This window comes from Lissotriton helveticus, chromosome 3_1 (assembly GCF_964261635.1).
Source record: "Lissotriton helveticus chromosome 3_1, aLisHel1.1, whole genome shotgun sequence".
Taxonomy (NCBI): domain Eukaryota; kingdom Metazoa; phylum Chordata; class Amphibia; order Caudata; family Salamandridae; genus Lissotriton; species Lissotriton helveticus.
The window spans coordinates 87,096,489-87,240,667 of NC_136061.1; the positions used below are offsets into that span (position 1 = coordinate 87,096,489).

At 47.0% G+C, this 144,179-nt stretch overlaps 1 protein-coding gene across 1 annotated transcript; it reads left to right on the forward strand.

The window, feature by feature from the left end:
- The first annotated feature begins 31,742 nt into the window (after positions 1-31,742).
- Positions 31,743-111,217, forward strand: PECR (peroxisomal trans-2-enoyl-CoA reductase). Its single transcript, XM_078679279.1, has 8 exons — positions 31,743-31,947; positions 41,599-41,732; positions 43,580-43,745; positions 52,896-52,977; positions 59,801-59,897; positions 81,570-81,680; positions 99,120-99,231; positions 108,804-111,217. The coding sequence occupies exons 1-8, from the start codon at positions 31,836-31,838 to the stop codon at positions 108,890-108,892; spliced, it is 903 nt and encodes a 300-aa protein (XP_078535405.1). The 5' UTR covers positions 31,743-31,835; the 3' UTR covers positions 108,893-111,217.
- The last annotated feature ends 32,962 nt before the right edge of the window (positions 111,218-144,179 follow it).

A 144,179-nucleotide genomic window follows, 5' to 3' on the forward strand; every position in this document is an offset into this window, starting at 1 on the left:
TATCTATTTTTGGGCAAAACTTGCTGTTATTTAAAATTAAATGCAGGTGGCCAAAGCTCAAAGTCTTTGCCTGTATTTCTGTTTTTGGTTCGATTGTCTGTATTGTTACCCCATTCCCCCACACTTCCCGGTTCTTTAAAGGTTCAGGCTTTTGCCTCACTATTTATGCTGTTCAAAGTATTTCTGACTTTATTTTCTCCATTGTAAAAATAAAACTCCATTGTCCGGCTGGACACTGGATGGCTAGAGTAACCCATCGTTGGTTATATTCTAATTATTTTGGGAACATTATTATTTGCTTAGGACCTTTGTTCCTTAAAACACAATGGATCCAGGTGCCAGATGCACCGGACGATGATGCCGGGTATGAGGCAGGTGGACCACACCCCACTGCACTGCTTATCGCTGATGATTCTATCGCTGTTGGGCCCATCCCATCTTTTTTCACGTTATGGCTTCCTTTTTTATCGGCGTCCTGGTAAGTTTAACGCGGACATGTGACGCATTGTCGGGAAACTATCGCTTGTTGCCGGCATGTTGAGAAAACGCCGTTAACACGGCGATAGTTTCCTGCGATAGACGGCGTCCTGTGCACATGCATTTACCCAGCTAGACGATGATTATCGAACGTTCTTGAGAATATCCCCCTGGATGTGTTGTTTTTACTTTTAACTTTGAACTTGCTGTTAATAAAGAGTGAAGAAAGACATGTGTAATCCTCGCCTCCAGTCCTGGTGCATGGTGTTTTCATTTGACATCTGGGAAAGCCTTTCTGTTATAGAGTGTTGCACTAATAAAACCCCACGCTTTATTCTGACATCTATCTCTTGATGTGCTGCGACTCCTTTCCAGGTGTTTTCTTGCTTTATTTGGGAGTGCCTCTTCTGGGATGTGCTGAATTTCTTTTATTTATTTATTTTATTTATTTATTTTGAACGTTTTATATAGCGCGGACAAGATCCTTGCAGATATCAGAGCGCTTTACAAAGAGAAGTACATGAGGGAGCATAGTCAAACAGATAAATCAATAGGTCAAATAGTAAAAATAGGTGGCTACAAAGCCAAACATGTGTACAAAATAGTACAAATAGGTGGCTACAAAGCCAAACATGTGAGTAATAAGACAATTAATACAAATAAACAAATGGGTCAAACATGTAGTATAGATCGGTGCAGAGTACTAACAGTGTTCGAGATAGTAGTTCAGGTGTATTTAGCTTTGAGGATAGCTTTTACTTCATTTTTAAAGAGTGTGGTGGAAGAGATAAGCCTGGTCTCGGCCGGGAGAGAGTTCCAGATCCTAGGCGCCATTCCTGAGAAGGAGCGCTTATATGTTTTTTCCTTCCGGAATCTTCGAGGTTTCAACAGAAGATTGTTTGTGCCTCTAGTGTTTCTAGCTCCTCCAGAGATTGTCAGTTTCTGAGCGAGGTATCCGGGTGAGTTTAGATGTAACGCCTTGTGTGTCATGCAGGCGATTTTCAGATGTATTCTAGCTTCAAAAGGCAGCCAGTTCAGGGATTTCAAGTCAGGGGTAATATGGGAGTGTTTTTTTGACCCAGTGATGAGTCTCGCTGCAGCGTTTAGAGAAGCTCTTAGGGGTGCGGTTGTAGTTAGGTAGAGTCCACAGAGGGCGATGCTGCCGTATTCAATTTGAGGGATGACTAGTGCTTGTACTGCGGTTTGGAAGTCTTTGGCTGGGAGGTAGGGTTTAAGTTTCCTCAGAGTATTGATCTGGAAGTTTGCTCCCTTTGTTTCCTTGCTGATATGTTGCTGCATGTTCAGATTGGTGTCGAGTGTTATGCCTAGAGATTTTGCTGAGTCCACGATGGTGGGTTGGACATTGAGTGCGGTTAGGTGTTTAAGCCAAATTTGAGTGGTGGAGACCTTCGCTGGAGGTGAGATCAGAAGGAACTCTGTTTTCAGGGCTTTTAATTGGGAGTTTAAAGCAAGACCACTGGTGGAGAACCGGGCCTTATGGGCCTAGCGCCGCAGGGCACGCCTGATATCTCCGGGTTCACCTGCCTTATCAGACAGAGATACGAGACACTCTGTTAGGCGTAGAAAATCAGGTTTATTAGCTGCAGCTAAGCACAGTGGTCCTAGAAGTACACCAATGGTAAGTTCTCAGGAGACTGCCACTTCATTCCATGGTGAACAGTCTTTTATACCATACATATTTACAATACCCACTCCAAAAACATACAAAACTGACAAATGAGAAAAGTTTGAAAACAAGCTATCGGGTATCTTGTATACGCCCTTCTTTCAGACCCCGTGTTCTCCCCTCCCCTCAAGTTAATCAATGCTAGTGCATTTAATCCAATTTGCAGGTGGCAGGACGTATTTGCGAGCCTCAAAGGACAGTTGTGTAACAAGAGAATACACGGAGAGAATAGTGAAGGCCAGTTAAACAAGATAAAGTAAAGGAAGAATGGTGAGACCCAAACAGTAAATTAAGACAAGGATCAATCAGTCTAGACATGGATTAACTAACTTGGCCAGTCCCTGACACTAGTTTCATAAACAAGGACAAAGGGTTACTTTTTAACAGGAGAAGCGAGCAGCTGAAAAGGCAAAAACATCATGTTCGTCATGTCACCTGAGTGAGGGCAACACAAAATGGCGGCTGTCACAAAATGGCGGCTGACTACGAAGCAAATTCGAAAATCACGGAACCTCAGGCCCTCCTTTTGCCATTACTCAGGCAAAACACAAAGGACTCACGCTAGTCTGAGTCAATGTCAATGGTCATGAGGTCATTGAGCTGTTGCTGCAACATCATCTTAATGTTTTCTGTTTGCTGTGACACAGGCTTTCGAACACACAAGGTGGCACAAAGACCACAGATAGCGGGACCACATTGCAAACAGAGACAACAAGAGAAAATGATGGCTAAAATCATTCCAAGGAAAGTTAACACTTTCCATCCCCGTGTGGACAGCAGTCCCCAAAACCATCCCATCACAGACCAATCTCCTGAGTCCTGATGAATAGAGTCGGAAATGACATGTAGCTTAGAAATGGCTTGGTATACTGTAGGGGCATTATCAGGAATATAAATGCAGCAACTAGACCCAATCAATTTACAAACTCCACCTCTATCAGCAAGAACAATGTCTAAAACCATTCGGTTTTGTAAAGTCATAAGACGATCCGCCTGAAGTTCAGTCGTCAAATTACTCAAGGCTCCGGAAGTTACATTTATCGTAGCCTCGACAACACGAACCAACTGTCTAATGTTTCTGCTATTGACCATTGGCCCCCAAAAGGGAAGAAACCCTTTAATAAAGCCTCCTCCCTCTTGTCCAGCTGTGTCTCCAGAATCAATAACCCCTCTACCATATCTTTTCCTGTGGTGTCCTGAAGGAGCGGTGTATGTAGGGGGAAGAAGGAAAGCTATATAACATGTTCCTGAAAAATAGGCAGGAAGCCATGTGTAGGCCCTATCATGACAAACGAAATATGTACCTTGAGATGGTACTAACGGAGAAGAAATCAAGGGGGAATAGACACTCTTTTCCTGTTTATTCTTAATATTCTGACCAGTTATTTGCAAACACAGGGTGCCTTCATGAGGTACAGTCCAAATTGGTACGGCTCTTCTTTCTTAAGCCCTGTCAGTGAGGCTAGTAATGTAGCGAGTCACATTCCAACCATCATATGCCCGTTTCTCATCCACGGGAATCTTACTAATGTCGGCAATTTTAGCCATAGTCACTATTCCTTTTATCAAGGGACTATGACTATAGTCCGATCCACCACTATATAGATCACCAGGAGGATATTGAAGTCGTTTCTGATATGCATTGGAAAACATAGCCAAATAAGCCCAAGAGGAACCTTCATTTGAAAACGGAAGAACTAAATATGGCATCCCTTTCTCAGCGTCATGGGGCAAAAGCCCACACACCCAACAATCAGTAGTGTTAACTACCAGCTGATGCTGATGTAACAACTGGATGAAAGAATTGTTGAAATATTCTGGTCTCCTAACTTGTTTATGGTCTGGGAGTGTGTAGAACTTATGCGGGAGTTAGTAGAAGAAGAGAGCAAAGGAACAGAAGTCAGAACAGGTGCTTGCTACATAGTGTGGACAATCCAACCCACAAAGGCTAATAAAATACATAAACATACTAGAATACATAGTGCTACGCCACATCGACTAAATAACAATTTCTTGTATTGGTTTCTTTTTACAATCATAACATCCTTCCCTTCCATCTTAATATCCACTACTCTAAAGGCGTTGCTCACGAAAATCTTCCTAGCTCACTTAGGTGTGATTATTAGCCGTCTTATGACACTGCAAGTCCTGTTGACCTAGTCACTATTCAGGTCACAGTCCAAGACTCCTACCGTGACCCTGCAACTTGATGGATAGTAGAAAGGAAATGTCTTTTTAAAAAAAAAAGGTAGTCACAGAAAAAGAAAACACAGTTCAATTGTCTTTTGACAACCTAGGTCTTAGGTTGTACCATGTCTTGCCAGGTATCGTTTGGTCCTTAAACAGAGTCTCTGGGTTAGTCGTATCCAGCCTTAAATATGGTGGTACAGCTTCTTGTAGTACATCATCATCCTCTTTCTCAGAACTTGTCCAGTCCAGGCGTGCACTACTAAAAGATACAAATCGGGGTACTTTCTCACATTCACTATCGCCAATGCCTTCTTGAACCCACTGATCATAAGGTAAAGGCAGGGGTACCCTCTTACAGTGCACGCTGTGGACCCAGTTTTTCTTTCCGGCGACTTTCACAGCTGTACGTGATGTCAAAAGCACTTGTTGTGGCGGCCCCCAACGAGGTTCCAGATTCTTTTTCCTCTGAAAATTCTTGAGGCAGACGTAATCGCCAGGTCGGATGGAATGACCTGGATCTGAGGAAGCCTCCGGTAAAGCATTTTAGACCTGTTGATGAATAACACGTAATTTAGTGGTGAGGTCATGCAAGTAGTCAACCAACAATGGGTATGGAATATCGGAATATTTCTTTGGTCGAGGGACTCCCCAAACATTAGCTGGGCGTCCGAAAACGACCTCATAAGGACTAAGTCCTAAACGAGAATGCACAGTTGTTCTCGTAGAAAGAAGTGCCAAAGGTAAAGAGTCAGGCCGAGCAAGGCCTGTGCTGGCCTGAATCATCGCTAATTTGAGCTTGAGAGTGCCATTATAGCACTCTACCAAACCTACTGACTGAAGATGGTTTGCCACATGGAATTTCTGTCTAATCCCAAAACCCGCACATACCTTCTGCATAATTTGACCCACAAATTCACTTCCATTGTCACTCCAGACAATGCGCGGCAAACCAAACCTTGGAAAGAATTCTTTCAAAAGGACTTTGGCAGTGGACAAGGCAGTATTATTCTTTAGGGGGTAAGCCTCTATCCATCTGGAAAAGGTACAAACCACCACAAGGACATACTTGAGGTTGTTGGAACTTTCCATATGGATGTAATCTATTTGTAAAACCTCAAAAGGATACGTAGGGGGAGAAAAATGACCTGCCGGAGTTGGGGTTCCCTTTCCTGGATTATGCATTAAACAAACAATACAATGCTTCACTACATTTTCTGCACATTTAGGAATACCTTCATCCTGCCATACTGGAGCCAGAAGGTTACATATTCCTTTCACACTGATATGAGCTCGACCATGCGCCATAGTAACTACAGGTAGTACATAGGCATCTGGTAACAACCATCGTTGGTGTACCGACAATTCCGTCCAACATCCTGTCTCATCCAACATTCCCGTACTTTCTCTCCACTTACTCAATTCCTTCTCAGTCGCTTCTGCTTGAATCATTTTCACACTTTCCACTGTGTCTTCACACATACCTCCTTCTCTAACCCAATTTGCAGGGCCTGCAACATACATATGGCTCTTAACGTTTCTCGCTGTTTTCTTCGCTACTTCGTCTGCGAATGCATTCCCACGACCTACATCACCAGTGATCCTTTTATGCGCACTGCACTTTACAATTGCTATTTGAATAGGCAAGGTAAGTGATTCAAGAAAGTCAGTAACCAACTGACCATGCTGTATTTTAGTCCCATGGGAAGTAAAGAATCCTCTTTCCTTCCACAAGCGACCGAAACTATGAGCCACGCCAAAGGCGTATTGGCTATCGGTGTAAACAGTCACTTTCTTTCCTTTCGCTAACACACATGCTCTTGTCAGTGCAATCAACTCAGCTGCTTGCGCTGAATTGTGTGTGATATGTGCAGTTTCTACTACTGTATGCAAAGTGGTAACAGCATAGGCTGCAGTCGTATCACCATTAGGAAGCTTAAAACACGAGCCATCTACCCATAGGATCCCATCCGGATCCACGAGTGGTGTATCTTTTAGATCTATTCTGCCTTTAGTTTCCTCCTCCGTTCAGAGAAGACAATCATGCTGATTTTGTGTATCCTCCTCTTCTGGAGTAGGTAACAACGTTGCTGGATTCAAAACATTGCATTGTTTGATGTGTATATGACTTGCTAAAAGCGTCAACTCATACCCAGACAAACGAGCACTCGTGAGATGTTGCGTTTTCATTCTGTTCAAAAGAGTATCTACTGCATGTGGTACCATAACAACAAGGGTATGATCTAATACCAAATCAGCAGATTGGCGAATAGAGATCGCTGCTGCTGCTGTTGCTCTGAGACAACTAGGTAACGCCTTGGCTACTGGATCCAAAGTAGCCGAAAAATAGGCACATGGCCTTTGTTTGTCTCCAAATTGTTGTGTTAAAACTGATAATGCACAACCTTCTCGTTCATGCACATAGAGTGTAAAAGGCTTACTATAATCTGGAGTACCCAACACAGGAGCAGAACACAAAGCAGTACGTAGATCAGAAAAACTCTTCTGACATTCGTCAGTCCAAGGAAGAGGTTGGGTTGTGTCTTTCAGAGTAAGTGCCAACAAAGGTTTAGCTAGTAGAGAAAAATTCGGGATCAATTTCTGCAATAAGAGGTAATGCCCAAAAAGGCACGCACTTCCTTTTGCGTGGATGGTACAGACATTCGTGAAATTGCATGAATACGTTCTGGGGTCAATCGCCTTCCCTCCTTCGACAAGAGATGACCTAAATAGGTAAACCTCTTGGCGGCAATATTGTAACTTAGAGGGTGACACCTTATGATGTAAATCAGACAAGTGGTGTAAGAGCAAAACAGTTGCATCTTTACAGACATCTTTCCGAATCAGCAGCCACCAATAAATCATCCACATACTGGATTAGAGTAGCACCGGAAGGCAAAGAGAAAAAATCCAATTGGGATTTCAGAGCTTGGCTATAAATGGAGGGACTTTCACAGTAGCCTTGAGGTGCACGTTTAAATCTAAAGCTTCGGCCTCCAAGACAGAAACCAAAGAGATCTTTACTTTCCTCAGCAATAGGAATACTAAAGAAAGCATTCTTAAGATCGATAACTGAGAACCAAGCAGCCGAAGCAGGTACCATTGTGAGCAAAGCAGTAATATTTGGGACAACAGGTAATTGAGGGACAACAATTTTGTTGACCTCACGAAGATCAATCACAAAACGATACACAGGTGGCTTAGAAGTATTGGTACGTTTAAGAACAGGCAAAACAGGACTGTTGCAAACATTTCCTTTCGTTTCTTCAATGACACCTTTCTGAACTAAATCGTGCACAATAGCCAACAGAGCTCTTTCACCATCGCTAGAAATCTCCTATTGAGGAATACGTGGCGACTGTACATCTGGCTTGACAGTAATCACGTAAGGTGGAATTCTGAGCAAACCAAGATCATTCGGACCCGTGGCCCAAAGCATAGCAGGAAGTGAACGCAATTCAAGTGGTAGTTGATCTTTAGACAAATAAATGAGCGGGCTTCCAAATCATAAGGACCAATAGAGATGGGCAAAGGGCATGAAACTAGGTTACTAACTGGGGCGCCAGAGAATCCTACAGAAACATTCGTTAAGCCAGACAAAAGTGCCTCAGGGAGTTTGGAGTGAATGATAGAACTTCTCATTGCACCAGTATCCAAAAGAAACGGCTCTGAAACACCCAATGTAACAACGTTAACATAAGGCCCATCCTGATCCACTGGAACTGATACCACTCCCTTGCTTTGTCTACGGCTGTACTAGCTAGTGGAAAAGTCAGAATTGTCGTTCTCAATACAATAATCGTCATTGTAATACTGTGCAGACTGAGAATTCTGTTGATAAAAATAATTCATAGTATTCTGTGGGGGTAAGGAACGCTGTCCTTGAGACGGCGCACCTCGTCCTCTACCCCTGGGTGTTGACTGAAAACCACCACGGCCTCGTGGCCCTGATAGTCCACCATTACGTTGCAATAAAACCGGACAACTATTCTTGAAATGACCTTCCTCTTTACAATAGGCACATTGATTAGGACCCAATGGAGGTCGCGGAACGAAAGGTGCAGGTCTCTGTAACAATCTCTGAAACTGTGGAGGCTGTTGCGATTGATTCTGAGCAGAACGAGGGGGATAAGCTTGTTGCAAAAGAACCTTTGTTTTCAACTCTTTAGTCTTTTTCTCCGCTTTATCCTTTTCTTCCTTATCCCTATTCTCGTAATACTGAGCAGTAGCTAATATCTGGGCAGCTTAAGAAACAGCCCACGAACTCTCGGAATCTTTCAATTTATGCGATAGTTCAGGAAGCAAATTAAACACAAATTTATCCACAAATAATCGCTGTCCACCCTCCGTACTCATATCTTGACCACTATGGTCGATGAATGTTTCCTCGAAACGAGTAAAGAAATCAGAGACACTCTCATCTTTCTTCTGTTTACACACAGCTAACTTATCCCAATTAACTCGGAGGGAAGGCAATATCGTTTTCATTAGAGTTATTATTCTACCAGGCAATTCAGTGTTCAAAGCATCTGGTTTAGCACCACCTAATTGTAGCGCATCTGCGGCAGTTAAAGCAGCCCAATTACCACCCAAAGCTTGATCGTGATCTTCCTTACGAATCCGAGCCCATAATGTTTGAGGAACTACGTTACCCATTAGTAAATCAATATCTGCCAAATTCATGACACACGCATCAACAGTCTGGGACAACTCTTTATAATACCCAGCAGGATTCTTACGAGGGTCCGGTAGAGACTGTTTAAGCGCTAGAACTTCAGATCTTTTCCAAGGAACATGTACCCATATATGCTGAAAATGAGCAGGGACAGGCGGAACAGCATTCTGATCCGCTTCCCTCCATACTGGGAGTACTTCTCGCATAGGATAATGTTTTACCTTATGTCTCACCGCAGGATCCGGTTGAAGACAAGCTTGAGAGAAAAAGGAAGACCTAAAAGTGATAAGTGTTCGAACAGCCTTCTCGACATCGGAACCCACGATAAGACCCATATCAAAGTTAGCCTGTATATCAGATAAACCCTGAGGAGGTAAATCCAAACCCATATCACCCCATCCTTTAATCAGAGTATTACACATAACATTGAAAACATATCTCTGCGTAGGCGCATTCCACTGAAGGAAAGTATCCAAGATATCGTGAACATAATACAGTGGACCACTCATGATCCAATTAGGAGCCAGAGAGTCTAACCTAATTTGTTCGTCGGTATCTGGAATTTGACTATGGGATTGTCTTCGGGACGAAGCAGGAGTCAAATTAAAAGACCCAAAGATAGGTAACAAAAGACCGGAAACGGTCTCAACTAATCGTTGACGAGCAGTAGGAGAATCAGACAGTAAAACTGGAGACATCGTGTTAAGCACAGCAGGGGAAGAACTATCAGTAGCAAAAGAAACTGACGGTGAAGGAGACTGAGGTACAGAAATCAGTGAAAAAGGAAGCGGGGGCGGAATTACTGGAAGAGGCAATTGCGGAGGAACTGGAACAATGGGTTGGGCAACAGGTTGCTGAACAACAGGTTGCAATGGAGGTGCATTAGCGCATAATACATAAGGCGGAGGTAATCGCAACAGATGAGACATTAAAGGATCTTCATCAAGATCGTTACTTTTTGTGGGAGGAGGCAACACTGGATAACATCTATCTATGGCCATGCGGTGCTGTCGTTCTGAAACGTCAATCATTTGATCAATTTCATTATTTTTAAACTGTTGAGCAGCCTGTAGGATCGTCATATCCTGTGCTTTTTTATCTTTTTTTGCTTGTTTAATTTCTTTCTGTTTGGCTTCCTTACGCCAGAGGCGGAAAGAGTCAAACATTGCCGGCCGGGCTTTTCTTTTAAACAAAATCGCTTCTAAATTGTCTAATATGTCAGGCTCAAAGCTACCATTTTGTGGCCACTGCAAAACACCATCTTTCTTTGTACATCGAACCCATATTTCATTAAAAATAATAGGGCCAAGACCATGTTTGGAATAGAGCTCATAAAAGGGAGTTCCAACCGGAGGAATTGGACAAGAGTCCTCGAGCTGGGAATCCCTATTGCAACCAAAACAATAAAATGTCTTAAACTTACTAAGTCCAGGCATTTCGTAACGAACTGGACTATTCTCAAACTTCAAGGGGTTTAAGACAATTATTACAGCACAAACGTACTTACCCCTCGGCTTCGACTAATTCATTTGTCGAATAAAAACCAAAACAAAAAGAGTGGGAGCTACCCACGTATACTTAACTAAGTATTTTCTCACGCCAACAGGTGTCCGTCTAACGTCTCGCGATACCAATCATCACCAAGGGGCCAAGGCAGGGCGACAGTCAGGACAGCAGTCGTCTGCAACCGTCGGAAAGGAGTAGCCGCGCTGAAAAAGACCTTCAGTCCACTTTCGACATACAGGGGTCGCTTGACATGGTTCGCGAATCCTCCAGAATTTTCTTGCGAAGCTCCTCACAGTCTTCGGGCTGAACCGCTACCACTGAAGTCGCCCTACGTTGGGCGCCAATTGGAGATCCGGGCCTTATGGGCCTAGCGGCGCAGGGCACGCCTGATATCTCCGGGTTCACCTGCCTTATCAGACAGAGGTACGAGACACTCTGTTAGGCGTAGAAAATCAGGTTTATTAGCTGCAGCTAAGCACAGTGGTCCTAGAAGTACACAAATGGTAAGTTCTCAGGAGACTGCCACTTCATTCCGTGGCGAACAGTCTTTTGTACCATACATATTTACAATACCTATTCCCAAAACATACAAAACTGACAAATGAGAAAAGTTTGAAAACAAGCTATCGGGTATCTTGTATACACCCTTCTTTCAGACCCCGTGTTCTCCCCTCCCCTCAAGTTAATCAATGCTAGTGCATGTAATCCAATTTGCAGGTGGCAGGACGTATTTGCGAGCCTCAAAGGACAGTTGTGTAACAAGAGAATACACGGAGAGAATAGTGAAGGCCAGTTAAACAAGATAAAGTAAAGGAAGAATGGTGAGACCCAAACAGTAAATTAAGACAAGGATCAATCAGTCTAGACATGGATTAACTAACTTGGCCAGTCCCTGACACTAGTTTCATAAACAAGGACAAAGGGTTACTTTTTAACAGGAGAAGCGAGCAGCTGAAAAGGCAAAAACATCATGTTCGTCATGTCGCCTGAGTGAGGGCAACACAAAATGGCGGCTGTCACAAAATGGCGGCTGACTACGAAGCGAAGTCAAAAATCACGGAACCTCACTGGTTAGGCAGGAGGGGCAGTGGCATCTCAATAGAACCCTCAGAGTAGACAGAAGAGACATTGACAGGCCCATGGAACATGGTGTGCAAATGGGAGAGAGCAGGGTCATGCACACAAACATCAGAGGGCAGGGGGGAGCAGGGTAGGTGCAGCAAGCTACGCACTGAGGCTAAACTGACGGGGAATGAAAGGGGACAAAGACTCAGGCAAAGGAGGCCAGGAGGAGTGTGCGGGGACATCAAGTTAACTGGTGGTCAGTGGCAGCCCATCGGAACATGCGGGGCAGGAGGGAGGGGCAGGTGTATGGACTACAAGAACAGTTGTAGTTAGCAGAGCTAATTATAACTTGCGTCTCCGCCATGGACTGCTTATGACCCCATATATTACATCACTCATGATATGTTCTATGGCATGATTTATGATATCACTCGTGACATCTCGGATGACATAATCCAAGCTTTTTTTGTACACATTACTCTATAAACTGATACTGCATTAGAGTTCATGGTCAGAGAAGGAGTTCTCACTGCACATAAATTATTTAGAGGTGTTTGCAGTCTCCTTTGCAGTTTGGACATTTGCAAAAGATAAAATAAGTTGTTTAATTCTTCTAAGGATGAACAATCTTTTTGGAGTCAAGTATATCAATTATCTAGGAAGAACAAAATCCAAACCTTTAGCAGATCTGGTGGAAAAAAATTGGGAATTTTGTCCACAATGAAAGGTGTTGGTCCAAGCAGAATAGCCTCTGGAAAAACAAAATACTACAGCAGGTTGGTGTTCCAGGTACCTGAAAGACACAAGCAATTGGCATCTGCACCCTCAGGTATTCAAAAACATTTCTTTAAAATTCAGTCTCATGTCAATCGACTTGTTTACATCACGTTGGATTAGTCAGTTTCACACCTTCTACAGCTGGAGACCAATTCCTCAAGTTCTAGTAACAGATGCTTTTCTCCAGGACTGGTCTCCTCACTTCAACAATTCCTTTCCTACGTTCATTATGATAGTGAGAGCTCTAGCCCAAGCTCGCTGCTAAAAATCTTCATTGGTACTAATAATACCATTTTGGCAGGCTCAACCTTGGTTTCCCTCATTTCTGGAAACGTCAATTTATTTCTCAATTCTCATTCCAGCCTTTTCAAATAACCTTCTCAACCCAAACGGTCAACCTCATGATATGATTCTAAACCGACCCTTACTCTGGTGGCCTGTTAGATTTCAGGTTGGCCTGTCAACCCTTGGAATTTCAGAAAAAAAGGCAGCTTAGTATATTCCCAACTCTTGGGCCCCTGGAATGACAAAAATTTACAAACTGCTTGGATGGTGTGGGGTAGCTGACGTATGGACAGGAATTCTGACTCCTCTTTAAGTTGATTGTATTGCCTCTTTGGCTTTCCAAGGAAAGACGTACAGAAGACTAAATACTTATAGATCGGCTATTTCTGCAGATCATGTACGGGTGGATGGAAAACCTGTTGGTGAACACCCTTTGTTATGTCTTTTGAAGGGAGAAAGATTTTCTAAACCTTCTATTCCAAAGTATATTAATATGTAGAATGTGAATCTGATTTTGAGATTGCTCATTTCTTAGTATGATAATGCTTGGTTTTGGTAAAACGAATATCTGATGTTAGAGCGTTAGAAATATCTTTAGTACAATATACTACTACAGGTGTTTCTTTCCAAATTCACTAAGGGCAAAAACAAATGTGCTGTCTGTACATTATCCTTATTTTCCATCTCAGCCTAAACTCTGTGTGGAAAACTGTTTAGAAGCATATATAGCAAAGACTGAAAATTTGAGAATGTCCTCTTTTGTACTGTTTTTTATTTCTTTCCACAAACCAGTGTCATCTGCTACACTTGCTAGATGGGTTAAATGGATTAAGTCTATAGTGGGAATTGACAGCAGTGCCTTTCACTAGGGGGTGGGGGCATGGCTTCGAAGCACTATGGGCAGGATTAGAGGACAATCTCAGGTCAGCAGATTGGTCAAATATTTCTACTTTTAGAACTTTTTATTGTAAACCTAGTATTCATGTGGCATATTTTGTTGTCAATGTGCTTTAAACAAGTACAATAGGAGTCTCTGGTCTTGTAATAAAATGCAGATTTCCTTAGCTTTAGTGAATGAAGGTCTAGATTTTATCAAAGACATGTATGCGAATATTATTCCACCGCTCATCGTTGCTAACCTTCCCTAATATTGTTATGCAGTGCCAGTTGCCCAACAACCATTCCTTGAGCATACACTGTTTTTCATTCCTAGGGACATATAAAAAAACAAGAACATTAATAAATTAAGAAATGTTCCAAAGACGCAGCTAAGATGCAAAAATAGGCTGTGACGGAGGGGCCGGGGAAGGAAGGACTCAACCCAAAACGTGTAGTCCACAAGCTCTTTATTGATAACAGAAGGGGCTTGGCCCGGGGCAATGTCACTATCCACTCAAGGGTTCCTTATATCCTGTAAGACGTCTTCTCCAGACAAGATGCACAGCAGGGTCCCTTTGTCTCTCTTCCTGAGGCTCCACGGCTCCGGCTTGGTCAGCCACACTTCTCCCCTGGAAGTGTGGCAGGGCGGCTCGTGGGTCCGGTGGCCTCCTGGCTTGTCGCGTCTCTCCTTCGGTGTAACCGGCGATGTTGCTTCACTCCGTCCGTTTTCCTCTATGTCGGCGTCCTCCTCGCGGGTCGGCGTCTTCCCGTCAGGCAGCGCGCCAGGGTACATGTCCAGCACTTCCTTATTCTCCGCAGGCCCTGCTGATTGGTCCGTTGGTGATGACGATGATGCACCGGATAGGCTGACCGGTGGAAGAGACAGGGGACTCCCCCCTGACGTCAGAGCGGGGAGGGCCAACAGCGTAGGCAGCGAAGGAAACTCGGAGCTGCTCCAAGCCACATCACGGGGATCCTGCGGACGGGGCGGAAACGGACACAAGTTAGAAGGTATGTCCCGCCCGTCCAAGTCAGGGGACACGTCCTCGTGACATAGGCCTACGATGCCCTATTGCTCCACATTATTGGTTGCACTAGATGCTGTTTGGTGGTTCCGCACGTGACAAGGACATATTTCCTGTAATCCAAAAACTTGTGGGTTTTGTAGTTTTTTATGTTTTATTCTTAGCGGTTGCTATGCTTTAAATAAAGAAAAATACCTGCCTTTTTATCTAGGATTGCCACCTTTACCAGAGAAAAATACTGTACATCCCAGTGAAAAAAAACAGCCAGATGGCAACCCTATTTGAAGCCTTAATAGCATTAAAACTTTCAGATACATAAGCTAGGACCTTTTACACTCTTATGTGAAGGCTCATTTTCCTATTTCTCTAAAAACCAGGATAAGACTTTCAATACCAGTGATAGAGCGCTTACAGCACTCTAAATTGTATGGGTGCACTATACTCATGGTTTAAATGCACTCACATGTATTTTTATCGTTTGCACTGTTTCATGATTATTATTATTATTTTTTTAATTTCAACCAATCATTATTGTCTTTTTGTTTTATAAATGGCAATATATACAACATAAACATACAGTCATCGTTGTTTTCTCGTTACAGGGTTTCCAGCCAAAACTCGCTAGTTTAGTGGCACCACATTATAGATTATTCGTGCTAGACTGTCCCCCTATCTATTTGCCCCCGTGAACGTTGGGGGAGGTGTGAAAGGGGAAGGGGTGAGAGTTTGGGATGAGAGAAAAAGAGAACAAGAGAAAAGGAGAAAAGGATAAGAGGAATACAATAAGTTTGCTGTCTCTCGATACTGACTTGGCCCCGGGGTGAGGTTATGTATTGCGCAGCATGGTTGATTTGCGTCGGTATAGCTTAAGGCGGGTCATATGTGTCAAGGTATTTGTCCAGGGCCAGTGTTTCATGATTATTAAGATGCATTTATTCAAAGTTATATTAGCATTGAAATATAGTGTATACATTTAAGTAGGACTTTATATGTATTAAAGAAACCTATAATTCCTGTATGTATAATTTGCAGGATGAAATATTACTCGTGCAATGTAATTTGTGTCTAGTTTAAGATGCCTGATTTGTAGGCCCAAACTGCAGGTTGTTTTGAGTTTCGTTTCTCCTTGGTTGCTCAAGAATTATAATTAAATTAATCCTTTTTGTGTTCGAAGACAGTATGTTCTCATCCTACTGCAGGTGCAGGAATTCGACCTTGTTATTCTTTGATTTAAGGAGATACCCAGAATGTCTTTGAAGAAGGCTGGCAGGCGAAAACGGAAGGACGCCTTTCGTGTCTCGCCCATCTGGCAGCCAAGGCCACTGGAAGAATAACTAACTTAGTTAAAGCTTCTATGGAAACTTACTGAAAGATGTTGCAATTGGAAAAGTTTACCTTGTGACGTATTGTGGGTTGAACATTGCCTTTTTGTATGATGCGCAGGGACAGATTCGAGAGACTTCTGCTTATTTTCAGAGGAGAAGGATCATCTTAGAACGAGCTCCATAGCTTTAAGCTATCAACCCATTTTACATGACTACTTCTCAGGAAGTCAATATGTGCTGACACATTTGTGATAGGATATCGGGGAAATAGGTAGGATTTTCATGTAGAGCAGTGTAGGGAAAGATACTTTTCTTTTCTTCTCGAATGACAAGAGAATTGGACTCAGCTTCTATTCTTTGTTGCATTTTGATTTTGGAGTTCATCATATTATGCCTTTTGTGCTGAATGAATGATATTTGTAGATTTGCCTCTATTTTTGGCCATATAATAAATCCACAAAACTGAAAGTCGGAGTCTGTGGTTTTTTAAAAGCATGACTAAATTGAAAGTATGACCTTGAATTGTTTTATTCCTCTCAAACACTTTTAGCAGGCTATAAAAAGACCATCTGATTTGAATTTAGTAGGGAAGGCAAGTAGTAAAATTTAGCGTAATCACCAGGGACTGATAAGAATATGGCAAGTCTGGAGAATCCTGTACCAGACTTCTATGTCAGGAAGCGGAGGCGAGGATTATGCATACACTTTCTCTATTTTATTGACAGCAAGTTAAAAGTAAAACAGAAAAAACACGGCTCCAAACTACAAATCCTATGAGGCATACAGGTACCCATGGGAGGCAGTCCACCAATCACAGTCCGTCCACATCAATAAAGGTAATCCCACAACGTAGTCCTTCCTCCTTCTTCGTTGCTGCCCCTCCAGTTAAGTCCCTCTTCAAAATTATCTGCGTATTTTGGTGCTTTGGTGTGGGCAGTTTGTCATTGGCAGTGTTTTTCTGTTGTTTATGGTTGCGGATTTCTCCCGCTTTGTTGTAGACGCGGTAGGCTCTTGCTCGAGCGTCTTTCTTTCGCGCGTGCGCTGTGTGGAGCTGTCTTCCTGATGCGATACCGGTGCCTCTGCGCGAGTGTGGTGACAACGCGCAGAGGCTCAGCGCTTCGTTGTTTTGTTCTTATTTGACCTCTTCCCCTTCACTGACACCGCACTTCGGTACGTTCTGACGGGCTTTGCCCACTTTGTGGCACTTTGGGTTTTCTGCTACAGGGCACATTGCTAACGCTCATTCATTACACAGCAGCCCTTCCCAGCCTTAAGGCTTGTTGTTTGTGGCACTCGTGTTGGGGGTACCCTGTGAATTGTATTAGGGTGTGTTGGTGTATGGGTTCCGGACTCTCTTTAATGACAATGATTATGTGTCAACTCCATCTGTGGAGGTACAGCCCCCCCCCCCCCCAGGGACACATTCCTGCAGAGGTTGACAAGCTCCTTTCTTCGGCTATTGCCCAGGCGCTTGCCCCTCTGCAGGATAGCATTAATAAACTGTCTGCTCATGTTTTTAAGTCTGGTTCAGGTTTACTGAGAGACAGTGGGGCTGGGCCTAGTGGCATTCACACTGTGGTGCCACGTAAGGCCATTAAGCGTGACGCGGGGCACCTGGAGGGCTTCAGTAAACTTGCTGAGGTCTTTCATAAGAGTGTGCGCACGCTAAGAAGCGCACCCTACCGGGAGGAAGATTTACCAGGCTATACTGGTGGAGAGTCCACACCCCAGACTTTGACCCTGAGGAAGGGTTTCCCGATGGCGGAGAGGGTGACGAAGATGATGATTTTGAGGATGATGACAATTCCTCTGATGATATGTTGGATTCAGGCAGGTCTTGGCGTCCTCGCTCTTCTTGTTCTGATCCTGGTGAGGGAGAACAGGTTCACCCTGATATGTTTGACCCTACCTGTATCTTTCGTCCACGAACTTCTGATTGGGTTCCCGATAAGAAGATTGCAGATTATGTCGCTGCTAAAGGTTAGACAACCTCTTTCCCAGGATGTGAGGTCTCGCCTTAGGTCAGAGTGCCCCAGGCCTTCTCTCCCAAATGGTGTTGCTTCAACCCCGGAGATAGATCCTAAACTTTGCACCTTCTTTGCTAATCATATGAGGACCCTAAGAAAGGCATAGATCGTTCCAGGAGAGCTTGTCAGGACAAGCTTCTTGATGTGGTGGGTCCACTAACAAAGATAATTGAGTTGGCGGAGCGTTCACGAGAGTCAGGACTTCCTCTCCCAACGGAAGATGTTGCGGGATGGGCTCAAAGGGCTATGTGCCTCTTGGGCAACGCCAATAGTGCCCTCTCTGCAGAACGTCGCCGTTCACTTCTACTGAAGATTGACCCTAAGCTGTCTTCCTCTGAGGCGGGTTCTGTTGCACAGGGTACTCTCTTTGGTGATCCTTTCGTGAAGGAGCTGGGGAAGTTTGTGGCCACCTTTTCTGCTCTAGACAAAGCCCAAGCTTCCATGAAGAAGATCTTCCCTAAGAAGGTTTTTGCTGGGGCCGGAGGAGGCAGGGGCCGCTCTTCCGGCCGGCAGTATAACCAAGGGCCCAATAGAGCTCAGGCGAAGCGAAATAATGGATGGAACGACGGTAGACAAGGATCTTTCTACCTTTCCTGTGGAGGAAAAGGACAAGGCAGAGGCCGTGGTGGTAACCAGAATTCCAAAGGTTTCAATGGTAAGCTGAGGGATCCTCTCTCCTGTTCGTTTGGGGGGCAGGATTTCTATGTTTCTGGCAATCTGGGCAGAGCTAATGTCCGATCCTTGGGTGTTAGAGATGGTTCAAGGTTTTCACATAAAGTTTTACGGGTCCCCCGTTCAACCAACTCGTCCTCGCCCCTTAGTCTTTTCAATCTCAGAGACCGAGCTAATAGATCTCGAAGTTCGAGACCTTCTTTCCAAGGGCGCTATCTCTCTTTCCCATCTTCATCCTCGCGGCTTTCTCAGCAATATTTTTCTGGTAGAAAACAAAGAAAAAGGCTTCAGACCAGTTATCAACCTCCGATCCTTCAACGAGTGGTTGATTTACAGGCACTTCAAGATGGAGGGTATTCATCTGCTCAGAGATCTTCTTCTCCAGAACGATTGGTTGGTCAGGCTGGATCTCAAGGATGCTTATCTTTCAGTGCCCATCTTTCCCCCTCATTGCAGGTTCCTGAAATTTCTGTGGAAAGGCCAGGTTTACGAGTTCAGGACTCTTCCCTTTGGACTCTCCTCAGCTCCTTGGTGTTTTACCGAGCTTCTCCGTCCGGTAGTGGAACATCTCCGCACCAAGGGCATTCGCTTGATCATTTACCTGGACGACATCCTCTTAATGGATCGGTCCAGGGATCAACTCCTCCTCCACTTGAGAATTACGGTTTCCCTCTTAAAGGATCTGGGGTTCACTATCAATGCCCAGAAATCGGATCTGGTTCCCCAGCAGATCATGATCTTTCTATGCTTCCGCATAGACACGATGGATGCCACCTTGAATCTTCCATCTCAGAAGATATTGAAGATCAAGAAGGAGATTCGGCAGGTTCTCCGCCAAGACAGGATATCCCTTCGGCAGCTGGCCCGGATTGTTGGATTGTTATCGTCTTCGATTCAAGCCATCTTTCTGGGTCCCCTGCATTACAGGTCCTTGCAGAGGTTGAAGGCCTCACATCTTCGCAGAGGTCTCACTTATTCAGAGTTGATATCCCTTTCCTCGGAAGCCAGGTCGAAACTCCATTGGTGGATAGACCACATGGAGGCTTGGAACGGGAGAGCAATTTTCGGTTCCCGTCTGGATCTACTGATAGAGTCGGATGCCAGTCATCTGGGCTGGGGTGCCAGATGCGGCTCTCTCTCGGTGGGAGGCCGGTGGACGGAGGAGGAACTTCTTCTCCACATCAATTGCCTGGAACTCCTGGCGGGTTCTTTTGCCATTCGTTCCTTCATGACCAACAGAGTGTCCTGTTGTGTTCTTCTCCGCATGGACAACACGACGGCGGTGCGGTACATCAATCGCCTCGGGGGTACCCATTCCAAGATCCTGGTGGATCTCCCCAAGGACTTTTGGCATTACTGCCTTCAGCGTCAGATTTCGGTGACTGCAGAGTATCTCCCGGGTGCTCAGAACTGTGTGGCGGACTGGAACTCCCGGCATTTCAGGGATGCCAGCGATCGGAGACTGGATCCAGCGGTGTTTTCTCAGATCGTGTCCCTCTGGGGCCTTCCTCTGGTTGACCTCTTTGCCTCCAGGTGGAACGCCCAAGTTCCAAGGTTCTTCAGTTGGAAACCGGATCCGGGAACCGAAGCGGTGGACGCCTTCCTCCAGGATTGGTCGGAGATCCCAGCTTACGCCTTTCCCCCCTTCCTTTTTATCCAGAGAGTTGCAGCCCAGGTCCGCAGGCAGAGAGCCTCCCTTATCCTGATTACGCCGATTTGGCGGGCCCAGATTTGGTTTCCGTCCCTACTAGAATTGTCTTGGGACAAACCTCTTCGGTTACCGTTTTTCAACAGCATCCTCTCGGACCCCCTGGGTCTCCCTCATCCCCTGGTTCTCCAAGGCCATCTACATCTTATGGCGTGGAGGATTTCAGTGGACGATGGACTGACGTCTCGGTTTCGAGAGACGCTGAACTCCTCATCCAGCAGGCTTGGGCCCGAGTACTACCAAGCGGTACAGATCAGCATGGAGAAGGTGAGTTTGTTGGTGTGTGGTGAAACACCTGGATCCCGTGGGCGCCTGCGTTGCCTATGTTGTAAACTTCTTGACAGAACTTTTGCATCAGAAGCTGGCTTATTGAACTATCAATTATTTTAGAACGGCCATTTCTGCTGGTCATTCCCTTGTGGATGGAGCTCCGGTTGGGGAACATCAGTTGGTTTGTAAACTTTTGAAAGGTATTCGTCTTTCGCGTCCCCCAGAGCCTCAATACTTAGGCCTCTGGGACGTTAATGTGGTCCTTCGCTTGCTCTCTTCATGGCAGGATAACGAATACTTATCTCGAAAGGAGCTTTCAGCCAAACTTGCTATTCTCCTTTGTCTCATTTCCTGTAAGAGAGTGTCTGATGTCCGGGCTCTTGATATTTCTGCCAGTGTTTTTTCCCCGGATGGAGTTACCTTTACTATTTCCAGGAGGACTAAATCTAGTACAAGGTCAGTAACCTATCCTGCCTTTCCAGATTCTCCTATTTTGTGTACTGTTAGACGCCTGAAGTCTTATGAGGATATGACTTTGGCGCTTCGCCCTTCTGGTGAGAGGCAGCTCTTGATTGCCATTAAAAAACGTTTCATGCGGTATCCTCTCCTACCATTGCTAGGTGGGTCAAATGGATTATGACAGAATCTGGTATTGATATCAGGCATTTTGGGGCTCATTCCACTAGGGGATCTATGGCCTCCAAGGCTGTTCAGGTATCAATCAATCAATCAGTGGTTTGTTAAAGCGCGACTACTCACCCGTAAGGGTCTCAAGGCGCTAGGGGTGGGGGTGGTGCAGGTTCTATTCTATCAAGGAGGGGGTCTGTCGAAGAGCCAGGTTTTGAGGTTTCTTGCGAAGATGGGGAGCGATGTTGTCTGTCTGAGGTGGAGCGGAAGGGCGTTCCATGCTTTGGCAGCGAGGAAGGAGAAGGAGCGGCCTCCCGATCTGGTCTTTCTGGTTCGGGGGACCACGGCGTAGGCGGGCTGGGCTGATCGTAGGGTCCTTTGGGGTGCGTGGAATTTGAGTCGGCTGTTCAGGTATGCTGGTCCGGTGCCGTGGAGGGCCTTGTGTGCGTGGGTGAGCATCTTAAAGGTGATTCTCGCCTCGACGGGGAGCCAGTGGAGTGTGCGCAGGTGCTGGGAGATGTGGCAGTGTTTTGGCAGGTTGAGGACCAGTCTTGCGGCGGCGTTCTGGATGTTCTGTAGCTTGCGGATGAGGTTTTTGTTTATTCCGGCGTAGAGTGCGTTGCCGTAGTCGAGTCTGCTAGTAACCAGGGCGTGAGTGACTGTCTTTCGGTGTTCGAGGGGGATCCATTTGAAGGTCTTACGAAGGAGGCGGAGGGTGTGGAAGCAGGAAGATGAGACAGAGTTGATCTGGCGGTCCATTTTGACCTCGGAGTCCAGGATGATTCCCAGGTTGCGTACGTGGTCTGTGGGGGTTGGCGGGTTTCCGAGGGCGGTGGGCCACCAGGTGTCGCTCCAGGCGTCGGGGTTTGGGTCCATGATGAGTACTTCTGTTTTGTTGGTGTTTAGTTGTAGGCAGCTGTTTTTCATCCATTTGGCGACGGCTTCCATGCCTTCTCGAAAGTTGCGTCTGGCGGTGTTGGGCTCGTTGGATAGGGAGAGGATGAGCTGGGTGTCGTCTGCGTATGACACGATGTTGAGTCCGTAGGTTCTGACGATGGGGGCAAGTGGAGCCATGTAGACGTTGAAGAGCGTCGGGCTGAGGGAGGAACCCTGGGGGGCTCCGCAGGTGGTAGGTGTGGGGTCCAAGAGGAAAGGGGGGAGTCTGACCCGCTGCGTCCTGCCGGAGAGGAAGGAGCAGATCCAGTCGAGGGCCTTGTCCTGGATTCCTGCGTCATAGAGTCTGCGTATTAGGGTGCGGTGGGAGACTGTGTCGAACGCCGCTGATAGGTCGAGGAGGATGAGGGCTACTGTTTCTCCTTTGTCCAGTAGGGTGCGGATGTAGTCTGTTGCGGCGAGGAGGGCGGTTTCGGTACTGTGGTTTTTTCTGAAGCCGGATTGGGAGGAGTCGAGGATGTTGTGTTCTTCAATGAATGTGGTGAGTTGGCTGTTGATGGCTTTCTCGATGACTTTCGCTGGGAACGGGAGCAGGGAGATGAGTCTGTAGTTTTTGAGGTCGGTGGGATCCGCTGAGGGTTTCTTTAGGAGGGGGTTCACCTCGGCGTGTTTCCAGTCGTCGGGGAATGAGGCAGTCGCCAGGGAGCGGTTGATGGTGTGGCGGAGCATGGGTGCGATGGTGTCGGCGGCTCTGTTGAAGATGTGGTGGGGGCAGGGGTCCGTGGGGGCCCCTGAGTGGATTGACTTCATTGTCTTCAGTGTGTCTTCGGTGGTGAGGGATGTCCAGTCATCAATCGCTGGTTTCCGGGTGTCGGGGTGGTTGGTGAGGGTTCAGTGTGTTGGTTGTCTTCGTCGAAGTTGTCGTAGATGCTCTTGATTTTGTGGTGGAAAAGGGTGCTGAGTGTGTCGCAGAGGTCTTGTGAGGGAGGGATGTCGGTAGACTCGCTGGTGGGTTGGGCGAACTCCTTGATGATGCCGAAGAGTTCCTTGCTGTTGTGTGCGTGGGTGGAGATTCTGTCTTCAATCGCTTTTTTCCTCGTTTCTCTGATGAGTTGATGGTGGGCGTTGGTGGCGGCTCTGAAGTTGTTGTGGGCTTTTGTGGATTTGGTGTTTCTCCAGCCCTTTTCGAGGCGGCGGCATGTGCGCCTGGATTCTCGAAGTTCGGTGATAAACCATCTGGCTTTCTTGGCACGGGTATTGTTGTTTTTCTTGAGGGGGCTATGGTGTTGGTGCTGTCCTAGATCCATCTATGCAGGGTTCGGGCTGCGGTGTTGGGGTCGTCGTTTTCCGCGTTGGTTGGGGTGGAGTTGTTGAGTGAGGAGGTGAGCTGGTCGTCGGTGATTTTGGTCCAGTTTCTTTGTGGAAGCAGGTGCTGGTGTCTGTGGATGGTGGGTGTTCTGAAGGTGAAGTGGACGCAACGATGGTCGGTCCATGGGAGTTCGGTGGTGTGGCTCAAGGTGATGAAGTTTCCTGTAGTGAAGAGGGGGTCGAGGGTGTGTCCTGCTGAGTGCGTGGGCTCGGTCACGATCTGGCGGAGTCCAATGTTGTGGAGATTGTCCAGGAGGCATGTGGTGTTGGGGTCCAGTTGATTGTCGAGGTGGAAGTTGAGGTCTCCCAGCAGGGTGTAGTTGGTGGATGCGATGGCCTGCGGGGAGATAATGTCCGTGATGGAGTTGGCGAAGGGTCCGCAGGGTCCAGGGGGTCGGTAGATGAGGGTTCCTCGGAGGGCGGCGGTGGGGCTGGCCATTATCTTGAAGTGAAGGTGTTCCATCAGTTCTGTGGACTCGTCAGGGAGTGTGCTCAGGCGGAGGCTGGATTTGTGGACGATGGCGATTCCTCCTCCTGGGTGGGTGGGGCGGTCCTTCCTGGAGATCTTGTATCCTTGGGGGATGGCGATGGCGATGTCCGGTCCCGAGGTGGTGTTGGTCCAGGTTTCGGTGAAGAATGCTACGTCCGGGGTGGTGCTGTCAAGTAGGTCCCAGATTTCTGTGGCGTGTTTGTGGAGGGATCGGACGTTGAGGAGGATGCATTGCAGGGTCTTCGGTTCGGTTGTGTTCTTGTGGGCGGGTTGTGCTGGATCCGTGTTCTTGGCGGTGCTGCAGGTGTGCCGGCAGCGGTGACAGCTGAAGGGTCCATGGGTGTCGGCTGGTGATGCTAGCTTGCAGTTGTTGTTGCAGCCTGGGTTGAGTGTGTGGAGTGCTGCTGGGTCGTAGCGTTGGCGGGGCGGAGGTCCAGGGTTCCTGGTGCTGGTCACGGACGGGTCGCAGACGGGCGCAGGTTGGAGGACATTATGAATGCAGCTGATTGGTCTTCGGAATCTACTTTTATAAAGTTTTATTTTAAACCAATCCATGAAGCCGCTGCGCTTGTGGTAAGTAAGCTTTGCTACTTGCATAATCCTCGCCTCCGCTTCCTGACACAGAATGAGAAATTTCCTAGTTATCACAAAGGAAAGTTTCAATTCTATTAAGGACGCGGAGGCGAGGATTATCCCTCCCTGGCTTTTCTAGCCTCCCTCCCTTATGCTTGGAGGCCCTGATGACTGTCCTTTCTACGTATCAGGAGAGTATCTTTTGGGGTTTATTTTGCCATTTTGTACATTGATTTGGTTACATGCCACTTGCTTGTTGTTTTCAAATAATTATTATCTTCCTGTTATGCCATTGATTCTGCAATTGCCATTGCTTTGTGGTGCTTTGATGCTTTCAGTTATGAATCTTTTATAAAGAAGAGTTTATAATTTTTTCTATTGTCCTAGGATCTGATCAGAAGACGGATTAGTCTGATGGCGACTTAACTTCCTGTGGCAAAAAAAGAGGAAGGACTACGTCGTTGGATTCCTTTATTGATGTGGACGGACTGTGATTGGTGGACTGGCTCCCATGGTTACCTGTATGCCTCATGGGATTTGTAGTTTGGAGCCGTGTTTTTTCTGTTTTACTTTTAACTTGCTGTCAATAAAATGGAGAAAGTGTATGCATAATCCTCGCCTCCGCATCCTTAATAGAATTGAAACTTTCCTTTGTGATAACTAGGAAATTTCTCATTATCTCCACACTCTGGATAACAATGGAGGAAATTATGTCAGCTGTTTTTCCTCACAATCTGGCATTTGATTTTCTTCCAGAAATTGGGAGATTTTTTTGTATTACTCTTCAATTGACTACTTATTTCTGAACCCTCTCTCATTCATTGTTTACATTCTGGTTTTAAATTCTAGCCAGCTAAAGAGACACCATCAAAATGTCATAGATTGCAAAAAACATTTTTTTGTAAAACAAAGCTTTCTCACTCCTGCCAAGTATCACGCAACAGGTGTGACACTTACGCATTTCAGTGCGGTGGTCCGCATCACCGCACTGAAATGCAAAGTCACGCATAAATGGGATAGGCGGCTCCTCGCTAATAGTGCCGATTGTGCTGATTAAACTGAAAGAGTGGCAGCGCGCTGTGTTATGCAGGCTGCTCCTGGCAAGTTTGGGGCTGACAGTGACTGAGCCTAGGTAGTAGCTGCTCACTCACTTGGCTGCTAGAATTTATTAATAAACAGATAAGGATTTCCCGGTGCGGCATTCATTGTGACTGACGTCATGTCATGAGGCAGTGCTGTGGCCAATAGGTGCGCCGCAGGACGTCATATCCTGCTGACGCTGGCTACAGTTAAGCTTGTGGCAGGCCGGCACATATTGGCAGCGCTGGTGCTGCTCGGTGGTAAATTGAAATAAATGACCGCGGGACCCAATCCACGGACCCAGCTAGCAGTGAAGAACAACACTGTGCAGCTGAGCTGTTCCTGCTGCTGACCCCGAGAGTGTGAGTCTGATGGCCGTGCGGCTGGCGCAAGTTTGTAAGTACAGACAGTGCCACTGACTCATCGTTTTATCGTTAATCTAATTTCCTTTTAAATTGAGTGTTTAGCGCGAGATCAGCTGCCTGCTGGGCAGTGGGTCTTTGTTGCGGCTTTGCTTTAGGCTCAAACTCATTGAACTCGAAAAGTGGCAGCGCACTTAAGTTTCCCAGCTACCTTCGTGAGTATCTGTTAGTCGCTGCACTCCCGAGACCTCCTTACTGAGACCCATCAACACAAGAATTTAGTTGACCTTTGTTGCTCGGCATTTAGACTCCTGACTTTGCATTAGAAATGGTTGAATGGATATTTCATTTACAGGTTAAACTTCTATAGAAATGCATTTGTGGTAAAGAAGGATGAAGACCACGCCGAGCAGGTAAGGAACACTTTCTTTATTTGACGGAGAAGCATGCAAAAGAGACACTTCCCAGCTGGTCGGAGGATCAACTGACCATACAAGGAATGTTCCGATTTGATGGCCGGGCGGCTGGCGCAAGTTTGCAAGTATCACAGACAGTGCCAGACTCATTGTTTTATAGTATTGTAGTTTCGACCTTGTCACTGATGCTAGTGTTGGCGGGCAGCTGTGACTTTCAAGTGTGTACGTCATCTGACTGTCAAGCTGTCTTGCCGAAATCCAGTGCCGGGTACATGCTGTTTACCACATCTAATTTGCATAGACGATCGGGACTAGTTCACACTGAGCTTGTCCCTTTCACCACAGCAATTACTGCATTGCAGGAGGACGACACAGTGTTGAACGCACCAGAGAGAGCCCTGTGAATACTCTGCTGTGCCTCTCACAGCCGGCCCCCAGAAACTGAATCACCAGCCAGAGCCAGTTAACTAATTTTCTGTAGTAAGTTGTAGTTCGAGGTGAGTGCTCATGTGGCAGCTATATAAACTATATAAATATTCCATTGCCACCAGTTGAACCCATAATTTTATTTATTTATTTATGCGATTTTATATAGCGCGAACTTTACCCGAAGGTGTCAAAGCGCTTTACATAAGAACCAGTTGAAAAACATAAGGACTTAGGATTACATGCGTTACATAAAGGATACAAACAGAAAAAATTGCAAATGTACAAGATGTAAAGTCACACAAGGAGGAGATACAAATGGATATTCTCTAAGAGTCACATAGGAATGGTAGAGAGTACAAAGGTCTACTGCATATACTAGTGATTAGAGTTATCTCTATATACATAGGGAAGGGATACAAATGGATATACTCTAAGAGTCACATAGGAATGGTAGAGAGCACAACGGTCTACTGCATATACTAGTGATTAGAGTTATCTCTATATACATAGGGAAGGTGTTAGACCTGTCAGCCCTAGGGTGGTCTTTCCCTATTTTTTTCGCCCTTGCCTCATTTTTTCCCAGCTTCTTTTTGTTGGCCCTTAGGTCTTCGGGCACCCTTTTCATGGCTAATCCATGTTAGGGTGCAGGTGCTCTCTACTCCAAACATGGCTGCCACTGGCTCCTGCTACTGCAGCGTGGTCTTTTAGTGTAGCACCCTAGTTGCCAGGAGCTGGCTGGGACCCCATACATTGTTGCAATGCCAGCCTGCCATTCCCTGTCCATAGGTAGAGTGGGGGAGCTCCTGGAACCTTCCAGAAGAAAGGCGGAGGCTATTTTTGCCGCCTTAGAGAGTGGTCACCTGACCTGGGTATACTTAAGCAAGGGAGGGAACTTTTTCTAGTCAGTTGGGGCATCACTGACCTGGGGAACCCACGCAGGAGATTTAGGCGGGAGGGCCTAGTCAGGAACTTATGCCACTGGGAGTGACAGCATTTAGGTGCTGCCTCTTAAGCTGAGTGAGGTATCCTAGACAAGCCCCCTGATCTGGCCCAGCGGTAGGGAACCCCAGGGTCCATTTGCAGTGACCTGAGGAAATGTATCCAGCCTCTAACTCAAGCCCCCCCCTCTCTTCAAGAAACCATCACCTAAGGGCGCAGAACCATCCAAGCGCCGAGAAGACCACTTGCCATTCAACCAGAGACTACTGGGGGATCGACCAGGTACTGGACTGTGCTGCCCCTGCGCACTCCCTGCCTCCATCTTGGTCTATTCTGCCCTGCCTGTCTCCCCCTGACTGAACTGCTCTGATCTCTATTCTACTTGCATCCCTGACTGAAACGCCTGGAAAGCGCTGTACTCTGACCCCCCTGCCAAGTGCTGGGTCATAGACTGCCTGCACTGCCTAGCGCACCTACCCTGGGCCCTGCTGAGCTGCTGGGAGTGCCCCACATCGTGCGTACCTATCGCTGTGCCTTGCTCCCCTCAGCAGCGCTGTAATCTGCCCTGGTTAGATACCCTGCTGGGCGCTCGCCCGAGAACTGTCTCACGCGCCTCTCTGCTGTGCCTCGTAAGGAGCGCTGTGAGACCCCCAGGCACGATCATCGCCAAGCGCCCTGATCCCCGTCAAGCGCTTACCTGGAGCGCCTAGTGAAGCGCCGAAATTGCTCCCAGGCGGCCCTCGGTGTCAGGAGAGGGCCGCTGCTCTGTGCGCGTGGGCCGTGCCCAACCCGAGACTCCACCGTCCTTTCGCCGGCCTCCGGAGCTCTGAGGAAGCCGCCGCCGCGAACATCAACCCGGCTGGGTCATGACTGGAGGCCCCTGTCCCCGGGCCTAGCCAAATCCTGTCAGCGCGGAATCCAGTCAGGCCACGGTAGGCCTGAAGCCAGCTCCCGCCCCAAATGACAGGGGAGCTCCTCCGCCCCGCCCCTCTGAGCACCGCGCAGCCATTGGTCCTGGGTGGCGCGCCCTCGAGGCGGGCGTCGTGATTGGTGGTAACAACCCCGGCCCCTGCCCTGATTGGTCCCCGGGCCGTAGCTATGCCTGGAGGCCTGGAGAAAGCCCAGACTCGTCGCGGAGGGGGCCGCGAAGCAGGAGAGCCCCCCTCCGGTTTGCCCCTCAAGTGAAATTACTCGACCCCGGTGTCGGTGCCCCGCATCTGCTCCTTGCACCGCGCCGGGCCGAGTGAGGCCCCCGGTAGGGCCGAAACTACTACGCCTACAGCAGAGCCATCGCAAGGGCCCCGGAGGGCCGAAGTCACCAGGTAACCCCCAGGGGAGGAGGGCGGAAGACCGGAGGAGGCCCCGAGTTCGCCCCTCCCCCGGGGAAAGTGAGACTGGGCCCTGTTGGCCCCCAATGTACCTCTAGAGACTGCGAGGCCCCAGTAACTGTTGTGCCTGCGGACAGGCTTACGCTTGAGTTAGGCCCTGAGTGTTCCTAAAGTGGTTCAGGGCCTGGTTGCCTGTTTAGGCCTGAAAACCATTTGAATTGGCCTGAAATGGTCTAGCCCTGCACAAGGGAGTTATTGGTCCTAATGAGAAGAATTGCCTTTATGTAAAGAAGGGCCTGGACGAGCTGGTTATTAGTTTAAGATGCTTTAATGAAATGTTTTGCTGAGAATGCTTTAATGAAATGCTTTACTGAAAATGCTTAAATGAAATGCTTTACCACTTTAAAGAAAATGCATAATGAAATGCTTCCATGAAATGCTCTAAGAAATGCTGATGAATTAATTGCCATGATTTTAATCCTATATAAAAGATATTGATTTCTAATCAAAAGTGCTGGTGTGGTCTCCATTATTGCGCCCACTTATTGTCTCCGTGGATGAGTGTGTTGAGTAGCTGCTTTACACTAAAGCCCCTGGCTGCCTTCCTGCTCGAGCCAAGCTACCCCCCCCCTGGAGAACTGGCGGTCCCAGTTCTTACAGAAGGGATATGACTGGATATACTCTAAGAGTCACATAGGAATGTTAGATAGTACAAAGGTCTACTGCATATAGTAGTGATTAGAGTTATCTCTATATACATAGGGAAGCGATACAAATGCATATACTCTAAGAGTCACATAGGAATGGTAGAGAGCACAACGGTCTTCTGCATGTACTAGTGATTAGAGTTATCTCTATATACATATATATACATACATAGTAGATTTCCTCATGCAGAGTTCCATTAAGTGGGGTCGGAGGGGGGACATAGTCACAACACCAAGGGAGGGTGGGAGGGATTCGAGGGTATGGAGAAAAGGCAAAACAGAGAGGGGAAGAAACATTTGAGGATCCTCAAGGGGGAAAAGAGGGAAAAGGGTAAAAGACGAGGGAATGGACAAAGATGACGGGTCGGGGACCAGAGAAAAAAAGGCCGAGAACAGCAGCAAAATGGCGGGCAGGACAAAGGGAAAAGTAAAGAAGTCCATGAGAGACTGTGGTCCACAATTGCAGTGCCTCAGGTGTTTCCCGTACCGGGAGCTGTAATTATGGTCATACGATTTTCCAAAGCGTCTTATAGGAGTGCCCCATGTCAAAATAAGGTGCCCTGTCCGGCCTGATGCCTGCTTGTAAAGGTGCACTCTGGTGCTACATGGAATCGAGCTCATCATGTGTGGTCTCGGCCATCTTGAAAGCAGGCAGACCTCGTGTCATCTGCCTTTGAGCCTCCGGTGTCCCCCCTTGCAGTGCTATGTCAATCCTCAGGGTGACCACTGGAGCGGGCTCCCTGGATGCTCTGTGCTGTGTATGGCCTCCGCTTCAATCAGTATTCAGCCCAAGGGTGCCTTTGTGCCGCCATCTTAAAGTCAGGCACTGTGTGGGGGCACTACTCCGGTGCCCCGGTCCGCCCCGCAACTGCCCTCCATGACTGGCTCACAGCTACAGCTGGTGTGCGCTCCGTTCCAGCACCCGACGGGGGTTCTCTTCCCAGATCGCCTCGGCGGAGGATTGCTGCAGCCCGCCGGTGCGCTCCCTGTTGCACGCGCGTCGGGACACACACCGCTCCGCTGACTATGCCCTCCTGACGACCCTCACAGGTCAGGGTCCCTCCGGTGCTCCGGTTATTTTATGGCTAGGGCTGCTTTTTACGCCAATTACCTCAGGCGCGTTCCGCTGCGGCCATTCCCTGCCGTTGCTGCCAAGATGGGTGTCTTTGTCCACGGCTTCCACAGATATCGCCCTCCATTACAGTCACCACTGCTCCACTTGCCCTGAAACTCGAGCCAGACATGCTCTGGGGTATCGGACAGCAGAAGTCCCCTCTATGGGCAGTCTGTAGGCTGAATGACGGCGGTATCCCAGTATTATATTTATATAGCTCTCCCTACCAAGTGTACCTACCTGAACCCGCGACACCGGTATATAGGAGTTTAACTTACTTGCTGTGGCTGCTATTAATACATACAATTAATGCTTCAATTGTTCTGAGCTGCCTGTGTCCTCTGCCTTTAGTTTACTGTGTCGGAGAACTGTGCAGCCACGCTGTCTGACTCCGTTCTGCGCAATTTTCAACTGCAATGCATTAATGTACTTTAGTTCAGTGACTTTGTAGAGTTTCTAGTTGCTCAAATTGATGTAATCTTATGTTTCCCTTGCCTTCAGTACGTGACTTTGCTCTCGAGAAAGTGTCACTCATAATCGTTGAAATGTCACTCATAATTACACTTCAATTATGAAAATGTCACACACAGTAGATTGAAACCTTGGCAGCTATGCTTTCTGATAGAAATCCTCTGCTTGCTCTTTGGAAAGACTTGTTCACATAAAAGAATGTAGTCTCGTCAGCCCTCCTGACGTTTTATGAACTTTCCGAATACCTTCTGCAATTCAGTATGGCCACCACATGTCCACAAAGTTGGTGAACAGAAGCTTTAGAATGTCAGTCCTCATTTGTTTTCAACGCCCCTTTTATCTGCGGCGCTAACCATTGGCTGAAGGGAAAGCGAGGGCTGATACCGGAAAGTAAGGGCTCGCGACGCTGGAGGCGGGGTCAAGTAACCTCCTTAAAAGCGCAGCCACGAGCCGTTCAAAGTACAAGCTAACCATGGCAGCCAACAGCGTTTTTATACCGGGGCTGTTCAACAGCCGCGTGGCTATCGTGACCGGGGGCGGCACCGGTATCGGCAAGGCTATCGCAGCTGAACTGCTCACTCTAGGTCGGTTCACCGCGACCTTTGTTAAATCCGATCTTGCATGTGTTTGCATGAAATTGACGTAAGTGCGGCGCCCATCTTGGAATGGGGTTGTTTCTAGTCGTACCTTGTTCTGTAGTGCCAGGCGTTCACCTTGGAATGGGACGTTTTCTTTTCTAACAGTAAGTAAGTAAGCAACACACTGGTGCAAAGTCCAGCTAGAGGTGGACATGGACATGCAAGTGGGGGAGAGAGACTGTGGCGCTACGGCTGGAGCTGTTCACTTTGGAGCTCGTGAGCGAGGATCTAGTCTCGGCGCCATGCCAACATCCTGTGATTCTGGAAAAATCACTTAATCTCCCCATGTCTGACAACATTTGAATCTGACCTTGTGTACTGGAAACGATGCTCATTTAAAGCGCTTCAATATCTTCCGGTAGAGATCCCTCTGTATAAAAATAATGCTGCATAGTTAGTAACTTGTTCCACAGCAAGTAGAAAGTCTGGCGGATGATTTTAAATTGAGCGTTTACAAGACATAAATGTGGAAAGCATATATGGGGACAAGTCTCAGTTTGCTTGCTTTCTTAGTTTTACTCTTAGGCTTAGAGCCAATTAAATAGAGAAAAAACAAGCATTTACAATGCAACGGTCTCGCCTTTGCAAAAGTTAGAGCTATTGTCATTATAAATGACAAAATGTGTATGTATGTTTGTTTTGAAAACATAAATAAATGGCATTGTCATTTACAGTGCCAAAAGCGTAATCTCTCGCAAATGCGAGACCTATTGCATTTGCAATGCAATAGGTCGACTATTTACGCTAGTTTGAGCTATTGATATTGCAAATAACAATGCGTTTTATGTGTTTTATGTTTCAAAAACCAAAACATAAATAAAAGGTCTCTCACACGGCTGCCTCTCTCACACTGCTGTCTCTCTCACACACACAGCCACACACACACACACAGCCGCACGCACATTCTGACTACCTATATTATTTGTGACTACTATTTTAATGTATCGAACACCTATAGAAATCCAAGTAACTAAGCTGAAAATGCTAGGACTGAAAATCGGATTGGGTGGCGGGGGGGAGGGGTAAATGAAGGTGAAGGTGTTTACAATTTCTGACGATGGCCAAAACTTTCGACAAAAACCTGTACTATTCCTGATAAACATGGGGTGCGGGGAGGGGGTGTAAAATGCATATGGTGAAGTATGTAACTACAATTGGCTGCAGTGCAGGCAGTTCCTCTTTTCTCGTTCAGTGACACAAGTCTGCCCGGCTTGCTTCTCAATGACTTGGCGGTTGCCAGGCCAACCGGGGGTGCACGGGTGATAGTCCATCCGACGTTGTCTGGGTGAAGGGATCAACAACCATGAACGGTGCCAATGTGAAGCGAAAGTGGAAAGCCTAGCCAATAGGTCTCGCTCCTAAAAGTGGAAAACAAAAGCAACACAATAATTCACGTCATAGAACCCCTCCTGTTCAGTTGTATTTCCGATCAAGCACACGCATGAGAAGAACATCTGAAAGCATTCTGTATATACCTTCCGAGGACAGAGTAACCATGCAACGCACACAAACATCTGCAATAACGCCCTTCCGATCCTCACCAAAGTGGGTTACTGCCCCGCATCGTCAGTTTTCTCCAATCAGCACTCAAGCCACTATCTTCCCACTCCCTTTACAGTCGGTTCCTTGAGGGGACAAGAGCGAACAAACAAGTATAGAACCCATATACAGGGTATAAATACCATGATGCCAAACCTGCCCACATCACATCATTCAGACTGCCCACCCTAAACTTTTGCAGGCCTGCCCAACTCTGCCAAGAACGATAGCATCGAAGGGGTGGTTACCAATTGATGTTAAATAATGTTCTTGGACCTGAAAGGGCCCGTGCGGCAGCATAAGGGCAAGTACGTAAACCTGTGCATCTCTGGTGAGGCTGTGGGGTAAGTGGGGGGTGAGATTGTGGGTATGGGTGAGGCGGCGGGTGAGGTGAGATTCCAGATCCCTGCACCTCAGAAGCGCGTTGTTTACCTGTTTTGATGCTGTCACTGTGATAAGAATGTCCACTCTTGAGTTGTTGGATGAATGACTAGCGCTTGCAGTGATGTAGTATTCTTCATGGAGCACGGTAACCCACCTGTGGGCTCCGCTGGGGCCGAGTGCACCGAGCTTCACCCCGCGCCTCGCGCAGTCATAATTATTATATAATTGGACAACCTGTCTTTGGCGGGACCGTGAAAGGAGTACAGATGTTCACCGCGTGAGAAAGGCAGTAATCAGTCTTATTGAAAACTTGCCTGACGCTCACACAGCTGAATAAAAAGCGACGGACTGCTGATTTGTTTCCTTAAAAACACGCTAGAGTGTGTTGTTATCGATCACTTTTTTGATAAATACGACGATTCCGACGCAACATTCACAGTGCAATCTGATGTTGGGCTGCTCTGATTATATTAATGTTCCAATAACTTCCCGACTTGTTCTTCGTTTCTAATTTACAACATGAGCACACCGTGACCATTTAGTTATGTACTTTGTACTTTGAATTCCTTTTGTCTGAATCCGAAATCCTAGATAAAGGCAGTCTAGAGTGGCTTTAGCAGGTAGCTGAGCTAAAATGCAAAAAGCAGAAAGCAATTAAAACTCTTCTCTTGGATTAACAACCAAATATTGATCGATCTGTCAGGGATACTGTTGATTTATGAAAGCTGCATATTTCTCCGATATGGAGAATTTTATGTTCTCTAGCCAATGGAAAAGAGGGGCGGGGCTAACCTTGCTAGTGAAACTTACTGAATATCATTAAATGTCTATCAAAACAAAAGGAGAGACAGGGTAGTGGGACACTCTTACACCCCAGTATCAATCCAGTAAACAAAACAAGAGTATTCCAAGGCAGTTAAGGACCACCGGTAAGGAGCAAACAAACGACTTCACTTAAGGCGTTTTTTAAGAAAGCCCTCACTCACCACCTAGTGATGACATGCTTCATCATCGGGCCCCACAGAAGGGACCTAGCATCCCTTCTGTGTGCTACAACGCCAGATCTACTGCGGAGCGGGTTGGTGGGTAAGGACAGTGCTGTGCAAAGAATTTTAAGTGAGTGATGTGAGGTTAAAGAAGTCTGTAGTGTATCAAAATTAATTTATTAGGATCACTAAGGACTTATAAATAAAATCATGTGTAGGAAATATGTCCACAATCATTTAAGTGGTAGTTTCCTAAGTCAGTTGACATGTTTCAGCCACGAAACGGTGTAAATTTACCTGGCATTCTTCAGGACTTGGTGTGGATAAACCCAGGCGGTATGGACTCTCTAAGGCCCATCCTAACCTAGGGACGTGAAAGTGAAAATTAAATAGTGAAAAAAGTGCAAGAAAATTAGAAAGAAAAACTGTCTTTCTAATAACTCCTGGTTTAGGAGGCTTCCAAATTTTCGGTTTCTGCACCTGTTGGAAAGAAAATAACGAGGACAAACAAAAAAGACAGAACAAACAATAAGTTGTATTGATGATCGCCTATTATCAGTCCATTGTGCTCCAGTTGGTGGTATCAGAGACATCATGTGGTTGAGTAACTGTATAGTTAACACCACCTTGGTCCCCAGATTATAGAGCGTTATGGGTAGGTAGTGATAAGTGCTATACGTGCTATGTACGTCGCGTGATATTTACAAGGGGTTGTGAGTTTAAAAACGCTATCAACCTAAAATGTCGGCGCGATCAAAATCGTGCTGATAATTAAAATAATGGTAATTTCTCACTTTTATAGTGTGATGATTTCACACCATGGGTCACAGGAGGGGGGTGGAAGCGTAATTGGCACACCCTGCAATCATCAAAAAATAATAAAGTAAAGTAAGGCAATTACGCGACTCAAATCGGTACTTAGCTCATTGAAGTATGAATGATGGGAGGTTTCCGGCTTTATGTACTCACGCCCTCGACGCTCGGCACCCGTGGTATACCTATAGCGACCCTCTGCTGGACCCCGAAGATGTCCGCTCGAGGCAGCGAGGTCGTTAAGTAAACACAGCGTTACTCTGCTTCCGGGTGGGCGCGGTCGAGTTACGTCAGTGCGTGAGGGTGGGCCAATCAATGCGCACTGACGCGATGTTCGTGCGGCCAATAGGAGCAAGTGGCGTCGTTGGTAATGGCAACTAATGATTCAGGTCATGCCGATTTACCGCAGCGAGTTTGCGAACTGTATAACAAATGTTAATGCCAGTAATGAATTTTAACACTAGGACCCCGGGGGTCCCATGAATCAATTGAGAATATCTAAGACGATGTCAGACACTCGTCAAGACTATGGATTTTTCGGTTGGCAGAATGGAAGTAGGCATTATTCGTTATCATGTTGCCTGAAGATAATGTTTTTGGGATTAATATTCGACAGTTACGATCTAGGCATAGTTCAGAATGGTTGGCTACTGTTAGGAATGACTCAGGACAGAGTTCCAAGGAATATCATCGTTCAGCCCCTGGAGGTGGGTCCCAAGTCTATAGACCCATCTTTGTTCTTTTTCGAACAGACGGCGATTGATGTTATTACCACTTCCAATGTGCTCTATTATTGTCCAGTGCATGTCGTTGGTAGTGTGGTTATATTCCAAGAAATGTTTACTCATTTTCGTGGTGGATTTTTTGCATCTGATGTTCGACCGATGCTCGCAGATTCTCTGTTTTACCTTCCTACCAGTCATGCCCACGTACCGTAAATCACATGGACATGTGATGAGATAAACAACATTGTTTGTGTTGCAATTTGTATGGTCTCGTTGTGTCCAAATTCTGCCTGGTTCAAGTTCCAATGTTTTGGTATGTGTGGTTAGGTGGCAGACACTACAATTGGAGCAAGGGTAATGGCCCACCACTTTCGGGAGACCCCAGACGTCAATTACTGACCTAGGAGTTTCTGTGATTGTTGGTCTCGGTCTTGTGTGGACCAAAGCGTCCTTTATGCTTCTCCCTTTCTTAAAAGAAAACAGAGGTTTTTCCCAGGTTTTTTTGGTGCTGGTTAAAATTCGCCAGTTCTTATTGATTGATTTTTTTCATTAAATTAGACAGGGTGCTGTATGTTGTCACACAAGTCAGGGGAATGTCCTTTTCAACATGTGTCCTTTCCTCCAGGAGGGCCTCCCGTGGCTGATTGCGAGCTCGTCGAGGGCGTGAGTACATAAAGCCGGAAACCTCCCATCATTCATACTTCAATGAGCTAAGTACCGATTTGAGTCGCGTAATTGCCTTACTTTACTTTATTATTTTTTGATGATTGCAGGGTGTGCCAATTACGCTTCCACCCCCTCCTGTGACCCATGGTGTGAAATCATCACACTATAAAAGTGAGAAATTACCATTATTTTAATTATCAGCTCGATTTTGATCGCGCCGACATTTTAGGTTGATAGCGTTTTTAAACTCACAACCCCTTGTAAATATCACGCGATGTACATAGCACGTATAGCACTTATCACTACCTACCCATAACGCTCTATAATCTGGGGACCAAGGTGGTGTTAACTATACTGTTACTCAACCACATGATGTCTCTGATACCACCAACTGGAGCACAATGGACTGATAATAGGCGATCATCAATACAACTTATTGTTTGTTCTGTCTTTTTTGTTTGTCCTCGTTATTTTCTTTCCAACAGGTGCAGAAACCGAAAATTCGGAAGCCTCCTAAACCAGGAGTTATTAGAAAGACAGTTTTTCTTTCTAATTTTCTTGCACTTTTTTCACTATTTAATTTTCACTTTCACGTCCCTAGTTTAGGGTGGGCCTTAGAGAGTCCATACCGCCAGGGTTTATCCACACCAAGTCCTGAAGAATGCCAGGTAAATTTACACCGTTTCGTGGCTGAAACATGTCGACTGACTTAGGAAACTACCACTTAAATAATTGTGGACATATTTCCTACACATGATTTTATTTATAAGTCCTTAGTGATCCTAATAAAATTAATTTTGATACACTACAGACTTCTTTTAACCTCACATCACTCACATAAAATTCTTTGCACAGCACTGTCCTTACCCACCAACCCGCTCCGCAGTAGATCTGGCGTTGTAGCACACAGAAGGGATGCTAGGTCCCTTCTGTGGGGCCCGATGATGAAGCATGTCATCACTAGGTGGTGAGTGAGGGCTTTCTTAAAAAACGCCTTAAGTGAAGTCGTTTGTTTGCTCCTTACCGGTGGTCCTTAACTGCCTTGGAATACTCTTGTTTTGTTCACTGGGTATCATTAAATGTCGCCAGTACAACTGTGTATGTGTGCAGTCTTTCGCAGGCCGAGACCTAAAAAACATAGCAAGACCTACATATGTCCTTCCTGATCCATTTAATAAACTTGCCTAAAAAATGATGTAAAGATGGTATTGTTGATGAAAAATTGTCATGGCAGACGAGACTTCTGCTACCATAACCCCGTTAACCTGCTTTTAGAGCTAAGGATTTTATTATAAGACCGTGCACAATTTTCATTCAGTGAACTACTTTTTTGTTGTTGCAGTTTTTTATAGATTGAACTCGACCCCAAGTTTTGGGACCGCTTTACACAAGCACCAGTTACGTTACACAAGGATAAATTTAATGTTTGTAAGGCACGAGGAGATTAAGTAATTTGTCTATAATCACCTGTTGTTGAGCTGACGCCGAGACTCAAGCCTGCTTCCCATTTCCAAAGTGGACAGCTCTGACCGTTACGCCACATTGTTTTCTTTCTGGTTTTAACCCTTAATAGAAGTGCATGCATTGTCTAGCTCACTCTACTATATGCTGCTACCACCATCATATTCCTGCCCTCAAGTAATCTCTTCAATTCACCTGTTGCTTCCTCAAATATAGTATAAATCAAAGGAGAGTAACCCTTGTGTCTCAGGGGAACAGGGTAAGTTATATCAGCAAATACAAAGAGTTCCCTTGAGTTTCTGTCTCTAAGTTTTAATTGAGTTCTGATGTTAATTAGAGGTCTCCAAAACGTATACACTTAATAGGCTTCCTGTGTATTACCTAACAGGATTTTTCATTCATTCACAACTTTTGTCTCAGTTTGAACCATCAAAGTAGCACTTACATTCTAAATTAATATATATTACGTAGCCAAGGTGTATGTGTTATTTCCAAAGATTTATTTGATCTTTATATAAAACAGTTCAGACTTACAAACAAATTTTGCATTTAAAAACACATATATATCACTGTTGCATAGATATTCATGTATGGATTTGCATAAGCTTATTCAGTAATATACATGCCTAATATCATAATAATCACAGAAAAACTTAAATTTGCAATAAAAAATACATTTAAAATTACAATCAAATTCAAGTCGACGCGTTTCGGTGGATCTTGCTGTACGCACCACCTTCCTCAGGACAGTTAAAAACAGTTCTTAAGTATGTTCCTTTTGCCCCGTTGATTAATCGAAGGCCAGTTCCAACTAGTATGATTTTCTTTGTTTGGATAAAATTATGGTGTGTTTCTATTCCACCCTTTTCACTATACTCTTTTCAGTATTCTTGACATCATATGGGCGCGTCTTACTTGTTTTTAGAAATACGTATTGGCACCAGTATTGAATTTAGAGTGTTTTCAATCTGTTATTCCTCTTATTTGAGAGTTTTGTCACTTCTGTTTACGCTTATTTTCACGATTCCTCAATTGTCCCAACATCAGCGTTCTGGTGCCTCCTTGTTCGTCAAAGCCGCGGTCGGTGTGAAGTATCCCTTGTAGGTTTTTTATAAATAAAAAATGTTCCACCCCTCAGTAAGCTCCCTGCCCCTCAGTCCCTTGTTTGCAGTGTTTAAATGCCACCTCCATGCCCCTTTGCCTTTAATTTATTTTTAAGTTTTTACGAGTGACTGGGAGCTGCAAATTGATGCCAGTGATTTTATTTTTAGTGACAAATTATTTTCAATATCACTAAAATTCACGGTCCAGAAAAACCCCACGCCAGATAGCCAGACACTGTTTGTGCAATTAAATCATGTCTAAAGAAGTACACCATATTTAAGGCTGGTTCTTGTGCAAAACTGTGGCAGCTACAATTAGGGTAAATCAGTTTTCCTTGCAGGCAATTTCGAATTTAGATCGCTGGGTCATGTGGATTTACTGGCAATGTAAAACCTTTAACTTTGTTTGTACTTGAACTGCCTTAGATAGGACTTGGCAGGTATTAACTTTTTTGCACCAGTTATCCAGTGAAAATCCATGAACAATTGGGGACATTTCTAAGTACCACGGCAGATATTTTTGTGTAATGGGAATGTGTATTTATTCCCTTATACTTAAGTTTGGAAGACACTACCGGTTAAGCCACTTAGGGCCATATGTATGACCATATTTAGTGGTCGCAAATTGGAAATCGGGCCGTTTGCAACCACTAAATAGGTCTGTGGCATGTACAAACCCCTATTTTGCGAGTTGGTAACCTATTACCGGCTAGCAAACTAGGGTATGCAATGCGCAATTAGGAAGGGGCATGCAAGGGAGTCCTTTCCTAACAGTGACTCGCAGTGCCATGTACAAATGTTTTGCGACCGAAATGCTGAGCAAAACATTCACATTTTACTGCCAATGGAACGCTGGTGGTAAACCAGTCGCAAATGGGACCTCTTTTCTAATGTGGAGCTCATATATTTTAGAGTAGGCAGTCGTCCTACTGCCTGCTCTTAAAAAATGAAACTGTAATGTTTATTTTAGAGTAGGCAGTCGTCCTACTGCCTGCTCTTAAAAAATGAAACTGTAATGTTTAATTTTTCTTTTTCAACGCACCCCGTTTTCCTTTAAGAAAAACGGGCTGGATTTCAAAACAAAAAACTGCCTTATTGAATAAGCAGTCACAAAGATGTCGGTCTGCTGACCCCAGCAGGCCACCATCCCTGTGAGTGTCAGCCATTCCCAATGGGTTGCAAATTACGACCCACCTCATGAATATTAATGAGGCAGGTCCCTTGCGACCCATTTGGGATATGCAAACAGTGCCTCAGACACTGTTCAAAAATTGCAATTTGCCTCACAAAATGGAATGGAATGGTCATTTGTCTGGCCCCCAGCAACTTATGCTGTACTAGCATTGCGAGATCTGCTGTCAGTTAAATAAATTGGTCTTTCCATCCATTTTATCACGACAGTGAGTATCTATTGTAGGGGCACTTGAATTATGTGGCAGAGTAGGGCCAAATTATGCATCAGGGTTGATTATATTATGCAGCAAGAAAAGGTAAATTATGCAGAATAATATAGCACATTTTATGATGGCATTATTTGGCTATTTTTACATATGTTAACAATGTCTGGGCATAGGTTGAACCTCATTAATACCAGTATGCCAGCCAAATATACCAATTAGTAACATAAAGGTGACCAGTGAACCTTTGCAAAGGTCCTCCCACTGCTTGGCAACACCTTGCTCCGTTTTTAGTAGCTTTTAAACCGTTTGTGTATGAAACTATTTTATTTTAAATATCCAGTTTATGGAGCAGATGATGGATTATGCGGCAAACTCCTCAATATTCAGAAAACACCACAGTCAAACAATCGCATATTTCCAGAGGCACTGATCTATTGGACGTGCAGTGTTCAATTTCTTATGAATGCATACTTTAGTTTCCTATCTTTTTAATAAAGTATATATTTTTATTTCTGCACAGGGTGCAAAGTAGTTATTGCTTCCCGAAAGCTGGACAAACTAAAAGAAGCAGCTGAAGAGCTAGCTGGTAAAATCCCACCCTCCAGCCCAGCAGTAGTGACTCCACTGCAGTGTAACATCCGTAAAGAGGAGGAGGTAAAAGCGGCTTTTTAGCAACAACCTGTTTAATGAATCCAGCTCTTAAAAATGACTTCTGACCGCATTATCTCCCTACAAGTAGCTTGTAACATACATGAAATACTTTCTCAAAAGTGGTTATCTGGCAAAATCTTCATTCATGCAAAAGAATCCTTGGTTTTTATTCGCAGTTTTACATGTTCAAAGGGCATATAGCTGTAATTATTGGTAATCAATGCTAGGCTGGATTACACAATACATCCAAAGGTACACTTTGTGTGGATACAGAGCGTGCAGAATCCTGCTGCCATACTGGTGGCTTTCAATTGAAGATGAGATTCAGTGTATGAATTTTGGTAAGTGTGTTTCTTTTTTTTTTTTTTTTTTTTTTTTCTTTTTTTACACTGCCGGATCAATGGCTCTGTATAAAGATTAGCGTTTACGACAGATTCTTTTCTTGATTGAAGACTAGATATGAAACAGAAAAGCATGGCCAGTCTATCCAGTAGGAAAGCAAAAATTAACGAAAGGTGTGCTGGCTTGCGTGGGCTGAATCATGATGGATAGAGTTTTGCCATTTGGGTGTCATAAAATGTATTAAAATTGACTCTATTTTACTAAATTAGTGTGTAATTTTTCTTGTGTTTTCACTTTATTACTGTTTATGTGCTGCGTAAATACTTAAACATTGCCTGTAAGTTAAGCCTGAATGCTTTTTGTGCCAAACTACCAAGGCTTTAGCACAGGTTAATTTAGTGGATTTTTTTAGGTGATGAGGATTGTGGCTGACCGCGCATTCAAATCCCAGTTTGACTGTCACACATGGTGAACCTGTGAATTTCCTGAGTGACCCAGTCCCATGGGTTTACCTTCTTGCTAAAAATGTACCCACATAGGAAGTGTAGGGTGGTGGAAGAAAGAGGTATGAGGTGTACTCACCATTATCCAGTTGTGAGATGAGGGCATTTGCAGGTTGGGAGACCCAGGAGACTTGCTAGTAGGACTATTGGGCACTTCTCAACATCCCACCTCCAGCAGTGCTCTCTGCATTGGCTTTGTTTGTTTGACTACCTAGGATGTCAAAGGACTGGAAACCAGATTTTCGCGATTTTAGACCGCGGTACTTGTTGTTCGAACTGAGTTACGGGTTTCTGTTTTCTACGGTTTTGGTGGAAAACACTAGTCTGGAATCATGAATAATCCCTGGGTATTAGGAGAAGCCCATTAAGTCTCCTTAATCGAACAGAGCCTGCCTGTGCCTTGTGGAGGCAGGGAGAGGGGATGTAGGGGGGGCAGATTTGACAGCTTGCAGAGTGGAAAAGTCACAGAATGTTACAGCTGTGACATGGAGCCCAAGATTGCAATGCTTACAGGGAGCTACCAAACTAGTACCTCATTCAGCAGCTAATCTGGGCCTTTTTCACGTTGTGGGAAAGAGGAATTGGTGTCTGCTCCAGTTTCTTCGTAACACATATTTGAAGGTAGGAAGGATTGGCCCCTTTTCTCTCCACCTTCCAGAAATATAAAGCCTATTTGCCATGGACTATGCGGAAACTTATTTTCAAATCCTGATGTGACCGTCTCCAAGGAAAGTTCTTAAATTACTGAGCAGGGGAACTGGGAAGAAGTGACAAAACCCTATTATGGCTTGCATAATCACAGCCATGTATCTATTATAAGGTAGTGCCTTGTTCTACATAATAATTATTGGATGACGAAACACTACTCTCGTCTGAGGTATTCCCTCATAGCAGAATCAAGAATACTTAGGGTTTTGATGAAATAACAATTGCCTGCGTGTTGGTACATTTTGCACTTTGCAAGCCATGACAATTATTTCTTTAACATCTGTTTTGTGTGTCAAGGTGGAGACCTTAATGAAGTCTACGCTAGCCTTGCATGGACGGATTGACTTCTTGGTCAACAATGGTGGCGGCCAGTTCCACAGCCGAGCTGAAGACATCAGTTCCAAAGGGTGGAACGCAGTTATCGATACCAACCTCAGTGGGACATTCTACTGCTGCAAAGCAGGTGAGGGTAGCCACACCTTCTTCTTTTTTTAAATTATTATTTTTTTTTTTTTTTTTTTTTTTTTAATAGAAGGTAGTCTTAAGCCAGAAGTGAGTTAAATATTTTTATTCACTGGCTTCCACACACTGGGGCCTTCTTTCTAGGAAGTGAGGCTCACATCACCATTGGGAAGAGAGAATAAACAATAACTGTTGAAGCGTCACAGTGTTTCCAAACTATGTTTATACATTTTCTTCAGACATAGTTCCTAAGCTGACGGGGATCTTAAAATGTTGAACCAAGGTGTGTATTTTCTAAGTGACATTGAATCAGTCAATCATTATTTATTCAGTTACGATTGAGCCATAAATGTAAGTGTCAGTAATTCAGTACAGCACTATAATAACATGGTTGATCATACAGAGAGGGGGTGCTTCATGTAGTAATTTTCAGGGTTGCACAGTTTATTTCTTAGATTACAAAATATTCAGAACGCATCGCTTCTACTCTGTGGGTATGTGCAATGGGAATTGGAGTGTCCATCTTGTCACGAAATATGTGGGGGAGGAAAGCTTAGCATTGGACCCTAATTTCCTGTCCAACTATCTAGCGCCCCAAATCCTCTACCGGGGGCCCTCATTGCCGCAGTGGCTTCTTCAATTGCCCTAATTCTGTTGTGTGTTGCTGAGATATCTTATGCTAGCTAGTGATTCATAGCTTTCATTTCTAGTTTAGGTGCATTTAGTTCTTTAGCGCGCGTTTCGCTGAATTTATCCTGACGTTCTCCATCGTTGGTGAGTTTGGGTTGGGGGGAGGGGTGAACTGTCTTTTCATTTCTAAGCCACCGTAGTGGATCTTAATTTAGACTGGTCTTCACTCTGAGTTGCCTTGTCAATATCTCCCCCAGGCGCCCCTTTTTGCCACCATAAATGAGTGAGGCCTTACTGTGATTTGTATTGCCAATAGTTTCCTCATCAGAGCGTCCCTTCCACATTTTGTCTGTCTCTTCTCAGGCTGTTCTGCTGAAGTCCAGATCACCTCAGTGCCCATTTGCTGGTGTTCTGGGGTGTCAGCTCCCTGCTCTGTTGTATGTGTCATGGGTGTGTCTGTGCGGTGCAACACAGGTGAAATCTTATGTTATCTTATCCTCAAGAGGTGTTGGGTGTTAGCACAAAGGTTAGAGTCCTTACTGTATTGCGTTCCCTTTGCTGTCTATCATTTCCTGATATCCATCCATCTCCATTGTTCACTCTTTTAAATTTACAGGCCACTTCCAAGTACTTCCCTGACCAGATAGCTCTGTGACCCGGCCCGCAGTAGACCACCAGTCACTCCCCATCTTTATATAGTGGGCATCATGCTAGTTTGGTCCCTGCCATGAAGATGCACTTAAGGTCAAGTTGCATTCTCCCTCCCGACCCCACCAGCTGCTTTTTATGCTACATAGTCATTACATTTGGCTGGTTTGGGAGACTCAATCAAAGTATATTGAGGCTTGCAGCATATTGTATTGAGATCACGGTTTGGGTTTGGTGGTATTAGTTGCTTCTTGAGGTAGCATGTATGTATTTCTTGCTCTATGTGGTAAACCACAGACTGTTTTCTATCTTATTGTTTTTTTTTTTTAAAGGACCAATGTCTGTATACTAGAAACATTTGATTTCACTCACATCCACAACTGCAGCCACAGTGGCTGAAGGAGAAGCCTAGTGACACACACAAACCAACCGAGGCACCAACATTGTGATGAAAAACTTGCAAAATATGACTTTATTTTTGCACCAAGTGATGGAAATCTGCATCATCATGGGTGACGGGGTGTATTTATGCCCATGTTAGTGGTCTCAGCGGATTTTCTCTTGCTTGTTTGGCTCAGTAGGATCATCTTCTCTCCAGATTTCTGTACAACAGAACATTTTGTGTGAAATACCTTCATCAAAGCACTTCAGAGTTGCCTGATTCAACTGCTCTAAAATGTGGAGGTGTTTGGACCAAGAAATGTCCACTACACTGCCATGTTTGACAAGTATTTTCACAGGAATCCATAATTAAATTATCGCTTAGGAAGAAATAATACAGCAGACATAATTGCCTCTCTCCATACAGCTAGAAAACAAATGGTAAGAATTCAAAGTCTTAGGGACAAAATCCAGTATGGGTAAGTTATTGGTAACATGGGGTTCAGTGGTTATTCCCACAGTTACATTCACTTTGTTTACTACTGTGGTTTCTCTAATCACTCTGTTCACCTGCACTAGTAAGTGCTTTGCCTTTCACTGCCTAGCTCTCTGCCACACATTGTCGTCCTCATCAGTCGTATTGCATTTGGTGTTTCCAAGTGTTCTTTAACTATTATTTTGCAGATCATCATTCCTCGCATTTCACTTTACAGTGTGTGCTGCTAAGGGTGAAGTGGAGCATTCGGTTTTTCTAGCCACAGGTGGAGAATTCAGTGGGGGCTGGCTTTCTGTTTTTTAAGTATTCCATTGGAGAGGGCTCTTCAGGCCTCAGCAACCAGCCTCCTCGTTTTAGGATTTATCATCCTAGTTGGGTAGGATTGACCGTAGTGTGAGGTGTCAAAACATCACAGCCTGGCCTAGGTGTGGAAGTTTCCTTAACACTTTATTTTATTTAATCTACAATGACTAAATCTATCTGAAGACTTTGTAACCCCTGGGCGTCTGGGACACAAAAATGGTGTAATCTGCAAACATTAGGGCACATATTATTTCCTCCTAGCTTTGGGGAGTCATGGAAGTGTTTTTGGAGATACTGGACCAGGTCAGTCACATACAATAAAGACAGGGTTGTGGCCAAAACGCACCCCTGTCGCACAGCCCTTCTAATGGGGATGTCCTCAGTGAGTCCCCCCTAATCCCCCCCCCCCCTGTACCCCGTCGTACTTTATCAAAATAGCCCCGTGGAGCCTTATTATTTGTAATAAGATCTCTGGCGGTACACCACGCTTGCGTAGAGTTCCTCATAGGAGATCTCTTGGTATTGAGTCGAACGCTGTTTTCAAATCAATGAAAGCAACGTATATGTGTCCAAGTTTCAACTTAACATATTTCCAGGTTATGCATGAAAGTCTAAATACTTGATCAATTGTACTTGTCTTTAGTCTAAAGCCAGCCTGGCAGGGTGAAAGTAGGTCATTCTCTAGTATCCAGTCCTTTAACTTGCCCAGGATCTGCTTTGCTTATACTTTTTGGAGAGTATCTATCAGGCTTATGGGCTTATAGTTAGCCATATTGTCTTTGTTGCCCTTCTTATAGATTGGTACTATCGCCCCACTTTTCCAGGATTCTGGAATAGGCGCCTCTCTTGCCACTGCATTGGTTAGAAGATTCACATATGGTGCCCATACTTCTGGGGCATGTTTCAACAGATCCCCCGGTATCTTGTCTGGCCCAGGTGCTTTTCCTGGCTTGATGGCGGCTATAGCTAGTCTTGTTTCTTCAATACTGAATTGCAGTAAGGGTTTAGGCATATTACAGGAAGAGCATTCCGCAAAATCAGTGGGGTTTGTATCCGTTTCATTGGGCATAGCGTACAGATCAAAAAAATGTCTGCCAGGTGTCGGGGTCGAGGAAATGGTCCGTACCATTAGTACCCCCTGTATTGCCATGTGCAACTATTCTCCAAAATGAAGAGTAATCCTTAAGTCTGGCAACAGTGATCAGATCATTCCATTTGGCAACTTTCCAGTTCCTTAATGCTACCTTCTGTGCTGGTTTGTATTCTGGCCTCAGGTGTCAAATTTGTGGCATATTTTTAGTTTTAAGGGTCAGTAAGAGTCATTGCTTAGCCAAAGTGCATTCTTTGTTGAACTAGGGAGCGGAAAGTTGACACTTTGATCTTAAATTACAGCTTCTTTCAGCTGCACCGAGGCACACTACAGGGGTGTCCCTTGTCCCCGTTATTGTTTGCTTTAGCCCTGGAACCCCTGGCGGCATGGATCCGCAGGGACCAAGTGGTTCATGGCATGCGCTGGTCAGCAGACTGGGAAGATAAAATATCCCTATACGCAGATGATATTCTGTTGTATTTGACTTCTCCCAGGGCCTTCCTGATCTGTTTGACATCCTTGCAGTGTATGGAAGATATTCCGACTTCACTATAAATCGGGCAAAATCTGTTGTCTATGTCCTAAAGGGAGAACCACCTTTCCTTCACAAAAAACAGCCCGCTTCAGATAGTGACAGAGGGCTTTCATTATTTGGGCATATTTGTCTCACTAAGTCCTACGACTCGCCTTCCGCGCAATCTACTGCCACTTTTACAACGGTTAAAAAAAGATGTAAGATGCGGGAAAACCCTGCCCCTCTTGTTATTAGGTAGGGCTACCCTTTTAAAATGATGGCCCTGCCTCGCTTCCTTTACACCTTGCAGAATTCAATGGACCCAGTTCCCACATCATATTTTAAAGACATAGAGAGTCTTCAGAGGGACCTTTTATGGGATGGGAAACCACGGTTTGCGTTAACCAAAGTGACCTTGAACTGGTATGAGGGAGGCATTAGCCTCCCAGACATTAAAAAGTATTATTGGTGTGCCCAATTGGTCGCCATAAACCAGGGGACATATGGGATCCTTGGTGATCCAGGATACGCCATGGGCAGATGGATTCTCCCAGGGGGAAGATTATGGAAGAGCACTGTATTCGAAACCTGGTAAAAATCCCTTAACCGGGCTGACCGCGCATGCAGTCCACATCTGGCATACAGTAAATACATCTCTGGGGTGGGATGGTCGGCTTACCCTGGCAACCCCCCTGTGGAACTCCCCGAAACTAGGAGATTTGTGGCAAACTAAGGGCTTCAATAAATGAGACCTAATCTGGATTTCCCAGATTAAAGACCTCTGGGTTATAGAAGAAATTATCCCATTTGTCTCCCTTAAGAAACAATACAGCTTGGCTGATACAGAACGATATAGATACCTTCAAGTCCGTCATGCCCTCCAAACACATCTCACATCGAAATCCGTTGTCCCTCCAGCTTCCCCATTGGAAGACAGGGTGCTCATAGGCCATTTGCCTGAAAAGGCCATCTCACTGATATATAAAAAGCTCATTAATAACATGGAGGGCACGCTGCAGTCACTCAAAGAAAAATGGGAAAGGGATGGCTCGGAAAGGGATGGCTCGGAGCTAGACGAGGAAGACTGGCAAGATGCGGTCTCCTCCCAGAGGTAAGTGGCAATCCAGGCACGATTGCAGTTGGTGCAACTCAAAATCCTACACAGAGTGTATGTAACTGGCCCTAGATTGGTACACATGGGTGGAGCGGATAGTGGGAAGTGCCGATGTCCTTGTGGAGAGGAGGGCACCTTTATCCATATCCTATGGGAATGTGAATACAAACTAGCTTATTGGGCTGCTATTCACAACACTCTCTGTGAGGTCCTAACGATTGAGCTGCGACCGGAGATGCCTGTTAAACATCTGGGAGCCGACAGATCTCACCTCATACACTAAGCAATGGGCAACATTAGCAGTGATGATCGCAAAAAGGAATATAACTCATAACTGGGGAGCTCATCAACCACCTACGTTAGGAAAATAGAGGGAGGATCTAGACTGGTGCATGTTCCGAGGAAAATCGGTCTATGTAGCCAGTGGGTGTCCCAGAAAATGGAACGGGGTCTTTAGGCTCTGGAACTCGCACAGGGGAGACATTTGAACCCCGCCTGCACAACTAAACAATGACGATGACCTCACACACCCCTAGATACTTTGCAATCTACACTGTGTATTGACCTTCGGTGATCTAGTACAGTTGTTTGATATGTATGCGGTCTCCTAAATGTGTTTCAAAGCTGCTTGATGTTTTGATGATGTTTAATAAACAGATATAATAAAAACATATTTTTTTAAAGCATACATTGCCATGATAGTTACCGGTGCTGAAGAAGAGAAACATTTTATTTACAGATGCCCTCCTTGTGAAAGGGCAAAATAAAGTTAGCCAATGGCTAAAAAAGTTTTTAAAAAATTACAGCTTCTTTTGCGGTTTTGTTCGAGAAGTTTTTATACTCTCTGCCAAGGAACAGTGGATTTGTGTTACGGGTATAAACCCTGGACTTGTGTCACTATAAGGGATGACTGCTTCGCAATAAGCCTTATCGAGGCACGTTAGGGGTTCAATTTGGTTGGCTGTGGCAGACCATTTGACTGATCTTCGGTTGTTACTTATTCTCAACTGGAGGGACTTATTACCAGAGTTGTTAGAGTTGATTGGATGGGTAGTAATCAACCCCCTGACGAGACTAAGCATAACGGGAAATGGTCGCTCTCCCCTCTGTTGTCTACCTTAAACCCCTGTATGAATCCCCAATGTTCTATAGTTACCATGATTTAATTGATTCTGGACTTAGATTTGCCTTTCGCAAAGGTGTTCGAACATTTAGTATCTGAGGGGAATCAGCCGTTTCAGGCCCTTAAACCTCTTTCCATGGTGAAATTATCGAACTGCAGTTGAACATGGCACCAAGATTTTGTGGCTAGGAGGGGAATTCCTCTGGCCCGCTCCTCCTCCTCAAAGATGGTTTCTTACCCAATATCGCTTATTACCAGCAGTTAAAGTCTCCCCCCACAAGAACAACTCCATTGTGTTCGATAGATTCAAAGGCTTCTTATATGTATTCCAATGTTCACGGTCATGGACAGTTTCATAACAATGTACAAACACAAATAAAAGGCTGCTATAATAAATGTGTCTGCCAGTTGCGAACAGAGAATAGAAAAAAATCAAAAGCATTTGCACAATTTAACGGGACAGTCAAATAAAGCAAGAAACACAGAAGTCCTTTCTTAAGGAAACAAAGGACATAGAAACAAAAGTGATCACTTCCAGCCCACAAACTGCTAAGTAAAGCGGAATTCTGATTTCTGCCCCATAATCCCCACTTTCAGGAAGTCAGACTATGCAGTGGCGTCTGCTACTTAACAGGGGTGGTGAGGTGCGGACTGGGGATGAGAAAAAAAAAATCACTTGTGGTTCGTCACTTAGACAGGGACTGGGCTGTTCTCCACCCAGGTTGTGCAATACAGCCAGGTAGAGAACATGCTAAGTGCGCATGACTGTTTTGTCCGGCCCAAGACGGCCAGCCAAACTGTCATGCACACTTAGAGAGTGCCCACCACTCCTCCCCCCTGCTCTGCCAAGCCCCGCAACAACCGAAGCCAGTAACGAAAAATAAAATAATACATTTTTTATTTTTCATTTTTTACCAGCTCAGTTTTCAGCATATTTTATTGAAGGAGTGGGGAAATATCAGCAAATATGATTTTTCCTCAAAAAGGACAGGAAAATCATGTGCCAAACAAATCTAACAGATCTGTAAACAGTGAAAACGACAACCGAAAGGCATATAATTTTGGAAATATCTGCACAATAACGTTCAAATGTGTGATATCATCCTACTCAACCACTCTGTCCAGAGGGTCATAAATGTATCCATCCTTCTTTCTTTGCTGGTCGAATATATCGAACTCCTAGAGGCCAGTAAGGAGCAATGAATAAACCAGCATTGGCAATGCCAGTAGGTGTCGCCTGTGAGGGCTATTGGCGTTGGCAATGTTTTGTAGCCGTTTGGTACAGCGGTGTGGATGATTTGCTAATGCACTTTTTTAAAGTGTGTTCGTTCTGGGTGCATCAACATCAATCTTTTATTTTTAAATAAACATTTTTTAGCCGTGCCGCACTGCAGCCACACTGCAAAACAGCGTGACTACAAATCCTTGCCAAAGTCGGCTATGCCCATGTGTAGAGCATGAACAAAAGGCAATGGCAGCACCAATAGCCTTAAAGAGGGGACCTATTGGCTTTGCCACTTCTTTTTGGTCAGGGCAGAACATTCCTGTAATTCTGAGCAAGTCCGATAATCTCCCCATGTATGAAAAAGAAAAAAAAATCATTTAGTAAATATCATTCCACACAAAGGAAGTATTTGTGTCCTTGTGTTACCGAAAATACATTTAGAAGTAGATAACATCTGCTGTCACAATAAAAGCAGACCATATCTGTTGGCACAATAAACATCCATTTGAAAGGAGAAGAGCTCTTCTTTGTGCGTGCGGCGTAGTAAAACATAGCTACAAATGGCAAAGGGTTCAACAACGAAAGGGAGGAAGAAAAACTAAAATGAGTGCCTCAATCACAGCGCGAACAGCGGAAGGACACTTATCAAGCTGTAGCAATCAGTACTTGGTCCATGGTCCAGGTGAAAGAGGAAGTGAGGCCAGCACACCCTGGCCAATTAGGCAGCAAATAAGATCGACAATAAAGCCAGCAAATTATAAGCAACTGGCCGACTGCAAGCCCCTTGCAGTATACAATATTCACACAAGTGAGTGCCTGCAGCGCCATCGCAGGCAAGATCTAACAGCTGTCAAAACCCTTTACTGCCATGTGCGGTAACGTCAATAGTAAAATAGGGAAATAGGGAAATGACTCCTGAGTCGACATTCGACACCTCACTGTGCCATAACTTCATAAAAATAAGAGAAAAAATGCCCTGGGAAAATGCATGAAATCCTCCTGCGCCATAGTACGGGTTATCCGCACACCGTGCCTGACAGAGCCCTACTTGTATCGTATGTGGAGCCTCAACAGTAATGAATGACATCCTGTGAAGAGCGGAAGTGTGCTGCAAGCACGAAAACAGCGGGCTAAGTTGGAGAGAGCAGAGCTACCACGCGGCTCTCCCATTAGATGTTAAACTTACTACCAAGTGAAAACAGGCAGTATTTCCCTACTCGTCCAGTACTGTTGCTTTGATTATTGGCTGGGCAAGTGAAAACTAGGAATACGTCTTACTGAGCCTGTGCAAAATGGCGCTACCTTAGTCACTAGTGTATATGAATTACTAACTTGTAATCCCCCTGTAAAGGTGTCTTTAATCCCTTGTCTACTAAGTTGTCCACCCCATGTGGGCATTCGTGCCTTATCAAGAATCTGACTTCTGGGGAGAAGAGATTGATGAGGGTGCAGTCGTTACTTTGATGTTATCAGCTTTTCCCTTCATTCATTAATCTCATCTCTTACCTACACCTGTGCTCAAACAAAGCACCTTTGTGTTTCCCTTCTTACCATCTAAGATTATGAAAATGTTCACTGCAATCATGAAAGGGGAAACTAAAGCTACTTTTTCATTTTTTTTTTACAGTATACAATGCTTGGATGAAGGACCATGGAGGGGCAATTGTTAACATTGTAGCTGATATGTGGAAAGGATTTCCAGCCATGTCGTAAGAACTTTTTCTCCACTTTGTCCTAGCAACAAAAAGCGTGTTTTGCACCTCCGTTTCTCTATCTTTACATATTCCTATTTGAACCAAATCAAAGTATCATTTTCATAACTTGATATCAACTTTGGTGGAGAAAATCATGCAATCATTAAGTTTGAAAGTAAAGCTGACCTAGAAAATTAAATTAACTATCCTGAAAACGTTGTATAATGTCACTAAGAGTGTAAGTGGTCCCAGCCATACAGGCTGTATGCTCCATGATGCCCTCTAATCCTAATTGTAACTTTTATGGAAGCCTGTTTCTTGAGCTGGACACCATTTTATGGATTACCGATAATCCCAAAAGCGAGAAAGTGTCCTCAGAAGAGGAAGAATCCTAGGTCTACAGATCAGTACAGCACCAAAAGTGCAAAGTTAAAGATTGCACGTTCTTTTAACCCATGGTTATAAAACCCCTTCTCCATGGAATATCAGCCCTGATACTCCAGACCGCTACTTCCCAACAAAGTAATCACTGTGCTTGGCTATCCGGCCCCCATCACTGGCAGATCCTTTGTCGAGCGTCGTGGGTGGAAACTTGGCAAGGCAGACTGTTGTAATCAAGACTGGGTCCAGTTGCATGGTAAACTCGAGATGGAATTTATTAAGATAGTAAGTTCAAGATAAAGATACAGTGATCCCCACCCGGAGCAGCCTTCTGCTGCTCAGCCCATTCTCCCAACTGACAAACTCACTCACCCAACGTTCCACAGCATCATCCAGACCAACATTCCAAAACACACTCACACTACTGAGCAGCAGGTACAACACTTCTCCGTTCCTCATATTAAACAAAAACACAATGCAATGATACAAGTGAAAAGCACTTAATCTGAAAAAGTACCATTGCAAAGACCTGAGAATGGTTGAGGGCAAACCAGAAAGAATGGAAAGCAAGGAAAACACAGCACAGTGGGTTTGCAAGTTAACATCCAAAAATGCAAAAAAGCACAGGAGAAAAAGAAATTTGCATGAATGTCAACAAAAGGCAAAGCAACAGTATTATGTCCATGCCCACCCACGTACCAACAATGAAGAAAAACAAACTGGGCAGGCAAATCAATCTTCACACACATCCACTCCGTTTCCACATAAAACGCCCATCTTACCACACAAAACCAAACAAACCTACAAATTACTACACCACGCACAACCAACTTACCCCTGAGCCACAAACATACCAGCTGGCCACAAATATATCCAGGATCTTCCACGAGGGAGTTCCAACTCTAGCAGAGAGTTTGACATGCTCCTCAACCGCACCATTAGAAGAGCTATTCTCCATATGAACCTCGCTAGAAGAGGAAGGAGCATTTAAGGTGCACGCGCTCTCTCCACTCCTACTTCTGGTAGGTCACCTTCTCATTGGGCGATGGAACTCTGAGCTGGTTTCCTCTGAGATTGCCTTCGGCGCACCTTCACAGCTTTCAGCAGTACTGCCATGTGAGTCTCCTTCAGCCAGGTGTTTCGTACTCCAGCACGTACCTTCTGCGGTAATGACACTCCTGTTTTAAATAAAACTCCCTGTTAAAATGACCATTGCCCACACGGAAAGAGTCCGATTCCGCAGTGTATAGCATCATAGTGACTTGACACTACTTTGTCTGGCAAAAAGCAACTCTACTATTAATTTCATTAAAGCCAGTCTTTGGTTCATACTTACCCCTTGGGGGCAACTTGTGTTGAAGGCACCAAGGCACACTAGGGGCAGAGGCTTGCAATGTTTCATTAAGAGGAAAGCACTGACACATTAATTGAATTTGGTGATATTCTGTACAGCCGCAGCCTGTCTCTTACAGTTAGGATCACTGGTGTTTCGGTCAATGAGGCAAGATGGGCGCCGTCATTAATGTAACGGTAAAACCGCTCCAGTTTACCATTCCATTTGGCGTCATGGAGAGCAGTGTTCAAATTAGTGATGCTAACCACAACGACATTGAGTACTCTAGGTAGGCCTTTGGTAAGAAAAGCCAATAGATATTTGAATACTGCGACTAGCACACTCAGGTTTGTGGTTTGCATGTGTTTGGAGTTTATGATCCCAGATTCATTTTCTTTTTAGAACCAAATTACTAATTGTAGAATCCAAAGAATACATCTGGGTGTACGACCATCTTCCTTGGAAAGAAGTTTGGAGGGGTTTCTTATTTCAAGGAATAATGTCCCCTCGTGTACATTAAAGGATATTGAAAGTCATTGCGAAGTTCAATAAAACTATGTAGCCACTGAACTCGAAGACGGCTCACAATGCAGAGTTGTAGGTATGTTATTTCAAGTACTTCTAGCAGTGAAGAAGCACCTGATCTAGGATGGCTCAGATAGTCCAGAGCAAAAGCTAATTTAATTTGCTAGTAACAGATCTGCAAGAAATGTGGAGCATGATTTGATCAATCGGTGGAAAACCTACCAGGATCGAACAATAGTTTCAAATGTTAGTGTATATATGTTAAGAGCTTTCCTGCGATTTAAAAAATAAAATATATAGTTGACAGGAAGTGTTTACGATAACTGGAGGATCTAGGATTCTGTAAACTTTACGAGGCTGATTATTTGAAAAACATTTATTTACCTGCTGCTTAGTAGTGTTTCCCCCTCCTCCGAAACATGTGGAGTGCTTAAATAGCAGAAAAGGAACATAGGCATCTGCCAAATGTCTGCATTTGGTGTAGCGTGACTAGGGCTATTGTTTGTAACAGGCAAGGACTTTGAGAGATGTAGGAGACCATAGATTACAGTAGTATAACGATATACTGCATTTTTGAAATTACACTCGTCTTAATCGCATAGGTATGTTGCCACAACACTGTAAAAGAATGTAAAAAGAAAATTACATTTTAATACGATATTGTCGATTTAATATTAAAAGATCTTCGAAATTGACCACCCCCTACAAGTGATGTAAGCTTTTGATCTTGAAATGGTATCTTAAACTGGGAAACGTGAAGTTCTTTTTTTATTTTTTTGGTTCTTGGATATAAGGATACTGTTCGTCGGTGTAATGTACAGCTGTTGGCCAACGGTTTTTTACCTCGGTGTTCTCCATAAGTGTAAACTCTTACCTCATTTGAGTCACCCTTTTGAAGGTCCTCAATCACCGCTCCTGGTGACAATACTGTGGTTTGTCTTTGAGCTGCTCCTTTCTGACCATGTGTAGACCCTCTGTTCCTTTCTGGAGCTATACTTGCACTTCTGGAGCTATATTTGTGCTCTGTAACACCCACCCACCTGCCGACACTACCATGTACGCCTAATACGCTTAATACAACGGTTACTTTGCACTCCGTGCATGAGCTGAGGCCACAGAGTTGTGACAGGCTTACTTTAGTCTTTACTATGTATATTGCTCTGGCTGTTATGCCTGAAGTAAATGGCCATTACGCCCCACAATCCTCTTTGTTTCTACCAACTTTGATGCCTCCATTCATTAGATTACAGATGTTTACATTTCACTCCTTTTTGGCCGTTTTCAGAAAAATAACTTTTTGCCCACGTGCTGACCCTCTCCTTGGTATTTAAAACCTTATTTACTAGTGTGGTAATGCATCAGTTACTTGTATGGTTTACAGTGGCACTATAGTGCTGTAACATTACTAAATCCTAGCTTCCTACTAACCACCTGGAATATGTAAGATGTATTAGATTTCCTCTAGACGAAACAAAGTATTCTAAATCTGTTGTTTGCTTAGTTATTCAGATCTGTAGAGCACACTATCACCTGGGAGGGTATCCTGACTCTGAGCAGATGCGGGTGTAGCCAAGGCTAGGGCCTAGTGGGACCACTCAAAGCTTGGTGAGTAGGAGGCTCTTCTGTGTAGGGTCAGGTCATTCTACACTGTAAGAAAAGGCTGGTCGGAGTACAGACTAACGGCAGTGTCTGGCAGGTTTGAAAGCAAATGCGATTGAGGTATGCTAGTGCCTTGAAAGTGTGGGTGAGGAGATTGAATTGTGTACTGGGAGCCAGTGAAGCTCCTTTAGGTGTGGCGTATGTGACTGTGGCGCAGAAGGTTGAGCATTCCTGGCTGCTGAGTCCTGAGTGGTGTGCAGCCGTCTGGTGAGTTTTTTTTTTTGCTGTTCCCTGCAAAGTGTGTTCCGTAGTCCAGCTTGCTTGCAATTCAGGTGTAAGTGATGCTTTTCTGGGTGCTGACTGGGATCCATTTGGAAATATCCCTGAGCATTGGTATGGAAGCATGAGGCGATAATGGCGTTGACATGGTTGGTTATGTTGAGTTTGCTGTCGATGAGAATCCTGAGGTTCTTGGTGGGGTTGGGTGTTGGTCATAGTTCTGTTTGCCATCAGGTGGAGTACAGAGGTGAAATGCTTTTCTCGAAGGTCATTATCTTGATCTTCTCGGTGTTCCGCTTCAAACAGTTGCTCTTTATCCAGTGGGTGATTTTCAGTCATGCAGGCATGAACTTAATCCGGGTACTGGGCATCTTGTCTGTGAGACAGAGAATGAGTTGTGTACTGTTGTTGTAGGAGAGGAAGTTGATTTTGTGATTGTGGCTGATGCTGGGTAGAGGAATCACGTATGCATTGAAGGTTGGGTTCCAGGAGGATCCAAGTGGAGCTCCGCAGATGAGATCGCAAATATCTGAGGTGTATTGGGCCAGGCTGCCTGACTGGGTCATTCCAGTCAGGAAGGAGCAAATCCATTGGACTGCGTGCCCTTGGATTATTTGCTGTTAAGATGTTTTGACCTATTTTGTTATTCACAACAAATTGAATTGTAAAGTACAGAAGTTCACAATGAAAAACGACTTGGAAAACAAATGACTTAATGTCTGCATCATTCGGTTTATCATTGTTCGGACCCAACTTTGATATAACGTGACCCATATTATCAGCTGTTGGTTGTGTTATTTCAGTAGTCAACAGCAATTTCTGTGCATTTTTTTGTATACAAACCACAACACATTTAGTTGGCTAGGAAAAGAAAAGAGAAGGCAGTAGATGACTAAAGACTGCCTAGAGATTCTTGTTGTATGTCTTCGTAGCAAAATACCTGCCTGAGGAAACTGATTTTAACTAATCTGTTTTGTAGAATCACTGTTGCAGATTGTTTCTGCCAGAATGGCTCACTAGGTTGAAAAAAACAGGCCACTTGTTTTTAATTCAGAGGGGTTCGGCTCTGTAAGGCCCATCAATCCTTCAATGTTCCCTCCGCTATTGAACCACATGGGCTGCTCCAGCTTCCCCTTGTCCTACCCCCAAGTGTTATTCATTCTAACCCTCGTAGCAATGCTATCCTTAAGACCCCATCATAAGTTCCCACCCCCTTTTCACTTCTTAGCTTCATCTGTCTTCTTTACTACCATGTTGTGAAAGACCTAAACAAGACTACCACTTCTCTTTAAAAAAAAAAAAAAAAAACACATTTATTCTTATGTTTCCTGTTGCTTGGTATTGTAAGATTTGTTTATTTTTCTCAGTCCCGGAATATAATCTTGGGTCAGATACACAGTTTCTACAACAATATTACATTTTCATGGAACAGGTGTTTTATTACACTGCAGCGTTTTTCTAAACTGACATTTTGTCAGCCTGATTATAATTTTTTGTATTCTTGTCATAAAGACGGAATTCTGAGATCCTATGATCATAGAGCACTTGTCTTGTGAGATTGTTCTCTTGAGATGCAGAGACCTCTCAGATCTGTTGAGTTTTTGAGGCATTTGTGTGGCTGTGGTTTATTCTTCACTACATTGGCTAATATGGAACACCTGCATCTGCCATTCCCAATACAGGGAGAAGCGCATTCCCTTTGAATACGCTCCTGAACTCTAAACGGAGGTTTGTGTAATGTGTACTCGACCATTCTCGAGACCCCTTTCTGAGAGCCATGGGACACGCGGGTGCTAGTGGTCGTAACCACAGGGACTGAGGCCTTACTTATGATGTCCAGGTGCCTGAATTACTATGGATTCAGAGTAGCTAGGCCAAGTACCATGTTTGCGCTAGAGTCCCAGGATAGCATGCTCCGAGCAGTTCAAGGTTCCCTCGGGGGGAGGTGGATACAGGATAGTGAACACATGCTCACAACTCAACGCGCACAGCAGCAATACATCCTAGTACAGCCAAATACTCACTTTTATGAAAAAAGGGAAGTATTTTATTTTTTACTGCTGTCAGCCCAAAGGAGAAATACGACATTCACAAAACAATTACAGTCCAGCACAAACATTTAACACACATGCACTCCCCAGCACAGTATTCTTAATGTATTGTACCCCCATAGACCCAAATACACCCAACATATGTATCAAACATGAACGCACTGTATCCTTCCTGTATTGTATCGCTCCTAGGTACACGTACACCCAGCCCATGCATTTGTCCTGCATGCACTTTGAAAGCGGGTTAGCCCTCGCCAGTGACCTAGGTTAGAAAGGACCTGTTCACTCCTGCTGATGCACAGTATGCTACCGCCACGCTTGTGCTGCTTAACTCTTGGTGAAGGTGGTGGCCTCTCACCACTGCGAAAATAGCTTTAGGCTCCCCTCCTGGTCCAACAGAACAGCAATCCACGAGACATGCCTATCTCATGGCGCACACACATGATGTGTGTTTTTACATATTTTGAATATTTTCTGTATCAACTTTCACCCATCACTCATGTTCATATCGCTGTACTTGATTTGAAATGTCAGCACAAGTTACATGATCATCTTCACATAATCCCATTGAGAGACTGGATATGTCAGGAGGGGGGAGTGAGGGAAACCTGATTAACTATTTTGGTCCTGCTATTGAGATGTCCTGTCTTGTTTTATATTTGTTGTAAAGCCACACCGGTGCTGCAAGAGCTGGAGTCGATAATCTGACCAAGAGTTTAGCCATCGAGTGGGCCAGCCAAGGAGTCCGGGTGAACTCTGTTGCTCCTGTGAGTACCAACCTATGCAACCGATTGTTTACAGCTTCTGATGTAGAACTTGGTTAGTCTTGGAGAAGGCCCTCGTGTCAATAAGAAAGTCACTGTTGTATCTGAGAGGGTCGATAGAGTGAGTGGCAGATTGAAGAGGACAAGTGCTGTTGCAAGACTATTGCGTGCCCTGTAAAGACATGCTACGAAGGTTTCAAACCTAGTGCAGATATGTGTGTTACGATGTTAACTGTACTAAGAGAAGAATAAGGTTTTGTCAGAGTCAGAATGGTCTGTAGGACAACCTGACTGTGCCAGATGGGCCAGTCTGACAGGTCGGTGTGTGGGGTGGCTTTTGGGTCTGGTTTTGTGGCTCTGTGGGCAGGTGTTATGAAAATCATTAATGAATGATTTGTCTACAGTAGCCAGCAGTACTGTTCAAGCAGTGGCAGGTTGCACTGGGCTAACAGACACAGTGCAGAATGTCTGTGTCTTACCTGATATGTACAGAGCTGTATCGTGTCATATCTGCTGAAACGCAGAAGGTGGTTGCAGTTCTGATGTGAGAATAAATCAGCTGCAACCTAAGCCACCATTACTGCTGCACTCCTGCCTGAGCAGGTCGATGCCAGACTATATGACATTAAATGTGGGTAAAGTGGAGTTCCTGTTGCTGAGTGGACCGTCCTGCAACATTAAGATTTGGTTGGCAGTCAACATGGTAAATCCTCTCTGCACCAGATCAATTAGGTAGGGTCTTGGAGGTCCTCTTTGATTCTGTGGATTTCTTCAACCACCACGTCTAAATTTATTCCAGTTCCATTGTCGGATTCTTATGGTGTGATTCTGAATCCAAAGTGCCAGTTCCCCAATGCATCAGGAAAGTGCAGGGGCTAAATTACTGAGCGTGGCTGGTGCCAGACGGTGGCATCTAATTCCTTACTCACAGTGCCACATCTCCACTCTGCCAATTTTAAACACCAGCTTAAACACTTGTTAAGCATGGCTGTTGTGCCTTAAGAAATTATTTGTTTGTTTCTTCGGATTGTTTGCCTATGTTATTCTGTTCTATGTTGTTCTGTACACCCTTAATGTTTGCTGGCTTGATGATTGATTCTTTCTGGCTTTTGCGTGTGACATCTAATAAATACAGAGTCCTTCCCCAAGTTCCCTGGTCTCGGACTGTATCCAGCCCCTGATACTACCAGCTATGAATAAATGCTTATTATGACATTTCAGATCTGAAAGAAATCCGTCAGTTAGATTCCTTACCTTAGAATATCCCCAGGCATCAGACTGGATCCGGAAGGTTTTTCATCAGCAGTACCCCTGCGTGTCTGTAAGCGTCATCTGCGGCTCCGCGTCCGTCGTCTGCGACGTGATCGCTGGGATGACGTCGTCGGAGTACTTGGACGTCGCCATCACGCGCTGACATCAGTTCTTCTTTTTTCCGCACCAGCAAGCGCAGATCTGGGAAGAGCTAGTATCCTAGTCACTTTTTCACAAACTTTTTGGTCTACTTTGACTATCTTTTTCGAGTTGATTCAACTCCTGGTGCCAGTAGGGATGCCTGGATTTAAACCGTGCAATGCCTGTCAGATGTCGGTGACCGACCCCCACCTCTACTGTCTTAGGGCCGACCACGACGACAAGTCGTGCCCCGACTTCCAGACCTTGACCTCGAAAGCTAGGCGTGAGCGGTCCCTTAACCTTCTCGAGCTCCGGCAATCGGCTCCGCGCCGCTCAAGGAGGAAGTCTAGGGACCGGTCACGGAGCCGCAGCCATCGCCGCTCGTCGAGCCATCACCATTCGTCCGGCTCAAAGTCCTCCGGTAAGTCGAGGCACTCGAAGTCGAAGAGGCGACATCGCTCTTCTGACTCCACTCGCCGGTCGCGCGATTAGGCAGAGGGTTCAGGTGGCACCACTCACGCAGCTCCGCTTGAGCCGCAGGAGTCGTGTCTGGCCCCACACCCTCCGGTCCCTGGGCTTAATGCAATTCCAAGTGAGATTCGAGATTTCCTCGTGGCCATGAGGAGTCTTTTTCCGCCGTCGAGGCCTGCCGGTGTGCATTCGGGCCCCGCGGGTCCGACTGGAGGTCCTAGCGTGCTGGCGGCTTCGGCCCTGGCGTTGTCTGCGACTTCGGTCCTGGCGCCGCAGGACCCCGCGGGATCCAGGCCTGGATCCCGGTCGACGCCAATTGACCTCACAACTCCTCCGCTGGCGCCGGCCCCTACGGTGCCACTCCCGGCGCCGTCTTTGGATGACGCCGTGCCCGGTTTCAGGCCCAGTCTGACGTCTGAACGACGCCGCTCGGCGCCGTCTCCGTCGTCGATGGCTCCGTCCTTTATGCCTGTCTATCAGGACACGGATGAAGGGTAGGACTGGGAGGGGTCTGAGGACCCTATGGCACAGCAGTGCCAGTTAAGTCAGGACTGGGCAGATGAGCTGGGGGAGGCCAGTGGTCTTGACACGTCGCCAGACACTGGTTTCATCTCTCCTCCCTCTGTGGCTACGGAGGAGGATGCTACTTATAGCCTTGGCTCTTGAGCTTCCTGCTGTGGCCGTGAGGATTAATCTCCTCACCGAGGTGCTTCAACCGCCAGGAAGCTCTTCGGAGCCTATGCTGCCGTTCAATGAGGCCCTCACCGACATTCTGATGGGCACTTGGTCCAGGCCCTCCACAGTGCCCCCTGTGGATCGGAACGTAGCCCAACGCCACTGCCTGGCTCCGGGCGTCCCCTGCTTCCTGTCCACCCACCCCACCCCCAAGAGTCTGGTGATCAAGGCCTCTACGTCCCAGACCGCATTCCCGTCCGCTCCCCCTGATCAGGAATCCAAAAGGCTCAATCAGTTTGGGAAGAAACTGTTCTCCTCAGTTAGTTTGGGGTTGCGGTCTTTTGGGCCATTACACCCACTCTCTGTGTGATACGGTGGCGGACCATGCTCGCAAAGGCTCTTGCTGAGGGGCGAGATGCGTCACGGTATTCCATCAGATGTGGACTTAATACCACTGACTCGCTGGGCAGAGCGATTTCCACGATGGTGGCGATCCGTCGCCACGCCTGGCTGAGGTCCGCCAATTTTTCGGGGAATGTCCAGAACACGCTCATGGCCATGCCCTTCGTTGGCCGTCTCCTTTTTGGCAACAAAGCAGACCGTGCATTTGAGCGTTTCAAGGACTCCAGGGCTACGGCCAAGTCCTTGGGCCTGTCGGGCCAGCGCCAGCAGACTTCTGCTTATCGTCCAAGAAAGGGGCGCCCCCACACGTTCGTCCAGCCACAGGTCGCAGAACCAACCTCAACACGGTCGCGGACGTAACCGCCGTGGCAGTGCAGGGGGCAACGGCACGGTCAGTCCACATCCACCCCTGCAGCATCCGCCTCAAAGCCCTCCTAGTCCGTACTTTCAGGCCCATTCAACGCCAGTGGGAGGCAGGGTTCGCCATCACCTACCCCACTGGCGTACCATCGCTTCGGACAGGTGGGTGCTGCAAATTGTCCGAAGGGGCTATTCCCTCCCCTTCGAGGTGACCCCTCCAGCCACGCCCACAGTTCCTGGGCCAGAAGTAGGTTGTGGTTGTTACTCCCACTACTTTCCGGTTCCCAAGAAGGGCAAAGGGGGCCTACGCCCTATCTTGGACCTCAGGAGCGTCAACGGCTTCCTCCGGAAGGAGAAGTTCAAGATGCTGACTTTAGCTCAGGTCCTGGCTGCCCTAGACCCTGGAGACTGGATGGTAGCATTGGACTTGCAGGACGCTTATTTCCATATCCCCGTCCTGCCGGCCCACCAGCGCTACCTGTGGTTCAAGGTAGGCCACAAGCACTTTAAGTTTACTGTGCTCTCCTACGGCCTCACCAGTGTCCCTCGGGTGTTCACGAAAGTGATGGCGGTGGTCGCAGATCATCTGCGCAGATCAGGGGTTCCAGTCTTCCCCTATCTCAATGACTGGTTGTTGAAGGCGAGCTTGCCCCAGACAGTCGTCTCCCACCTTCAGACTACGGCCAATCTCCTGCACTTGCTGGAGTTCTCCATTAACGTGCCAAAGTCACACCTGAGTCCCTCTCAAAAGTTCCTCTTCATCGGAGCGGTTCTGGACTCGGCGCAGTTTCGGGTTTATCCTCCCGGGCAGCGGGTTCGGAATATTCAGGCTCTGATTCTGATCTTTCAGCCTTTACCCCGAGTTTTGGTCAGGCTGATGCTGCGGCTCCTAGGGCTGATGGCCTCCTGCATCCTGCTGGTACATCACGCCAGGTGGCGGATGCGGGCTCTGCAGTGGGACCTGAAGTTTCAGTGGGCACAGCGTCAGGGCAATCTGTCCGACCACGTCCTGATCTCGGAGGGCCTCTGGGAGTCAGTTGCAGTGGTGGCTCATGGACCGCTATTGGGTCGGTGGCAGATCCCTCTCCCTTCCCCAACTGGAGCACACAGAGGTGACGGATGCATCTCTCTTGGGATGGGGGGGGAGGCATATGGGAGAGGTGGAGATCAGAGGCCTCTGGTCTCCGGCGGAGTCCCGGCTCCAAATCAACCTTCTGGAGCTGTGGGCGACCCGGCTTGCTCTGAAGGCATTCCTTTCCTCTGTCCGGGGAAGTGTAGTGCAGGTGTTCACGGACAACACCACCGCCATGTGGTACTGCAACAAACAGGGCGGGGTGGGGTCGTGGACCCTTTGTCAGGAGGCTCTGCGCCTCTGGACATGGCTGGCACACTAGGGCATCACCCTGGTGGTTCAACACCTGGCAGGTTCCCTGAACGCCAGGGTGGACGAACTCAGCCGCCGGTGCATGATGGATTACGAATGGCGTCTAAACTCGGACGTGTTGGACCCGGCCTCATGGCGTGGTCCTACCTCTCCCGCACGGCGGGCCCCAGACGACACCAACCCTCCACCGAGCTTCGGGCGGCCCCTCCAGCCCGACCCTGCACGACCAACATTGCCGGTCCGGTTACCATCCCGGATCAACACTACCGGCCTAGCTCCATCATAGGCCCATCACGCCCGAACACGAGGCCTTCCCCGACGCCATCTTGGAACCACCACGTCACGGGCACGTGGCCTCTGCCCTGGCCCTGGCCCTGGCCCCGGCCCCAGCGAAGCCCCGACATCGAGGCGCCAGGATCCACCCAGGTGGTCGAGCGGCCACTCGACGGATCCCGGAGGAAGGGGGAGTTTCGATGGTCCCCCAGCCGCCCCCGGACGCCTGGTATTGATCGCCCCCGGCATCCCTGGGCGCTGGCTCCACCCCCCTGCTGGGTGTCTGGACACCATCATCCCGGCCCCTCCGGCCCCTAGGCGCGAGGGTCCGGACATCAAAGGACTCCAGCCCTATATCTGGGCCAGCCCCGGAGCAGGACCTGAGTTGTATCCTGGACTGGAAGCCCTGCTGACGCTGTCACGGCCGACACCAGACGAACTCATCCTTCCTGTAACCTGAAGCCATCTTGAGAGCCTGATGGCGCTGCCGCGGCCTACCTTGCTGAGACCATCTTGAGAGCCTGCTGGCGCTGCCGCGGCCTACCTCGCTGAGACCATCTTGAGAGCCTGCTGGCGCTGCCGCGGCCTACCTCGCTGAGACCATCTTGAGAGCCTGCTGGCGCTGCCGCGGCCTACCTTGCTGAAACCATCTTGAGAGCCTGCTGGCGCTGCCGCGGCCCGACCTCTCGGAACCCCCCAGCTCGAGGATTGAGAGCTGTGCGTAGGGTATCCCTTCTTCCAACCGAGTTGAGACTGTCCCGCTACCCTACCCCCCTTTACGAGACTTTACGGATCCCTCGATCTGCCTGTATATACTGCCAAGAACCAGCAACCTTTATTATCTATAAAAGCTTAAGATCTTGACCTCTGGTGTGGTGTCCGTCTGTAGTGTTGTGATTACTCTGCTGTACGATCCTAGGAGAGGACCCTCACCCAGGAGGCCTCTCGGTAACGCTCGGCTACTTCCCGAAGGAGAGGTGGACCTAGGGGTGGTCAGTCAGACATCTTCTGCCTCCCCCGGGGTCGCCTTTCTAACATTGGTGGCAAGCGCCGGGATCCGAGCCCACGCAGATCGTACAGAGAGTGATTCACTCACTACCAAGAAAAACCCACTACGACCATGAGCACAGAATTCCAGAAAGAGAAAATGGAAGACTACAGTCACAAGGAGCTAAAGCAATTCTGCAAAGACCTAGGCATCGCTACCACTGGCTTAAGCACCAAAGAAGACTTTAAATCGGCCCTGCAGGCCTGGGTGGACGCTGGCGACGCGCCACCCCCGAGTGAAGATAACCTGGGCCCGAACGGAAGCCCGGAGGCTGAGACGAACCCAGCGGGAGGGAGACCCGCAAACCCAGACACGGGCCTCTCCCACGAAGACGCCCGAGAACGAGAGAGGAACCGGCTCCACGAGTTGGAGCTCGCTCGACTCCGACAAGAAAGAGAGATCCAACTGGCAGAAAGGAAGTTAGCCCTCGAGCAGCTACGGCTAGAAGGAGACCTAGAAGAAAGGCGAAGACAAAGAGACCTCGAGGAGAAATAACTCACGCTCGAGCACGAGCGCGGCCTCAAAGAACTGGAAATTAAGGCCAAAACAAACGAGACCGGCACCTCCGGAGGCAAGACCTCCCCCCCGCCGGTGGACACGAAGGTGCACATACCCAAGGATGTCGTCAAAGAGTACTATAAGAACGACGACATCCAACAGTGGTTCAAAGCCTACGAGGTCGCCATGACCGCCCATCGAGTACCCCTCAAGGACTGGGGCGCCGGCCTATGGGGGAAGTTTATCGACGAAGGGAGAGACGCCCTGCTGGAGCTCCCTGATGCCGAGATGACCTCGTACGAGCACATGAAGACCGCCCTCCTCACTCGCTACGGGCTCACCCCCGAGATGTACCGGCAGCGATTCCGAGACTGCAAAAAAATCCCCGGTACCACGTGGGTGGAGTACGTGAACTTTTACAGCAGAGCCTTCGAGGGGTGGGTCAGAGGCTGCCAGGCCACCACCTACCAGCAGTTGGTCGACCTCATTCTATGGGAACATCTTTCCAACAACTGCTTCATTGAACTCCGGCAGCACCTCCTCGACCGCAAACTGACTGAGCCACGAAAACTCGCTGTCGAGGCGGATAGATGGGTGAGCACCCGAGTTCCTCGGAGTCCGATGGGAGACTACGGCCGGGGATCCCCGGGGAACCACCGACCACGAGGCGGCGGAGGAGGCCAGAGCCGGGGACGGGACGCCCCCCAGGGGTCCTCCCCTACCTCCACGTCGCCATCCCTGGGCCGAAGAGGGGGCCCCCCAGCCAGACCCGGGCCCCGCCCGAATTTTACGTGCCACAGATGCCAGCGACAGGGCCATTACGCGAATGACCCTCTCTGCCCCATGAACCAGCGACCCGGCACCACCGGTCCTCCAAACCGCCAGATCGCGGCCGCCGCCCTGGGTGAAGAAAGAAGCGAGGAAGAGGACGACGACTACGAGCAGGCCAAGTGGGAGCCCGCCGCTATGACCTTAGCATGCCTGGGTACTCACGACCTTATCCCCCGAGACCCGATCCCAGGCAACACCCAGAAATACCGCCAGTGGGTCACCATCAATGGACGCAGGGCCGAAGCCCTCCGGGACACTGGAGCCAGCGTGACGGCGGTCCGCTGCCATCTGGTGACCCCAGAACAGATCCTTCCTAACGTCCTGTGCCCAGTCCGGTCGGCAGACAACTCGGAGACTCTGTGCCAGATGGCCCGCATTCCCTTCGACTGGGGAGGAGTGTCGGGCATGCTTAAAGTGACTGTCCGAGACGATGCCCCCGTGGACTGCCTCCTCGGGAACGACCTGGAAAGTCCCCCCTGGGCCGGCGTCGAACGGAGAGAGCACCTGGGGATGCTAGGCCTTCCTGAGTGGGCCTGTGCGACCACCCGCTCCATGTCCGCCCGAGCCTCCACCCCAACGGAGGAAGCCCCGACCGAGGAGCCGGAGTGGCCCGCACCTCCACCGCCCGCCGTCCCCGAGGACGCCGACCCCGAACCCGGCCCCCAGGGGCCGGCCAAGAAGACCTCACCAAGCTCGGCCACCTTCCAGAACTTGCTCAATGGCGCCAAGAAGGTGGCCCCACCCACGAACAATTCCGACAGGAACAGAAAACCTGCCCCTCCCTCGAGGGAATCCGACAGCAAGCCGCTACTCAAGCCGCTGGAGACCCCGCGGTTTCCCACTGGGTCTATTGGGACAACGACCTTCTCTACAGCGAGCAAAAGATTGCCGAACTAGGGGCCAGCCGGGTGCTGGTCGTGCCCCTCCGATACAGAGACTTCCTCCTGAACTTAGCACAGGATGTGCCCCTCGCCGGGCACCTGGGGCAGGACAAAACTTACAGCCGCCTGGTGACCCATTTCTATTGGCCGAAAATGCGCAACGATGTGCATAACCACTGCAGAACCTGCCCGACCTGTCAAGCCAGCGGGAAGAGCGGGGGGAAGGTCAAAGCCCCACTCCAGCCGTTTCCCGTGGTGACCACCCCCTTCGAGCCAGTGGGAATAGACATTGTAGGACCCCTGGACCCTCGCACCTCGCATGGACACCGCTTCATCCTCGTCCTGGTGGACCATGCCACCCGCTATCCCGAGGCCATTCCCCTCCGAACCATCACAGCCCCCGTGGTAGGCCGAGCCCTCATGAGCATCTTCTCCCGAGTCGGCTTCCCCCGAGAAGTCGTGAGTGATCGGGGCCCCAACTTTATATCGAAGCATATGCGGTCCCTATGGCAACAGTGCGGGGTCACCTATAAGTTCACCACCCCGTATCACCCCCAAGGAAATGGACTAGTGGAACGGTTTAACAGAACACTGAAGGGGATGATCAAGGGCCTAGAGGAGCCGCTCCGACGCAAATGGGATGTCCTGCTGCCCTGCCTCCTATTCGCCTACCGAGAGGTACCCCAGAAATCCCTGGGGTTCAGCCCTTTTGAACTATTGTACGGGCACCCGGTCCGAGGCCCCCTCAGCCTGGTCAAGGAGGGCTGGGAGACAGCCGTTCGAGATGCCCCACCGGATGTCTACCGATACCTCCTGACGCTCCGCAACCAGACTCGGAAGTTCAGGGAACTTGCCGAGGCCAACCTAGAGGCCAGCCAGGAGGAAATGAAGCGCTGGTATGACCAGAACGCCTCGTCCATCGAGTTCGAGCCAGGCCAGCAGGTCTGGGTCATGTCCCCAGTTGAACCTTTTGCCCTCCAGGACAAATGGACGGGGCCCTTCAAGGTGGTGGAGCGCAAGAGCCCCGTCACCTATTTGGTGGACATGGAATTCCCCAGGAACCCCCTCCGGGTTCTACACGCTAACCGGCTCAAGCCGCACTTTGCCCGCACTGAACTAAGTCTGCTGCTAGCGACCGATGACGGAGCTGAAGACGACTCCGAACCACTACTAGATCTCACGAGCACCTCCGAGAAAGATGGCTCCATCGAAGGGGTCAGGCTCTCCTCGACCCTGACCCCAGAGCAGCAACAAGACTGCCGGAAGCTGCTGGAACAATTTGCGGATCTATTTTCCCTCACTCCGGGGGTCACCCGGTGGTGTGTCCACGATGTGGACACCGGAGACAGCCCGCCTGTAAGACACCGAGCTTTCCGAGTGCCCGACCGGGTGCGGGCCTGCATCCAATCAGAAGTGGCCAAGATGTTAGCTCTGGGGGTAGTCGAACCCTCCGACAGTCCCTGGGCCAGTCCCGTTGTCCTGGTCCCTAAAGCCGACAGCTCCGGAGCTCCGGTTCTGTGTTGACTACCGGGGATTGAATGCAGTCACCAGGACCGACGCCCATCCCATCCCCCGGGCGGATGAGCTGATCGATCGCCTGGGGGCCGCCAAATACCTCAGCACCTTCGATCTCACGGCTGGGTATTGGCAGATCGGCCTTACCCCTGGTGCACAAGAGCGATCGGCCTTCTCGACCCCTGATGGCCACTATCACTTCAAAGTGATGCCCTTCGGCATGAAAAACGCACCAGCCACCTTCCAGAGACTAGTGAACCAGGTGCTGGCCGGACTAGAGGAATACAGCGCCGCCTATTCAGATGACATTGCTGTGTACAGCCTTCACTGGGATGAGCACCTGACCCACCTCTGGAAGGTCCTGACGGCCCTCCGACGGGCCGGACTCACCATCAAAGCCAGCAAGTGCCAGATAGGCCAAGGGTCCGTGACCTATCTGGGACACCAAGTGGGGAGCGGGCAAGTGGCTCCCCTCCAACCAAAGATAGACGCCATCCGGACCTGGGAGCCCCCGGTCACCCAGACCGCCGTCCGAGCCCTCCTGGGGCTCACTGGATATTATCGCGATTTATAAAGGACTACGGGAGCATTGTGGGGCCCCTCACAGAACTGACCTCAAAGAAATTACCACAGAAGGTGCACTGGACCCCTGCGTGCCAAACAGCCTTCGAGACTCTAAAGACTGCCATGTGCACCGCCCCTGTGCTCCAAGCTCCCGACTACAGCCGAGAGTTTGTGGTCCAAACCGACGCCTCGGAGCACGGCATCGGGGCGGTCCTGTCGCAAGTTAACCCCGAAGGGGTCGACCGGCCTGTGGCCTTCATCAGCCGGCGGCTGCTGGCCAGAGAACAGCGCTGGAGCACCATCGAGAGGGAAGCCTTCGCCGTCGTTTGGGCACTAAAGAAGCTCCGACCCTATCTCTTCGGCACCCACTTCCGAGCCCAGACCGACCACCGGCCTCTGCGGTGGTTGATGCAGATGCGGGGAGAAAACCCAAAACTGTTGCGATGGTCCATCTCCCTCCAAGGGATGGACTTTACTGTGGAGCATCGCCCCGGCAACGACCACGCCAATGCTGACGGCCTGTCACGATTCTTCCGCCTCGGCGAGGAGAACCCCCAAGAGGATGGGTGACTCTCCCCTGCCTTCAGCTGGGGGGGACGCGTGTTGGACCCGGCCTCATGGCGTGGTCCTACCTCTCCCGCACGGCGGGCCCCAGACGACACCAACCCTCCACCGAGCCTCGGGCGGCCCCTCCAGCCCGACCCTGCACGACCAACATTGCCGGTCCGGTTACCATCCCGGATCAACACTACCGGCCTAGCTCCATCATAGGCCCATCACGCCCGAACACGAGGCCTTCCCCGACGCCATCTTGGAACCACCACGTCACGGGCACGTGGCCTCTGCCCTGGCCCCGGCCCCAGCGAAGCCCCGACATCGAGGTGCCAGGATCCACCCAGGTGGTCGAGCGGCCACTCGACGGATCCTGGAGGAAGGGGGAGTTTCGATGGTCCCCCAGCCGTCCCCGGACGCCTGGTATCGATCGCCCTCCGGCCTCCCTGGGCGCTGGCTCCACCCCCCTGCTGGGTGTCTGGACACCATCATCCCGGCCCCTAGGCGCGAGGGTCCGGACATCAAAGGACTCCAGCCCTATATCTGGGCCAGCCCCGGAGCAGGACCTGAGTTGTATCCTGGACTGGAAGCCCTGCTGACGTTGTCACGGCCGACACCAGACGAACTCATCCTTCCTGTAACCCGAAGCCATCTTGAGAGCCTGCTGGCGCTGCCGCGGCCTACCTTGCTGAGACCATCTTGAGAGCCTGCTGGCGCTGCCGCGGCCTACCTCGCTGAGACCATCTTGAGAGCCTGCTGGCGCTGCCGCGGCCTACCTCGCTGAGACCATCTTGAGAACCTGCTGGCGCTGCCGCGGCCTACCTTGCTGAAACCATCTTGAGAGCCTGCTGGCGCTGCCGCGGCCCGACCTCTCGGAACCCCCCAGCTCGAGGATTGAGAGCTGTGCGTAGGGTATCCCTTCTTCCAACCGAATTGAGACTGTCCCGCTACCCTACCCCCCTTTACGAGACTTTACGGATCCCTCGATCTGCCTGTATATACTGCCAAGAACCAGCAACCTTTATTATCTATAAAAGCTTAAGATCTTGACCTCTGGTGTGGTGTCCGTCTGTAGTGTTGTGATTACTCTGCTGTACGATCCTAGGAGAGGACCCTCACCCAGGAGGCCTCTCGGTAACGCTCGGCTACTTCCCGAAGGAGAGGTGGACCTAGGGGTGGTCAGTCAGACATCTTCTGCCTCCCCCCGGGGTCGCCTTTCTAACAGGACGTGACGTTAAGTCTCTTTTAGCTGTGGGAAGAGCCTTGATTAGATCTATTCCCCACCGAAGAGAACGCTCGATGTCATCAGTTCTGCGCGTTAGAATTTCCAAGGCGGCACTCACTCGGAGGCGCTTTTCGACGCGAGTGGAGCTGCGGTCGGTTGTACGCCTTTTCGCCTATAGCACTTCTGCCCAGAGTGCCGAAGAAGATCAGGAGTGACTGGGCCAAAGTCATTTTTGTGGCTCCGGATTGGGCACGAAGGTACTGGTATCCCGAGCTACTCAGTATGTCAGTCTATCCCCCGATTTGTCTGCCTCTTCAGGAGGAACTTCTGTCACAACAGCAGGGGACGTTCCTCCATCCGAACCTGTCCAGTCTCCACCTCCACGCGTGGAGATTGAGCGGCGACAGTTTGGAGCGGCGACAGTTGAGGCCATTTGACTTGCCTCCTGAAGTCTGTGATGTCATTCTGGCAGCCAGGCGTCCCTCCAATAAAACGGTATATGCCTGCAGGTGGAACAAATTTGTGGCATGGTGCACAGCAAAGGCTGTGGATCCACTCTCTGCCCCTCTTTCGGAGGTTCTCCTCTTTCCCCTTTCTCTTGCCCAGCAGGGCTCTGCTCTGGCAACTATCAAGGGCTACCTCTCAACCAGAAACGTGTGGTGCACCAGCGGACCATCTCTCGGTGGGATGTTTTGTGCATCAAGGTCTGTTACTCCTTGGCTAAAAAGGATCCTCCTGTGGGGCTGCATGCCCATTCCACTCGGGCCGCGGCGGCTACTACTTCCTTGGGACCGGGCGTCCTTTTGCAGGACATTTGTCAGGCAGCTACGTGGGCCTCGCTGCACACATTTGCTAAGCACTACTGCCTAGACAGCCAAGTCCGGAGAGATGGCTTCTTTGGCCTTTCCGTTCTCCAGGACTTCCTGGTGTGATCTTGGTTCGCAGACCCACCACCGGGGTTGGTATTGCTGGGGTATCTATTCTAAGATAAGGAATCTAACTAACGTGTTTCTTTCAGATGCACAAGTTACTTATCTTCGGTAACGATATATCTGTAAGAAACATTAGTTAGCTAGATTCCTTACTGCCCCTTCCATCCTCCCCGTACTGCAAACCGATATCTAGGGTTAAGGTATCTGCCTTTGAGGGCCCTAGTTTCATAGCACCAGTGTCGGTTTCTTGCATGGCTCTGCGTTCCTGGCGCGGAAAGCTATGTACAGAACTGACGTCAGCGCGCGAGGGCGGCGTCTAAGTACTCCGACGTCATCCCGGCGATCCCGACACCGAATGCGGAGCCGCAGATGACACCTACCGACGCGCAGGGGTACTACTGACGAAAAACTTTCCGGATCCAGTCTGACGCCTGGGGATACTAAGGTAAGGAATCAAACTAACTAATGTTTCTTATAGATATATCATTACCGAAGGTAAGTAACGTGTGCCTTAGGTGGCAATAAAAGCCAACCTTCTGCCTCCCCCGGGGTCGCCTTTCTAACATTGGTGGCAAGCGCCGGGATCCGAGCCCACGCAGATCGTACAGAGAGTGATTCACTCACTACCAAGAAAAACCCACTACGACCATGAGCACAGAATTCCAGAAAGAGAAAATGGAAGACTACAGTCACAAGGAGCTAAAGCAATTCTGCAAAGACCTAGGCATCGCTACCACTGGCTTAAGCACCAAAGAAGACTTTAAATCGGCCCTGCAGGCCTGGGTGGACGCTGGCGACGCGCCACCCCCGAGTGAAGATAACCTGGGCCCGAACGGAAGCCCGGAGGCTGAGACGAACCCAGCGGGAGGGAGACCCGCAAACCCAGACACGGGCCTCTCCCACGAAGACGCCCGAGAACGAGAGAGGAACCGGCTCCACGAGTTGGAGCTCGCTCGACTCCGACAAGAAGGAGAGATCCAACTGGCAGAAAGGAAGTTAGCCCTCGAGCAGCTACGGCTAGAAGGAGACCTAGAAGAAAGGCGAAGACAAAGAGACCTCGAGGAGAAAAAACTCACGCTCGAGCACGAGCGCGGCCTCAAAGAACTGGAAATTAAGGCCAAAACAAACGAGACCGGCACCTCCGGAGGCAAGACCTCCCCCCCGCCGGTGGACACGAAGGTGCACATACCCAAGGATGTCGTCAAAGAGTACTATAAGAACGACGACATCCAACAGTGGTTCAAAGCCTACGAGGTCGCCATGACCGCCCATCGAGTACCCCTCAAGGACTGGGGCGCCGGCCTATGGGGGAAGTTTATCGACGAAGGGAGAGACGCCCTGCTGGAGCTCCCTGATGCCGAGATGACCTCGTACGAGCACATGAAGACCGCCCTCCTCACTCGCTACGGGCTCACCCCCGAGATGTACCGGCAGCGATTCCGAGACTGCAAAAAAATCCCCGGTACCACGTGGGTGGAGTACGTGAACTTTTACAGCAGAGCCTTCGAGGGGTGGGTCAGAGGCTGCCAGGCCACCACCTACCAGCAGTTGTTCGACCTCATTCTATGGGAACATCTTTCCAACAACTGCTTCATTGAACTCCGGCAGCACCTCCTCGACAGCAAACTGACTGAGCCACGAAAACTCGCTGTCGAGGCGGATAGATGGGTGAGCACCCGAGTTCCTCGGAGTCCGATGGGAGACTACGGCCGGGGATCCCCGGGGAACCACCGACCACGAGGCGGCGGAGGAGGCCAGAGCCGGGGACGGGACGCCCCCCAGGGGTCCTCCCCTACCTCCACGTCGCCATCCCTGGGCCGAAGAGGGGGCCCCCCAGCCAGACCCGGGCCCCGCCCGAATGTTACGTGCCACAGATGCCAGCGACAGGGCCATTACGCGAATGACCCTCTCTGCCCCATGAACCAGCGACCCGGCACCACCGGTCCTCCAAACCGCCAGATCGCGGCCGCCGCCCTGGGTGAAGAAAGAAGCGAGGAAGAGGACGACGACTACGAGCAGGCCGAGTGGGAGCCCGCCGCTATGACCTTAGCATGCCTGGGTACTCACGACCTTATCCCCCGAGACCCGATCCCAGGCAACACCCAGAAATACCGCCAGTGGGTCACCATCAATGGACGCCGGGCCGAAGCCCTCCGGGACACTGGAGCCAGCGTGACGGCGGTCCGCTGCCATCTGGTGACCCCAGAACAGATCCTTCCTAACGTCCTGTGCCCAGTCCGGTCGGCAGACAACTCGGAGACTCTGTGCCAGATGGCCCGCATCCCCTTCGACTGGGGAGGAGTGTCGGGCATGCTTAAAGTGACTGTCCGAGACGATGCCCCCGTGGACTGCCTCCTCGGGAACGACCTGGAAAGTCCCCCCTGGGCCGGCGTCGAACGGAGAGAGCACCTGGGGATGCTAGGCCTTCCTGAGTGGGCCTGTGCGACCACCCGCTCCATGTCCCCCCGAGCCTCCACCCCAACGGAGGAAGCCCCGACCGAGGAGCCGGAGTGGCCCGCACCTCCACCGCCCGCCGTCCCCGAGGACGCCGACCCCGAACCCGGCCCCCAGGGGCCCGGCCAAGAAGACCTCACCAAGCTCGGCCACCTTCCAGAACTTGCTCAATGGCGCCAAGAAGGTGGCCCCACCCACGAACAATTCCGACAGGAACAGAAAACCTGCCCCTCCCTCGAGGGAATCCGACAGCAAGCCGCTACTCAAGCCGCTGGAGACCCCGCGGTTTCCCACTGGGTCTATTGGGACAACGACCTTCTCTACAGCGAGCAAAAGATTGCCGAACTAGGGGCCAGCCGGGTGCTGGTCGTGCCCCTCCGATTCAGAGACTTCCTCCTGAACTTAGCACAGGATGTGCCCCTCGCCGGGCACCTGGGGCAGGACAAAACTTACAGCCGCCTGGTGACCCATTTCTATTGGCCGAAAATGCGCAACGATGTGCATAACCACTGCAGAACCTGCCCGACCTGTCAAGCCAGCGGGAAGAGCGGGGGGAAGGTCAAAGCCCCACTCCAGCCGTTTCCCGTGGTGACCACCCCCTTCGAGCGAGTGGGAATAGACATTGTAGGACCCCTGGACCCTCGCACCTCGCATGGACACCGCTTCATCCTCGTCCTGGTGGACCATGCCACCCGCTATCCCGAGGCCATTCCCCTCCGAACCATCACAGCCCCCGTGGTAGGCCGAGCCCTCATGAGCATCTTCTCCCGAGTCGGCTTCCCCCGAGAAGTCGTGAGTGATCGGGGCCCCAACTTTATATCGAAGCATATGCGGTCCCTATGGCAACAGTGCGGGGTCACCTATAAGTTCACCACCCCGTATCACCCCCAAGGAAATGGACTAGTGGAACGGTTTAACAGAACACTGAAGGGGATGATCAAGGGCCTAGAGGAGCCGCTCCGACGCAAATGGGATGTCCTGCTGCCCTGCCTCCTATTCGCCTACCGAGAGGTACCCCAGAAATCCCTGGGGTTCAGCCCTTTTGAACTATTGTACGGGCACCCGGTCCGAGGCCCCCTCAGCCTGGTCAAGGAGGGCTGGGAGACAGCCGTTCGAGATGCCCCACCGGATGTCTACCGATACCTCCTGACGCTCCGCAACCAGACTCGGAAGTTCAGGGAACTTGCCGAGGCCAACCTAGAGGCCAGCCAGGAGGAAATGAAGCGCTGGTATGACCAGAACGCCTCGTCCATCGAGTTCGAGCCAGGCCAGCAGGTCTGGGTCATGTCCCCAGTTGAACCTTTTGCCCTCCAGGACAAATGGACGGGGCCCTTCAAGGTGGTGGAGCGCAAGAGCCCCGTCACCTATTTGGTGGACATGGAATTCCCCAGGAACCCCCTCCGGGTTCTACACGCTAACCGGCTCAAGCCGCACTTTGCCCGCACTGAACTAAGTCTGCTGCTAGCGACCGATGACGGAGCTGAAGACGACTCCGAACCACTACTAGATCTCACGAGCACCTCCGAGAAAGATGGCTCCATCGAAGGGGTCAGGCTCTCCTCGACCCTGACCCCAGAGCAGCAACAAGACTGCCGGAAGCTGCTGGAACAATTTGCGGATCTATTTTCCCTCACTCCGGGGGTCACCCGGTGGTGTGTCCACGATGTGGACACCGGAGACAGCCCGCCTGTAAGACACCGAGCTTTCCGAGTGCCCGACCGGGTGCGGGCCTGCATCCAATCAGAAGTGGCCAAGATGTTAGCTCTGGGGGTAGTCGAACCCTCCGACAGTCCCTGGGCCAGTCCCGTTGTCCTGGTCCCTAAAGCCGACAGCTCCGGAGCTCCGGTTCTGTGTTGACTACCGGGGATTGAATGCAGTCACCAGGACCGACGCCCATCCCATCCCCCGGGCGGATGAGCTGATCGATCGCCTGGGGGCCGCCAAATACCTCAGCACCTTCGATCTCACGGCTGGGTATTGGCAGATCGGCCTTACCCCTGGTGCACAAGAGCGATCGGCCTTCTCGACCCCTGATGGCCACTATCACTTCAAAGTGATGCCCTTCGGCATGAAAAACGCACCAGCCACCTTCCAGAGACTAGTGAACCAGGTGCTGGCCGGACTAGAGGAATACAGCGCCGCCTATTTAGATGACATTGCTGTGTACAGCCTTCACTGGGATGAGCACCTGACCCACCTCTGGAAGGTCCTGACGGCCCTCCGACGGGCCGGACTCACCATCAAAGCCAGCAAGTGCCAGATAGGCCAAGGGTCCGTGACCTATCTGGGACACCAAGTGGGGAGCGGGCAAGTGGCTCCCCTCCAACCAAAGATAGACGCCATCCGGACCTGGGAGCCCCCGGTCACCCAGACCGCCGTCCGAGCCCTCCTGGGGCTCACTGGATATTATCGCGATTTATAAAGGACTACGGGAGCATTGTGGGGCCCCTCACAGAACTGACCTCAAAGAAATTACCACAGAAGGTGCACTGGACCCCTGCGTGCCAAACAGCCTTCGAGACTCTAAAGACTGCCATGTGCACCGCCCCTGTGCTCCAAGCTCCCGACTACAGCCGAGAGTTTGTGGTCCAAACCGACGCCTCGGAGCACGGCATCGGGGCGGTCCTGTCGCAAGTTAACCCCGAAGGGGTCGACCGGCCTGTGGCCTTCATCAGCCGGCGGCTGCTGGCCAGAGAACAGCGCTGGAGCACCATCGAGAGGGAAGCCTTCGCCGTCGTTTGGGCACTAAAGAAGCTCCGACCCTACCTCTTCGGCACCCACTTCCGAGTCCAGACCGACCACCGGCCTCTGCGGTGGTTGATGCAGATGCGGGGAGAAAACCCAAAACTGTTGCGATGGTCTATCTCCCTCCAAGGGATGGACTTTACTGTGGAGCATCGCCCCGGCAACGACCACGCCAATGCTGACGGCCTGTCACGATTCTTCCGCCTCGGCGAGGAGAACCCCCAAGAGGATGGGTGACTCTCCCCTGCCTTCAGCTGGGGGGGACGCGTGTTGGACCCGGCCTCATGGCGTGGTCCTACCTCTCCCGCACGGCGGGCCCCAGACGACACCAACCCTCCACCGAGCCTCGGGCGGCCCCTCCAGCCCGACCCTGCACGACCAACATTGCCGGTCCGGTTACCATCCCGGATCAACACTACCGGCCTAGCTCCATCATAGGCCCATCACGCCCGAACACGAGGCCTTCCCCGACGCCATCTTGGAACCACCACGTCACGGGCACGTGGCCTCTGCCCTGGCCCCGGCCCCAGCGAAGCCCCGACATCGAGGTGCCAGGATCCACCCAGGTGGTCGAGCGGCCACTCGACGGATCCTGGAGGAAGGGGGAGTTTCGATGGTCCCCCAGCCGTCCCCGGACGCCTGGTATCGATCGCCCTCCGGCCTCCCTGGGCGCTGGCTCCACCCCCCTGCTGGGTGTCTGGACACCATCATCCCGGCCCCTCCGGCCCCTAGGCGCGAGGGTCCGGACATCAAAGGACTCCAGCCCTATATCTGGGCCAGCCCCGGAGCAGGACCTGAGTTGTATCCTGGACTGGAAGCCCTGCTGACGCTGTCACGGCCGACACCAGACGAACTCATCCTTCCTGTAACCCGAAGCCATCTTGAGAGCCTGCTGGCGCTGCCGCGGCCTACCTTGCTGAGACCATCTTGAGAGCCTGCTGGCGCTGCCGCGGCCTACCTCGCTGAGACCATCTTGAGAGCCTGCTGGCGCTGCCGCGGCCTACCTCGCTGAGACCATCTTGAGAACCTGCTGGCGCTGCCGCGGCCTACCTTGCTGAAACCATCTTGAGAGCCTGCTGGCGCTGCCGCGGCCCGACTTCTCGGAACCCCCCAGCTCGAGGATTGAGAGCTGTGCGTAGGGTATCCCTTCTTCCAACCGAATTGAGACTGTCCCGCTACCCTACCCCCCTTTACGAGACTTTACGGATCCCTCGATCTGCCTGTATATACTGCCAAGAACCAGCAACCTTTATTATCTATAAAAGCTTAAGATCTTGACCTCTGGTGTGGTGTCCGTCTGTAGTGTTGTGATTACTCTGCTGTACGATCCTAGGAGAGGACCCTCACCCAGGAGGCCTCTCGGTAACGCTCGGCTACTTCCCGAAGGAGAGGTGGACCTAGGGGTGGTCAGTCAGACATCTTCTGCCTCCCCCCGGGGTCGCCTTTCTAACAGGACGTGACGTTAAGTCTCTTTTAGCTGTGGGAAGAGCCTTGATTAGATCTATTCCCCACCGAAGAGAACGCTCAATGTCATCAGTTCTGCGCGTTAGAATTTCCAAGGCGGCACTCACTCGGAGGCGCTTTTCGACGCGAGTGGAGCTGCGGTCGGTTGTACGCCTTTTCGCCTATAGCACTTCTGCCCAGAGTGCCGAAGAAGATCAGGCGTGACTGGGCCAAAGTCATTTTTGTGGCTCCGGATTGGGCACGAAGGTACTGGTATCCCGAGCTACTCAGTATGTCAGTCTATCCCCCGATTTGTCTGCCTCTTCAGGAGGAACTTCTGTCACAACAGCAGGGGACGTTCCTCCATCCGAACCTGTCCAGTCTCCACCTCCACGCGTGGAGATTGAGCGGCGACAGTTTTGAGCGGCGACAGTTGAGGCCATTTGACTTGCCTCCTGAAGTCTGTGATGTCATTCTGGCAGCCAGGCGTCCCTCCAATAAAACGGTATATGCCTGCAGGTGGAACAAATTTGTGGCATGGTGCACAGCAAAGGCTGTGGATCCACTCTCTGCCCCTCTTTCGGAGGTTCTCCTCTTTCCCCTTTCTCTTGCCCAGCAGGGCTCTGCTCTGGCAACTATCAAGGGCTACCTCTCAACCAGAAACGTGTGGTGCACCAGCGGACCATCTCTCGGTGGGATGTTTTGTGCATCAAGGTCTGTTACTCCTTGGCTAAAAAGGATCCTCCTGTGGGGCTGCATGCCCATTCCACTCGGGCCGCGGCGGCTACTACTTCCTTGGGACCGGGCGTCCTTTTGCAGGACATTTGTCAGGCAGCTACGTGGGCCTCGCTGCACACATTTGCTAAGCACTACTGCCTAGACAGCCAAGTCCGGAGAGATGGCTTCTTTGGCCTTTCCGTTCTCCAGGACTTCCTGGTGTGATCTTGGTTCGCAGACCCACCACCGGGGTTGGTATTGCTGGGGTATCTATTCTAAGATAAGGAATCTAACTAACGTGTTTCTTTCAGATGCACAAGTTACTTATCTTCGGTAACGATATATCTGTAAGAAACATTAGTTAGCTAGATTCCTTACTGCCCCTTCCATCCTCCCCGTACTGCGAACCGATATCTAGGGTTAAGGTATCTGCCTTTGAGGGCCCTAGTTTCATAGCACCAGTGTCGGTTTCTTGCATGGCTCTGCGTTCCTGGCGCGGAAAGCTATGTACAGAACTGACGTCAGCGCGCGAGGGCGGCGTCTAAGTACTCCGACGTCATCCCGGCGATCCCGACACCGAATGCGGAGCCGCAGATGACACCTACCGACGCGCAGGGGTACTACTGACGAAAAACTTTCCGGATCCAGTCTGACGCCTGGGGATACTAAGGTAAGGAATCAAACTAACTAATGTTTCTTATAGATATATCATTACCGAAGGTAAGTAACGTGTGCCTTAGGTGGCAATAAAAGCCAACTACCTGGGTGTGGGTGGTCGGTGCCAGTCTAGAGCTCCATCTGTCTTAATTTTTCATCTTATGCATCCTGGCAATCTCAGTAGCTTAGCTACATCAAGTTTCAGATTTTATTCATCAAAGCACTAGGCCTAGTGAATGAGGTCCTGTGATATGCGGTGAGGCCTTTGCAAGCCACCGGTCTGATTTTACATTGTTATGGCATATCGAGAGTATGCAGGTGGAGAGGGGTGGGAGATACTGACGGATGAGGATGGTGATAATGGGCTTAGTTGTTTTTGGATGATTTAGTATTAAGTTTGGTTTCATTTTTCGTCCCCTATTTGCTTGTGAGACAATTGCGACATTGCTACAACTCTGATATTATATATGCACGTCTTCGCTAATCTGTTGCAAGGAATACGTGACTATTTAGTACCATCATGTGGCTTATGTTGTTGTCTTGCATGCAATAGCTGTTGTCGATCTGATTCATTGTCTGTTGTGTTTTTTTTAAAGCACTAGGAAAAGGGATTTCCACTCGCTGACTTTTTTGATTTGCATTTTCTTTTTGTACAGGGAACAATATTTTCGGACACTGCTGTTGCAAACTACAAAGAACTCGGATCACACATATTTAAGGGATATATCCCCAAGATTCCAGCCAAGAGACTAGGACTCCCTGAAGAAGTGCGTATTTTGGAACAAATATTATTGTGCGAGTGTCGCTGATTGTGTTACGTAGAGGTGTCTGAAAGAAGCTGAAACTGTGCACACATCACGTGCCTTACCTGGGTTTTCCTTTCTGCTGATATTTATTCTCTATCTTTAGCTTCTCTAGACCGCCAATGCTTCCAAGATGTAGATTCCCCCCCACCTGCTTAAGTTGAGCAACATATACTTGTCATGTTCTGGCATGTATAATTATATGTATCTCAAACACAGCTGAAAAATATCTTGTCTTACCCTTTTAAGGATTTTTTGCACCTGCTGCTTGACCGTGAAATGCACAAGCAACTTACAGCGCTATACATCCTGTTGGATATTGGGTCTAGGCTACTCTGTAGTCCTTCATGTGTTTATTCTTAATTTATTTGCCAATGAGGGTTCCAACTAGTCCGGCTCTGCACACAGGCTCTGCCAAGCGACACAAGGCCTACCTCTCGAGTCTCGTGCAGCCCTCTCCTACAGAAGCTCCTGCTCGTCTGTGCAGGTTCCCAGGACACCAATCTCCTACTTGGAACACTGATTTACTTTCCTGGCCTCACCTCTGTGGATATCGCTATCTTATTGGAGCAATGACTGGGAGACGATCTGGTTCGCATCGCCTTCTTGGATATACAGCCATGCCCACCAAAGTTTTCACTAGTTGACCAGGAAATGGCACATAACGCATTCTATGATATTTCACAACAATACATTTTCCGGGTTCCAAAAATGAACAGCATTTAATCAGAAGCAGAAGAGACTTTTGGAAGCCATAGGAGACATTCCAAGGCCAGAGCTTAATCAGCTGACTGACTTACCACCTATCCAGAAGTTTGTGATGTGCTCCCATAAACCAGCTCCCTTCACCGCCTTAAACAGCTCTTATCTGTCACCTAAAGATCACTGATTTTTCCTTTTCCCAGTATATTTTTTCCCCACCTTATTATTTTGATTTTAAAACAATGATGTAGGAGGGTGACTTAGTATATGATGCACACTTATTTAAGCTATGCACCTTGCACTAATCCAGACAACACTAATGGTGATTTTAGTGGTCTTTGATAACCGTAGAAAGCTTTGAAAGTGGGAGCTGTGGAGAGCAGACTTCAAGCTTATCTTGAAGGAATGTTAACTAGCTTGTTTTACCAATTTAATCATGTAGTGTAATTTGAATGAAAAAATAACCTCCCAGTACACAAAAATACTTCAAATGCAATAAGGTAAGTAGCACAAAATACAGTGGTCTCCAGGGGATGACCAAGTGGAATGTGAACTGCAAAAGAGGACTAGACATGGACCAGAAAACCCAGAGGAGCTGGGGACACATGGATCCGCCCAAGTTAAGTACCCAGGAACCCCATGGAGGCTCTGTGCAGAGTGGGAACACACCCGTGTGACAAATGGGACGCGCTGGAGTAAGGCTGGTGCTATTATTTTTAAATATTGCTTGCACTAATTTCTATCCTTTTTAATCTTCTGCAACCCTACATACCTTTTGCTTGTATTGTCCCCCTCTGTAGGGCTGCTTCCCATCACGCTCTGCACTACTCCCAGGTCCACCGGGGGCTTTTTCCGTTTGTGTGGAGGTCAGCGGTCTAGCTGCAAAACCTCCACCATAAAACCGAAGCCCTGGCACGCCGTGCAGCGGACGCGCTGGAGTAAGGATGATGCTATTATTTTAAAAAGATTGCTTGCACCAATTTCTAACCTTTTTAATTTCTTGCAACCCCACATACCTTTTTGCTTTTGCTTGTATTGTCCCCCTCTGTAGGTCACTTCCCAACATACTCTGCACTACTCCCCGGTCCACAGCGGGCTTTTCCCGTTTGTGTAGAGTGAGACATTCCGGGGCTACTTCTGGGCGGAGAGGGAGGTCAGCAGTCGAGCTGCCAAACCTCCACCATAAAACCAGAAGCCTGGCATGACGTGCAGCGGGTGCACCAAAGGCAAGCCTGTGTGGGCCCGTCCAAGCCCAGCCGTCGCCTGGAGCCAGAACACCTGTCCATTCTGGACCCAAATGGGGTACCCGTCAGAAATTAACTTACTCAAGTCTGGATCTACTTGATATTAGATGAGGCTTGCCGGCCCTATGCTCTTTTCATTCATGGGATATTGTGTGGACACTTCCAGTTATGGAGGGGCCCTTCTCTTGTAAATGTTGTCAGTTCCAAAGCCTTAAACTGGACCATAAGTATAGAGATCCTCGTGGCTCTCACCAAGGCAAGGGACATTGCCAACCCAATGTTGTCACCCATTCCCGAACTGCTTTAGGGAATCCGATTAACAATACCAGCCACAGTTGGGAAGGATTTCCTAAGTAATTTCAGATCCCTGCCAAAACGTGGTGTAGAGGTGTGGGATCTATTCACCTCCAGGAACCCGGATATAGGATTCCAGACGGAAACCTGGCTCAAACCCAGCTCCACTCCTGCAATTACAGTGGCACTCCCAGAGGGCTACCGCATCCAAAGATTGGATAGACAGTCCAAAGTGGGGGGAGGGATAGCCATTATCCATAAAGATTCCATTAAAGTATCCATACTTGAGCAACGGCGCAATGAAAAGATTGAAATTTTCGTTTTTCGACTCGACCTGCTACCGCAACATAGTTGGAAAGGTACCCTAATTTATCCGCCCCCGGGCCCCCTCTCTGACTTCTTACTCCAACTTAGGGAATTGATAGCTGCCCACATGATTTCCACCAAGAATTTTCAACTTGTGGGAGATTTTAATGTACATAGTGAGTGTACCATTAATCTAGATGCCTCTGTGCTCCTGGCAGATCTAGCCTCCTTAGAATTAGCGAATATCAATGACTGCCCCACACACACAGCAGGACATACACTTGATCTTATCCTCACTTACTCGCCCAATATCATCTGTGAATCCCCCCCCCCTTCCCGTCCGGTAATCTGTACGGACCATGCAGTAATCAATTTTCACATTAAGGGACTTAGGGTTCACGACGCCCCCGACCGGCCTCCCATTACCACCGTAGACAATGTCATAAAATTACCCCTGACCTTTTCCAGGATACTATTCCCGCTTCTTGGAACATGGAGTCTGATAACGTAGAGGAATGCAGGAATGTCTGGCCCGTTAAAACTCTACTGTAAAAATGGCCATTGATCATCTTGCCCCTCTGAAACAGCTCTTTGGCTTGGCCAGGCACCCCCAGACATCCTGGTTCTCGCCAGATCTTCGGACAGAAAAACCGCTGTGTAAAACTCTGGAAAGGCGCTGGCGCCGATCCCCTGATGGAAAGGATAAAAAGGATAAAAAGAGATATAAGACCGCTCTGACCCGATATCACAAAAACATAAAAAATGTGCGTAGAGCCCATATTGCACTACAGCTCAGTCAGGCAGGGATTGCCCCTAAAGTCCTATACCAAATCCTTAAATCTTTCACTAACCCAAAGGCTTGCAACAGCGAGCAGGTACCCTCTCAACCACTCTGTGACAACATAACACTGCATTTTACAAAGAAAATTGAAATGGAAATCACCTCAGCTGGGAGCTCTCAGTAGGCTCTTACATCTTATAGTCCACCCACCCCTACTAAGGTGCAGCTGTTGGAAATCCCCCCTCCCCCCCGACCTATGACGACGTGGGATCACTGTTACTTACAATAAAATCAGGCTCCCCCTGGACATCATCCCAGCAAAAAATGTCTACCTTGCTCTCCAAACAACTTTCTTCACCTGCTCGCTTCTCAATCTCTCAATGAGTGGGGGACATCTCCCCACTGAATGGAAGGCAGCACAAGTCATGCCTATCCGTAAGAATATGAAGGCCCCTATGGATGACTTGTCAAATTTCCGGCCTATTTTCTGCTACCCCTCTTGAGAAAGTCACTGGAACAACACATCAATAAACACCTATTTGACCATATCGAGTATACGGGATGCCTTGATCATTCCCAATCTGTATTTAGGCCCAGCCACATTACTGAGTCAGCCCTGACTGGACAGCGGACAATCGCTACTACTCGTGCTGCTTGACATCTCGGGCGCATTTGACATGGTCTCCCGTAAGATCTTACTCAGGAGACTGAAGGAAATTGGACTCCGAGGATTGGCATTCCAGTGAATGGTGAGCTTTCTCTCCCTCTGCTCCCAGACCATCCACCTAGGCCCTTTTTGTTCAAAGACCATGGTTCTGACCAAGGGAGTAACCCAGGGCTCTTGTCTCAGCCCTACCTTGTTTAACATTTATGTTGCTCCCCTGGCAGACCTACTTAGGACATTAGGTTTCACACCCATCTCATACGCTGATGATACTCTGCTTCTATTCTCGTTTAATAAATCCACCCTTCAGGCCCAGTCCACCTTCTCGGAAGGTATGCTAGCCATAGCCAGCTGGATGAGGAGCAATTTCCTTCAGCTTAACGCAGGGAAGACCGGGATTATGCTGTTTGGAGATGCACCACTGTTGTGGTCACCAGATTGATGGCTGGTGGAGCTAGGTGAGCCCCCCCCCCCCCCCGCCCCCCCTCCTGAGCCTAAGACCGAAGTCAAGAACCTTGGGATAAGCCTAGACCAGGCATTGACCATGAAAGAGCATGCTGTCAGCACTGCTGGCTCCTGTTTTTCATGTCCTTTAACTATTACATGAGTCCTCGTTGAGCAGATGGGTCAATGGTCCAAAACACCGCAGCACGCCTCGTCTTAACTGCTCCCCCTACAACGGCCTCTCTTCCCCTCCTACAACAACTCCATTGTTCATAAGGCTGTGAATGACAAAGGCCCCAGCTATCTTGCAAAGAAATCCAACCACTACATGCCCACTAGGTCACTTCGCTCAGGAACGAAGTCTGCTTCTTGTTCCGTGGCTAGGTGGGAAAGCTTTCTTTCACCGAGCCCCTCTCTATTGGAACCAGCTTCCTACCCATCTGCGGAAATGCCCGGACCACCTTCAATTCAGAAGGCTCCACAAAACTTTATTATTTTAATGATGCCCCCCTTCATGGCATACTACAGCACCTCCACAGCACATAGATACCCTTCCAGGGATGATTTAGGTGCTGTACAAATAAAATAAATAAATGGAAGTGAATCGAGAAGTTACGGTTGCAGTTTTGCAGAAGGGCCCTACCTAGAGGATCCAGAATAATTCCCTTGGAGGACAAAAGGTTGGAGAGCCCCGGGAACCAGGTTACCTACACCAGGGAAGCCAGGTGCATAGGGGGCGAAAAGACGCCAGAAACCTCTGTAGAAGACAATGGAAGACATGGAGAAAAGTGCCTGTGAATAAGTTAAATTCAATCCAAGGGTGGGTTCTAGAAGTGAAGAACCTGCAAGCAGAGGAGAAAGTCTATGCCACTCAGTAGTGACCAGGAAGCATGGAAGAGCAATGCCCAGCGATGTCGTCAGAAGTGTTGACGGTGACCTTGTTGCTGCAGCTGTGAGGACCAGGCGATGCTGAGGAATACCGGGAGCTGTGCATGAGCTGTCCCATGTTGGAAGTCAGTGAGTAGGTGGCCGGTGTCGAGTGGGAGCACCAACAAGCCTTGGTAGCCACAACTGGCGTGGAGAATGAAGGAGCAACGTTGGCACCAGCAAGGTACAAGGGACTCGCCAACAGCTAGAGAGTCAGAGCAGGCCCATAGCAAGCAGGGGAGCCCACTGAAGGAGAAGACCCTCAGGAGGACCCTCAGGGCAGAGGCACAGGAGTCGCATGAGTACATCGAGCAGATCACCAAGAAGGATGGCCCACTGTGCAAAGAATGCTGTGAGGAAACTTTGAAGAAAGAGATGCTGGAACTTCTTGTAGCCCGAAGATCTGTGGAGTACAGAGCCAACAAGCCTTGGCAACGACAAGTCTAAGTGGTGCACAGGGGTTCAGTCCCAATGTTTCCAATGAGGATACTGGCCTATAAAGTGCAGAGAGGAGAGGCCAGGCCTCAAGGGAGTTGCAGAACCACCACCGTGTTGCTTGGCCTCTGGAAGTACATAGGACGACAGGAGCAGCAGACTGGTCAGCTACGTTGCCGTTCCTGCAGATGCAGGGGAGCGACTCCTTCATTCCAAGGAAGATTACTTCGGGTGTGCTCGATGCCCACACCGCTGTTGAACCTAGAAGAAGCACAGACCTAGACAACGAAGAACACTTGCAGAACAGCGAGACCAGGAGCTACAGGAGTCTTCCTTTCTGCAGTCTATGTTGCAAGCAAAGTCCAAGTGTCCAGACGGTCGAAGAATGAAGTGGTTTCAGGCTGTAGTGTTGTCCCACAATGAATCTAAGGAACCATCCAGAGGTAAAGCCTTAAGTACCCTAGGGAAAGGGTTGGAACGACCTCGGGGTTCCTCCCAGAGGAGGGACTGGACAGAGGTGTCGATACTCCCATGTCCTTTGTCCTGGAGTATGCAAAGCATGCACCAACTGTGCCCTTCAAAGCCGTCTAATGGTGCTGGCAAGCTCCTCCATCCCAGCCCCATACACTAAGGCCTGTCTGGGAGGTGGTCACACCTCCTTGTGTTAATAAACCTATTGTTCTACCTTCCCCTAATCGAGCTTGCCTCGGCAGCAGGAGGGCAGATTCGGTCCTGTGGTAAGATGCAGCACTAGCTTTCTGACAGACCCATAAAGGGTGTTAACAGTAGTACGAGGAGGAGGGGGAGTAACCCAAGTGAGCCCCCAGGACATTCGATCATATTTCCAACTCTGGAATCAGTGTTGGGGTATGATTCCAACATGTTGGATACCAAACATGACCGGGATCTGTGCAGCCCCTATATATTTAGACATCTTGTAATGGCTGTTCACAATATGTGTTAAAATGGCTGACGGAACTTACAAAGCCTGGAGAATCGATTCAAGGAGTTTGTAGGGGCGTCCTGCTCATGCAGGGGCAACACCCTCACACTTCTAACCAAGCACTCTGCAATCAGGACTGAAGAGCCTGCCATAGGTATGATTTGTAAGTTTTAAATGTAGTGACCCCAGATATAGGGAAACCTAGATCTGTCATGAGAGGTGCAAGCACCGACTCACATAGGCTGCAATGGCAGGTGTGTATTCACAGTTCAAGTGGACTCCCATGGGTGGCACAATACATGCTGCAGCCTATAGGAGACCCCATGGGTACCTCAGTGCCACATACTAGGGACTTACAGGAGTACACCAGTAGCCAATTGTGGAAGTACAATAGTATGTACCGTCGTCAATTTAGGGAGAGAGCACAGTGACTTGGGTCCTGATTAGCAGGATCCCAGTCAGACCTGGTCCAAAGTACACAGACATCAAGCAAAAAGTGAGGGTAACCATGAAAGCAGATCCTCATTTCCTCCAAATTAGGTTGGAGGAACTGCTACATAAAAATAATCTGGTTGAGCAGAGGGGGTTGCCAGAGAATGGGGAACCAAGCCACAAAAAACAATGACCCATTCTCTGGTGCCTACTTGGTAAGCCTAAGAAACAGTGTCCCAACATCTCTTCAAAGGGAATAGTACCTGTTACAGAAATGTGCAAATGCTAGTTTTCTCAAGTGCTAGTGCCTTGCAGTGGCCAGATGGCAATGTGTGTTTCTTGCATTCACTCCCAAGTATGTAACTGTTGCTACCTGGCACCCACTTCTAGTTCATGTCCCTCATTGTTTAAGCCTAAACCTCCTACCACTGCTTTATGGTATACAACTAAATATATGTACTTAACATCTGTGAAAACGTCATAACCCATGTTATTTCATTAGTATTGACAGCACTATCAGAATCCTGTCATCTTTAAACTTTCAATTCTCATCCAGTTAAATAACAGAATGGGTGTCAACTTTGTCATAGTTTCTGCAGGGGTTTTCCCTGTGTCCCATCTTACACTAGGTGTATTTTTTCTTCATATCAGGGCAATAGAGTTTGTAGAATGGTAGCTACTGCCTGTCCTATAACATATCCTCAGCCTGTAAAGACTGGATCCATGCTAGAGTTTCAGGAACACTATTTACTCTATAAATAATTGCCCCTTGGATGAATTCTATCTGTTTATTCCTCATGTTTGCCTGAAAATCTATCCTCGTAGCTACTTGAGGCTGTTGTCTTTCTGGTTAACCTTTAGATGTGCACCCTTATTGTCCCCATTCACTTTTAAACCAACAGTGTTGGTAAGTAACCACTTCCTTCTCGCCGCCCTACTCACAGGAAATTCATGGCTTGATGTATGCAGATCACTATTTTTGGGTGCCCTTGGCCACCGCCAGCCCTTTTCCTCTCATAGAGCCAATTTCTGCCACAGATCCTTATGCACAGTAGAATAACTGCAGTTTAACATAATTCTTTTCAAGTCAAACCTGAATGCAGCCACATACTTTACAGCTATTATGTACTATTTAACACTCAACTGCCCCCTTTCAGGGGAGATAGTGCTGGGAGGGGGCAGGTTGAGGTGAAGGGTTTTCACCAAATGTCTGGCTGTGGTCATGGTTCATCCACGGAGGAGCTGTGTCCATGTCTTCCCTTACATTGACAATTAACTGATATAGAGTTCAAGCATAGATCACTGTCTCGCTCACTTGCAGCTCACTTTAGATCTGCTTTCTAACCTGGGTTTCACCACCAACATGGGAAAATTCCATTCACAGCCACTACAGATTCAACCCTTTCTGGTACAATCTTAGGCAAAACTGGGATAAGCTTTTCTGGTAATTGAGTTAGTCCAAGCTTTTCTCTGCTGCCTCTCTGACCCCCAAAATCACCAGCTAATGGTAGATACATAGTACTGCATGCCTGGTAGCACACGTGTCTGCAACAATATGGCCTAGCAGAACAATGGTGACGAGCGGAAGATAAATTGGAAGATCTAGTGTTGGTAAAGGCCAGTACCCATCGCTTTCTGCAGGAATGTAACCGAAAATGTGTGCTGCTGTGCAGGCCTTTTCTGGACCCTGTTCTGGGGTTCTGGCCGCCTCTCCAACAGACACATCACATAAACTACTTGGAGCTGTTGGCTTTCTAATTGGAGCTCAAAGCATTTTTCTGCCACAATCACCACAAAACCATCCTGATCAATATGGACAACATACTGCCATGTACTACCTTCAGAAACGGGGACACGCACTTCTCCCACCTGTAAAGGCTAGCATGGATATTTGGTGATGGGCAGTTACCCATAAGGTTCACCTTATTGAGGAGTATCTGCTGAGAGTAAACAACGACTTTGCAGACCTGTCAGCAGAATGCAGCAACAAGTCCATGAGTGGGAACGCCTCCCAGAAGTCCTGATTCTCTATTTTCAGCGATGGGGGTTTACTGACATAGATCTGTTCGCAACCACCAGAAATACCAAATGCCCAAGCTTCGCCTGCAGGTTTCCACTCCCACTGTCCATGGGGAAAGGCACAGTGGATGAATTGGTTATGGATATTTGTCTATGCTTTTCCGGCTCTCCCACTCCTTCCATATGAGGTACATAGCACCATCAGATCTCCCTCCCCTTCATTCAGTTGGCTCCCACATGAGCCAGACCACCTTGGTTCTCGTACCTCCTCGAGCTCTCGGTTGTGCAGCATGAGAAGTTCCCCCAGCAGGCCAGACAAACTCGTGCAACCCAGGGGACCCAGAGGCATCTCCACTACAAACAACCCAACGTATCCCCCCCACCCCCCGCCCAGTCCCATCCTGAAATTTTATTAATAGTCTTTACAAGACTAATGGGGGCCCATGTGGGCCCCTTTATTCTTGCTCTCTAACATTTCTATCCTGGAAGGTGGTCCAGTCACCATTACCTCACTTAGACACATGAACAAGATTGAGGCGCTGACTTTAGAGGGACCTTTTTTAAGGTTCACGCTGACAACGTAGTTCTTAGGACTAAACATAAATAGCTCCCCAAGGTGATCCCTTGCGTCCTCCTTAACCATACCATAGAAATGCCAGGTTCACTGAGACTGACAGATAAGACCCTGTACACAGCAGGCACTACACACACCAGATGTAAAGAGAGCCCTCGTGCATTTCGTTGATAGGACAAAACTATTTTGCAAAACTCAACAACTATTTGTGGCCTTCACGAAACCATGCAAAGGCACTGCTGTTTCAAAAACAGGAATTTCTTGCTGGCCAGTCAAGTGTTTTCAAACCGGCTATGCCATAGCCAAAAGGCAGCTCCCTGCTCCTCCAAGGCTACGTTATACTCGTAAAAACAGCCTCAATGGCATTTCCAAGCAGCATTCCAATAGCTGACATCTGTAAAGTAGCTACCTGATCCACACCGCACACATTCACCAAACACTGTTGTGTGAATGTCCTGGAGAGAGAGCAGGCCCTAGGGACCAAGCCATCTTGCATACTATCTCCAGTGTTCTGCAACATCCTCCGGGTAGCCACTTCTTTAGAGGGGAACCACACTACAGCTTGTGTATCTACAGCTACACATGCCAGGAACAGAACATGTTACCCTGCAAAATGCTGTTCATGTCCTGTAGTGCTGTAAATTCACATATGCCTCCTTGTTCCCCAGAAGCCGTTGTTTTTTACAGATTACTTTTCTCTATGGGGGCAGATGTTCCGGGTGGATGCTTTTTACATCAAGCAAAGTCCTTAGATGACCAATCCGGGTGCCCACATTTTCTGTTGAATAAGTGGGTAAGCTAAATGAAGTTTGAGGAACTTCAACAATTCTCCCAGCAGATAGAGACAAATATAAAAGCCATACAAGAGGTTCGGAAGGATGTGAAGGGTTGTATGATCAAAACGAATTTCATATGGGCCAGTCTGATTCGGCAGGTCCCTAGACTGAAATTTATTTTATTTATTTATTTATTTATTCAAAGTTTTATATAGCGCGAACAAGATCCTTACAGATATCAGAGCGCTTCCCAAAGACAGGGTAGGGGCAGTAGGAATGAACAGAAGTAATGGGAGCAGTATAGTAGTTACTAACGAGATAGGATAATAATAACATACATAAAACATATCAATATACAATCAGGTAAACAAGTAATATAAGACGGCACAAGTCATTGATCCCACTACAGAGGACTTCAGGTACACCTTGGGTGTGTGAAAGGCTTATACCAATGTTTTAGTATAGAGAGAGCACTGAGTGGGGGCATCGGGAGAGTGAATCAGTGAGCCAACGTGTATCATATATTGGTCAGTAGTACGAAAGTAGAGTAGTAGTGTCCCCATCAATCTAAGATGGAAGGGGTACTGATGGAGATCCAGCACTTGGATGAGTGTGTAGTCTCTGCAATCATCCATTCAGAGGTCTTAGATCCTGGTTTACTCTTGACACAGGCTTCCTATGGGCGATGAAGTTTTAGAAACCAAGCATTGGGGTCTACTTCTGCTATGGCAGTGGCCAGACCCTCAAGACTGCCTGTGAAGGGTGTTTGCTGTTTCTAAGCTTGGTTCTTGATGTAACTTACCAGCGCTGGACAGTTGAAACCACTACTCTAAGTAGCGTAAAAAAAGATTGGATTTGACCATACCGTACTCTTTTATAACTCTTAGAGGTACAACTAAGAATGAACTATTGTCCTCTGGGCCCTGTGGCTGTTGGCTAGTTTGAGTTTGCAACATAAGAGAAGGTTCATGTTTTTTCGCAACCATGTGCTGCATGTGAAACTTTGAAATAATGCATACCTGGCCTAACAATGTGTCCCTAATGTCAATGTGTGTGATTTTTATTGGGAATAATTGTTCGGGACTAGGTCATATTTGTTCCTTCTTGTGGTATTAGTGCGGTATCATACTTGTATGTATGTCACCAGGTGCTGTCCCTGCCTCGCTTCTTAGTTGAGTGGGACCGCATGTTCTCCGGTACTGAGATCTCATAATGGCTTCGATTCATTAGATGTGCAAAAACTGAAACTTTACTCATTTACATGGTATTCTGGGGGAAGTGATGCATATCCCTTTTTGGAATTGGAGAGTTGGTATGCAAAATATGATCATTCAGTAAAACCTATTTAAACTTAAAATAAAACAAGCATTTACAATGCAACGGTTTCGCCTTTGGCAATGTTAAAGCTATTTGCAATGTAAATGACAATGCCATTTATTTATCTGTTTTCAAAACCAACACATAAATACAAATGTTGTCATTTACAATGCCAATAGCTCAAACTTTTCCAAAGGCGAAACCGTTGCATTGTAAATGCTTGTTAAATATTGCCTGAGCGCAATAACAGAGGAAATGCACTGATACGCAAATATGGCGATCGAATTATAATGATGTTTGGTTGTGTTTTGCATATTCGTCCCTTTTTAGTTTCAATTTCAGGTAGGTTTAGAGGAGGGAAGGGGCGGGGTTGGAGTAGACGAATCGGAACTCGCTTTTACAAACGAATGCTGAAAGAATGTTGAGACAAGTCAGGTCCTGGGCCGCGCTGTGATTGGCTGACGTCACGGGGGTGTCCCGGGCCGGCAGCCAATCACAGCGCGGCCCGGGACAAAGGGGCGGGGCTTTAAAAAAGCACCAGAAACGCCCCCGAATTGCGTTTTCTGGAGAAAGCGCGATTGACAGCCTCTGTCTCCCAATGGCTAGCCTCCATTTATGGAGCTAGCCAATGAGAGGCAGAGGCGGTGCCGACATCCCTACTGTAGACAATAGTTTTCGATCTGGGAGTGGCACTGCGTGCCCCTCGCCAGGTCGAAACCTAATAAATAACTGAAAACGAGATTAATCGCAATATGATCTCATGTCATATAAAAGGTGTAAAGAGAATGAGTATGAGAGTCGAAAGTACATAAATAAGAATGGGTCATGGGGTGAACATTTTCTAAGACTAATAAGAAGGAAAAAGTGAGATTGAAAATACATAGGAAGACATTGGAGCTGTTTGGGACAAGGAGAAACGTGTGCTTGACGAGGAAGAGAGACTAGAACATGACTGTATGAATATTACATATACTGAAGTGGGACAGTAATATATTTGGGCAGGCCGACATGAATGGAAAAACAGTAGTTAAGACGAGAAAGAACAAAAATGTTTTGAGAGACAAAATGATGGGGAAAGATCTGCTTCTGTCCATATTACAGATATTAATGTGTCCACTTTCAGTAACTGAGGAGATCTTTTGTGAAAATTTGAGTAAACTATGTGCAACAGTCTGTAGACAAATTGAGGTGATATCTCATTTATAAATGCCTGCATCTGCTAGCAAAAACACCCTAAAAGTACCAACAATTCCGGAAAGGGTAAATGGTTAGCTGTCTGAGGCCCTCGCCCTTGTAATTAGTTTATTCCTGCTATTCAATTTGTGCTAAACAATTTATCATTTACCACTGAATGAACATATCTATTCGGACAAAAAGTTAGAATCTAGCAGGCTATTTAAGAATGGGTGCTGCATAAGGGGTTAACATGTTAAAGACATTAGTCTACACCCGGGCTGATTTGTAATGTCTATTAGACTAATATCAGTACAGCGACCATCCCAGCATCCTGGAAAGAATGACTGTTTAGAGGACGTCAGTGCCTTCCAATTAGAACTTGGTGTCATGTTATTTATATAATACCCCATATCGTGGAATCCTAATAAACATCATCCACAATTTGTATGAAACAATGCTTCATAATATGTAATCGACTCATTTTATTTCTGTTCTGATTCAGAATATCCGATCTATAAAAAAAACTGCCAACACTTGTTATACAAAAAGTCACTCGCCAACTTAGGGCTCACTTATTTCTTCTTCAAGCGTATTGTGTTTCCATCATAAAAGTTATTATCTGTTTTTTTTATCATTGACTTTTGCAGATATGCATTTCATGACAGCTTTAAATTGAAAAATGTATTTGAATTGAGAACGTTTGCCAGTCCATGGCCTGTGCTAATGTAACAGGTAATTAGGCAGCAACTTCTGGCATGGGTCGAGGGGTTAGATGCTTTGCAAATGGGCAGCCTTGTGGCAGAATGCCTAGAAAACATTGCACAACGTATGTATATTCTAAAAGTTCAAATCCAAGTCTATTGCAAGCTTGTAATGTTTATTTTCTCCACACCTGAATACCTATTAGGCTACTTTCAACATTTGTTTGGTCGAGAGTTTTAGACAAGAATGGCCTTTCAGGAATGCATGTCTGGCACATCTCGTGTCCTTCCCTGCATGTCGGTTTAATGTAAACTTTATTTTTGTGTGCAAAAATAATTATGTTTTCCGAGTTGATTACTCAAACATCCTGTCCAGCTTGTTTATAAATGCATAGTGAGAAAAAAAAAACCAGAAAGCCTAGGTGTTTATATTCTCAACAAACAATACCGGTAAAACCATCAAAACCTGTGGCTTTAAGAATATTGTTGCAACTTTCAGACTAGATCTTGCATTTCACTGAAACAAAAAGCAACAGCTCTTAACTAGGCACCACCAGAGTGACTGTCAATAGCTGTAAAGAGGCTGCAAATAACTGCGTAAAGTACAAATTAGATAAGTAGAACGTAAATGTTTACGCATAATATGAAAATGTTTATATGCCATTATAGGTTGCAATGTGATATAATCCCTACTCAAACAAAACTCAAACTAATTTGTATCCAGTGATATTACAGGGAACCCCCAGGGACGACCACGGATATTCATCCAGAGTCACGAACAGCAGCATCAAAACGTGACTTTGAGCTTGGGCACTTTTGAGACCGGCCTTACTTGGAGCTGGCACGTTGTGGTAGCCTCACGTGCAACTCTGCCACCTTTGCGAGATTGTCCCTGCTGTCTGAAAGTGGCCTGGTGATGCGGGAGGGCACAGTGCCCTCACCACAGGGACTCAGCCACCAGCTCTCCTAATGCACATCGCCCAAGCTAATGACAAGCCTTCCCGGGGCAGGTTGGGACGACTCCTCTGTCTACCAAGTACCAGCCACCCTACTGGCAGCAATTTCCTTACTGCGCCGCCCGCGCGCCCTGCACAGTGCCTCTGTCCCTACCACGCTCGCACTAAAGTTTCAGGAATGCTGCCAGGCAGAAGTTGTGGCAGAGTTTCATATCTCCCTTAGTTACCTGCTGATGTACCCGTCTTCGTCCCCGTCGCACGTCTGGAACAGGCACCTCATGCGCTCTTCCTCGCCAGTGCTCGAAGTGTCGCTGCTGCCGCTACTGCTTCCCACCGGCTCAGTGGCCATGGCCCCGCTGCCCCCGGGACGTTGCGCCTCGCCCTGGTGGAGGAGAAGCACTGCATCCAGCAAAGCAAGCTGCAACCAACGGCACAAAGCAGGGTCAGGCGCGCCGCCGCCCGCAGGTCCGGGCGCGCGCTCCGCTGGCCCCCGCTGTCAGCGCAGCTGGAGCCCCTTGGCAAGCGCGTGCGAGCAAAACCTTCACAAGCACACTCTTCTTCGCGGTTACTTCAGAGGGGGTTCGGGCCGCTGAGCGCATGTGCTTGTTTTTGACGGGGAAAGGGGGGAGTGACAGACTGAGAGTAGTGAGGAATGTACAGAGGGCAGAGCTGCCAAAGTGTGAGTGATGCGCTACTGCTCACAGCTGCGGAGCACGGAGCTGGGCTCGGGAGGCAGCAGCCCCCAGCTGCGACCGTCCCATGGAAACCATAACTCGCAGTGGAGAGCAGGAAGTTTTAAGAGGTATACAGATTACATATGGTAATTTGTTGAAAAAACGTGATTTATGCCTTGGATGACGAGGCATGGAGGCAAATTGCTGCGGAGGGAGGGGGGGGGGGGAGTGGGACTGAGGAGACCTGCGGGCGGAGGGAGGGAGGAAGCGGGAATGAGGAGAGCTGCGGAGGGAGGGGGGGAAGCGGGACTGAGGAGAGCTGCGGGGGGAGCGGGACTAAGGAGAGCTGCGGAGGGAGGGGGAGCAGGACTGGAACAGAGCAACAGGTCGTTTCGCGATTCGGGGGCGTGTTTGCGTGCTCTCCCCTTCCCATTGGCTGGAAGGTAAAATTCCAGCCAATGGGAAGAGGAGAGGGCGGTACTTAAAAAAAGACCCAGAAACGCCCCCGAATCGCGTCAAGGCGGGCCCTGAACTTAGTGACGCTCCTCTCCTCCAATGGCTGGCCAGCATTTACGAGGCCAGCCAATGGAGAAGAGGGGCGTGTTCAGCCCCCGTACTACAGACAAAAGATTTCGGCTCCGCCCACTGCTTACGCAGTGCGACGGTAGCCGAAACCTAAAAAACAGCAAATGCTAGATCCCTTAAGTGTGCCTGGAGGCTAGGACGTGCTCTGCACTACCCTCCTTTGTTTCCAAGCTCTATCGATACATTGGGCCATGGCGTTAACAATGGCCATGTAGCCAGTATCAAACATCAGGGACTCATCGTGTCGTGATCCCTACCAAATCCATAGAACTCCTCGGGGTTAGTCATTTTACAGGAACTTAGTATTTTAAGGATGGAGATGCTCCAGAAAGTGCTGCTAATAATCTGTTCAAGGGGCTATGAAACTGTAGGATGAGTATTTCACATTCTTCTGAGGCTCTGTGTCCAGGAGTTTGACACATAGTACAGATTCTTGTCTGTTAATCACAGATCCACTCTAGACTCTTCAACAAAACCCTGGCACCATGATTGGGGTCCTGCACAACAAATAAGTGTTGACTCAAGACATTGTATGACTGGATGATTGATGTACACCCTCCTTTTTAATTCTCACAATTTGGAAATACAACCTTCAATCCACGTAAGTTGCAATAGATAGGTACATGCATTCGGGAATCCTATGAGCTGTGTTATTACCTCAGGAGGCAGCCCTAACTGATCGCTGTGCACCTTTCTCCCGTGGAGGGCAGTGATGCAATGTTTACAGTGGGGTTTCTGGCAGGAACATCAACTCACTGAAAGCATAGGGGATATGTGGCAGGCTGTCTTTGAAAACAAAAATTCTGCAGAGGATAAATATTTGAGTGTCCTCTTCATAGTTCAACCTCTCATGTTATATGTGGATGTGGCTGCAGCTCCCGCTCCCCTAGTTCCAGTACTGCTGTTTCAGGGACATCACCTCAGACAGACAGTGGCTGCAGTCCCTTTTTAAAGGTATACAAGTGCTAGTAGTTCAAGGGATATTGCTGATTGATTGGCCATTGCTGTTAGGGTTGAGATTGATTAGCAGTGGCAATTGACTCCTTGCTAGTCACCTCAGCTCAATTGTGGCAGTACAATCTGGGTTGGCTCTGAAGTTAGGTTTGAAAGTGTGATTTTGTTTTTTGTTTGTTGTGGCTGTTCCTTTGAGAAATAATGTAATCTTTTGGTAGCAGCCATCTATGGGTTCTGGTCTGATTTGGCAGAAGGGTCTGTAGAAGACTTTTCTGGTAAAAGTGTTAATCACTTCGGTCCCAACTACATATTGATACTGCAGTATAGTACAGAAATACTGTACAACTGCAATTTAACATTACAAATTCAAGTTATGTTGCTTTTACATAACATAAAATAAGCGTATCCACTATTAATAGATAAATATTGCATTTTCATCCAAACAAGCCAAATGATAGTTGGGGCGTGTATGTTGACCTGCTTGTTTTGATTATACTAGATCTCTCCCATGGTGTGCTTCTTGCTCTCTCCTGCTGCCTCCTTCGTCACCGGGGAAACTGTGAAGGTTGATGCCGGACAAAGCTTGTATCATTCCCCTTGGGAAATACCAGGTAAAAAACTTACTTCTCTAAATTAAGAATGTCTTCTAGCTATCCTACAAGCGAGTAGTGTGTTTTCACCTCAATGTCCCTTACAGCGATGGTCTGACAATCCATCTTCATGTGAAAAAACACAATGAAGCACTAAGTGTCCTTTTTTTTATTTTATTTATTTATTTATTTATTTATTTTATACTGCGGCTGGTTCTTTTTATTCAGAAAATGCCGCTTCTCATGTTGCTGCGAAAGGAACCAATTTTAAGTGGCAGACCCATCATAGAAGTACACGGTGTATTCTGCTTGCATCAGTTAATTACAGTAGTGTATTTCTATTTAAATAATCCATCTTTAATAGTGCACTGTTACTCTGCTGACCAACAGAACGCAGTCTTTCAGTCTTGCTTACTGTACAGGGAAACAGGGAATGCACAGCTCCAGTAAGTAAATTGCGCCATTCTACTCCAGTGACGTATGTCAGTGTTATATGTCAAACCCAGCAGACCTGTCCAGCAGGATTTGAAATTGAAGCAGGATTTGACACTGGAATGTGAAGAGAGAAAAAAAGATGCCGACAGCCCCACACTGCATATTCTGTCAGTCAGAGACGTCATCTGTGCCCATTCAGGTCAGCCTGTAGATAACTCCTGGAAGGCATTTCACACCTATTCAAATGCTAATCATTGGCTGGCTGAAGTGGGGGAGAAGATGTAGCTCTCAGGAACTTCAGGCTGAGAAAAGGGAATTTGCTAAAGGTTACTCTTCCTTCATATTTGTAAATAAATCTGACTTCACCATTAATACTTAAATTATTATTCTAGATAGTCCCATTTCCTAAATACAGTATTAATATTTTAATCTGCACTCTGGTTATTTACATAGGACAGTTAGCTCTGCCACAGTGAAAAACTGTTTTAGGTGCTAGTCAATATAAACATATGTTAACATTACGTTTTTACAGGCCTTACTTTTAAATACCATGCATCCTGCTTTGTTGGCTACACGCCCTACATAAGGGGTTCATTAGTAATATTTAAAACGAGGTTTTGACCTGTCAAAAGGATTTATTTTGGTTGCTCAATTTGCAGTGTTTACACTGATGCAGTCAGGCTACACTGGTAGGCCTGATGCCATATTTGCACAGGCACTGTAGTGAATGGCACAATAGAGGCTGGTTATCAGGAAAAAAGTGCATCCATAAATTCAGCAGAAATGTAGGGGCAAGCAAAAATCTGTGCCGACCACATATAAAAGAAATATTTCCCACAGTTGTAGATGCAGTCCTTTATTTTACTACGCGTCCGAAGTGGAGATGATTCCAGGAAAGCAGCAGGCTGGAAGCAGCATTGACATGTGTGAGAAACTTCCGTTAACTTTGTCCTTCTGATGCTTGTCTCATTCTCTGACTTATTGTTTAACTTGCCCTATCTCTTGAATTTGAATTTGAATTTGAATTTAAAAGCATTTATAAAGCACTCGTGTACTTAAGCAGTTTCTTGGCGCTGAAGGCAACAGTGGTAAAAACAAGCAGACAAAGAACCGTGGCTAGTCATTAAACGCTTGCTGGAACAGGAGGGTTTTTAAGGCCCTGCGGTATTCCATATAGGAAGGCAGGAGTCTTATTGAAGGTGGGAGGGCATTCCAGAAGGTGGGGGCCAGAACTGAGAATTTCTGACCACCAGCTCTTTTTTTCTTAAAACGTGGTACTGCCAGCAAGCCCAGGGAAGAGGAGCGGAGAACTCTCGGCGGGCAATAACTTGTAACGGCAGAGTTGATAAATGCCGGGGCGGTGCCCGCTCGGGCTTGAAAAGTAAGGCATCCCAATTTAAACAGTGCCCGCTGCTTAATAGGGAGCCAGTGAAGGGCTTTCAAGAGGGGGGTGGAGTGATGTGACTTAGCCAGGCCATAAACCAGGCGAGCTGCCTGGTTCTGGACCAGCTGAAGGCGGTGAAGAGCATACGCGGGAGCACCATTGTAAACGATGCTCCCGTAATCAATTTTTGACAAAACCATGGCCATTATAATCAATTTGAGGGCGGGAACAGAAAAGAAACGGGAAATTTTCCTGATGGTCCGTAAGGAAAAAAAACAAGAGGAAACAACTGAACTTATGTGTGAGTGAAGTGTAAGTTGATGATTAAGAGTAATGCCCAGCATTTTGACTGATGGGGAGGGAGTGGGAGGGGTACCTAAGGATGGTGGCCAGAAAAGGGGTGACCAAGGATTAGCGATACCGCCCGTCAAAACCAGCTCCGTTTTGTCCGGATTTAATTTGAGATGGTTCGTATTCATCCAATCACGGATGAATAACATCACGGACTGGAAGCTGGTTTGACCTGGCGAGGTCGGGGACAAATCAAAAATAAGTTGGAGGTCGTCGGCATAATTATACACCGCGACCTCCATATGCTGTAAAGCAAAAATAAGAGGAAAAATGTATAAATTAAAAAGTAAAGGGGAAAGGGAAGAGCCCTGGGGGACCCCACACATGATTTCACGAGAAGGAGCAGCAAATTCTGCCAGGTGGACAGCCTGGGAGCGATCAGACAGGAAGGACTCCAGCCAGGCCAAGAGGGAGCCCTCGATGCCCGCCGACCTGACACGGCGTAAGAGGATGGAATGGTCCACCGTGTCAAAGGCGGCGGACAGATCTAATAAAACGAGGGCTTGGGGCACGCTGGAGTCCAATCCCTCCCTGAGTCGGTCCAGAACTGAGATAACCATCTTCTCTGTGGAATGGCGGGGGCGGAAGCCTGCTTGGCAGGGGGCAAGATAATTGCTATCCTCGATGAAGGAACTTAAGACCTGAGTAAGATGGGACTCAGCAATCTTCCCTAAAAAAGGAAGGAGAGAAATTGGCCGATAGTTAGCCGGGACACCGGGGTCTGCCCCGGGTTTTTTTTAAATGGGAATGATCGTAGCAGCCTTAAAAGAAAGAGGAACAGTGCCCTGTTCAAATGAATTGTTTAGAAGGGTAAGGGCAGGAGAGGGACAATCTAGAAAGATCTGACTTAATATACGTGCTGGGCAGGTGTCAGCGGGGGAGCCAGATTTCACCCGTCTAAGAAGAGGGGGAAGTGAGTCCAGAGTCAGAGGGGGAATATAGGCTAGAGACTGGCTGTTGGTGGGAATGGGGCACTCACAGAAGGAGAGTGAGGGGGGGGGGAATGTTTGCCTTAATGATAGCCACTTTTTCTATAAAAAAACTCATTAAGGGAATTACACAACGTCTGTGAAGGGGGAATTTTTGACTGAGTCCTGTCAGAGGCAGCCAGCTCATGGACCATCGCGAAAATCTCTCTAGGCTGGTTCTCAGCCGCCAGGATGCGTCCAGTGAAGTAGTCTTTTTTTGCGGCTAAGATATCTCGCTTGTATTCAGACAGAGCAGTAACATAAAGCTGCCTAGCTAATGGACAGTAAACACGGCGCCATGCCCGTTCGGCTTGTCGCACTGTAAGTTTCTTGGCTTTTAGAGCTGGACTAAACCACTAATTGCATTGTGGACACGGTTAATAGTTACCCGTTTAAGAGGGGCTATATGGTCGCAGGTTTTAGTGAGCCAATTATCTAATGTGGTAGCCTGGGAATGTAGAGCCAGACCCTCGAGGGCCGGGAGGGAGGAGCGGAGTGAGCTACACAAGGTAGGGATGTCGACTCGACTCCAATTCCGGGTCCAAATGTTTTTAGGATGGCGTGAAGGGGCTGGGGTGTTAAGGGCCAGCGAAAAGGACAAGAGATGATGGTCCGACCAAGCGCATGGCAATACCGAGGGCGCCGAGACGGGGATGTTAAGGGACCATATCTGGTCGAGTATGTGCCCCTGCCTGTGTGTAGGAGTATGGACATGTTGCAAGAAATTCAAGCTAAGGAGCAATGCCGTAAAATCTTTAGATATTACATCCTCAGCAGGATCGCCGGGCCACAAGTTAAAATCTCCAAGAACTAACACTGAGGCGTTATTAATGGACAGAGTGCCTCTTCTTTGGCCTTTATCTCCCTACCTTTCTCTCTTCTTCCTCTCACTTATATTCTAGCTGAATCTTCTGCCTGCCTTCAGCCTACTCCATTATCCTGCCTTGTCGCCCCTGTGCTACTTTGACATTGCCTGCATCTCATGAACATCACATTTGCATGATCTCTGATTGTCCAGTTTTATACCTGCTGCTCATGTCCGTTATCCGGGACCGGAGGCTGATTCTTTGATTATTTATCATGTTGCAAGTGTTTGGTGCATATTCCAAATGTCTTCCCCCTTTTATTTAACTGATGCTCTTATGAGCTGTTTGTTTTGTGAATTACAATGGTCGACTCACCATCTCATATAACATGTTATTTTGTACGTAAAGTGCTCCTTACGCCCACTGCCTTTATTTGTACAATGTAATACTGCATATTTAAATAAGTAAATCTCCCAGTGCACCTTGAGACAAAAGCAGGAAGGCAGGCAGCCCGACTTTGCAGTATTCCTAGTCTCGCGTGCGTCGTATGGTGCCATCATGCATGCCCAGCATGTATTCATTGTTAGACCTGGCTGACCTCCTGGCTTACTGATTCCTGGTGCTGGAAGCATTTCTTCTGGATGCTTTTCTTTTCTTTTTCTCTTTACTACTGCTTTGGAGCCTGCCACTAGATTGCTAGTAGCCCACCATCAAAACCGTGTCACCCTCACTAACATACTTTCTCTTCATGGTAGCAAGACCACTGCCTGATGCAGCATGACAAACTCTATCTCAGTGTGCATTGGGACAAAAGCATTTGCAAAGCCAATTGGCCTTGTATATGTGAGAGCTATTGGCTTTACAATGAGTTTTACCTATGTTGTACAGCAGCGTGGCTGCTCTGCGGCATGGCTCAAAGTTACTGGAGTGGTGTAGAGTAGAGTGGCGTGGTGTAGAGTTGTACAGTTGTGGGTGTAAGTAACTAGATCGTCAAATACTGCAGTTAGGGTGACAGCAACATAAATAAGTGGAATGTCTGTGTTAAAAGTAAGAGCGCCCCAAAAGAAGTGAGTATTATGTAATTGTTTTATATTTCACAAGAACAATTGTTTGTCTTTTTTGTTATTGTGCAGATCAACAAAATAAAAATGATTTGATTAAAAAAAAAAAAAAAAAAAAAGGAGAGCACATTGCACGTCCAGGAATAATACGAAAAGCTTTTAAAAAAAAAAATTTGCATTGCAAAAAGACCAGCAAAAACAAAGACGAGGAAGAACACCTGTACTTGGTGCATGCTTCAGGAAAGGCGCTAACACAAAAAAAGAAGCCTGGGGGAGCTTAGCAATGGAAAGGTTGCAAATGAGCGACATTAAAAACAAATGGTATACTGTGGGCGGGTTGCAAGCCCCCTGAATTGTAAACGGGGGGCTTTCAAATTGAAATGTCGCACAGCACATGTGTTGTGTAGGCGAGACCTAAAATGTTATGCACCCATGTTCTACTGTGCATGCTCCAGCGTGCGTTTTGGCATCTAGTGTTTCCTCCTCTTATCCATTTGTGCAGTGAGCAGCATCAGCTGTGCAGTCAAATATGGCAGCTAAGGGCAAAGAGCAGTTGGCTGGCTTTTGTTGCTTTCTTTGACATTTAGCCTTTCACAATGCATTGGGCCCAGCACATCTTCAATCAACTACAGCACTCACTGACTTTGCATCTACTTCGAATAAACACACGTCTTCCCCTCTCAAACCTATATACACAAGTCTTTCCCTTTCTCAAACCTATATACACTACCTCATTCTTAATACCAGGTCTACCATGAAGAAGAACACTACATTTAATGACCTACTGGTTGATTCTCAACCAGAAATTTGCTGTCTGGTAAAGACTTGGTTTACTTCCAGTAGAGTGGTTCTGATCTCAAACCTCATTCCTCCTGATTACTGCAATATGCGCAAGGTGGAAACCATGATGAAGAGGGGTAGGAAGCAGGTCTTTACAATAGAACCGTATCCCTCTCCACAGGGTTAAAATAAGCTGTGAATATCTTGTATTTTATCAAGGTTTACCATCTAAAGCAGGGTTCACCATTGGGTAGCTAGTGAACTACTGGTAGCTCTTCAGATACTTGTAAGTAGCTCTCCTGTGCGCACCCCAGCCTTCTAAATTAGAAGCTTTTGATTGCTAGAAAGTAATACATGTAAACCAAAATGTTCAATTTCGTATTAGAAATAGAAATGTGTGTATTTTCCGAACTTACACGATACAAAAGGGGATGATGGATGGAGCATTTGAGCAAATCAAACACTCCCCCCCCCCCCCAGTCAACTGATCTGGGTTTAATCCATCACCATTCTTTAGCTCACTCAGCCACCCCAGTTCAGACATGGCCATATGCAAATCAGTCTGACCCTGTGCCTCATGGGAACAGTCCAGCCCGAACTGCCAAGCCATGTCTTCCCTGGATCGGAAACAAGCTTCCTAGGACCGGTTCCTGGCATTACAGCCGTCTTCAGCCAGGCTTGCTTGAATCCAGTGGCAAAGTGAGCAAGGGACTCACGTCTGAGCATACCCTGCCAACTTATGGCGAACAAAGCGGTACAAAAGGGGGTGGTGATGGACGGAGCATCTGAACCAATCAAGCATTCACACCCAGTCAACAGCCGTTGTAGTGGCATTTCAAACTGCAAAAGCATTTTCTTTTTTTTTTGCATCACTGCTGCCAATTGCGCCGATGCACTGAGGTGATTACTGCTGGTATTATTGCATATAACAGCTTCTAATGTAATCGGCTAATATGGTCACTATTACAGGACATAAGTAGCTCTTGTTACAGAAAAGGTTGGAGACCCCTGATCTAAAGTATCCACAACTTGATATTGTGCTACCCGCAACATTTTTTGAAGAACTAACAAGCGTTTTGAAATTATTATAATTACCCCTCAGTACAGAAAATAGTCCATGAATGCTCTTCTAACATTGACCTTGTACCTTTGAAACATCTTTCTAGTTTAAACAGTTTAATGATGAAGCTGTGGGGTCCCCCAAGCCTTTTTTAAATGTTCTTTTTTAAAAGATTTTTTTTTTTTATTTGCTAGCAACTACAACCGTAATGAAAAATCTTGACTGCAATCCCATACTGCACCTTGGTTACAGGCTACACTTGAACACCTTAACGCAAACCAATCGTCTTGAAACTGATTGGAGGGATACAGCAGACCTATTAAAACACATTAGTACAGTTGAAGTATATATACATGCTTCCATGGAGGCAAATAACATTACTGGACTGAGACAATACATAGGGTTTCTAATGAATCTGGAGGCAAATTAAAGGAGTTAACTCCAAGCTCATTGTTTTTCTAGAGTTATGCCGTCACCCCAACTACGCGGGGAGCTTAATACTTTTTTCATAGAGAATCAGTAACATTATAGGATATGTGGCTGTGATTAGTAAATCCCAAAATTCTAATTCTGAATAACCAGAATGCCTCTCAGCCATCTTCCTCTCTCCTATCAAGGATATTGATATTAAAGGCATCTTAAAGGTATGTAAGTCTACCACCTGTCCAGTAGACGCTGTACATATATGCTGTTGACTGATTTTACCAGGCAACCCTGGTACTTGACATTCCGTAAGCTAGCCATCAGCTCCGCCAAGACGTTTCCAATAGCTGGAAATTCTCATAGAACCAAGATCATATAAGGCACCTAGACAGCTCATTCTGGCACCTGAGATCCTGTAGTTTGGTTACATGTGTTTCCTGCAGGAATGAGTGGACATCCTGCATAAATCTGTAGGGCTAAAAGAGGGCCTTCTATGCAGCAAAGTGGAAGAGCTAGGCCCACTATTGCATCTCCAGTCACCTTGTTTCTCAAGCATAGTGTCAAAAATATAATGTATCTGCTCTATGTACAAAGTCAGTCCTCACCTAGAGTTCTATATTGCTACTACTATCTGTCATGGCCACATACGTGCAACACCACTTTCGCATCACAGCAATCAAAGGCTTTAAAAATCAAGTTGATGTTCTTATCTAGATTCGTGGGAACAGAGCAAGTACAGTAAACTGAATATAGTATGGACGAGTATTAGCCTCAATTGAAGGTGCATTGGTTTGCGCCAATAGCTAGTACCAAATAGAGACATCGATATGCTAAACTCTAATATATTATTTTGTCTTTGAGAATTCAAACTAACTTTTGGGAAGGTACACCCTTCTCATTAAAATTAAACCTATGCTTTTTGTTTGTGAATCAAATAGAATATTTCAGAACGTATGTATCTTTTGGATGTATACTTATTTTTGTGTATTGAGGTTAAAGTTGTAGAAATTGTGAAGGATCGGGTAGTTGGCCTCCAGCTGTACTTTAGGAAGGCTCCACAGAAGTCAAAGAACCACTGAATTAAAGTAAATCAAACCTTTCTCAGTTAGGAACACTTGATCTTGACATGGTCTGGAACTTCTTGCCTGCAACAAAATGATCTAGCTATCTAGTTCCATTGCATACAGTGATCTTTTCCCTGACAAAACTGGGAGCACTGGAGGACAGGATGGAACACTTCACAAACCTGCCCACCTAAGAAACACCATTGCAGCCAGGTGAGGTTAGTTTAACAAAATCGCTATTTGTGAATGTCCCAAGTTAGGCGGCGTTTGTTTTTTCTTAATCCTGGATGCAATTCTTGCAAGCCACCTTTGTCTTATCTGTGCCATGCCAGAGCAAGTCGCTCAAACCCTTTGGGCACATGATGAATGCGAGGTTTTGAAAGACTCCTCATGACGAGCTACATCTCCTCTCACTACACCCACAAATTGTTGCCTGGGCACCTGCCAGCATTACCCAGCTGCTAATATTAAGGTACACATGTTCTATATCTAATGTGAGCTAGTCATTGCTGAGAGTTTTTTTGTGGTAGAGTTCTGACTGGGATGATAGCTAACTTATGTATCTAACATATTCTTACCCTACTGATCGTCCTTATCCCCTAGATACCTAAAGTACCTGCCACGGTCATGCGTTTGTCAGTTTAGTGCTAGCTCAAGCTGAAAGTCTTATATTTCCATGGTACGTTAGGTAGTACCCCCACCAGCACATATGTATGCGGTAGGAATGCATGGTCCCACGATGAACAGTGAGTGAGAAGAATCTAATCCTAGCACTGTCCTATGCAGCAAAGCCTGAGAGAACTGCTTTGAATATAGTGTGTTCACCTGCAGCCAGCTGCTGGTAATGTGAATGATATGGATGAGTAGATGCCAACTCTGGAGGGGTTTCTGTACATGATTGTGCTGTACATTAGGTTGGTCTTATAATGATTTTTCCCTGGGGTTTGCAACTTACATTTCAGACAAACTTAATTTATCCATCCATGTGCTATGTTTAGGTACCACATTTGAGATCCAGAAATCTGTAGACCTGCAACACTAGCGAGAGATGATCTTCATGACCATTTCAGCTGAGGTTTGCACACCAGTCTGCATAGGTCCTGTTTCTGTAGTGCTTCAAAAAGGAAGGTTCAAGCTGTCAATTGATGGGAGACATTGTGCCCTTATCGAATTGTACTGACAACAGTCCGTACCTTCGCATTTGAGATCCGTCATAAATTCTCCTTAATTATTATTACTGTTCCTTTTACCTTTTCCACAGACCATGCAAACTGGCCGCCCGCACCCGAAGGAGACAATGCAAGGGCTTTGGAGAAGCTGTTATCTGACAAACCTCCATCCAAACTCTGACGTTGAATCGCTTTGAAACAGACTGAATCTCTGAAGAATGGCTGCAGTCAAGCTTCAATTGTAGACACTATTGGCCAGTACTGTGACCTCCATGGTCATATTTCATTTCTCACTGATTGAAATTAATGACGTTTAAACGCCGTGAACTGATGGAAACGAATGTTATAAATATAATTATCTTACATTGATTGCCATCTGCCGACAAAACACTGGGTTGGATGCAATGTGTGGTTCGAGAGAGATTGAGGTTCCACAACGAATTGGTATTGCAAGGATCGTGAAGTCCTTTGCTAATGCGCTTGTCCTAGATGGATGAATGATGCATTGCCATTGCCCTGCGGTTGTTTTGCTATAAGATGCTTGTCCTCTTTTGCTCTAAAACTCTGCAGGAGAAACTCTAGTATTAGCCCTGATTTGCCATCATTCCAGATTAAGATATAGCAGACCTGCCCTCTTCAGGATAATTGGCAGTGTTTGAGCACATAGGAGAGGAGTAGTGGTTGGGCTTGTGAAGACAGTAATATCTTGGGGGGACACAGAAACGACATGTGAGCTGGCAGGTCTGATCTAGGCTTAACCACCTTTGTGTTGCAATATGTCAGTGTGCACAGGCTGCTGGTGTGATTGATAAATAAGACATCTTGTACGCAGTGGTTGTGCATCACTGTTCGGTCTGATAGTGGTTTATGGGATCCTTAACTCTTGAACAGAGTGTGGTCCTCAATCAAAGAAATAGTAGTTAAATGTGCAAAGATCGGTCATGTTCAGTGCTTCCTAAATGTGCTAGATTGAGAGCTGTAGAAGCAGATTCTTTTACATCTTCCTAAATGGGGCACAGTGCAACTAGAGAAGGCAATAGGGCCCCTTCTTTATGAATGTGTCTTCACCAGTTGATCCTTTACAACATAGAACCATGTTTTTACTTAGCGGTGCCTCGTGATTAGTGTTGTACTGTGAAAGAAGAGACATAATAAACATTTGTGTACCTTTCTTTCCACAAGCCTTTTGCTGGTGTCAATGAGAGTTTTACTGTGCTGTGATTTTGGTTTCACTGCATCACTATTGTGGTAAATCACACTTGTTGGTTTTGCCAAATGTGTCTAGCTTTGCCCAAAGGATTGTAATTGTGTGCCTTCAGTGGTTGAAGGGCATTTTTTTACCACCTATGACAGCAGTAAATGTTTGTTTGTCACTGGACGTTTAAGGGAATGTGCTGTAAATGTAGTAGCATTTGTTGACATCTCTAAAGTTGTTACAAAGCACAACACAATAACAAAACGCACAGCTAAATAACAGATACATTCCATGGCACTCTACAGCAACCAAAGTACAACAAAACAATGCAGTACAAAAACACCACAGCACAAACAAAAGCCTGCTACACCAGAAAGCCATACAACAAATGTGCCTAATTATTCTTGTCTTGCATTGCCACCTCCCCAATCTGCTTCAGATACGGGTGATTAATAGATATTTGAACCCAGCATGAACTTATCAATAAAGATATGCATTAGCACCAGTCAAAAATGCTTAGTGGTCGGTACCATGTTGCTGTATAACAGTGGAATCTTCCATAGTCTGGTTCAGACCATCACACACTCAAGAAACAAAATTCTGAATGTAATAAAAAACCTGTTTTGACAAATTTGAGGTGTGCAAATCTCTAAAACCAGCGCACAGATCTAGGAGGAGACCTTCAATCGACATTATTTTAGTATATTTTAAAAGAAAACCTTTTTTTCATTATAATCCAAAATATTATTGTATGTTTCTCCAGCACTTTTTCACTCTGAAGTCATATGATAATGTACAGTAGTATGTCATTTGTTTGACTAGGCTGAAAAATAATAATCCAGCATAACAACGGGAGATGTTAGTGCTTAAAACGACTTAATTTTGCATACTTTTTCACCTACACTAATATTGCATATTTTTTTAAACCTGTTTCTTGCCTCTCATGGCTGTACAAAGAGGAAGCTACCTAAGATGTTTCAAACAGTAGTTGGCGACTCACAAAATATGGTTTGTACATGGGGCTGACCTATTTTGCAGTCGCAAACGGCCCAGATTCCTGTTTATGATCGCAAAAACTGGTTGCACATCTGCCCCTTTGTTTCTTGTTTAGTTGTATAGGGTAGGGGGGGAGAGGAAGGGAGGGGGCTTGCTGATGAAGAATGCGGATTCATCTATATAAGAAGCCATAAAATGCACTGGAAAACTGTTTTTAGATCAAGCGATACCGCAAGAAGTTATGGGCTTTTTATTATGAATGTACTGCAAGACCTTGTGACAAAATTCAATTAAAAAAAGTATGACAAAATAAAATTTCAGGACTTATAATAAAGAATTTTTCTTGGGTATGTAGTAATTTGTATTGAATTTGTTACTTTTTTTTAATACAGATTAAATAAAAAAAATTACAATTTTGTAGGTTTGTCTATCGGTGTGTTTTATAGATGTATCCATGGGGTATTTGAGTCTGTGTGTATAGATGTTAAGTCTCTAAGTGTTGGTGTGAGTGGATGGGTGTGCATGCATGCCTATGTGTGTGCAAGTATATATATATATATATATGCGTGTGTGTCTTGTATGGGGTGTTTGTGTGTGTGTGTGCTGGGCATGAACTTTGCATATGTCTGTCAATATCTGTATATGTATGTATTATAATAGTTTCAGGGGAAATTCAGTACAAACACTGGTAAACTTAGTGTCAAAACAATCTGAGAATTCAATATGTTGTACAAAATAATTTACGATCACATACCTTTTTTTTCCTATGCAAAACAATACAACTATTAGGGATTCACAACTTGTATCTCTACTAAGGTATTTTCACAGACCGAGTGAAAAGTCCATATCATCAACCAATTCATAGCATCTGTTTTAAATATCACACAGTACAGCCTCTAAGTTCCAACATTATCAACCAATTTCGATGGTAGCTGCCGACACGCGTTTCGTGGGTGACCCCCGCCTCCTCCGGGGCTTATGTCCACAGAAAGGCTCTCTGATAACTTTCCTCTAAGGTAACATAGTATCTGGTCTACTTCATTAGAAGGTGTCTGTTACTCCTTCAATAATGATGATCCATGCGCAAGTAGTTTTGAATGGTAGGTTTATTCTTCAGAAAAGATAGACGGCCCCAAGGACCCTCACAAAGCAGCTTCCATCATAGGCTATCCAGCAATAACTGATTCTTCAAGGAAGCTGACATTCTAAGCACCATGGTAACCATGACCGCAATGATGCAACATGCACCAAGAATAGGAATCATGAAATGAATAGGTAAAACATAAGGATATAACAGTGTCCTGTGCAATCCTAGAAGTAACCACATCATAGGACTTCTCTTAACATTCTAGTAAGGGACAAGTAAGGATGTCAGAGCAATGAAACCTTTTGACGAATGACACAGAGTTACATTGCAAAAGAGAGGCTCGCGGATTCCTGGTCGGATACCCGCTAGAACAGAGGGCATTACCATTCGATTTGGACAACTTCTGCTGTCATCAATCAATCAATCAAACATTTATAGAACGCACTACTCACCCATGAGGGTCCCAAGGCGCTGGGGGGGGCTGCTACTGCTCGAAGAGCCATGTCTTGAGGTGCCTCCTGAAGCTGAGATGGTCCTGGGTCAGTCGTAGGTGAGTGGGGAGGGAGTTCCAGGTCTTCGCTGCCATGTAGGAGAATGATCTTCCTCCGGAGGTGGTTCTGCGAATTCGTGGGACGAGGGCGAGGCTGGTGGAGCGAAGCTGGCGGGTGGGGGTGTAGAACGAGTGTCGACTGTTGAGGTAGTCGGGGCCCATGTTGTGGAGCGCATTTGTGATGGTGTTGTAATTGATTATTAGTTTCATTTAATTCATATTGGGTCCCTTACTAGTAGTTTCAATCAAACCTTGCACATGCGCTTGCCAACATCGGTGCAAAAGCATCAAAGCACAAATGTTAACTTTACCTGAGGATTGTGGGTGCTACTCATGCTGGACTCAGTACCAAGATATGGGAAAGAGGAACACATGGTTTACGCTCATTCGATATTTACGGTGTGTCTTGTGTTTAGCATCAGTATTGACCTCTCCAGGTCCCGTAGTTCTTGCTCCTGTTTGTAACAGGGCAATGCTCCGGTTTGTGCCCCGGGATAACCTAATGCATAGATCGATATGTTAGCAGTGAATGGATCCATCTGATGTGTGACGGCTCTGGCCCCCCCAGGCTTTTTGTGCTATAGATTTTTCAATTACAGCTTGTGTCACTTTTGACATCAGTGTACCCATAAATTTACCAGCATGCATAGCGTGGTAGACTATAAGGCAAGGACATACAAGCAGGCCCCCCAGGATATTGCTTGTTTGAAACAACAAGGGAACCCATTCGGTTATCCAGGGACCGTGGGTAGCTTTAATATAGAAACAACAGTGGTCCCCAAGTGTATGCAGATTCAGAATCAGATAAAACAATAGTCCACAATGGGAGCTATATTGGCCACTGTCCAGCCGGACTGTGGTATATAAATAAATAATACCGGATCTAGGTTTGACTAGGCATAGCAATAACAGATAGCTCAATAAATAAGAGTCAAGATTCGAGGTAGTAGGAGTTTGCAGGTTTATTACAGCATAAGGACAGGAACAGGACAACCTGCACAGGAATAGGATGGCAGGGCTCGGCAGCTGCCGGAGCTGGATCTGGGATGAGCGCGCGCTCTGGGGAAAGGACTGGCGTAACATTTAATAACAGTACAACATATATATATACTAAAACAATTGCATTGCAGTACATACGATAGGCGGAGCAGTGGGTGTGACGCGTAGCAGTCGCGAAAGATAAGGGTGAAAGTGGGTGTAACAGGGCGTATACATAGACATGTGATGCAAACGTAACAGAATATGTCATGAATGGGGCGGAAACATGGAGGGGGCTACCTAAGGAGCCGGGACCTCTAACCTGATGGTGCGCGCAAGCTGGCAATGACGTGTTACTAGAAGAAGCTGGGGGCTATGAACTCTGTGCTAGAAGCAGAGACTGAAGTCTGGAGAGTCAGGGCGACATGTACCTAAACAGTATCTAGTATCTGATGTTTAGAGAACATGTTGATATAAACTAGAAGTCAGGAGGGGAAAGGCTAACAGACTCTAAGACTGGTGCATGCATTATTCTACATGTAGTGCGTGATGAAGAATATTAAATGACCATTAATACAGTATTTCTCTAACATGGAGACGTAAAGGCTAGACTATGACGGTAACTATTGATGCGATTCAGTAGCTTTAGGAATGCAGAGAAGGAGGGCTGGACTGATAACTAGAATCATAACATACTCTTGGCAGACTCAGAGGCAGAGCCAGGCTGAACCGGGCACTGTGAGGCAGGAAGTAAGTGGAGGGTCAGGAACACAGGTGGGGGCCGTGTCGCTCCTCAGCGAGGGCTTCAGGAGACAGGAGCTGAATCTGGTGTCCGGGCCCTTTTGAGGCCTAGAAACGGGAACTTTACAATGAAATAACGTGCACACTGAGAAACGTGGCAACGTAACTTTACATAGGCCTGATATTCGTAGTATTCACGAGAACTGGAAACAGGCATACTAGAGATGGACACAACTATAATTGCGTCTTTAGTCGAACATGGGGAATACATATGCATATTAATCATGCACACATAACATATGATGGAGGACGCGTAGGGACACAGAACATGGCAAAATTTACTTTTCCACATTCCCTCCTTGTCACTACGTTTCCATCAGGAAACATCAATATTCATGATACCATCTATCATTTCATACAGTATCATTTGCTCGTCTCGAATTGTCTTGGAACGGGATTTAGAACGGGACTTGGGACTAGGAATACAAGAGGTAGCACAAATGCCGCAAATCGCAGGGCCACATTGTATACAGAGGCAGCAACTGAATATGATCGCTACTGCAATACCTAGAAAGGACAAGACTTTCCATCCCCAAGCGGAAATTATATTCCAGAACCAACCGGACCATGTCCAGGTGCCTGGGTCTTGGTGTAACAGATGGGCAATTTTATGGAGTCTGGTTATAGCTGAATAAACAGACGGCGCGTTATTAGGAATGAAAATGCAGCAACTAGATCCGATGACTCTACATGCCCCGCCCCTATCGGCCAGTATGACGTCAAGGACGAGACGATTCTGGAGCACGACAAATCTCATAGCAGATTGCTCTTTGGTTAAGTTACCTAGAGCAGAGGCAGTCTCATTTACTACAGCTTCAAGGGTTCTGGTTAACCTACGGATTAGCTTACTATTCTGGACAGGTCCTATAAAGAAGAAGAAACCTTTATTAAAATCTGTATACTGTTCTAGAGTGGTTTCAGTATAATCGACAATTGGGGACTCGATCTCCCTTCTATGTCTAATGTGTACTAGATGTGTATTTCTATGATAATCGGATGGGGCTAGGAAAACAGGTGGCAGTAGGAAGGCAATGTAACAGGTTCCCTCCCAATCGAGGGGCAGACGAACATATGCGGTTTGACCACAAATAAAATAAGAATGACGTGAAGCTTTGAAAATAGATTTCCCACTGTCACTATACTTGACAATAGTAGTACAATCACTATGTCCTACATGTACGGAACCATTATTTCGGACACATAATTCGCCTTTGACTGGTAGTACTGAAATAGCAGGTAAGTCTGGAGTAGTATCAGACTGAACATTCAGGACCATGAAATTCGAAGAATAATTACCTAAATTGTAAACTTCATTTTCTAGATCTAATCCGGTTCTGTGGGGAAGACCTTGCTTGTCTGGAAAACATGTACTGTTAAGAAAAGACATATCTGTTAAGGATGACGTTAACGTGGACCATGCTCCACACGAACCATTATGTGAAAATGGATAAGGAAAGAGTGGCAGAACTCCCTTCGGTGTCTGGAAAGGGGGGAGTCGACCACACACCCAACAATTAGTGGCATTGCTGGTCTGGTGTGAATAATGTAACATGCGGATAAAAGAATTGTTACGCATAGCGAGGCGGTAAGAGAGTTCATGAGGAGGCAGATCACTAAACGTGTGCTCTACTGTAACATTAGAAGACTTATTTTCATGAGAAACTGGAAAATACAAGTAAAATGCATAACTGGTGCAGGAAATCATAATGCTGAGAAATAATATGAAACTTAGACAAGCATTGAAAATGCAATAGGTCTCGCAATAGAAGAGTTTGACATTTTTCGTTTTGCATATGGATGAGTGGCGTTGCGTGGATGAGTGGCGTTGCGTGGATGAGTGGCGTTGCGTGGGTGAGTGGCGTTGCGTGGGTGAGTGGCGTTGCGTGGGTGAGTGGCGTTGCGTGGGTGAGTGGCGTTGCGTGGGTGAGTGGCGTTGCGTGGGTGAGCGGCGTTGCGTGGGTGAGCGGCGTTGCGTGGGTGAGCGGCGTTGCGTGGGTGAGCGGCGTTGCGTGGATGAGCGGCGTTGCGTGGCTGAGCGGCGTTGCGTGGCTGAGCGGCGTTGCGTGGCTGAGCGGCGTTGCGTGGCTGAGCGGCGTTGCGTGGGTGAGCGGCGTTGCGTGGGTGAGCGGCGTTGCGTGGGTGAGTGGCGTTGCGTGTGTGTGTGGCGTTGCGTGTGTGTGTGGCGTTGCGTGTGTGTGTGGCGTTGCGTGTGTGTGTGGCGTTGCGTGTGTGAGTGGCGTTGCGTGTGTGAGTGGCGTTGCGTGGCTGAGTGGCGTTGCGTGGGTGAGTGGCGTTGCGTGGCTGAGTGGCGTTGCGTGGGTGAGTGGCGTTGCGTGGGTGAGTGGCGTTGCGTGGTTGAGTGGCGTTGCGTGGTTGAGTGGCGTTGCGTGTGTGAGTGGCGTTGCGTGGTTGAGTGGCGTTGCATGTGTGAGTGGCGTTGCATGTGTGAGTGGCGTTGCATGTGTGAGTGGCGTTGCATGTGTGTGTGGCGTTGCATGTGTGTGTGGCGTTGCGTGTGTGTGTGGCGTTGCGTGTGTGGCGTTGCGTGTGTGAGTGGCGTTGCGTGTGTGAGTGGCGTTGCGTGTGTGAGTGGCGTTGCGTGGGTGAGTGGCGTTGCGTGGGTGAGTGGCGTTGCGTGGGTGAGTGGCGTTGCGTGGGTGAGTGGCGTTGCGTGGGTGAGTGGCGTTGCATGGGTGAGTGGCGTTGCGTGGGTGAGTGAATGGTTAGCTGTTGCTTATGCGACGTATAGCACTTAATACTAAAGTAGGCAGACCTTCTTAGCCTTTGTGAGAATAATAGCAAAATAAAAATAAAAACCAGATCAAGTCAAGGACGCAAACGGCACCATGCTATTGTTTATTTACTCAGATGATATGCATAAAAATGTAACTTGTGAGCACGTTTCTCTAACTCTCCAATAATCCCATTACAACACTTTGTACAAATGAGATTGGGACTCATCCTTCCGAAGTCGAGAAAAATGTGCAACGCTGTGTTGAAGTTAATTTTTTTAATTAACAAAATGCAAATAATGTGGAGAGATTTCAAGTGATTCAGGAATGGGGGCCCTTGTAAAGAGAAAGTACGGCCGGCCTGGGCAGTGATAGGGGAGGAGGGAGGAGAAATGCGAGTCACGGCAGCAGCAGCCTTTGATGTGCCTGCCGGCCGGCCGTGAATAATTAGGGGGTGAGAAATGCGCTCGGAGGGCTGCCTTTGATGTGGTAATGCGAGGCAGGCAGGCAGGCGGCTGGTGGCATTGTGCACGCGCTTTTTAGGGCTTGCGCAAGCGCAATGACCTAAAAAGCACATGCACTTGAAGGAATCGCCAGTGGAATCGCCAGTGGATAAACACTGGATAAGCCCCTATAGAGCTTCGCCAGCTATGCGCTGAAGCGCATCAGCAGGCGAGCCCTAAAAAACGATACATCGGATTGAGTTTTGACTAACTCTCTCACTATGGGGGTCTATTTTATACATGTCAGAAACCGGTCTAACCGTTTCACCTAGGGGATAACTTAGACAATCAAACTGGCTGACTTATTTTACTAGACCTTAACTTTTTCTTATACTCCTGTTGCGGAGTTGTCTCTAACAGGGAGGGTGCGGTATCATTGTCTTTTGCGGGACAGTCCTTAGGAATAGTACTTTGGCAGTCCTTGAAATGCTCGGAAATGTTCTTTGAAACTGGTTTCAATCCATAAAACTTCTTTATATGCGATAGATGCACCCAGCCTTTGCGTCCCTCCAACTTCACGGCTGTACGGGTGGCCAGGAGGACCTGTCGGGGCTCCTTCCAGCGAGGCTCCAGCGGACTTGAACGATCAAAATTTCGCACTAGGACCATGGATCCGGGAACGATTTCATGCGGTGCCACCTCGGTATTGTCTGGAAATGCGGCGGCAACCTGTGAACGACAAGAGTTGAGGGCAGACATCAAGGAAGCTAGGTAATCTGTCAGCATATTACTTGAAACATCGGTAATACTTCGGGGTCTAGGTGTACCCCACATGTTAGGGGGGCGGCCGAAAACGACCTCGTACGGGGACAGACCTGATCTGGAATGTGCGACCATGCGCATATAGAACAGGGCAACTGGCAGAGCTATTAGCCAGTCCACGCCTTTCTCTTGACATACTTTGGCGATGCGAATTTTCAGGGTCCGATTATGTCTCTCTACGAGACCAGCTGCTTCAGGATGGCGTACACAATGGAACTTCCACTGGTACCCTAACAAAAGGGACACGTGTTTCATTAGCTCGGATGAGAATGGCAGGCCGTTATCAGAATACACGACTCTAGGGAGTCCATAACGTGGGAAGAATTCACGAACCAACTGCTTGGCAGTGGTCGTGGCTGTGTAATCAGGGACTGGATATGCCTCTGTCCACCTGGACAAAGCGCATACAACTACAAGGACATACTTGAAACCTCGACATCGCTCCATCTGAATGTAATCCATCTGGAGGACTTCAAAAGGGTGGTCAGGGGGCTGGAATCCACCTTGTTCCACCGGGACACTTTTACCTGGATTAAACTGACAACATATCATACAGGTACGGACTTTCTGCTTGGCTGCAGCTCGTAAATGCTTGTTGAACCAAATGTTCTGGATACTGTCTAACATTGCTTTTTCTCCTAAATGTGCTGGACTATGTGCGGTATTAACAATGACTTGAACCATAGAGTCGGGGAGAAACCATGTGGCTTTACCCTTCGTTAACCATCCTTGATCTGTCTGGACCCCTCCTTGTTCGGACCATTTCTTGATTTCATCGGGAGTAGCATGTAACTGGATATCTATGACATCTTGAGTAGGGTCCTTAACTGTCATACATGTAGTCGGATCTGGAGTATGTGTCTGTGTCGGGTTAACTGGAATGTCTGGAGTCTGTGCTGTAAGCTTGGCTGTGCGATCTGCTAGATCATTACCTTGGGAAATAGTGTCAGTAACTTTCGTATGTGCTTTGCATTTCATGATAGCAATGGATGTCGGTAAGTGTATGGCATCTAACAGTGCTTGAATGAGGAGACCATGCTGAATCTTGGTTCCATGAGAAGTCATGAAACCTCTCTCCTGCCAGAGCACTCCAAAGTCGTGTACGACTCCAAATGCGTAGCGTGAATCTGTGTAAATATTAACTTTCAGGTTCTTGGCGTGTATGCAGGCTTGAGTCAGAGCAACTAGCTCCGCTGCTTGAGCAGACAGGGTGTCAATACGGTGTGTCTCTATAACTTCAGTGTCAGTAGTCACTGCATACGCGGCTACTAGTTCTCCTGTACTTGTTCTCATGCATGAACCATCCACATAAAGTGTCAGGTCGGGATTTGGTAATGGAATATCTGTCAGATCTTGTCTTGGCTTTGTCGTAATGTTAACTACTTCCACACAGTCGTGTGTGGCAGGATTTGGATTAACTGATGGTAACAGTGTAGCAGGATTTAGAACGTTGCAGCGTCTGATTTCTATGTGTGGCTGGAACAGTGTCAATTCATAACCTGTTAAACGTGCAATTGTCAAGTGCTGAGTTTGTGTTCGGTTTAAAAGAACTTCCACGGAGTGTGGAACTTGTACTGTCAGGGAGTGTCCTAAGACTATGGAATCACTTTGTCTGATAGCTAGTGCTGTGGCTGCAACTGACTTGAGGCACGCAGGCAGAGCCTGGGCTACAGGATCTAATGTGCTCGAAAAATAAGCACAAGGCTTGTATTGTCCTGCTTGATCTTGTGTGAGAACAGATAATGCTGTACCTTCACGTTCTGTGACGAAAAGTGTAAAAGGCTTACTGTAGTTCGGTGTAGCTAGGACTGGAGCTTGGCATAGGGCTTTCTTTAACTCATTGAAACTAAGTGTATGTTCAGATGTCCATGGGAGGACAGTCGATACGGCTGCCTCCTGGGTCGTTAACTGTATCAGTGGTTTAGCTAGAAATGCATACTGAGGAATCCATTGTCTGCAATAAGAAGTGAGGCCAATAAAAGCACGTACCTCCTTCTGGGTCTTGGGCTGAGGAAGACTCGCTATTAACTGGATACGGTCTGGTGTCAACTGCCTACCCCACTTGGACAGCAAGTGGCCTAAGTAGATTACTTGCTGGACACAGAATTGAAGCTTCGAAGGGGACACCTTGTGCCCCATCTCGGCAAGGAAATACAAAACTGTGAGTGATGCTCGCTCGCAAGCACGTTCAGAACGGGCTGTGATCAGTAGATCATCGACATACTGGAGCAGCGCAGTGTCAGTTGGCATGTGAATGTTGTCTAGTTGTCTCTTGAGTGCTTGACTGTAAATACTAGGACTTTCTGTGAAACCTTGAGGAGCGCGTGTGAACATATAGCTCCTTCCATTTAAACAAAATCCGAAAAGAAACTGGCTGTCTGGATGAATGGGGACACTGAAAAACGCGTTCTTGAGGTCTATGACCGTAAAAAATGAGGCTTCGGAATCAATGGCTGTCAATAGGGAAGAGATATCTGGGACAACTGGGTACTGGGGAATAATGCATTTATTAAGTTCTCGAAGGTCAATCACTAATCGATATACTGGAGGTGCATTTGGATCAGTACGTTTCATGACTGGAATGATCGGAGAATTACATACATTGGAGTCAGTTTCTACAACTACTCCTTGAGCCATGAGCTCGTCAATAATTTTGGATAAGGCTGCTACAGCCTCAGGTGGCAATCTGTACTGTCTGATTCGTGGTAACACTACACCTGGCTTGAGAGTCACACGATGGGGTGTGATTTGCATAAAGCCAACATCAGTTGGACCTCGCGCCCATAGATGCTGCGGAACATTAGACAATCTTGGATCAAAATCTCGTAATACATAGTGACCCTTGAAGTCACGTAGGAACAATCGTATTCCCTCTGGGGAACAGCATATAACTGCACCTAACTCTTTCAGTGTCTTAATGCCTAATACATTTTCTGGACATGACTTCGTGAGTAACAGATCAGTAGTGCGGGACAGTGGACCTACTTCTAGAGTAACTGGCTTTGAAATTTCATTTACGATAGGTTTTCCTGAAAATCCAAGGGAAACATTTCTAGAGCCTGAGAGCGGAGCCCCTGGAACTTCGGCGTGACTGATGGTGGTCCTACTTGCCCCTGTATCAATCAAAAACTTTCTGTCTTTCCCTAATACTTGACTGTGAACATAGGGACCTTCTTGATCTACAGGTATCTCGATGAGAGGCAAGCCTACCTCCCTCTCTAGGCTGTTTCATGAATATGGCTGATACTCTGGATACTCGGACTGTGCATACTGGTACATCTGTTGTGTAACATGCTGTGTTGCAGCAATAGGCTGTGGTACTGGAACTGTCTGTGGTGCATTCTGTGGCTGAGGAGTCTGTGAAACTTGCTCTTGTCTAGGCGGACGTGGTCTTTCTTTAGTCTTACCGGTAGCTATGTTGTGTTTCAGAACTGCACACTCGTTTATAAAATGACCTGGCTGTTTACAATAATTGCAGTTCCCTTTAACGGGAGCTGTAGGATGACTGGCTTGATTCGGACCCCTCTTCTGACTGTCCTGAGGAACAGATTGTGCAACTAGTACTTTCATTTTCGTGTCTTTCATACGTTTTCTCTCATGTTCTTGCTCTTCTCTGATTCTATTCTGGTGATATTGAAGCATCTGTAACATCTGGGACGGGGTATTAGCTTGCCAGGTACTTTCGACTTTCAAAACTCGGTTTTTAATTGGTGGACTTGAATTCTCGACTAATTTAGTAACAAAAAGGTGAGGGTATGACTCGCTACTTGTCTTGAGGCCACTGTTGATGCTAAAACATTTCTCAAATCTAGAATAAAAATCACTAATGTCTTCGTCTTGTTTCAGTTTACAGGCTGAGATTGCATCCCAGTCTTCCTTTTTAGTGGTTAATAATCTGGGCAAAACTTGAATCAATAATTCTGGTAATTCTTTACATTTGCCTCCAAGACCGGTACCTGGTACTCGTGCCTTATCTTCAGCTTCTAGAACTGCCCAATCGATCTTTTTCTCTCCCACCTCCCATTCTTTTTCTTTCAGTTTCTCATATACCCCTGCGGGCAACAGGACTTTTAACATTTTAATAATATCTGGATACGTGTATTCTCCCATACGGAGCATGTCTTTTAATTCTCGGTGGAACCCTGCTGGATCTTTGTCGTGACGGGGAATTAATTTTTTCATCTCTAAGAGTTCCATCTTTGTGATCGGGGTGTAAACAAACACTCGTTGCATTTCACCACCCTCTGTCTTAACTGGATGCACTTCTCGTAACGGATTTTGTCTGTCTATGTAAAAGGGTTTACTTTCTGGGGGTGAGACATGAACAAAATGCGGGTTCAGAAACATACTATATTTGTGGCGCTGTTCTAGAATGACACTAATTAAATCGGTACCTAAACCTTTCCATTTATACTGGAGTAACTCGTTCAGGACATCATGTAACGGACCTGGATCAGAATGTTGACCCTCATACAATGTAATGAGGTGCTGGATCATATACATACCCACCAGTCGTTGCTCGGCTGGGGGCAATTTCAGAAACATTTGTGCCACTATTTCGTCTGGAAAAGTGGTAGAATCAGTAATCCATCGGACTGCTGATCGGACTAGTTCTTGTTCATGCATAGTACTTAACTCGCTATAACCGATTCGTGATTTCAGAATATGGTCAGTAGCTTGGAATACTTGTTCTAGAGAACCTTGTTCTGGTGTTGGACGATGGAAAGTTGACTTGTGTTCTAGGCGTAAATGTCGGTCTGGAAATCTAGATTTTCCTACATACGCTATTCTGGCGGGATTCTCGTCCTCTACCTCTTCCGCAGAGTCATTTTCTTTCTCGCTTACTTGTGCTGCCTTACGTTGATCATGTAACCTTATTATTTCCTTACGAATTTTCTTGTACATACTCTCTATACTACCGATAGTCTTGTGCTTACCCTCGGCTATATTCTCACTCCACCTTGTCAGGGTTCTTATTTCGACTTGATCTTTGGTTGGATAATCTTGTTCCCTTATTAGACAATTAATCAGAAACTTTAATATCATGAGCTGGATCTCAACTTTCCTTTGAGACATGACGTCACTAATACTTTCTGGATCATCCCCTGTACGGATGAAACGATATATTCTGTCGAGATCTTCCTTCATATTCGGTAAAGTGACCAAGTACTCGGACACCTGCCTAACACGCACGGAAAATATAACCATACTATCTTCGCCTGGAACTGGATCATAACAGCATTCAGTAAGAGCTCGCCTGATTTCTGCAATGGACTGATATTTAGGCGTACGCTGTAACGCACGTTCATGTAACTCGACTGCTCCTAGACGTCTATTTGGCGGCGGGGTCTGAGGAGGACCTCCTCCTGCGGCCCCTATACTGGAACCATCGACTGATGCTCTTCGTGCTGGCAGAGTGGGAAGTTGAAATGCGGGCTGAACTTGTAGGACGGGCTGGACCGGGGGTGCCGTAGCAGGTACTGCGGTATCTGGAGGAGCAGGAAGTGCCTGATTTACAGGGACTGGCGGAGCGGGATTTGCATATTCCGGGACCGTGTCGTCCAAATAGGACGAGATGAAAATATCAGCTGCGGTCGGTTTGTGACGTAGCTTGGTCAGAACTAGTGGTGGCGGAAAGTCACTGGATGCCTCCGGGGTCGCTTTTGGCAAGCCCTCGGCAAGAAGAGGGTACATACCCTTAATAAGGGCATGCCTCTGTCTGTCTGACTGTTCGCTTTTAACTCGTTCACCTATCTCGATTAATTCTTTTTCTTGGGCTCGTTCTAAGGATTCTCTACTTAATTCTGACTTTCTGATTTCTTTTTCGGTTCTTTTATGAGATTCTTTGCGCCATAACTCGATGGCATCTTTCTGTGACTGTCTGGCTTTCTTTTTCCATAATGCTTCTTCTACTCTCATGATGCACTCGGCATCCCACGTACCTGATACGGGCCATCTATACTTTTCCTCTAACTGTTTGGTATACTCTCCCCATAAATCTAGATACAATATGGCGCTTATGCCATGCTTCTGATACATAAAATGACCTGGACTGTCCCTAGGCGGGACAGGAACTGCTGCTTCTAGCAGACCTTTTCTGGTTTTTAACTGACGTAATTTAGATAATAACGGCATGACTGAACTGTAACTTAGACACAATACGTAATTACAATACACAATGAACACGATAATAACTCCACATTCATACCACGACATTAAAATACATGAAGAACATTTAAAATAACAGTTCGAACAGAATACTACCTGGAATACGGAAAACAGAATACATGAATTTTCTCGAGAACAGAACTGTCAGGCCTCCCCAGTTGCAAATAGGGTCGTTAACGCAAGAAAGGCTCAGGTACGCGACTTGGACAGATTTAACTCGAAAATGGCGCCTGAGAAGGCCGCCAGAATCGAGTAGCCAGTAGCGTTCTAGTCTTTGCAGAGAACGCTGGCGAATCCTGGTGAGGAGCGCGCGCTGCTGGAGAACTGCGCACTTCACCGAGGATTTGACCGTAAACGGAAGCGTTACAGAAGTGTCCGTAATTTCTAGTCAGAGAGTCAACGTTGTTAATTGTTAAAATAAATTAGTCTGAGAGGATAGGGTTTCGCAGCAAACCTCTCTGAACCCGAGTGCTGTTTTGAAGAAAGCTCGAGTAGCGTGATTTCGAAGAGGAGACGTCGAGTCACAAGTGTTTCCCTCAGCAGTCTTGAGAAAAGGTTGACGAAGACGAAAACCAGAGCTAAGTGATTAATGGCTATCTCGTCTTAAAATCATAAGCACTTTGAATTTCTAAGAAAGCGTAAATGAACAGAAAATGAACTAATACTCGATTCGAAACAGTGGCATCTGTATGCAGTTTAACCAATTCTAATGTAAACAGAGGAAACGCGAGAAATGGTTAAATATATATTAAAGTAAAAGAGTCATTGTGTTCAAATCAACAAGGTTATTAAAACAAGACAGATACTCACCCAAGGCAAGAAGTAATTCTTTTCCAGTTAGCTTCTTGAGCAAAAACGACCAAATACTGAAAGAGAAAATACAAGAAATGCAGAAGAATTATTACTAATAAGAAAAGCCACAAAGAAAAGCACAGTAAGTTAGTAGTTCATAAGAACATAAACAACAACAAAAGTAATAAGAGGGTTAGGTGACTAATAAGTATTAATGCATTACAGGTGTGCCAGAAAAGAACAAAAAAACAGATAAGGCAGAGAGCAAGAGATAAAGAAAGGAAAGATACAAGGAGAAATAGATAAATAAGTAAGTAAGGATCTATAGGAAAATAAGAGGCAGTATAGGAATAAAAGGTTATCTAATAGGTGTATCTTATAATTGCAGACAGAAACCTCCTGCCATTAGAAAACAACACGCATTAAGAACGCACGCACACAACTAGAAGAGGAGCAGAGTTCTGGAAGTTAGAGGGTAAGGTAGTGAGAGATAAGAGTTTAAGAAGCCATAGAAGTAGTAGAAGTATACTGATGTAATTCTTGGTTACAGGTCTTCAGCAAAGCGGTCTGCAGGGCGGACTACTGAAGAAACTCACCAGAAACGTCTCTTCTCTCTTTCTCTTTTGTTATTTTATCCAATATCCCCCTTCCCCCATAATAGCCTCTGTGGAGACTTGTTGTATCAAGCTCCAAGTTGCTGTTGGGGTGGATTTGGGAATTAGCATCTCTGTTCCTGTGTAAAAAATACAATCGAGAGTCTGACAGAGTGAAGTGCCCAAGTTGCATCTTACACCCGAACAGAGATGGCAGAGGGTATAGATTTGCAGGGATTAGGAACCATACTAGATTCCATACAAAAAGAGTTGAGCGCAGTCCGGGAGGAAAACCAGAACCTCAGAATGGAGATAGTAAACTCAAGAAAAGAAACTGCAGAACTAGCACAAAGAGTTAGACAGCCTTTTGGTTCTGGGTCAGACACTCACGTTCCATTAGTAGAGGGGACAACTAGAACGACCACTCAGGTAATTCATTCCCTATCTCCTGTCATACCTTTAGCGGCACCAGAGCGTTTTAGTGGGGATCCACAAAAGGCCCAGATATTTATCACTCAATGTTCGCTGCATTTCCTGTGCCGTCCTTCCATTTTCCCAGATGCGCAGTCTCGAGTTGCCTTTGTACTATCGTATTTAAGTGGGGATGCAGCCTCTTGGTCTTTGCCTCTAATAACAAAGAATGACCCAATATTGAGGAATTATGAGAATTTCAAGGAAGAGTTTCTCCGTATCTTCGACAGAAGACGAATATCTCAGGCTGTAGACAACGAGTTGCTTGATTTGAAACAGGGGAATCGTGATGTGGTCTCTTATTTGGCTCAGTTCAACAAGCTTGTGGTGGAAACAAACTGGCCAGAGAGTAAAAGGGCAGCAGTATTTTATCGTGGTTTGAAGGACGAATTGAAGGATGTGTTAGCTGGAATACCAAACAGACCCACAGAAATCTCTGCATTAGTCGACTTGGTGTTGGAAATCGATTTCCGTCAAGGGGAAAGAAAAGGAGAAAGGAAGAAGGATTTCAGAGCGGTGGTTCCCAGATTTGATCGAGTCAGGTCGGAAGGAGGACGGAGTTACGAAGGGGCACAAGGCGTCGAACCTATGCAGATAGGAACCATACGGGGTCCACTTACTAAAGAAGAAAAGGAGAAAAGAAGAACCAGCAATCTTTGCATGTATTGTGGATCCGGAGGGCATTTTGTGCGTAACTGCCCAAAGAAACCCAAAGTGAACTTCAAGCCGAAGGAAAACTAGCAGCACCATCTGTTGGAGGAGTTGAACAGGTGGATGTGATCTCAGACCAAACTCCAAAAGAACACCGAGTGGCAAATACCCTGCAATCAGCGGCTCCACATTTAACCTTATCTATGGAGATCAGATTTAGACACGTGACGCTAATGGAAGTCTCCGTGATGGTGGATTCAGGAGCCACCGGAAATTTTTGTGATCTAAAATTTGCGAGGAAAGTGGGTATCAAGGCCATCAAGAAGTTAAGAAGTGAACCAGTCCGAGCAGTGGATGGCACCAACTTATCTTCGGGTCCAATAGTCAGTCACACTGAGTTAATACATCTGATCTCTAATGACGGACATGAAGAAACAATCCAGTTTAACTTAATAGATGCTCCCCAATTCCAGTTAATTCTTGGGCTTCCCTGGCTCACCGAGCATAACCCCAACATAAATTGGAGTACAAGAACAGTTAAAATGGAATCGAGCTACTGTTTGGAAAACTGTTTTAGAGATCAACAACCAGAACGAGAAGTAAATCCTGCACACATGTTATGTCAAACCGGGGAGTCCATTTGTGTAATCCATGTACAAGAAATACCAGAAGAATACCAGGATTTCAAAGATGTTTTCAATGAGGTGGAGGCTGAGCAACTACCACCACACAGACCTTACGACTGTAAGATAGAATTGGAACCAGGTTCGAACTTGCCTTGTAGTCGAGTATATGCCCTCACGGAGAAGGAACATCACCATTTGAGGGAATATTTGGACAAATATTTGGCAAATGGGTTCATCAGGCCATCGCAGTCCCCAGTCTCCTCGCCTCTGTTTTTTGTGCCAAAGAGGGAAGGAGATTTGAGGACTTGCATTGACTACAGAGCGATCAATAAAATCACCAAAAAGAATCGTTACCCATTGCCCTTGATATCGGTGTTACTAGACCAAGTAAAGGGGGCAAAGATCTACACCAAACTAGACTTGAGGGGGGCATACCATCTCGTGAGAATGAAAGAGGGAGATGAATGGAAAACAGCCTTCAGAACAAGATTCGGCCTATTTGAATATCAGGTAATGCCCTATGGTCTATGCAATGCGCCTGCGGCCTTCCAGCACTTCATCAACGATGTATTGAAGGAATTCATTGATCAGTGTGCCATCGTATATATCGACGACATCTTAATATATTCCATGGATGAAGAAAAGCATCAAGATCAAGTCCGAGGGGTTTTGCAGAAGCTAAGAGAAAACAAGTTGTTTGTAAAGCTAGAAAAATGTGCCTTTGGGGTGGTACAGGTCGAATTTTTAGGTTTTGTAATCTCGCCCACTGGCATATTAATGGACCAAAAGAAAATCGAAGCTGTGACTAATTGGAAGTCTCCAGAGAGCGTCAAGGAAGTGCAAAGTTTTATTGGCTTCGCCAATTTTTACCGGAGATTCATTAATGAGTTTTCACACAAGATTCTGCCACTCACTAGACTGTTAAAGAAAAGGACAAAATTCGAATGGACGACTGATGCAGAAGAAGCCTTCAAAACCCTAAAGAAAAGTTTTACTACAGCCCCAATCCTACAACACGCAGATCCAACAGAGCCTTTCTTTGTGGAGACGGACGCCTCCGATCAAGCCGTGGGAGGAGTCTTATCTCAACGAAACAAGTTAACGGGGCAACTACATCCAGTTGCTTATAGATCAAGGAAGTTAACCCCGGCAGAAGTTAACTATACCATAACTGAGAAAGAGTTGTTGGCCATAAAGGACGCATTCAAGGATTGGAGACACCACCTGATGGGAGCACAGCATCAAGTCACCGTGTACACAGATCATAGAAATTTAAAATTTTTGAAAACAGCGAGAACCTTGACCCCAAGACAATTACGATGGTCACTGTATTTCGCTGATTATGACTTCATCATTACTTATCGACCAGGAGCCCAAAATGGAAAAGCAGACGCTCTCTCTCGAATTGATACCGAAAATCAAAAGACGCCAATAAGAGATCAGTCAATTATCCCCAGTGAAAAAATTATTGGAGCAATCTCTTCAGTTGATTTAGAGCAAGGAATCTCAGAAGCAATGGATGGGAAGGCAATGGAAGATTGGGCAAGGAAAGAAGGAGGAGAGATTCGTGCTCAGTTACCATACTACCAAGGAGCTTTATATATTCCCACCAAAGAATTGCAGCAACAAATAATGAAAGAAAGTCATGATGCAAAATTGGCTGGACACAAAGGGGAGACAAAGACCAAGGAACTGGTCCAGCGACACTATTGGTGGCCTGGAATGTCTCGAGATATAGAGCAGTATGTTAAAACTTGCGAGATTTGCGCTCAGGGAAAATCTGAAAGACAGGCCCCAAAAGGGTTGCTCCTACCCCTGCCCACTCCACCGTATCCTTGGCACACTGTTACACTGGACCTCATCACAGATTTACCACTTAGTCAGGGGTATAACACCATTTTAGTAGTGGTAGATTCTTTTTCTAAGATGGCTCACTTTTCCGCCCTGAAAGGAGTGCCGACAGCTAAACAGTTGGCGGCTCATTTCAGCGCTCAGATAGTGAGAATCCATGGAATCCCGAAAATAGTGATAACGGACAGAGGTCCCCAGTTTATTTCCCACTTTTGGAAATCATTCATGGAAGGATTGGGTACAGAAGTCCGGTTTTCCACCAGTTATCATCCAGAAACGGACGGTCAAACCGAGAGAGTGAACCAAGAACTTGAACAGTATCTGAGATTGTTTCTTTTGAAACAAGGAGGTAACTGGTCAGACTATCTTTGGGCTGCAGAGTTTGCTCATAACAATGCAGGAAATGTTTCCACAGGGTTTTCCCCTTTCTTCATGAACTATGGTAGGCACCCAAATTCGACTCTCAGACAGGTGGAAATCTCAGTTCCAGCAGTAGAGGAGGTAGTGACACAATTAGAGCAAGTGCATCAGAGTGCAATCGAAAATCTAAGAAAAGCTAAGGAAAAATACAAGGTCTATGCAGACAGGAAGAGGCGAGCAGGACCTCAGTTAGAAGTAGGAGACAAGGTATGGTTAAGTACAAAAAATCTAAGACTAAAAGGGAACCGAAAATTTCAACCGAGGTTTATAGGTCCATATCAGGTAGAAGAAAAGGTAAACTCGGTGACCTATCGAATTCAATTACCATCCAAGTTGAAAATCCATCCAGTTTTCCACATATCCTTACTGAAAAAGGCACCAGAGAACTTGCGAAAAAACTTACCTCCGAGGCCCTTGCAGCTAGAGACTGGTACAGAGTTTGAAGTCAAAGAGATCCTTGACTCGAAGGAATTAAGGGGAGAGTTGTATTATCTTGTAGACTGGAAAGGCTATGGGCCTGAGGAAAGATCTTGGGAACGAGAAGATGATGTTCATGCTCCAAGATTAGTGAAGGCCTTTCATCGACAATTTCCAACCAAACCCCGGAGGGGAGAATCTACCTTGTTGGAGGGTACTGTCAGGCCTCCCCAGTTGCAAATAGGGTCGTTAACGCAAGAAAGGCTCAGGTACGCGACTTGGACAGATTTAACTCGAAAATGGCGCCTGAGAAGGCCGCCAGAATCGAGTAGCCAGTAGCGTTCTAGTCTTTGCAGAGAACGCTGGCGAATCCTGGTGAGGAGCGCGCGCTGCTGGAGAACTGCGCACTTCACCGAGGATTTGACCGTAAACGGAAGCGTTACAGAAGTGTCCGTAATTTCTAGTCAGAGAGTCAACGTTGTTAATTGTTAAAATAAATTAGTCTGAGAGGATAGGGTTTCGCAGCAAACCTCTCTGAACCCGAGTGCTGTTTTGAAGAAAGCTCGAGTAGCGTGATTTCGAAGAGGAGACGTCGAGTCACAAGTGTTTCCCTCAGCAGTCTTGAGAAAAGGTTGACGAAGACGAAAACCAGAGCTAAGTGATTAATGGCTATCTCGTCTTAAAATCATAAGCACTTTGAATTTCTAAGAAAGCGTAAATGAACAGAAAATGAACTAATACTCGATTCGAAACAGTGGCATCTGTATGCAGTTTAACCAATTCTAATGTAAACAGAGGAAACGCGAGAAATGGTTAAATATATATTAAAGTAAAAGAGTCATTGTGTTCAAATCAACAAGGTTATTAAAACAAGACAGATACTCACCCAAGGCAAGAAGTAATTCTTTTCCAGTTAGCTTCTTGAGCAAAAACGACCAAATACTGAAAGAGAAAATACAAGAAATGCAGAAGAATTATTACTAATAAGAAAAGCCACAAAGAAAAGCACAGTAAGTTAGTAGTTCATAAGAACATAAACAACAACAAAAGTAATAAGAGGGTTAGGTGACTAATAAGTATTAATGCATTACAGGTGTGCCAGAAAAGAACAAAAAAACAGATAAGGCAGAGAGCAAGAGATAAAGAAAGGAAAGATACAAGGAGAAATAGATAAATAAGTAAGTAAGGCTCTATAGGAAAATAAGAGGCAGTATAGGAATAAAAGGTTATCTAATAGGTGTATCTTATAATTGCAGACAGAAACCTCCTGCCATTAGAAAACAACACGCATTAAGAACGCACGCACACAACTAGAAGAGGAGCAGAGTTCTGGAAGTTAGAGGGTAAGGTAGTGAGAGATAAGAGTTTAAGAAGCCATAGAAGTAGTAGAAGTATACTGATGTAATTCTTGGTTACAGGTCTTCAGCAAAGCGGTCTGCAGGGCGGACTACTGAAGAAACTCACCAGAAACGTCTCTTCTCTCTTTCTCTTTTGTTATTTTATCCAATATCCCCCTTCCCCCATAATAGCCTCTGTGGAGACTTGTTGTATCAAGCTCCAAGTTGCTGTTGGGGTGCATTTGGGAATTAGCATCTCTGTTCCTGTGTAAAAAATACAATCGAGAGTCTGACAAGAACTGACTAGAACAGAAACTAGATGCACTGCTGAAACAGTACGAAACTCACCGGTCTCATAAAGAGACACGTCAGGACCCGCATCCGCCGAAGTGGACACTTCGTTTTGTGGGTCTGTGTACCACCAACCCACGGACCAGAGTCAATTAGATTGACCCTGTCTAGATACTACCCCAGTAATGGTACTCACCGGGCAGCAAGAACGGAAGGCCTCAGACTGGACGGGACTGCTTCGACGCCGGACGGACGAACTTCGGACTTCTGTTACGGGTGGGCCTCCGGATACCTCGGACCTTGGACTCTCGGCTTGGGCTCTGGTCGGGACTCGCCGCGTTCCTCCACCGCCTCGTCTGGATGCTGGACCGCCACCTCCGTCTCCTCCGTGGGCCTGAGGGATACTTGAAGCAGAAATATCTGCACGTGCACGGTATGGTTCCGTCACGGCTGCAGAGGGTCAGGGGGCCGGCGTGGCTTCACCGGCGCGTGGGGAAAGGGCAAGTCCCTGTTCGGGCGCCATTATGTGGTATATAAATAAATAATACCGGATCTAGGTTTGACTAGGCATAGCAATAACAGATAGCTCAATAAATAAGAGTCAAGATTCGAGGTAGTAGGAGTTTGCAGGTTTATTACAGCATAAGGACAGGAACAGGACAACCTGCACAGGAATAGGATGGCAGGGCCCGGCAGCTGCCGGAGCTGGATCTGGGATGAGCGCGCGCTCTGGGGAAAGGACTGGCGTAACATTTAATAACAGTACAACATATATATATACTAAAACAATTGCATTGCAGTACATACGATAGGCGGAGCAGTGGGTGTGACGCGTAGCAGTCGCGAAAGATAAGGGTGAAAGTGGGTGTAACAGGGCGTATACATAGACATGTGATGCAAACGTAACAGAATATGTCATGAATGGGGCGGAAACATGGAGGGGGCTACCTAAGGAGCCGGGACCTCTAACCTGATGGTGCGCGCAAGCTGGCAATGACGTGTTACTAGAAGAAGCTGGGGGCTATGAACTCTGTGCTAGAAGCAGAGACTGAAGTCTGGAGAGTCAGGGCGACATGTACCTAAACAGTATCTAGTATCTGATGTTTAGAGAACATGTTGATATAAACTAGAAGTCAGGAGGGGAAAGGCTAACAGACTCTAAGACTGGTGCATGCATTATTCTACATGTAGTGCGTGATGAAGAATATTAAATGACCATTAATACAGTATTTCTCTAACATGGAGACGTAAAGGCTAGACTATGACGGTAACTATTGATGCGATTCAGTAGCTTTAGGAATGCAGAGAAGGAGGGCTGGACTGATAACTAGAATCATAACATACTCTTGGCAGACTCAGAGGCAGAGCCAGGCTGAACCGGGCATTGTGAGGCAGGAAGTAAGTGGAGGGTCAGGAACACACGTGGGGGCCGTGTCGCTCCTCAGCGAGGGCTTCAGGAGACAGGAGCTGAATCTGGTGTCCGGGCCCTTTTGAGGCCTAGAAACGGGAACTTTACAATGAAATAACGTGCACACTGAGAAACGTGGCAACGTAACTTTACATAGGCCTGATATTCGTAGTATTCACGAGAACTGGAAACAGGCATACTAGAGATGGACACAACTATAATTGCGTCTTTAGTCGAACATGGGGAATACATATGCATATTAATCATGCACACATAACATATGATGGAGGACGCGTAGGGACACAGAACATGGCAAAATTTACTTTTCCACAGGACAGGGTATTTTATTTTTTACAATAGAACAAATAATGGGGTGTGGAAAGGCACAGTCCTGTACCGTTTTGGGAACAAACAGGGAAGGTTTTTAGGCAAGAAGGAGCATAGTTGGCCACTTGTAATTCAGTAGAGATTGAAAGTAGTGCCAATACAAGTGCTAGACACAGCGTAAATCAGACATAATAGTGAGGCTGTGAAAACACTTAAAACAAGTCGACGTTTCGATCCCTTATGCTCAATATTGTGGGATCATCATCAGGACTAACAATACATACATTTGCTTGCCTGGTATATACATTTAAACATACAACCGCCCATATGGGTCGGGGGGTTATTCAGGGAAAATAAGTATTGGAATAGATCCTCGTTTTGTTTGTCTCCTGTTTAATACAGGTTGTCACGTTAAGTCCACCTCATTTCCATTTGGAAGGGATTTTTCTTGCGGCGGAAAAAAGGGCCTAAGAGGTCCCGTGATATTCCAAAAACGAGTCTTGGGAGGGAAATCCTCTGCGGTGTCTGTTGCCCCTGGGTGCTCTGCCGAGTCACAGTCGAGGATATTGCGGCATGGATTCGCAAATTATGCAGCACAAGTGTGGACATTTTGCTGCACAAATGTAGGAATTTTGCAACATTTGTGCTGCACTTTTTTCTGCTATTCTGCAATTTACCCCTCCAATAAGCTCGTTCTATGCTAGGTTGTTCAGCTAGTTGCAATGAAGGGGTCTAGGAGTGTGCAGGTGTTGAGTTGCGTGAACATCCTTTCAGTCACACAAATTCGACTTTGGTGGTTGTGTGTAAATTAAGGACTGCTCGTTGGTGCAAAAATCATGCGAGAATACATTGGGTGGCTTGTTTGACTTTCTACTCTAACTAGCCTCCCGCGTACAAGAATTATGTGAAAAGCATAGGAAAAACTAAATTAAACAAAGTTGCAAGCCAAATAATTCCAATATATGCAGGATTTAGTTTCCATAAATAGATCTCTTCCTAGCTGAAATGTCCCCCATCCCCGCAACCAGGAGCACATAGTCTGGGCTCATAAACTGGTTGTAGTTTCTATAACATGCCTGCCCAACTTAGGCCCAGGAGGGTGAACTCAGTAGCGGAATTTCGGGATTATCACTATGTTCATAAACTGTATGTTCGAGGCATATGAGCTGCAGATCGTATACTGTGCATTAGGTCGCCACCTGGTGTTGGGCTCGGATGATTGCAGGTTGTTGTCTTCTTGGAAGAAGTCTTTGTAGTCATGAGATAGGCGACTCCTCCCTTGGACAATACTGGGCATGGTCATAGACTCCATCCTCAGATAGTTTTTTTCATAAACTGTATTTATTACGTGGATATATCCAAAAAATCTGGCATGGATCGGGCCACTGGTTGAAAGGCGATTGAGAACCTACAAACTCACATATTGAAAGACTACAGCAGTTTGTCAGTTGCAAACTTACAATTATGAGGCGTACCTCGGGCGGAAATTATTCCAAAAACAGCTCTCTGTAGGATTTCCTCTCTAACATGAGTTAGGGTGGCCATGCCTTTAGCCCTTTTATGGGAGTTCTGATCACTTCTCTTGCCCAGTTCCGCTCATGTTAAATTGGAATATGTGCACTGAATTTTAAAGTCTGTAGGGATGAATACAGACGTCCGTCCAAATCTGTTCGTGTTTGCTGCTGCAACTAAATTCTGAGTCCATGTGTTACTGTTTTCAAAAATTGTAAACTGGATTTCCCTCTGGACTTGGCCACATTTACCCAGATGTGTAGTCCTCTGAATAACAACTATTGCTGGTTGTTGTTTGAGATTTCAGGGGTGTCCAAAGTGTGTCCAGTAGTGCTAGATCCATGCTTGATTTTCAAAAAAGAACTGACGATGTAAATGAGCCCCCCTTAGAGTCAGTGGAGGTAACTTTATAGCCTGACAATAATGGGGAAGGGCAAGAGCTTGTGGGAGGGCATTGTTGGTTAAAGCAGAATATGTTTGTGCAAGTCCAATGTCTCGGCAAGGAAAGGAGTACCTCTCATCCTTCCATGGTCGAATGGTTGAGTACACTAAACTGAATATTTGTGACCTTGCACGAAGTGCTAAATAAAAGTTTCATATTCACGAGTTTGGTCCCCGTTCTGAGGTGTGAAAAGACCAGAATGATGCATTTTAGCTGCATGAATTCTACCAGGTTTTGCCTGCAAAAATATGCGAGGGGCAGCTCAGATGTGCAGTAATTACTACAACAATCGTATTTCTGAGAGTTTACACAAGTCTGGTAACCTGCAGGATTTGGGATAAGGCCACAATGTGAGCACCTCAGAATATTTTGCTCTGCAAGGCCACCCCACCCCCTGCCTAGTTAGAACCAGGCATAGTACAATAAAAAGTAATTTGATTCTGCCTTAGAGTCGTTGCAACGCTGTCCATATTCCCAATAATTAAGGTAAAAAAGTAAAAACCCGCGACATTATGGGTTTATCCACAAGCGAAGGTGTTAGGATTTTTACTTATCACAGGTTCCAATTTACCCGGAGAGGCGAGGTCCGAGTCCTGGCAAAACAAGCCCCTCTCCCGGGGCACAGTCTTGCCCACCTGCCCTCAGAACCCTGCATGTTGTCCTTCCAGGCACACTCATGTGGCCCCTCTATCCTCCATCACAGCCTGGCCTGTTCCCTGGACACAGCCTTGCCTGCCTCGCTTTTCGTACACTTTTCTATGCATTCTACCTATCAAAGAGCTAAGAGTGATTGTTGCACCGGGCACCACCAGCGGTAAAGCCGGCCCTGGTCTCGGATTTGCCCCGACAGTCCCGGTTTTTCACCGGCTGGCCCTGCAGATTTCGACAATTTTGGCTCATGTTCCTTTGTTTTTAGAGGGGGGTCGACTGAAAGCAGTGGCAGGCACTTTTTTTGGGTGTTCTAAAGTTGTGCTCGTTAGCAGCGGTTATAAGTAAGCAATTTAATTATAGGTATGATGTTCCTTGTAGAAATTACATTTTATTTATTTTCTCATTGCATCTTCTGAGATCCTTTATTGATGAGAGCTGTCGTTCTGCGCCATTTCCGTGGATGAAAAATGTCCTGACCTTTTGGATCTCAGGATCTGGTCACCCAATTTTACGGTGACCATGTACTGAACTGTCACTTCAAGTATCCCTTTTGAGGAAATTCAATTATCCTAAATATCAATCAGTGCGAAATAAACTGAAAATAACATTTTCTTTTGATCTATAGTCATCTCGTCCTGATGAAGACGAGACATGTCTCGCCTTAAGCCTACGCTTCTCTCCAGAAGATTTTTTTCTTAGAAACAATGCTTTCTTGGCTAGGAATGATGCAAGGATTATTCGTGCCATGGGAAAAACTGCAATTTTTTGCCTGTGGCGCCCACACAACCAGCAAAATAACCGTGTTCTCTTCTCCCAGCCGCAATATCCTGCTGTTTGCTGCCCCCTGCTGGTTTGGTGGAGCTGTATAAAATGTCTCGACGTTCTGGTGCTATTGCGTGTCCATCAAGTTTGTAATCAAGCAAGAGGGCTCTCATGCCGTCCCATTCATAAAATTTCGCGGGCACTTTTGTATAAAGCGCGGCCTTTTTACAAAATTGCCGATTTCACGATTTGTTTGCAAATTGCGAAATCTTGGAGGGTCTGTAAGTCATGAAATAGGAAGAGAAAGCCAGATGTAAGTAATAGAGTGCATTTCCGTGATGCCATTGCCACTGCTTCTAAACTTGATTCCAAAGTACAGAAAATCACTTGGTGCCTGGTCCATTCTGCCGATCTTTTCTCCAAGGCCTCAACTTTGATTGCTGTTCTTTTTCCACTATTTGTTGGTCGGGTGCTAATATGGTTTCATGCAATGCAACCGCGTTTGAAACCATATTGTGCATGCCTAATGGAAAATGAAATAATTCAGACCTTTAGCAGGAAAATAAAATGATTTGCTCTACCCTGCCGTGTTTTTTTTAATAATATAGGGATCTCTCTTGTTGACATCAGAAGTTGATCTGTTAACAGATTTTCTATTTGAAACATTAGACCTTTCTCCTCCTGCTGGACTTTAAGCCTCACTCCGAGTTTATATAATTAATGTTATCTGGATTTATATAAACGATAATCTATTTAATTCTGTAAGAACTGCTTCATGGTGCTGGATAAGGTCAAGGTAGTTACAGGGATTGTTGATCCCTCTTCTCATGGATCTGCCCACTGGTACCTAGCAAGACTTCAGTTCCAACTACAATGAAAGTGTAAAATCAAAAGTGCCTCGCGGATGGTACAGATGATTTTATACATGTATAAAACCAAATTGCTTAACAGGAGCCAGTGTGCTAATGTTTACATTTAAGGACCAATTGCTTTACCAGCTCTGTCTTGAATTCCTGTCTATTGTTTGGTTACATCTTCCTTTAATATAACATTCCAGGAGGTGACATAACCACTAAAATACAGGTAGATAGCATACCTATTGCAGGCCGTGTTTCCATTGTACTCTCTTCTGTTGCAAGACGCTTCCTGTTGTGTTTACTAAAGGCTCCTGTGGGTAATCCATAGCTATAGTATTTTAATAGAAATTGACAATGCAAAGGCATGTGATGAAACCAGCGACTTCCTGCCATTAGACCAAGGAGTATTTCTTGGCTTGTATTCCTTGTAATGATGGCATATTAGCTTCTACCCGAGGATTGTTCACCTCATGAATCTCCTCCAGGTGCCAGACTTTATACAGAAAGTTGTATTTGCGGTGTCTTTTTTGAAAGATGTCTCTTTGGGCAGTGTCAGATTTTAAAGGTTATTCGATCTGCAGTCCTTTACAGGTTTCCACATTTGTCTTTGGGGTTTAGAGCCTGGGCAGGACCCAGGTGCTGCCCAAGCCGTGCCCTCAAAAATGCTCTCGTAACATGTGGTGAACACACTCTAGGGGCTGTGGTGAATGACAAGATCCTCGCGGCTTCAAGTCTCACGCTATTCACTGTCCTCGTGGTCATTTCAGCGAGTGTGTTTCTTTTCGAAGTCCTCAATTTAAGAAAACTTGAAGTTCCCAAATAGGAACCCTCCTGCATTCCAGCGCTGCTCCCACCCTCAGAGCAGGCTGTCTGCTGGGTGGGCCCCTTTGACATGGCCTTTGGACTAAATCCCAATTCTAGAGCACTCTAGGCTTCAATTGAGCCTGGCTCTGTTCTGGTCCAGCACCTTGTGCTGCCAGACCACCTGCTATCCTTTCCACCATTGGTGGTGACCCAGCCCAGTTGGTGGCATTTCCCCATGTCTCCATGGCTGTGTTTGGACTTCTACCGGCTCAGTCTGGTGCACTTTCGGCCCCAAGGCTCCTATAGAACTTTTACCCATGCCTGATCTGTGGCTTCTAGCCCAGCGCCAGACACCCTGTTGATTCCTCGGACGCTCTTCTGTTCACGGTCAGTCTTATTTTGCAAGGAATCCTGCCCGGTTGCTCCATCCTTGGCACCCATGTTGGCATCCGCTTCGGATGCACTTCAGAGTTTCATAGAACTTTAGCAGCCGTGAGGCTGAGCCTTGTTGCGAGCTGCTACCTTGAGCCCATCGCCCTTCCAACCTAGATCATGTCCCCTGGACTCCTCAGACTTCATCGTAGTCTGAGTTCTTCATGAAGCAGATGAGGGTGGTGAGCTGGCAGTCCTCCAATTTAGATTCTGAGGGTGATCCTTATTTGATCTGTTGAGGTGTCAGTAGCTTGGAATCCGCTTTAAGTGACTGATCTTGAATGCTTTTCGTTCTGTCTTTCAAACGCTTATTCTTTCGTTTGATGTGGCGCGGTGCAGTGCGGCTGAAGTACTAGAGTTGCCTTTGCCCGTTGAGGAGGTCAAAAAGAACCTATTGATGGAAATACTCCAATGCAGATGTTCTACACTGGAACCCAGTCTGTCTTTTAGTGAGGCCCTCTCAATCCAATTATGGCTTGTAACAAGCTGGCTCCCACTACGGCTGTCAGTGGCTATGTTGCCCACCGCAGTCACCCAGCCCGGGGCTTCCCAAACCTTTTGTCCTCCCATCCTTCACTGGAGAATATATGATTACAAGCTTGCACATGTTCCAAGCTTCAATCTGATTCTCTTTTCCCTTCTTCTCTGGTAAGGAGTCAAAACAGATTGATGCAAAGGGGAAGAGAGTTCTCATCAGGGAGCCTGGTTCATCATTCCTGTATTGCTACATGTGGTTTAGCCCTCTTCTCCTTTCATTTTTGGAGCTGGCGTGGATGCTGGTTCTGATTTTGGTAGACCATCTAGGTGACGGCTTTGCAGAGGTGGTTCCTGATAGGCTTGTGGCCACTAAGCACCATCATAGATCTGGACCGTAGTCCTTGGTTCGCCTCTGTAGGCACGCTTGGTTGTGGACCGATGGTGCTTCAGGAGAGATTCAGCAACATCTGCTGGACATGCCTGTGGCAGGTTCTTGCTTCTTTGGCGTAAAGACCGATTTGGCCCTAGAAAAAATATAGACCGGGACAAGACCCTTTTCATCGCAGAGGCCGTGCTCTCTATGATCATCAGTCCGAGCAATAGTACAAGGAACCCAAAGAATGCTCAAGAGCTCATTCATACTAGGGACACCACCCTTTACTAGCCTGTCTGCTGAATGGGTTTTTCTCCAGTAAGGAAAGGTGTTGCAACGCCAATGGGTGCCAAAACCAGTGGCAGCGGTCCCTTTCCATGTTTTCTACCACAATCTATTTTTTGCACATCCTAGAAGGAGCACACACAAGTAGGGCCTTGCCATGCCTTTGAACCTTTGTAGTCGTACAATGTCCATGTTAGGTGGTTGAGGGTCATAAGCCTAGGTCAAGGGATGTAGGAATTTCCAAACCTGGTTGACTGACTGCTGAAAGCTGACTTTACTCACCTGGTATCAAACATCTCCAGATGTAGATGTTTACTCCACTTCAATTTTCCATCAGCTACATTAGTCTTTGCTTTCCCTTCATTGACCCAGCACTGGACACGGTCCTCTAATGGCCATTCATCGTGTGCAGTGAGCCTGGCACGTTCAGGGTACGGTATTGGTGTTTTGTGTGACTGTTTACATGCAGGAAGCTGTGAAGTAGCTCTCGCTTACTTTGGAAGGCTTGGGCTATTGCCTTGGAGCAGACATCTCAATGGCTAGCTTCCCATCTTTCTTTTGCCCTAGTTGCTTAATGCGATGGCTCATGGTGTTAAAAGCAAAATGACAATTGTGAACATTACCTGCGCCATCTTGTCTGGTGGAAATCTCTATGTGCACATAAGCTGCAGTCATTTTAATCTATCGCAGCCATTTTGTACTCTGTTGGTCACCTTTGTTTCACCCTGCCCTTACTAGCATCCTTCTGACCGACCTGGTATGTGTGCTGGGGGCTATAAACTCTATTGCCACGACAAACCTCAGCACCACTTGCTGCCACAAACTCGTTTTTCCTCTCATCTCTGTTTACAGGCAAACCCTTGGACACTCTACCTCTCACCGCACCTAGTTACACAAACAGGTTCCAAATACCAAAAAGACTCTTGCAAACATGATTTATTGCACTGCAAACAGCAAGACCTGTTTTTAACAACAGAATGGACTCTTAGATCCGGTCTCACATGTTTTAGAACCTGAAGCAAGGTCAAGCTGCAAGATAAGATTGTCTGTTTGACCTGGGTGGGAAGAGAATTACTGTTGGGCTTGTGTGGCAACCTGCTCGGGGCGGGAACTCCAAGCTTGTGTAACCATGTTGATGAGACAAATGCATTGTGTAAAACCTGTATGAAAGGAAGAGCCAAAGGAGTTATCAGTTGAGCACCTCCCTCAGACATCCCGGTGTCTGCAGTTGACGTGATCTCCTCATGAAAAATAAACGTTTTTCTTGTCTTCCAGTTCCCAGCGCCTGCCTCATTATTTTGATAGTGAACCCTAAGTTAATTAGAGGTGGAACCCTGCACCGGGCAGCATTGAGGGTCTTAAAAGACTAGCTGCCTTTCACAAATTGGCGCCCAAACGTAGGGGCCCATCAGCGACGTGTGGGTCCAGTAGAGAGGTCCTAACAACGGAGTGAACGACTAAACGATTGGGGTATACCTGCCTGAGCAGACCCTCGTCTGGCTGTCGATCGACTGAACTTCACCGGTTCCGAACGGACCTCTCTCGAGTGACCTGCGGTCCTGACTGGGACCTTAGAGGAACGCCGCATTGATTGATGGAGTGAGAGGACAACCAGGCGCTGGAAGGGGAAGACGAAGAACTGTCCATACGGTCCAGGTAAGGTTGTGAAAAAACGACTTGAATTGATTTATTGATTAATAGTTTGATTGAAATACTAGTATTCCTTTTTATATTGAGTTATTTGAGACATTCCCTGCTTGCACACAATGAAGAATAGGAATTTTCTCTCTCTTGCAGACAGCGAAGGACAGTTAGTGCAGACTTTTTGTCTAAATTGATTGATTGAGATATTCATTTTTGACTGAAAAATACGTCATGCCTGTTTTCTCTAGATTGTTTGACTTTAATTGTTTTGGACCGGACCGCTTGTTAGAGGTCAGTCAGCCGGTGTCGCTGGAAGGTACCCCTAACAAGGACATGTACGTAAAATATGGATTAGCCACCGTAGCTTATAGCAAACGATGGCATAAATACACTAGGAAGGACCGGGTAAATCAGTGGCCACTGACAGGATCTTTCGATTCCCACTAAAATAGAAACGTTAGAATTGGCTCTCCACAAAAAGAGAACTAGACCAGCCATGTTTGACAGTTTTGGATTATGGCGAAAAGAGGCAGCTCAAAGAAAGAAAAGAGACGAAGCTAAACAAGATAAAGAAACGGGAAAATCAGCTTACCAAGAAGAAAAACTAAAAGAAAAGGAAATCGATAAAAAGGAACAGGAATTAAAAATATCAGGTCAATGCCCTGTTAGAACGCCCTCGACTCTTTACCCCGAGTTACCAGCAAAACAAAGGGTAGATGATGATTTATTGTTAGGTCCCCCAATCATATGCATGGCACCCCTTTACGCCCCTACTCATCCTGTAGTACAACACCAGGACCACCAAAGTATATCCGGAGATGGCACGATCGCCTCAGTCACCACCGCCTCTGCTCCCACCGAGTCACTCACACCAAATGCCTCATCAAAGGATACAGTAGTAGAGGTAGGATTGTGGAAAAGTAAATTTTGTCATGTTCTGTGTCCCTACGTGTCATCCATCATATGTTATATGTGCATGATTAAATATGCATATGTATTCCCTATGTTTGATTAAAGACGCAATTACAGTTGTGTCCACCTCTAGTATGCCAGTTTCCAGTTCTCGTGAATACTACGAATATCAGGCCTATGTAAAGTTACGTTGCCACGTTTCTCAGTGTGCACGTTATTCCATTGTAAAGTCCCCGTTTCTAGGCCTCAAAAGGGCCCGGACACCAGATTTCAGCTCCTGTCTCCTGAAGCCTCGCTGAGGAGCGATACAGCCCCCACCTGTATCCTCGACCCTTCACTTACTTCCTGCCTCGCAGTGCCCGGTTCAGCCTGGCTCTGCCTCTGAGTCTGCCAAGAGTATGTTATGATTCTAGCTATCAGTCCAGCCCTCCTTCTCTGCATTCCTAAAGCTACTGAATCGCATCAATAGTTTCCGTCATTGTCTAGCCTTCACGTCTCCATGTAAGAGAAATACTGCATTTAATGATCATTTAATATTCTTCATCACGCACTACATGTAGAATAATGCATGTTCCAGTCTTAGAATCAAGTTAGCCTTTCCCCTCCTGACTTCTAGTTTATATCAACATGTTCTCTAAACATCAGATACTAGATACTGCTTAGGTACATGTCGCCCTGACTCTCCAGACTTCAGTCTCTGCTCCTAGCACAGAGTTCGAAGCCCCCAGCTTCTCCTAGTGATACGTCATTGCCAGTTTGCGCGCACCATCAGGTCAGAGGTCCCGGCTCCTTAGGTAGCCCCCTCCATGTTTCCGCCCCATTCATGACATATTCTGTTACGTCTGCATCACATGTCTATGTATACGCCTCTGTTACACCTCTTTTCACCCTTATCTTTCGCGACTGCTACGCGTCATGCCTATTGCTCCTCCCACTGCTACGCCTATTACGATGTAATGCTATGTGTTTGCGTTATGTATATATGCTCATGTACTGTTATTAAAAAGTTACCCTTCCCCTTCCTTAGCGCGCTCATTCCAGATCCAGCCCCAGCAGCTGCTGGGCCCTGCCATTCTATTCCTATGCAGGTTGTCCTGTTCCTGTCCTTATGCTGTATTAAACCTGCAAAACTCCTACTACCTCGAATCTTGACTCTTATTTATTGAGCTATCTGTTATTGCTATGCCTAGTAAAACCTAGATCCGGTATTATTTATTTATATACCACAGAATGGCGCCCGAATAGGGACTTGCCCTTTCCCCATGCGTCGGTGAAGCCACGCCGGCCCCCTGACCCTCTGCAGCCGTGACGGAACCATACCGTGCACGTGCAGATATTTCTGCTTCAAGTATCCCTCAGGC

Excerpts from the sequence above, each read along its gene's own strand:
- PECR (XM_078679279.1), top strand. The coding sequence starts at position 31,836 with ATGGCAGCCAACAGCGTTTTTATACCGGGGCTGTTCAACAGCCGCGTG. Across the intron at positions 31,948-41,598 it reads AGCTGAACTGCTCACTCTAG|GGTGCAAAGTAGTTATTGCT; the intron begins GTCGGTTCACCG and ends ATTTCTGCACAG. Across the intron at positions 43,746-52,895 it reads ATTCTACTGCTGCAAAGCAG|TATACAATGCTTGGATGAAG; the intron begins GTGAGGGTAGCC and ends TTTTTTTTACAG.